Source organism: Elgaria multicarinata, chromosome 8 (assembly GCF_023053635.1).
Source record: "Elgaria multicarinata webbii isolate HBS135686 ecotype San Diego chromosome 8, rElgMul1.1.pri, whole genome shotgun sequence".
In the NCBI taxonomy this organism is placed as follows: Eukaryota; Metazoa; Chordata; class Lepidosauria; order Squamata; family Anguidae; genus Elgaria; species Elgaria multicarinata.
Genome location: NC_086178.1, coordinates 52,934,717 through 53,063,985, shown reverse-complemented (window position 1 = coordinate 53,063,985; position 129,269 = coordinate 52,934,717). Strand labels below are relative to the sequence as shown.

The following is a 129,269-nucleotide window of genomic DNA, read 5'->3' as shown; positions in this document are numbered from 1 at the left end:
ATACAAAGCCTGCTTGTAAGAATGAAACTATGTAAACAATAATCTATTTAATACTCCATAATGTAATATGGTTTAGCAGTCAGATTTGCACCATTATCCAAGAAAAAAATGAAAATGCTTCAATGGGAAAGTTGATTTAAAATTGATCTTATTTCCTGCTAATTTAAATCATTTTAAATCACCATGATTTAAATAAACCCATGCTGGCTATTCAGTCTCAATTGAGCTAGTTTTTAACACTGTGTAGTTATTTACTTGAGTCACACAAGGTTACTCAAGGAGTACATATTTCACGAACTTCTCAGTGTACAGTCAATTTAGCCAGTTTCTGGGGGTGCCTGAAACTTCACCCCAGATGATACCTTCCCCCACACCACACGAGATCTCCAGCATTTTTATGGCCTCATCTTGCCTCACCTGTGATGCTTGGAGAGTACTCTTTCCACTTTTCCTGTGAGCACATTCCAAATATAGAGTGACCCATCGGCTGAGCCAGCCACCACATAATTTCCATCAGGGCTGAAAAATCACAGATTTGATGTAGGGAAAGAGCAGACAAAATTCATTTTACTTTGAGGTTTATTACCTTGATCAACATGCCAAATTCCACTACTCATTTATACTGCTGTTCATAAAGTAAAACCGCTAAATAAGCCCACCCAAAGCCTCTCAGAAAGTACAGACAGATACAGGGTTTAGAGCTGGTTTTCTTCAGCTTTAAGTCAAGAGCTTTAGCTCACTGAACTAAACTCCCTTTTCAGGCAGACTCTGGAGAGAATCCGATCCAAATACAGAAAAGCACAACAGTTCAAACAAAAGCTATAGGAAAAAAAGCTGGCAGGAGGGCAAGCCACTGAACCAGAAGACAACTATGTTACGAATGTGTCTGACATCAAAATGTGTGCTCTTTCCAAAATTCCATTCCGCAACATGAGAATGGCAGAAGAGCTACATGCCTGACTGGGGCTCAGTCTCATAAGAAGATGGAGATTTCCCTGGAATGTTGAGGGCTGACCAACAGGGAAGAGCATATTCAGCTACCATGCAGAGCAGAGCCGGCATCACATTACGTCTCTTATCTAGAGCACGACAAAAAGTGTGCTCCAGTTAAAGTAAACACCCACCAGCGCTGCAAATTAGCTAGGGGCTCCCTGGATCACATTTTTTCCATGAAAATGTAAAGGAACCCCTAATGAAAAGGGCTGCTCCACCTAAAGTCACTTTATGGTGATCAGAATAGAATCTTGTTGTATCCGGAGCTTCATACAAGCACAAAACCACTTTTATCTACCTGAACAGGAGGGGACAAAGCCAACCTCTCCACTTTCGTTAACAAGTACTGAATGATCAGGTCTTTCACTGAATGGACCTTGCTGCCCAGAACAATCTAGATCTCCAGTGTAAAAAGGAAAAAAAAGGAAAAAGAAAAAAGGAAAAGAAAAAAAGAAAAGAGTTTCACAGCATGAAGAGTTCACACAACGCATTAACCCAAACTCAGTGTTTGAGTGCGGGTTGTTTTGAACTGAGAGTTGTTTGTTGAAACATAGGTTAGTGTGTTGTCTGAATGCAGCATGTTTTCTGTAGGGTGGGTTATCATGTTGTGTGAACAAAGCCATCACCCTGAACAACCTAACAACAAACCACGGGTTCTTAAGATGGCTTGTTCAAAAAATAAGCTACACTGTATGATTAACAAGCCACCCTGGTTACCTTCAGACACCATGACAACCCACACTTCAACAAACAAACAATGGTTCAAAGCAACCTACAGTCAACCACTGAGTGTGGGTTAGTGTGTGGGGTGTGAACAGCCTCAAAGATTTATCAAATGATCCTTGCCTTTGCTGAGCGTTAGGGAAACTTAATCCATTGCTGGATACCTCCTCACACCAAACTGGGAATATGACACTACTTTTAATGAAGATCATTCGTGGCCTGGCAAGTGCATAAACATGGAAAGTACAGCATCTCCTCTCAAGTTTCCTGTAGCGCAATGTGCTGGGCTTCTTACCTGAATACAACTCTGGTCCAATCAGACCCACACTTAAACCCTTGGGCACTGGAGGGGGAAACACACAAAAACAAAATAGGTATAATAAAAATATATATCTTACAAACATTAATTCTAGGACAACTACAAAACAGTGGACATTTCCAAAGACCAGAAGCCCCCTCACAGCACCTCTTTTCATCTTAGGTACAGGAACCTGGCCCTTGATTAAGATCAAGCATCTCTATTAGGAGATGAACAGCCTGAGGTTCACCAGAACCAGACTAGCCTACTATCTTTGCCAGATGCCAAAAGGGCAAATACTGAAAACCCTGTATTTGAGACACAGGGAATTCGCAAACACAGTAAACATTACCCTGCAATTTACTTGTAGAACCATACTCACCTGAAAGTCTGCTTGATAGCATTGACTCTGAGATCAATAATCTTCAACAGATCATCTCGAGAACAGGTGAGAAGCTCTGTTCTCTCTGGGTTGAGATCTAGAGCTGTAATCCTACCAAGCAATTCCATTTCCCGTACTACACACTCAGTTCTAAAAACAGAAGATGACACGAGTTAGCATTTACCTAAAAGTACCTAGTTTAGTGTTCTCTGGCATATGAGAATGCTACTATGGTGAAGTCTTATGAACATGAATAAGGGGTGGAATGAGCATAGAACCATAGAATAGTAGAGTTGGAAGGGGCCTATAAGGCCATCTAGTCCAACCCCCTGCTCAATGCAGGAATCCACCTTAAAGCATACCTGATAGATGGTTGTCCAGCTGCCTCTTGAAGGCCTCTAGTGTGGGAGAGTCCATGACCTCCCTAGGTAACTGGTTCCATTGTCGTACTGCTCTAACAGTCAGGAAGTTTTTCCTGATGTCCAGCCGGAATCTGGCTTCCTGTAACTTGAGCCCATTATTCTGTGTCCTGCACTCTGAGAGGATCAAGAAGAGATCCTGGCCCTCCTCTGTATATTATATGAGCATCACGGTTCATATAATATACTCAGGACTGGTTGGATTCTCTGCTGTTATCACTTACAGTCTGGAACACAATTTGTTTTTCTGAACAATGCCACTAGCATTTTAAAACATGCTTCTAATATTAACATTTGTAGAGATTTTTTTAAAATACTGAGGGGTAGCCACTTCAGCTTGATTTGCAATCAGCTCAGTACTTATGAACTTTCTTGGAGAATTATAAGAAAAAGCTCATCTGTTTTCAGGGTATAGTATCCTATTGTTCTTGTGGGACTCACCGCTCACTCAACAAGGCTTTTGTGCTTCTAAAAATAAACCCAAATGAATGAAACGCTGGTTTCCAGAACAGGGCAAGTCAGTGAGTTCACGGAATGAAGCTCTGCTGACCTGTGATGATTCGGAAACTAGCATTTCTGCTCATTTCCAGTTATTTTTAGAAGCCCCAAAGCCCTGTTGCACAAGCGGTGGGTCCCACAAGCGCAACAGGACCAGTGCAGGCAGAGCATCCCCACTGGAGATCTCTCCCTTTTCATGAGGTTTCACAACTGACCCTTAAAAATCATTCATTTTCTGTCCAAGGCCTGAACCCTAATTACGGCTCAGAAACAACCATACAAAAGCCCCCCAAAGGACAGGTTTTAAAGAATTGTGCAATCCCAGAGGTATTTGCATAGATAGGGCACAGCTCAGGGAATCCCCCAAACCTTGGAAACGAGAGAGCTTGCCTGACCATATTTCCTAACGCAAATAAGCCAAAGCTCAGGCAGCATGCCCTTACATGTACACCCTCATCCTAGCCCCACCGCCAGTAACCTGGAGGTTTCAGTAACCCGAAGCCTTAAAAAGAGCTTTGGGACATCTCTGTCTGAACTCAGATTAGTGTCCAGGACTTGATAAATGAAACGGGCTGGTGTTTGGTTGGGTGATCTCATCATATCGTTCACAGCAATCAATGTGAGTTCATTGAGAGTAACATATTAACATTAAAGAATCTGGCGCCATTGCACTCCTGGCCTACTTGGTTGACCTCTGTGTGAACAGAATACTAGACTAGATGGACCCTTGGTCTGATTCAGCAGGGCTCTTAAGATGTTCTTAACATCAGTGCATCTCTACCTATAAAACAGCCTTGTCAACCTGAATGCTGATTGTGGGTGTGCAGAATCTCATTTTCCATTTTGAGCCAGAGAAGTACTTCCGGAAGGAAATGCTACTCAACACAGAATACATCCAAATATTATGAGCTGGGTGAGTTTGTGTTCTGAACCAGGTAGTTCTCAATATTGGCACCATCACTAGTTTTAAAATGTACATATGCTATCTACCAACGGGCAGCTTTCTAGCCATCTGAGAAGGGTACGTCACGCTTCACCTTTCCTTTTAGTAATTGCTTCTATTCTTCTCTCCCTACTGCCACATTTAGTTTTTTTTTCTATTTTTCTTGCCTTTTAGCACCCCATCTTTGGCAAAGTATTCCAAATTTCATAAAAACAATTACTACAATCTGAATAACCAATGAACAAAATAATTATTATGCCTGGTTTGGAGCAGGAAAGAGTTGGTTCAGTGTAGATTCTCCTTAAAATGTGAGGATTACTCACGTCTGCTTCTTTTCCCACACCACTTAGGCCTAGTTCTCCCTTCTAAATTGGTAGAAAGAATGATACTGAATGCAGTATTTTTTAAACCCATATTTAGACATCCATTTCTACAAAACTCAACCTCCCAACAGGTAAAATACTTAACACAGTGCCTGAGGGAGGGGTCTATATATTCCTAATACAATGCATAAGTAAGGCATTAATTCCTTCTGGTGCTTTTCACAAATCTCCAGAACACAGCTTTTGTTAAAAACAGCTTACCTAATATCCCAAAAGCGAATTTTCTTGTCAAAGTGTCCACTCATTACACATTGTTCTGTACAGACTAGATCATTGCAGCTAGAGCCTGCAAACACTGTCTTTATACCTTTAACAAAATGAAATTACCAATAAACTCATTGGATCTAGATTCTTCTCTCAGATAAAATCACAGTTACACGTCATCACTCATGCACCAAACGCCATCACTGGAACCCTGTAGCTTTATATCAAATTTATTTCATTACAATAATTGTTTACTAGTAAGAACACCAGCTCACATACGCGATGCATTCAATGCCCATGCAAATTAATTCCACAGAAGTGATGTCCTGGCACAAGAATTTCAAGCAGATTGGATTGCCTTGTGCTGTGCATTAAAAAGACACTGAACAACAGAAATGCTGTGGAAAATACAATTTTGCAAGGTTTGTAAAACACAAATTCACACAGCCTATGAAAGCAGCTGGTGAGCCCTCTTGTTCAACAGCTTCATGACTCAATAGCTGCTATATAAGACCCTTGCAATGTGATACAGAAACTAAGCCCCTTCTGTGCTGCTGGAATCTTTCAAAGCTACTGGATAAGCAGTAGTCCTTTATCTAGATCTTTGCAGAGAGCAACAGGAGGATTAGGTGGGCTACTTCAGAAGGCAGAAGCCAATCCCCATTCAGTATCAGACTTCTGCATCTTTCCCAAGCTAGCATGATGCTGAAGTTGCTAAAACCATAGCCAATTAAAGCTGTCTGCAAACATGTCAATCTGTGGGTCAAGTGAGCACTGGCTGTAGTGTAATACGTATCACATTTCATTACATTAGCTATACAAGTACATTAGCTATACACTGATGTTTCCAGGGTAGCTGGAAGCTTCTGCTTCTACATAGTAACAGGAGATATAGCTAATGGCTGAGTGAGATGCCTGCAACGGCCAAATCATTGGCAGAAGGCACTGGCCTAGATATACATTGGCAGTAGGGCACAACGGCAAAATAAGAATAAATCAACTTAGAAGCCAAGCATGATTGAAGAGGAAACTTTGGGCAGCAGCAAAATTTCCTGATCTACTAACCAGTGAAGTACTGTCAAGGAACAAAACAGCTTTGATTCTATGCAGACCGGCCTTCCCTAACCTGGTGCCCTCCAGTTGTGCCATCTGAAGGACACGAGGTTGTGAAAGCCTGATGTAGATCATCGGAACCTTAATAGAAGGGCGATGAATAGCAATTCCAAATGCACTGAGATGTATTCAGTCAAAGTAGTTCTGCTGTTGTCCCATCAATACGCTCAGAAGACACAAAGAAAGGGAACGGTGATTGTGCATGGAACAGCTTCCTTACAGACTTTGCTGCGCAGGTCCCACAGCTTGAGGGTTCTGTCGTGACTCCCAGACACAATGCGTGCATTGTCCAATAGGAATTTGGCTGACAAGACTTTCCCACTATGCCCCGTCAGCGTGTGCTAGAAAGAGATGGACACCGTGTCAGTGAACAGGCTTTGCAATCGCTGCTCTCTCTAGCCACGCCATTCGACAATTTAGCAGGAACAGGACTCAGAAAGTGATACCCAGCTTTCAGTCCCAACGGACTAGTTGGGTACAAAAAGCCAGTTTGAGCACTAGCTTTAGTAACCCTTGAAAGAGAGAGCAAAAAATGTGCCTCTGTGAAAGGCCACCTTTGCATCTCGTAATCAGTGTGTACATATTCATGGAAGACAGGTCTATCAGCCATCACAGCCAGATGGAATCTCAGTATCCAGTGGCAGTATACCTCTGATTACCTGATTCTGGGGGTATTCAAAAGGGGATGGCTCTCACCACTATGATCTGCTTGTGAGCTTCTGACTATCTTTGGAGACTGCCTACATGGATCTTAGTCCAATCCAGTAAGAGCCTTAATAATCTTTTCTAAGTTCAGCCGGCTTAGCAATTATATGAAGTTCCTTATACCAAGCCAGACCACTCGTACATCTAGCCCAGGGGTCCCCAACCTTTTTGGACCTGTAGGCACATCTGGGAATTTAACAAACTGCTGTGGGCGCCACCACAAAATGGCTTCCATGGAGGATGTGGCTAGTCACATAATGGTTGCTATGGGGCCTATCTAGTCTAAAGTGAGCAAAAGAGGTGGTGGGGAGGGGAGACAAATAGTGAGGCTGGTGCCTGGGATGGAGGAGGAAACAGCAAGACAAAGGGGTAGAGAAAGAGTAAGGCTAAAGGCGAGGAGTGGGAGAAACAGTGAGCCAACGAGGTGTTTAGGAGAGAAATAGCAAGGCTAGAGGCTGAGTTGGAACAGGGAACAGCAAGGCAAAAGGGTGGAAGGGAGAGAAAGAGCAAAGCTAGAGGACAGAAATGCGGAGAAAGACGACCGCCCTAACATTTTCCAAGTTTTTTATTTTGAAAGATTTTTTAAGGGGGGCAGGGAGTGGAGAGCTTCGTGGGCACCATTGGAGGTCCCCGTGTGCGCCACATTATGGAATCCTGATCTTGCCTATTGTCAACTCCATCTAGCAGCAATTATCCGTGGTCTCAGGCAGAGCAGCCCTCCTATTCTAGAGGCTTTTAAACTTGATCGGCTAGGGACTGGCATGTAAGGACAGAAAACTACTGATGAAGGACAGAAAGGGAGCTGATTAAAGAATAAAAGAGATGAATATGAAATATGTCTTCATGCTTACCAGGACCAGCTTCAAAACAAAAACAAGTAATGAGCCTGTTTCCTCCAGAATCAGTATCCTCTTTCAAAAGTGTTTTAATATTGAAAGATATTTAAACAAAGTTTCCCGAGCATATAATTTTTCAGGAAGACCCTCCAAAATCTATTCCAATTAGAAAGTTTTAACAAACATCTCAGTTTCCAAAAAGTACATCCAATCAGTCTACATCAGATGTGTCAAACAAGCTTTGTCTGTCAAGGTTATTTTAAGATCTCTTTGAAAATAAAGCAAGGGAGAAAGACTAATGAAAAACTCAATTTTACAAGATTTTACACGTTGTGCTTAAAATCCTGTTCACATACCCTTGCAGGTTTCTAACATCTATCGCTATTTCTAAAACTAGTGAGAAATAGGCACATATGCCATGCCTCTGAGAAAAAGATACTCACCCGTAACCGATGATCATCCACAGTCCAGATCCTACTGGCAAAGTCATTGGAAGCTGCTAACAAATAAGAACCCTGTAGAAACAAAATTTTAAACTCCCTTGAAAAGGAATTTCCCTCTTCTGCAAATCCGATTTCTAGAACTGACATCATCTGCACGGTCTACTACACCTATGAAATATTGCTTTCCATTATTTCAGCCCCGTTACCATTCCACTTCAGGCCACTGCCAGATCTTACCACTTCTTGGTCACGCTTCAGTATCTAATTCTAAGACTTTGCCTTCGTCTGGATCTTCTTTCTTGATGCCAAGAGAGTGAGTACCCTTATCACAGAGTCTCTGTACTGGTTCCATGTTGCTTTCTGCATGAGATTTGAAGCTTCTGCTCCCCACATTTAAGTCTGTCCACCCCAGTTCTGCCTTTTCTGATCTCTCCTGTTTTCCTCTGTTGCTCCTCCATTCTTATTACACATACTCCTTTTCCAGCTCTGTCTTTACACTTTCTTCCTGACACTACCAATAATCTCGCAGGGCTCATGGGCACACGGGCACACACAGAGAGATGCTTTGCTCTAAAAGAGGTCTCAGCTAAACATTTGAGATCATATACCCAGAGACATGGCTCCAACACCTCAAACTCCTTTATCTGGTTATGTTGGATAGCAATTTCAGCTGAGTCTACCCAGCACTCTAGAGTAACACAAGCTGGATACATCACTACTTATCAGCAAACAGTCTCCCAATCATAGCATTTCTAGAGTATGATGGAAGAGAAACTGCTGGGAGCTGCAAAGGTGAAGGAGGCAAAACTACTGGGCAAATCAGACCTTTTACTATTCATCACTGACCTCAGCAAAACATTGTTAGCCCTAGATTGCAAAAGCAGCAGAGACCTATACAATGTGCCTCAGAGTAAATAGTGACATTTCATGTCCTTGCTAAAACTTAGTGTGCATCACTATGATACAGACACAAGGTCTAACCAGATCTGAGAGCTTCTGAAAAAATGTAGGTATAAAACAATGCTTTACCACAATGCCTGTTTCTGGACAATTACTTCATTTCCCCAGAACTATTTTGTGCTTCTTTCAGTGATGCAGCTTGGGAAGTGGGGTGGAAAATAGTTGCAAAAACTACACATACTCACAGCACTATCGAACTCTATGCTCGTTATGCCCGCATTACTGCCAGATAAGGAGGCTTTAAGTTCACACTTGTCTGCAGTGCAAAAAAGAAACAAGAGTTGGGAGGCAGGAAAAAGCTAAGTCCATTTCATTCAGCCAAGACTAACATTGCAACAATATAAAACACAGACGTGATCTCCCATGTGTTAAGTCATTATCATCTTCTTGACTATATGAAGCTGACTTATAACCAAGACAGACCATTGGTTCATCGGGCCCAGCCCTGTCCCCTCTGATCGGCAATGGTGCGCTCCAGAGTCTTGGGCAGACCGAGGCCATTCCCAGGCCTCTTACCCAAGATCTTTTTAACTAGAAGTGCTGGGAATTGATCCGCACAAAGTACGTGCTTCACCCATGGAGCAGCAAGTTCTCCCTTCTTGTACAGTGAACAATTCTAGAACTGACATTTTATCTTCATAGCAGAGGGAGGTGTCGAACTTGGGTTTCTTACATCCAAACTCAGCACTCCAGCCACTGCGTAACATCAGCTCTCTCAAAACTTCTCAGTTTTGCACTGCAGCTGCAGAGCTATACAATCAGTCTGAAGATTTCTACTACAGAATCAACCTCAGCAGGAACTTCATTTTGTCTGCCAGGGATTAAAAACATGGCATGTCTTTGCTTCCTCTTTTTGTACTTCTTAAAGGGCCTTACCTCCCAAGACTTCCCAGAGTTTGACTCTCCGATCCATGCCTCCTGTTGCCAGTAACCGAGAGCCAGGGCTGAACTGCACCGCATTCACTTCCCCATCATGAGCATCCTGGGGAGATGGAAAAGGAACAAGACATGCGCAACAGTTATAGCAACACTATGTGGGTCGTTTCTCCACCTCAAGCTTTCAATTATTTTATTCTGGTTTGATACCAAGTATAAGAAACCAAACACATGTAACAACCAAACACAATGCTGATGATGACAACTACGACAATAATAATAATAATAATAATAATAATAATAATTTTTTTTAAAAAAACATAGCAACAGAATAATGGCTTTGCCAAAGAGTTCTCTTTAACTGAGCAGGAGGGACAAAACAATGATTCTGAAAACTGTCTGCAACTTAGAAATTAGAAATAATTGAAAGGATGTAGAAGGCAGAGAAGAGGAAATCAATGCATGTCATGGGGTTTCAAAATGCTTTAGCATAAGGTTACCAAAATAAAATGCTGGGATATGACACCCAAATCTACCATTCTCTGTTTAAACAGGTAAGTGAAGATGATATGCTAGATTTATTTAACGCTGCCTACGTATTCGCTGCAAAATACTGGAGGAATGATAGAGGTCTACATTTTGTGAAATGGTCAAGAAATATAAGGGGCAACTCTGAAATGAAGGCTGGGAGAAAATGAAGAGAGAGATCAGTTCAGGTACTGAAAAATTTCCTGGACTGAGCATATGCTCAGAGGTATCCTGTTCCTTAATTCTGTCTGGCCCCTAAGTCAGTATTTTTCACTTTGGTTTGGTTTTTAGATCTTGGGATTCTAGCAAAAAACAAATTAGATCCTGTAAGCCTGAACCCTGCCCACCATTGACATATACCAGAGTAAAAGCAAACAAACCTTTTAGCCCATAACAGTCTGTTTATCAACCAAAACAAGTCACACCAAACAGATTTAAATGCAGAGTCATTTATTTTTAAATCACTGAACTATATTCAATTAATATTATTCTATGGTAATTCTGTTTAGGATGAAGATATTCTACATTGTTAGGGTAAAACACCCAGGCTGCAGAATACTCTCTATAGGCTTTGTATTTTCTTTAACCTCATCATGAATGTAATTAGTTCCAGATGCTCAGTCAAATTCTTGTAGTGACTTCTGTTGCCCTGGAGAGCTGAAGAGCAGCCATCGGCCATGGGTCACAGGATCAAGGGCTGCTTCACCCTGTCCTCTCAGAAAGACTATGGTGGCAAGGGGGTGACCAACCTTGTCCCCCTATGTAGGTCATAGAAGTAGCAGTGGCAGGGACCTTGCTTTGCTCCCCGCTGCCAGAGAGAACACAAATTCGAACTGAGACTAATCTGGCCCCATCCACTGGCCAGAGAAGGAGTTGCTTCTTCAAGTGCTTGCTTTCCTCTTCCCTCCCCATTCCCTTTTCCTTTTGCATTGTGATTATTAGATTGGATGCCTGTGGGCAGGAACTAACTTATCTTTCAATATCTATCCAGTGCTTTAAAAAATCAGGTGCTTTTAAAGTGTATAAGTAATCGTAATCACCACCAAAAACCAAATGAACTCCCTCATCATTCACAGTAAATATTTTTTAAAGAGGTCTCAGCTTGAAAACTAAAGATCATGCACATTAAAACACATCCCAGAACTGACAGCTCCTTGACTGGCATTGTCGGATGACAGTCAGTGCCAAGCCTCTTACACTACAGGGAACCTGCACTGACTTTACCCACATGATGTCAGCAGCCTCATAACACCTCACAGCTTTACTAGGGCATAGATGGGAGGGAGAGAAGAAACTGCTGGGAGCTGTGAAAGTAATGAGTGTGCAATTCACTAGTGCAATCAGACTTTTCTCTTGTCATCACCGACCTCAGCAAAACATCTCTTAACTAGCAAGGAGTCCATAACGTTGGGCTGGCCTTGTTAGCGAAGCGAAAAATTGTGGCCAGCAGGAACCTGCCCCTCCCTTTGCCATGGAGCTCACACTGTGCAAGATTAGGGACAACCCCTGTCACGCACCCCGCTCCAGCTCCAAGGTTGGGAGGAAGGCTGGGGCTAGTCATGCTCACCAGGGGGTAGTGGCACATTCGCCACTGCGAGCAAACGTGTGGTGCCCGAGCGTGAAGGAAAACCAGCATGAACTCAAATGGTTACACAGTTCCATAAGTACCCATACAAACACTCAGTAAGCAGGAACAGATCTGCTTAAAATATTAGTATCCAGCTTTAGAACAATCAATTTTATTGTTAAAGATAACGTCTCCTAGATATACTTACAAAGACACACGCTGCAGTGGTAGGGACTCGCACCTCTTTGCTTGCACCTGGATGTACATCTGCGTTATTTTGAGGAGCAGGATATGAGGACAAAGAGCGCCTCCTGAGAAAGGGCACACCCGGCACATAGTCAAACACAAGTGGGAAGTGGGCCATGTCCCCAAATTATAGGCAGAGGAATGATCCCGACTACACAATAGGGTAAGAATGGGAGGAAAGGGGCAGAGAGACTGAGGCCCAATCCAAGTATTACAGCAACAGGGTGGCGACACCCAAAGAGATGGCTTTGCATGGCTGGGACTCTACTTGCTGCAATAATCTCTGCAATATCACATGGACCTGATGAATTGTATGGCAACTCCCTACGCCAGTGCTTGCATGGGTGCAGGGAGGTGGGGGGGGGGGGACTTACCAACATCATAGCAGTTGTGTGGAGTCCTGAATTAAAATTCAGTCTCTTAACCTCCCATATAAAGGAAATTCCAACGAGTGAGAATGGTATGTACCATGAGTAGTGCCTGGACAAAAGCTCACATGGCATTACTGCTACTAGACATGGATCTTCTGCTTAATGCAGGAAGAAACGACAAGGACTGGCCACAGCACAGTCATTGAGATGACGCTGGACTCAGCAATTCCGCTCCCTGAACTCTCATAACCTAGCCCTCTTCTAAGTGGTCAAGGGCCTCATTAACAGGGAAGTCTTTTCACTGCTACAGATACAACATCAAACAAGGCAGTTACTCCAACATCCCTCACTCACATGCTGGATTAAGTGTGAATAATTTCAAGCGCATTTTCACCTGGCAGTATCAGAAGAGTGATGTCCCAAAAGGGGAGACTCAGACAGACTGGAGGGAAAGATCAGAGGTCAGCACACAGCAGATGTAAGGAACAGGAAGTTGAAAACAAAAGAAAAGGAGAGGCAGAAGCTAGAAAAAAGGCTGACATAAGGACAACTGTTTGCATTCCTTGCATTACTGAAATGTTGGCGTATATTGAACCAATATGTAACAAAAGAGGCGAATGTCTTCTAACCTACCCAAAGATATTAGTGATAGAGTCCAGAAGGCCTCCAGCTGGCTGGGAATGTCGCTTACTAAAGAGGAGGGGAGGACAGATTTAAACCTTATTGTTCAAGCAGAGATCAAAAACACACATAGCCCAAAGCATGCAACAACAAGGAGAGGATTCCTCATCCTCAGGACCCACATTCACTAAGGAAAGTCAACCATAACAAGAGAGTCCAAAAAGCCACCATCTTGGAACTGAAGAAATAAAAGTGGTGACATATCCAATTATGAATTGAGCATAATTCATGTTGGCTGAAGAACAGGAAGAAACAGATTTAAATCACTTGAACCGTGAGAATAAAACAAAGGATAAGGCTGGGTTTTAAGTTTATCCAAAGTACTTAGATTATTATCCCACAAGAAGGCTAGGATACTGGTGCTTGTACTCAAATGTTCCCACGGCTCAATGTAAAAGTGAAAGAGAATGGCTTCATAAGAACCTTTATCAAGGAAAGGAAATCATTTTGCTTTGTAACCAATTTATAAGTGTGTATGTGGGGGAGGCATAACTCAGCGGTAGAGTTCAGGTTTTGCATGCAGAAGCTTTCCAGTTCAATCCCTGGCTTCTCCAGGTAGGACTGGGAAAGAGGTCTGTCTAAAACCCTGAAGAGCTGCTGCCAGTCAGAGCAGACAGTGCTGAGTCAGATGGGCCAATGGTCTGACTCAGTAGGAGGCACCTTCATATACCATTTTCATGGTTAATTGTGGTGGCATTTCCAAATTTTAATCTCTGCCAGTCTAGCCTAACAAGGTGAACCTGTTTCACTCTCCCATTACCCGTACAATTAAGGCCACCATCACAGAGCTCTGCGACATCCAGACCAAGAGTGATGGGATAATCCCAGTTCTCAGAAGCTGCAAGAGACAGTTGGGTCCTGTGCAGTGGTCCTTTCAGTCAAGAGAACAGTCTGCAACAGCACCACATCATGCGTTTTCGGAACTGGAAGAGCACCACAGATCTAGCAGTGATGAAGCTCTGGGCCTTGGCTGCCTTCGCCTTGCTGCACCCTTTCTGGTTCTAAAAAAAGCACTGTCTTGGCAGAAGGGGGGTTGCGGAACGAACAAGTGCAGCTCACTCTACACTTACTTGGGAGAACTACACAATGAGCGGCAATCATAGCTCTGAAATGTTTCTATTAAAGGATAATGGTACTGTAAAAGAGCTCTCTCTGGGGAAAAAAAGGTAGTGGGAATAGTGAGGTCTCCCCCATACTAAAAAGTCTGAACCGCACAGAAGGTTTGGTGACATCTTGACCACCTCAGTCAATATTTGCTATACCTTTTCCTGCTCAAATCCCACTGAAATGAATGGGGGCATGCAAAAGAGATGCAACTACCATCTAATTTCCACAGGCCGGAGATATAATTGGGAAGCTGTCTCCTCCATCAGCATTTGTTATCAATGAATTCACATGTTTTCTCAAGGTATTTCCCCCTTTAAGACACAACAGCGGGAACGCTCAGTTTTGTGCCATTAAGGACAACTACAAATCCTCCCTCCCACCTGCCTTTTCAGATCTTTCATGAGCTTTTATGGAAAAAAGTTTCCATTCATCTCTCCTGCTGGTTCTTACCTGCCTGTCCGGGTGACAGGACGCACTGGAGAGGTATCCTCAGCTGGATCAGAGGTTTCATCTGCCAGCACTTCAATATCATCATCCCTGGGGAAGGACAGATCATGCCTTCTTTTGAATCATTTGAGATGTGAAAGGAAGTTCAGGTATTTTTCTCTTATTTTTGTCCCTCCCACCTTAACAGAATTCATAAGCTTGCTTTCTTAAGCACCCAAAAGGGAAGAAATTCAGCGCTATTTCAACCGCAGAATTTCACAATCTTCCTTATGAGCACAGACATAAAAATGACGGGGATGTTAGCCAGATAGGAATGGTGTTTTATTTGCTTTTTAAATTCTAAGAACTTGTTTGGCTCGACCTGTCTAAATGCAAACTGCCATGAGCAACCAGGCACAGTGAGATCAATATTTTTAAGGGATTGTTTCCTATTGTTTTTTATCCATTTTCACCCTCGGAATTGTAGCTTAGCCAGCATACACTTTGTTGCACTTCACTACATGTGATTCCTGTGTACTCCAAGAAAAATGAAAGAAAGTGAACTTGGTTCCTGCAAGAAGATAACCTCAAGAACATCCACGCAGTAAGTCCAGAGAGTTACACACTCACAATAGTGATTAATCCATGTATACAAGTATTAGTAATTCCTATCCTTTAAAAAAAAAAGCTGCTTGGAGTACAGCTAACAGCATGTTAGTTCCAGAGAAAGCAGGAAGCTCAATTCCGGAAGGAAGTTTGAGAAAGCCAGAATGTTTGCCCTACCAAGCATGCACCACTTTCTATGTTAACTCCCCAAAATCAGCATGTGAGGATAGCCCAGATGGATTTTCTGGGAGTCAGAGGTATCTGTGGGAACTGCAGGTTACCAGGACAAAGGTCAAACCTGCCTACGTCTTTGGAGATGTACCAAGAAGCATCTGGCTAGTGGATAGGGAAGAAAATGCAACGGCTGTAGTGGAACCTTTCCCCTCTGTCTGCCAAAGGAGGAAACATGCCACAATGACAATTACATTGGGTTGGATCCAATTTTTGCGTTAATTGAAACAGAACTTCCCCGTCCTCTCCTCCGCAATGTAGCTCCCAACACATGCTCCAAATCTGCTCTGGAGGGTCCCCAACCCCACGGAGATTTATGTGGGAGCACAAGGGACTGCAGAGGGAAATCTGTTCTGCCAGCAGCTCCCTCTGCTTGTGGAACAGCCATTGGATACAACCCATTTGTTCTCCTTTGCCCAATCCCTACCTCATTGTCTAATGTCCCTTGCCACTAACTCTAATGTTTTGCCCACCCCTCAAAACCCTCCCCCGTCTCAAATCTACCTCATACCTCCATTTCCATGATGAAGTAATGCAACACTGGCATCCTAATGGGCAAAGAGGGGAATCCATGGCAGAGAGGGGAATCCATGCCACTTTGTATAGCCGGGGCAGAAGATGGGGGCTAGCTTGTTCTTCCCCCTGAGAACGTTTGTCCTCTTTCCCTCCCACTGACACCAAAAGGAGAAAAATTAACTATGCCATTTGACCCTTTTGTGTGTGTGTGTGGGGGGGGGCATGTCAGAAATACAAGGGGGCTTTGGATCAAGGCTCACCAACAGCTCCACCCCACTAACTGAACACCGCCAGCAGTCTATCTATGCAAGTGGAGCTTTTTGCAGGCATGCCAGGAGCTCCTCTGAGGGCGTAGGTGCCATCTGCTGGTGGAGCAAAATTTATGCGGATTTCAAAGGTCCTCCAGCTGACCTGTGGCTGGGTGTAGGATTGCAGCCTTAAGTTATGAACTTGAACGGTGTCCCTCTGTTTCATTGCTGGCAAAATTAAGAAACCTTTATCCATTTAACAGTGCATCATAAGCGCAGAATACTAGTCAAAATTTAGTGTAGAAATTCATCTTTGAAATAAGCAAGCACTGCCTATTGTGGGTTCACATTTTGTGCCTGGAACTGGAGCATGTAGCCATGAGGGAGGAATTACACAAGGGAATACGTACGGTTCTACTGGCAGTGGCTCCTTTGCTGCTTCTGCTAGCTCTTTCTGAAGCTTGGCTTGTCGTCTTCTACAAGAGAAACAAAAATCCTAGGAAATCCTGTGCCAATTCTGTCAGTATTTGCTGACTTATTTGAAGATTATAATCTGTTCCAAGAGTGTTAGAATCCAGTAATTAGAGACAACCCCCCAAACACTCACACAGAAGTGCCATTTAGCAGATTTGTTGCTTCAATAAATGTCTCTACATCTCTTGGCTACCCTGTATATTGTCTTTGGAATGCTATCCCAGAGCGCAGGACACGGAATAATGGACTCAAGTTACAGGAAGCCAGATTTCGGCTGGACATCAGGAAAAACTTCCTGACTGTTACAGCAGTATGACAATGGAACCAGTTACCTAGGGAGGTCTTGGGCTCTCCCAAGAGGCAGCTGGACAACCGTCAGGTATGCTTTAAGGTGTATTCCTGCATTGAGCAGGGGGTTGGAATCGATGGCCTTATAGGCCCCTTCCAACTCTACTATTCTATGATCCCAGGAAGGCTCACCTGGAGCTGGCTCCATGAGTTCTCAGGGCCAAGTGAGGAACTTTTTTATTTGTCCAGGCCTTTTCGTCTCTGTTGTGATGCTTCTTATAGAGTATTTTATACCATTTTCGATTTCTTGTAGATTGTTTTATTGTAAGCCACCACAGAACTCAGGGAACTAAATTTCTTAAATAAAATTAACTATTTGAGTTATTATTTGGGGGACGAGTTTAGAAGTCTTTTCAAAGCACAGTTTGCACAATAGCATTTTTTGTCCACCTGAATATTTATGAGGACTATTCATGTGGATAGAAACTGGTGGATTGCAAATGTACTCAGCACTTGCATCGCAGTTTACAGATTATGTTTACCCCACATTATGAACAAATATGTTGTCATGGAAAGTTGAGACCATTTCAATGGACAGAACCTGCATTGTATGATCTAGCCTTAAATTGCTCTGCTTTCAGATTAGCTGGAATCTCAAAAATGCCCTTTGCCAGTATTTATTAAGAAGTGGTCAGGATTACTTGAAAAACTGAAATCACCACATGGACATAAAGCTTCAAAATATTATTGAAATCTACATAATGATCCAGAGGAAGAACAAACCAAGTTGTGGGGCAGGAGAGAGAAACGAAGAATTAATCTGGGGAAGGAAGTTCTATCACACATCCATTCTCAAATGGTTTACTTGGAACATGCTGCCAATATCATACCTTGAATCTTTCTCATTTTCTGCATTGAGCCGATTGGCTTCTTGAGCCTTCTCTGCCATCCAACGCGTTACCAACTCTTGGTTATCTTCAGAAGTTTTCCTAAGTTTTTCTTCAAGAGCAGTAAAGGTGATCTGGAGAGCATCATACTCATCCTTAAGAGTCTGATTGGCTCGTTCAAGATCTTGTAGCTTGTTGCGCAGATCCTGGCACTCAGTCTCCAGTTCAGATATCTTTTGCAAATATTCTGCAATCCTTCAAGAGCAGCAACCAATATAATGAGAACCCAGCCAGAATCTGACAGCCTGACATTCAACAACAAGATCGAATTATGTCAGTAATAAATAGAGTCTACTCACTTTGCATTATTTATTTGCATCTCTTTGTCCTTCTGTTGTATTTGGTTGTTGAGGTCAATCACAGTTTGGGCCAACTATGAAAAGGAAAAATTTGTTAGTGCAGGAAAAAAGCTCTTATTACCATCTGTATTTTTCGCCTGCGATTTCCCTGTGATCTCACTGCTTATTTCCCCCAGCCCCCACCCTCTACACCCCTGTGGATATATACCTGCCAATTCAGCATAACATTTCATGAACCAAAGAAGTGGGCCACAAAGGCTTATGCTATAATACATTTGTCAATCTCTCACATACTTTTCCTTAAGTAGGTGCTTCATGGCTAGCAGCCACTGGCACAATATTAGCATACACTGGTTAACATATAGTAAAACACCTTATCTGAAATAATCAAGGAACACAAAGATCAATCATGATCAATCATGACAACACAATGTATCTGAAAGATATTTTGATAAGAAAAGCCTGCTTTAATTATATTTGGTAGTTAAATGCCTACACCATGTTAGTCAACTTCAACTTAATTTTAGTCTATGTTATGCTTCTATTGTTAACAGAGAAGAAGCTTGGGAAGGCAGAAATCACAACCTATCTCTCAGCTTTCTAACAGAAAATCATAGAATCATAGAATAGTAGAGTTGGAAGGCACCTACAGGGCCATTGAGTCCAACCCCCTGCTCAATGCAGGAATCCACCTTAAAGCATACCTGACAGATGACAAATGAAAGAACATAGGATGGAAGAACTACATCTGAAGGAAAACGTCACACATTCCTTTGTGGCTACAACAATGCAATTTGGACTATTTTGATAGGGATGAAAATATGAGCAAGGCTGAAAGAATAACTGCTCACTGTGTTAATTATACATGAAAATCTATTTTTGAGATCCGCTTTGAAGCTTCTGGATCTCATAGGAAACAGAAACATATATCAATAATTAGGAATTATACTGCTGCAAAAAAAACCACTGAAATGGTGCACATTGATAGAAATCATGTTCCGAACCTCGCCTCGTTTCTTGTGTAGCTCTGTCAGCTCTTCTTGATGTTTAATTCTTAGTTGGGCTATTTCTTGCAAGTGGGCATCATTCCTTGCACCATCATGTCCTGGACTAGAATTTTTCAGAGGATGAGAAGGGAAAATACTGAATTTCTGTCTTTTAAATTCATATAGCATTTCAAACCACTGCTCAAGGAATAATATAATCTCCATGCATCCATTTTCCACTAAAATTTCATTTAGATGGCATTAAGGAATTATCATCCCTATTTGTAATGGTTTTTTTTACTGATCTCTCTTTAAAATAATAAAGTTAACCTTTTCATGTGGTCTTCAGACCACACAAGCAAAGCACTGTATCCCAAATAAGAAAATATTTTCTATAGAAACGAACAGGCTCGGTACAACTGTGACTTTACACACTTTGGTGACTGTTTTAGCTGTGGGAGAATTGATCTTTAAGTCAATGCTTGAAGCAGCAGCTGCACCCATTGCCCTTTCACATACACAGACACCTTATCCTGCTCAAAGTTTTAAGGATTTAACTATTTTAAAGCATCAAATTTTAACTCTTTAAAAGGAGTACTTATATTTCATGAGATGCAATAATATGCACACTTACTTGGGAGTAAGCCCAATGGAAGCGAGGAGTTATTTCCAAGAAAACATGTGCAGGGTATCAGTTATTAGCAGAAGCTAAACAACTGTTACACAGGAGAGCCAAAATGTCCTCATACATTACAAGTAGGAAGGGAACAGCACCAAAGACACAGTAACCATCACCAGTGTTGGCTTAGCAAATACCTGATCTCATGCCGGCTTGGTAAGTCAAATTTTTCCACTTGCAGCTTGTCAGCCAGCACTGTATGGAAATCTGACTTCTCCAGGAGCTTGTTATCTGACAGAACAAGCCATTCAATTAAAAACAAAGGGAAAAAAGATTCATTGTTACAATCTAGAAATAAGATCACAATATTTCCATTATTATAGCTTTTGTAGTGTGAAATAACTGTATGACAGAAGAGTATACAGAGCAACGCAGTTCAGATATGATCCTGTATGAATGCCATTAAAAGTAACCTAGCTATTTCATGTCTGACTGAGAAAATATTAAAATATTCTTACTCAGTTGACAAGCTTTGTTGAAAAGAATTCCTGCCCAATTCATCTGGCTAAGACCTCACACAATAATTTGATTACAAGTTCAGCTTTTAATAGTAGTGTTCTGACAACATTTCGCTAACATAAATTTATTCAGATAAGATGTCCTTGTTCTAATGAGAGTTATCTTCCCTAGAAACTGTTCACAGATGCATCAATCTATCCATTCGGAGTACAGGCAAAGGCACAAAATCAGATCTGGGGAGTCATTAAATATCAAACTCAAGTACTAGAGATGCCAATTAAAGATATTATTGTATGGACCTTTAAAGCACAAAAATGAAAATGGGATCATATTCTCTTGATCATAAGACAAATGTTAACTCCTACTGTTGGCAAGAAGAAATCCATTGGATGGATACTTCAGTGAAGACAAAGGGCTCAACTACACCATGCAGTATATTGCACTATGAAAGTGGTATGAAAGTGGTATATGGCATATGTCAATGGGCCCCAATAGTTGTCAGTGCACTTTAATACCACTATGAAGCAGTAGTGTGGCTCCTGCCTTTTATATACTGCTTTCATATCACTTTCATAGTGGAATATCCTGCTTGGTGTAGATGAGCCCAAAGTCAGAACCCCTCAGAACCTACAGCTAAACAAAAGCCAATCCAAAGCTAATAGGAGTAAAACATTGTCAAGAGCAGGGGTAAACTCACCCTTGGGCCAGATCTACACCAAGCAGGATATAGTACTATGAAAGTGGTATGAAAGCAGTATATAAGAGGCAGGAGCCACACTACTGCTTTATAGCGGGATTAAAGTGCACTGACAGCTGTTGGGGCCCATTGACCATATACCGCTTTCATACTGCTATATCTTGCTTGTTGTGGCTCCTGCCTCTTATATACTACTTTCATAGTGCTATATCCTGCTTGGTGTAGATCTGGCCCTGGTCTAGGGCATCATACTTATGCCTAACTTCAACTACTATAGCATAATTGACACAGTGTCACTAGTAAAACTCAAGACTTTCAGAGAGAGGCCAGAGGTCAGTGGCGGATCACATGCTTTACATGCAGAGAGCGAAACCGAAACCCAGGTGAGTGGTAGCCAGTCAGTGTTAACAATCCTGGGCTAGATGGACCAGTGATCTAACTCAGTATAAGGCAGCTTCCTATGTTATCTTCAAGCTACCCCCCCCCCAAAGTATTACTCACACTGCAAGATGATCTCTTCAAAGGCTTGTCTCTGCAATCGGTCCCGTCGCCTCAGTTCGTTCAGGATATGCCGCTTCCAGGCAGGGAAGCTTGATGTCCTCAGCCCAGAAGTCATCTTGCCAATGCCGCCTTATCAGCCTGCCCAAGAGCTAAGCCGGCCTGATACGCCTTTCCCCTGCGAAAAGGGTCTACGCGAGGGGGACACTGAGCCCTAAGAAAGAAGGGGAAGAAGCAGCAAAAGAGGGAGAAAATAGTCAAACGGGCCTGGCAGACTGTTGGGGGGAGGGAGGGATGCGAACGGAAAGCACCGAGAAGTCGCAGGTTAGAAAGAGCATGGAGAGGAGGGAAGACGCCCAGCCATCGTAATCCGACTGGGCCCACACGTGGGGAGAGGAAAGAGAGACGGGCAAAGAAGCTCACCGCTGGCTACCGAGGAGGAAAGCGGCTGGGGGCTTCCCACATCTGCAGGGTCCCCTCAGCACACCTCAGCCGGGCCGCAGCCCCCATCCAGTCCCGCGGCAACTTCCCGCAGGCACTGTGTCGGTCCGAGTCGTTGAGCGTCGCTAAGGGGCCTTCCATCCCCGAGTCGCAAGCGAAACTCTATCCAGTTGCAGCCGGCAATGCCAATGCCTGACTGAGAGGGCCGCCTTCCCTGCCTGGGCCTCGCCGCAATCACGCAACCCTAATTGTTATTTCCGCCGCCGCCCCGTCCGTCCGTCCGTAGCTGTGCTTCTGCCTCATTTCGCATCGCATTGACGATCTGGCAAGTTCTCTGGGCGACTCTATAGAAAATGGCTGCGGGGAGGGGACCTCGCTAAACCTCGGAGAGAGAGCGAAAAACAAACAAATATGGCTCCGTGCTAAACACCGCCTTAAGAAGGAATGTTAAGAAGTGGGGCCTCTGAAGTCGCCATCTTGGGAAGGGCAAAAACTGGATTGGGCAGCATAGATTTTGAAGAGTACTCTTTGGGGGGAAAGGTATAGCTGGGTTCCGACGCCTTTCCCGCTAAACCGGTTCTTGGTCACTTGCACATGAAAGTTGCTGCTTTATGCCTTATTAATCTGAACTGCGCAAGTCCTACCTGCTCCAAAAGTTACTCGGTATCCTTTCTCTCTCCTACCGACGCTCGAAGTTCAGCTTTGAAAAAGCAGCTATTCCTCCAGGATCTACACTACTGCTTATAACGGTTTATAATGGTTTTGACAACTGTTCAAGCCCGGGACACATTACATATACAGTTTTCAAAACGTTTTTAAAGTGTTGTATCCTACTTAGTGTAGATCCAGCACATTGTATGTTATTTATACCCTGTCTGAGGCTCTACCTGTACTCTGAAGTAAATCCCAGTGAAATTAATGGGACTTACTCCCATGTAAGTCTCAGTCCTAGGCGTGTGTTCTCCAAAGCGCCTTATAAAAACTTGGCGCATTTCAAAATATAATGCCTTAATACCCCACGTCTCACTCACCCAACCGGCCGCCCACCAATTTTACCATGACGTCAGCTTCGCCTGCCAGGAAAGTGAAGGAACTTATTATTCTGCCTACATTACAACAAAGAGAGAATAAAGTTAACAATTCTATGTATGTTTAGACAACAAGAAGAAAACACTCCTGCAACTCCCAGTATTCCTGCATGGCTCACTTGCAAATGCTGGAAGTTATAGGACTTTTTTTTCTGTTTAAACATGCATGTGATTGTGCCCTAAATCTCAGGAGGAGGAATGATGAATCTTGACTAATGCACATGGGAAGAAAGTAAAAGCTGGATCTATGAAATCAAAAACATCCTCCTGATTTCATATGGTTTTTAAAAGGGACTCTCTCCACCTCGTAAACAACAATCATGGATCCACGAATTGTGGGCACTGCTATGGACTAAAAACATGGTTCAGAAGCATGGATCCTCATGATTTTTATAGGGGAAATCCCCAACCCCCCATCACATCATAGAACACAGCTACTTCCATGGACTGAATCATGAAAATCATAGATCTGCCACTTGTTGATGCTTCCACAGTGCAAAACGGGGATCCGAGGCACAAATCCTCATAGATTCTAATGAGTTTTTACAGGGAAAATCCCCAAAACAACAATGATATCCCAGAGAACATCTTCCAACATGGGCCAACCTCAAAAATCACAGATCCAGCACTTTTTCATGCTGTCATGGCACAAAAATATGGATCTTCATGATTTTTACATAGGAACTGAGGTAAACTATGTTCAAAACATAGAGCACATGTGTGCCTAGAGACGGAGCCATACAATGTATGGATCCCATGCTTCAAGCAATCAGGGTGGATTCCTGCATTGAGCAGGGGCTTGGACTCGATGGCCTTGCAGGCCCCTTCTAACTCTCCTATTCTATGATTCTATGGTGCAAAAATATGGATCTCAATGCAGGAATCCACCCTGATTGCTTGAAGCATGGGATCCATACATTGTATGGCTCCGTCTGTAGGCACACATGTGCTCTATGTTTTGAACATAGTTTACCTCAGTTCCTATGTAAAAATCATGAAGATCCATATTTTTGTGCCATGACAGCATGAAAAAGTGCTGGATCTGTGATTTTTGAGGTTGGCCCATGTTGGAAGATGTTCTCTGGGATATCATTGTTGTTTTGGGGATTTTCCCTGTAAAAACTCATTAGAATCTATGAGGATTTGTGCCTCGGATCCCCGTTTTGCACTGTGGAAGCAAAATACTCACATGACGTCAATATCCTGCACTCATTTCCCCTCTTCCCCTCCATGTTTCGTTTCTTTTTGGAGCAGGGAAAGTCTGGATTATTTTCCTTCCATGTGAAATAAATGTGCTCCTCCCTCCCATGTATTGCTGTTGCATTCTATCTGACCATCCCATTCTTTGTTGGGTGTGTATGCAGGGCCGGTGCGTCCATATAGGTGACTAAGGCAGCGGCTAAGGGAGTGGCAGATCTCAGAGGGGCGTTCTGTGTGTGTGCGCACCTCCATGGGACCAGCGGGAGCCTCACCAGCCCGGCCCCCTTCACACGCACCGCCCGGCCGGAGAGGGGGCCTCGCAGGGCAGACGCTCTGCTGGCTGCACGGCTCCGCCTCCTCGGGAGGGAGGGGGAACTCACTGGACCCAATCCAACGAGGAGGAGGAAGAGGAGAGACGCGCGTTAGGCACCGCGTGCACAAGATACAGGATAGGGAGACGACACTTGCCGTCTGTGCCTGGTCTGGCCTCCTCAGGAGCAAGGGCCATCCAGGTCTCGGGGGCTTGTTCCCGAGGAAACACCCCTCCTCCCCAGGAGATTGGAAGCAAAGGGCCTGGTGCAGCCTGAGAGGGGGCTTTGCGGGGCGGACGCTTGGCTGGCTGCACGGTCGCCTCCGCCTCCTCGGGAGGGAGGGGAGCTCACTGGACCCAATCTGAGGAGGAGGAGGAAGAGGAGAGACGCGCGTAAGGCACTGCGCGCGCAAGAAACAGGATGGCGGGGGACACTTGCCATCTACGCCTAGGCTGGTCTCCTCGGGAGCAGGGGCTGTCCAGGTCTGGGGGACTTGCTCCCGAGGAAATGCCCCCCCTTGGAGATCGAAAGCAAAGGGACTGGCGCTGCCCGACACCCCCTGCCCGTGTTGGCCTCCCCAGGAGCAAGACTTTGAGGAGTTAGATTCTTTCTTGGGAGTGAAGGAAAGTCACCGTGACCCCTTCTCTTTTTAAGGAGGGGGATGGGGTAAAAGGGAAATGTAGAGCCCCCCTTTCCCTTCTAAGGTGTTCAAGGAGAGGCAGGCACCACTAAGAAAATGCCTGCTCCCCTAGTATTTTTCCTGCCAAAAGTGCAGAGAAGGGTAACTAAAATGATTAAGGGTCTGGAGCAACTCCCCTACGAAGGAAAGTTACATCAACTGGGATTGTTTAGCTTGGAAAAAAGGAGGCTAAGGGGAGACATGATAGAGGTGTACAAAATGATCCATGGTATGGACAATGTGGACAGGGAGACATTTTTCTCCCTCTCTCAAAATACTAGAACCCGGGGCCATCCCATGAAACTGATTGGTGGGAGATCCAGGACAAATAAAAGAAAGTACTTCCTCACACAGCGCATAGTTAAATTATGGAACTCACTACCACAAGATGTACTGATGGCCACCAATCTGGATGGCTTCAAAAGCGGGTTGGATAAATTCCTGGAGGTAAAGGATATATCCATGGCTACTAGCCCTGATGGTTGTGTGTTATCTCTAGTATTCAAGGCAATCTCTAGTATCCCCATGTTGCTGGGGAACATGGGTGGGAGGGTGCTGTTTCACCATGTCCTGCTTGTTCATCCCTGGCCAATGGCTGGTCAGCCACTGTGTGAACAGAGTGCTGCTAGATGGACCCTTGGTCTGATCCAGCATCAGGGCACTTCTTATGTTTCAAAATTTGTGCTTTTTATTTTTTCTACAAAACATCTGTTCTTAAAAATCAAAGTTGCCAATTGGGGGTGGGTGGGTGCCAGTAGCTCGCCTTGTCTAGGGCGCAAAATAGTCTGGCACCGACCCTGTGTGTGTGTGTGTGTGTGTCTAAGGGCGGTCTCACTAACAAAAGAAGAGGGTGGGGTTGTTCTCCACTCAACTGTGAGGGTGGGAGGTCCCATTTAACTCTATGTTCTTACTCCTGAGCATTCATGACCAGAGGTATGTTTTCACCTTAAAAGAAATGTGGAAAATGTACCCTCCTTGCCTGCAGATCCCTCATTTTTAAAGATAGAGATCAAAATTGACACAGTGAGAGCTCTTAAGTAGAGCTTTCAGCATGCCAAGTTTGAATCAGATTGGTTCATCCCTTGATTTTAGGATTAAAAAAAAAATCCTCTCCTTAAACCCTTTTCCTGATAGTCCACCAGTAAACACATATAGAACTGACTTTAAATAGTGTGGTCACTCAGAAGCTTTTTTAAAAAGTCTAAAACGGCAAACTGGAAAGAAGTGCTCTGCAACCGTATGCTTACTTCTGAGGTCTAACTTCTGTTTATTCAGAAGTAAATCTCTCTCTGTTCAATGGGGTTTACTCAAAGGTAAGCATGCATGGGATTTTAGTATGACTTGGATGTAAATGCAGTTGAAAGCAATGGGATTTACGCTTGAATAAGGGAACCAGCAGATCTCTGTTTTATGAACTTGGAGATGCACAGCTTGACATGATCAAAGTAAAGGAAAATTGATCCTTCACAAATGCAAACAGGTGGACTTTTGCACTGGTGGACTTTCAGGGGGAATTTAAAAATTCCTAAAAAATCAAGGGATGAACTGATCTGATTCAAACTTGGGGTGGCTAAAGCCCTCCATAAGAGCTATTTCCATGCCAAGTTTGATCGCTTTATCTTTAAAAATTATGCAGATGTAAGCATTTTGGTTACCACCTTTACGAAATAAATTAGTTTAAATGATTGTTCATCTGCTTACCCTTTCAAACAATAAACAAACCTTCGCTCCTCCTCCTCTGTAAACCTTTCCCAAGCCAAGGGGCAGCAACAATCTCAGCCCATGCACTCCCTCCTGCTCCCTACAAGCGTCTTCCCTTCCTTGGAGTTTGTTTAATACGATTTTAGGGGAAAGTGTAGCGTGTTGTTTTATCATAATTGTGCAATTTCAGGCTGCTGTGCTATTGTATTTGGCAGATATAAAGAAATATTTTTTAAAAAATAAAAAAATTAACTGCAGGGGAAAGGAGGACATAGGGGGTGGAAGATTTCGCTGGCATAGTAGTGCTCCAGGTGAAAAGATATGTGAGCTGAAAGAGAGCAACAAAGCACACACACGTGAAAGTGCCCACTGCTCAACTTGCTAAGGAAAGGGAGGGGGAAACCTCGGCTGAAAACTGGATAAAAAATGTAGGTGTGATGGAGGCCTAATTAACTCCTAGCTATAAACTGGAAGGCCTGTTGCAGTTCTGAAGCTGGCCCCCAAGAAACAATTCATCAATCTATGTTTTGGTGGTGACTCTTCTTTGGGATGTATATTTGTATGTCAGTAAAGGAAGATGGTGACCATCCAAAGCAGGTCACAAAGAAAAGAAAAATGTTGTCATGATACAAAATTGCCCGACATGTTTCAATCTGTTTCTTATTCTGAGGCCTTCTTCAGAGGGCTGTAACATTAATAATAAAATACAAATGAGACAACACATATGATAAAACATTTTCAAAATAGATTAAACAAACACATTGCCTGAGGGCCCATGTTACTCTCCTTTGACATTTGGCAAGTTTATAGACTACAGTCTGTTGTCATGAATGCCTCCAAAAAACCGTGCGGACCACAGAGGGCAGACCGTAGATGCTTTTGGTTATCCTATAGTGCAGTCCTATGCATGCCTACTCAGAAGTAAATTCAATGGGGCTTCCTCCCAGATAAGTGGATATAGGATTGCAGCCATAGGGCTCAATCCTATGCATGTTTAGACAGAAAAAAAGTCTTACAACTCCCAGCATTCCATGCTGGCTGGGCCCTTGCCCGCTAAAGGATGTGTTTTGGATGATGATGATGATGATGATTTCTATATTTGAAATACCGTATTCTCCCTTATGAGCCTGCCCATGCTTTGAGATCTTCTGGAGAAGCCCTTCTTTCAGTCTCACCATCTTCCCAGGCAGCTTGGTGGGAACATGGGAGAGGGCCTTCTCGGTGGCTGCTCCGGTGCTCTGGAACTCTCTTCCCGTGGAAGCTAGACTGGCTCCGTCCTTGATGGGCTTTCGGAAGCAGGCTAAAACTTGTTTGTTCCAGCAGGCCTTTGGAGAATAACCTGGTCCTCCTTCTGTGTTAATGACTTATAATGTCGTGTATTTTAAACGTTTATGTTTATATATATATATATATATATATATATATATATATATTGTACATTTCTTTTCCTAGCTTTTACAATGTATGTTTTAAACTTTGTAAGACCGCCTTGAGGCCCAGTATTGGGCAAAAGGCGGGATACAAGTAATAATAATAATAATAATAATAATAATAATAATAATAATAATAATAATGGAGAGCTGTTTAATGGTACATTCCCTTGTCAGAGGGAGAGTTGTTGTAATGGTACATTCCATTGTGACCCCTGCTGTGGTGGTCACAATGGAATTTTCTGGGGCTGAACTGGGCAGTTGAAATAGTCAGTTGAAGACTGGGACTCTTAGGGGGATGTTGTTTTCTAGTGGGCTCCGGTTTGTTTTTAAATCACGCCTTTTGATTGTAGAGAAGTGATCAAGTGTTCTATATAGGCAACACAGAAGAGTATTGAAGTCCTGCCTCTCTCCTGGGAAACAAGAACACTTTTGACTCAATGCAGGACTCCCTCTCTAGCTTGCAACCACTGTAAGTACCTCCCATCCTCTCTGAAGAAGGCAAACATCTTAGACGGGCTGGAACGTGACCTGTCTTCTGGTCCTGGGGCAGGGGCAATGCTAGAGAGGGGGGGGCAGGGAGGCAAGAGCCCCCCCCCCCAAACAAGGATCTCATCCCACTCTGTGCCCACACTCCCCCCCATTGTTGGACTCCTGTCATTACTTGAAGGAAAGGCACTTTTGTTATATACAAGTGCATTCATATATTATCATCTCTGTAGCTTTATACAGTTCAGATGCAGCACTTGAGCCAACAAAGGATACCCATTTTGCAGCTATTAGCATACTCTTCAAGGGGCTGTCTGTAAATTCTATTAAACCCATTGGGTTCTGCTCGGTGATGCTGTGTTCTTTATAATTATTATTCTTATATGATGCAGCTGCCAACTGGCAAACACATCTGGCTTTTACCCTGAAACTGAGCTTTTTCGTGGTGTCGTATTACTGTGCCTTTTTCAATTGTTCTGATGCCACCATGTTGTTTCTTTTGTCTATCTCTGATGGCTTTGGTTCAGGGGCATTCCTAGGGGTGGACCCCTGTGCAGGGTAAGTCCAGGAACGCAGGGCAGGTGGCAGGCTGGCAAATCGAATGGCTGCTGGTGCTGAGTTTTTTTCTAGCCAGATAGCCCACACTCCCTCCTGCCATCTACCTTTCTCGATTCCACCTTGCAGGTTTTGAGGGATTCAGCATACAAAGCAGTGTCGTACAGACACTCCTCTGGATGCCAACAGACCATGGTAGTCCACTGAGTGGAAAGGGAAACATCTGACATACAGGAGAGAGAAGTAATTGAGGATGCATGCACAGCTGCATTGCTGGGGGCAGGGAGTCCTAATAGATTTTTCTGGAGCCCACCCCCCACCCCTTGACTGGCTGGGAATTGCTTTGTTATGGAATCACAACCCCTCCTCCAATCACCTAAGAGTGTGATAATCCCCCTATGCATGTTTGATTACTCAGAGTTAGGCAAGTGCACATGGAACTGCATCCTCAGATATTATGCTGAATTTTATCTGGAGTGAGACATAGCCTAATCCTATATATAAGCAAGAAACACTTTGGGTTATATTTGTCTTAGTGGAGTGTGACTTGGCTTGGGAGATGTGAATGTGAGTATGGGAGGGGGCATAATGAGCTCCTGATGTGGTTTAAAACTTTCCACTACACCACAAGGGCCCCTATGCATCCTAAAGAAAGAAGTGTGGAAGGAGCAGAATGAAGAAAATGCACATTAAAAAGGTGGGGAAATGCAGTGAAATGTGGTGGAGAGGGAAACACTAAAACGGAACATTTTGGGGAGCTGAGTAGAGGCCAATGGCTAGTACAGACCTAGGCTATATATGGTTTTTAAGTTTATGGGGAAAATCTTTTTTTTCCTACTAGGAACTGGATTTTTAATTTAGAATGCCCAAATTGTGATCAAATATGCTTGGATCTGTTTCTAAAATTATATACATTACATGCTCTGTGATCCAGGTTTTCTGATCTTTTGGCTGTCTGTGCCTTCCCCCTTTGCAACTGAATTTTGCATTGAAAAGAATGTGTGTGAATAATTAAAGCTCAGCACCCAGTATAGGTTTAAGGAAATTGCCACCAAAAATGAATCCAGGTGCTGCATGCTAATATTGCTTGCTGCCTACCTGCCTTAATTTATTATTTATGCATGGGGTGACTCATAGGAAAACAGAAAAGAAATTCTAACCACAAATTAATATCTTTCAAAATTAAAATCAATTTCCCCTTCAGTCCTGTAGGCTCAAAGTAACCCGTTCCCCCATTTATTTCAGGAAAAAAATGTTTAAGATGGCAGTTATAGTGTGAAATCTACCATTATTTTTCTTCCAGATATGGGAAACAGCTCACTTACCCAGAAATATACTTTACCCCTTCTGTGCCCTCCCAGAATTTTTTTCCTGGTCCTGCCATTGCCTGGGGCGGCTCTCATCAGATGTTGCCCACCTGTCTTGGAAGAAGAAAAGGAACCTCCCACTGATGCAGAGTGGCCACCAAGGAGGAAGAAAGGGAGGGAGAGATGCTTTCTATTCTTGGAGACCCTTGACTGATCCTGCAAACCGTTTCATGCTGGCCTGAGCATAGTTTCACTGCAGAAGATGTAGGACAGATACTTGTGCCTCAACTGAGGTGAAATTATAGACCACATGTAATTCCGCCTCAGGGGGAGCCCTCAGCACCCCTTCTATATCTGCATCTTCCCCTGTTCCTCATGAGGATGAGTCTACAGAAAATGACATTGGACTTTTAAGAACTCCAGTTACTATGCAACATGGGTGGAGCCACCGAAAGACCAGGTTCAGCCAGCTTTCTTAAGGCCTAGGTTGACTGCAGACCTTCACCTGAACAACAGATCCATATGCGAAAAACTTCCTGTCAACACTTCATGCACAGGGCTCTCTAAGGTTCTGCCCTGCCTCCAGCCTTGCCTGCAGCCTTCTCTGATGTGGATACTTCTTTGTTCAGAGTGACCCAGAACAGACAATGAACACTGTATGCAGACCGCTTCCCCTGAGCCTGACACTGAGCAAGGAACCCCTTCCTAAAGCTTCAGAGGAAACATTCAAAGCAATGTTTTTGTGAACCGCCCAGAGAGCTTCAGATATTGGGTATAAAAATGTAATAAATAAAATAAAATAAAAATAATAAATGCTCCTCCCTTCGTCCTCTACTTGGGAATATCACCCTCCTCCTCCCGCAACTGTCTTGATGTGGCACAAAGAAAGTTGCTTGTACTTGGAATTTGGTGAGCCTGCAACGGAAGATGAAGTGTCGAGAGCATTAAAAAAGGCTACCTTGCATCAGACTCTAAGGCCCCTTATTCAAATGGACAGGTGATTTAGCCCCACATTTGCCAGAAGTCCTACTCGATCCCTGAAAGGCCCAGATGGAGGCATCACCTGATGGGGGGCATGTGACTCCTCTATGAATTTGTCTGTTTAGCCCCTGCCATATATGTGGGAGACTGGAATCAGTTAGATACAGGGGTTAGTGATGTCTGTCACAGAGAAATCTGACCCTTTTGGGGCTCATTGTCATTCCACGGCATGCCCAACTTGGCTTGTTTTTGAGAGCAGAGCAGAGCGATTTCCCCAACGTCTGGGGACTTTTATGCATTTTTTGTCTCTGTTGTAACTTGTGCAAATCAAGATTTGTGTAAGTTTCAGCTGTAAATTGTACAAATTTGTATAAATTTGTGTAAATTATGATCGTAATTTGTGCAAGTTTGTACAATTTACTGCTGAAATTTGCAGAAATTGGTTTTTTTTTTCAAAACACAAACAAAAACAATTTACAGAAATTCTTTCAGCAGGCCTGACTTCTTGCACACCAAGCTGAGCCAGCTGGTAGAAAACAAAATGGAGTCCTGGGGGCCAAAATGACAAAAGCTTGTTGAGCTCCATCCCCCAACTGGATTCCTCTGACATCCCTAGCAGGGATTCAGGCTAAGGCAAGAGTGGTCAACATAGCAGTCAGAGGACAAAACACGTCAGGCAGTCATATACGTTACACTGTCCAGAAGCAGAGCCACAGAAGAGTCCAAGGGTCAGTAGAACAGGTTATTAATCACAGGACAAGCTCTGGGAGGCAAGGTAGCAGACACTGGATCATTTCCAACCCCATTCTTAGAAGTCCCAGTTTCAAAAGTCCTGCCCTGTATGGAGAGTTTATCTGATGGGATCATGGACTCTTCTACAAACTCCTCATTCTGTTGTGGCTGAATAGGAAGAGGTGACATGATAAGTTTGTAAAACCAAAGGGAGGAGAGCCTCCATGTCAGGACAGAAAAAAGGAGAAACAGGTTCTCAGGATGCAAGAAATTGTTTACTTCACAGGCCGACGTGTTTCATCCTGTGTTCTTTCAAAGGCCTTCCTCAGGGGGCTGTAATATTAAAAATGCATTGTTACATTTGTGGGACAACTCATAACATAGAAAAATATTTATATTTTAAGGTTAATTAGGCACATTGCCACAGGGGGCTATGCCCATATATAAACCTGAAAACTTTTAATATTGCATGAAGGCAATATAAAAACCATACAAGAATTGTATAAAAATCATTTTTAACAAAAGTATAATATACAAATCCTTGTTAAAAGATGACTGCAGAAATACTTCTAGCAAGGTGATTGCCTCCTATGATAATCAGTGGCGACTGAGAAGAATGACATTCAAAAGCCCTACTTACATTCGTGTTGATTTTAAAAAAATGTGTGTGTGGGGGGGGGGTTGGACTCTGCCAGGTGTTTCCATGTAGCTGTGATAAGTGCAAGGTCTCATGATGATACTGTGGAGGAGTATCCATAAGTAATTGCTGAGTCACAGGAGCGGCAAAAATTCCAGTTCTTCATTCAAGCCACTTGGATTCAGAGCTTTTAATTTTAGAATCCATTCTATTTCCTTTCTAAGTAGTAGTTTGTCATTATGTATGCTAAGTTTGTCCAGTGCCCAGAATTTAAAGTGGTGGTGTTCGGCAAAATGGTTTACCAATGGAGCACCAGACTTGTTTATTTATTTATTTTTGGATAGGTGCTCTCCTGTCCGTCTTTTTAGAGGTCTGATTGTTTTGTCTACATAAATCTTCAGGCATTTACACTGGATGCCATAAATGACAAAAGCATTGCTACATCCAGTGTAAATGCCCGGAGATTTATGCTCACCCCAAACAAGGCTGAACAGCCCCTCCTTAAACAGAGGACTGTCCTCTGACAGACCTTCAAATAGCAAACTATCTTGGATAGAATAGGTGATGGACATGACTGCCTTCACCCCCTTGCTCTGGTTTTGTTTAGGGTTTTACCGATTCAGCGTTTAATCAGTGCCATTTCTGGGGGCAATGAGGGTGGGATTGGAGCAGTAAAAGTCTGTTCAACTGGCTCTTCACAACCAACAGACTCATCAATCTGGAGGAGAACTGCCCCGCCCTCCTCTTTCGTCAGCAGGACCGCCCCCAACAAATGCAACAGCATGAGGACAGCAATACATGGGGATGGAAGGGCACTTTTATTTCACGTGGAGGAAATAAACCAGACTTTCCATGCTCTAGAAAAAGACAGAAAAGGGAGGGGAAGAGGAGAGACAACTGTAGGACAGGGACGACGTCATATGAGTATCACAGGGCAAAACAAACAAGGCAGGATGACAGTGCAATAAAACACTAGTGTGATGGAGCTCTTAACTTGGAAGGATTTGAGCCTATTCAAACTGTGGAATGTCAGAATCCGTATGAGTTTAATTCTGTCAGCGTTCTCAGCGCAGACCTGGGGGAAGTTGCTCTACTCTCCATGTCCACCTGCAGAGATGGCTTTGATGAGGAGGCAGGTAGGAAGCTCTCTGTGAGAACTTGACAGAAGTGGGGTGGGGTTTGCAGAAAGGTCACCAAGGTTGAAGCATCATTGCTGGAGGGCTGAGCAGTGACCTTGCTGAAAGCCCAAAAGCCCTTGACTGTCAAGTGGTTCATAGTCATGGTTTCCCCTTTTAAGTTGATGCAAAGGTGAGCCTTTTCTAGGAACATCTCATCTGCATTACCTGAAGCCCTCTGTTTGGATCCATCATCATTTGAGCCTCAGGAAGCTCTTTGCACATGGACTCTCCCTATTTTTCTTGTAAAAAGCATGGGGATCCATGAAGATCTGTGCCTCAGATCAAATGTTTTGCAACGTGGTGGCATCAACGACTGGCGGATCCATGATTTTTCTGGTTCAGTCCATGGCGGCTGATGTGACTTGGGAAATTTTTGATTTTAAAATAATATAAAATCAAGAGGGCCTGTGACTCAGATTCATACATTTGCACCATGGCAGCGCCAACAAATGGCAGATCCAAGATTTTTATGATTCAGTCCATGGAGGCAGGTGCGCTCTGTGATTTGATTGTGGTTTGGGCAATGTTCCCCATAAAAATCATGAAGATCCATGAGGATTCATGTTTCGGATCCAGATTTTTGCTCTGCAGCAGCGCCAGTAAGTGGAGGCATGTTAAGGTAGACCATAAGGTAGACTAATTAGACCATGTATGCCTGCCATGTTGCATAAATGACACTATAGCTGCCATTTTGCGCAATATGGTGGCTCTCAGAGCAGCGGGCCACCATGAGCTTGCCCAACCCAGTATGCACTAAGTCAGGGAAGCATGAGGGTCTGCAGAGTAGTGTCTGGGGGACCAAACAGGAGGATGTCTGCCAGACTCCACACCTTTTCTGGTTTTCTGTGACATCCCTACTTCACAAATCAGTGCAGGCCAGGCGGCTGCAGAGTAAATGGATAGCAAACTAAGAAGAGACATTCCCAGTATGTAATAATGTGATAAATAATTCCACCTGTCTGGGACAGTTACTGGGAATCCTGATTGTTCCAGTACTGGCTTTAAAAATAAAAATTGTGAGCTTTCAAGCCACTCATAGAGTTTTCTATTAAGGTACAAGTGGCAGAGCAAACATTAAAATAAAAGGATTTAGATACCTGCTTGCAAGCTGTTGTGTAAAATGAATGCTCCTTCCTATGTGCAATTACATGGCAGAAAGTCTCAGGAAGATGGGATTGGTTGTCCCATGATCTTCACACTCCCTCCACCTGGGGCCTTTAGCAACCTAACATAGACCAGTCTTGTCAGTGTAACCAGGAACACACTAAAAATCGTCGTAATTCATGGGGAGTTACTTCATGCCCTTTAAATTTATAAAACAAAATGTTGAATTAAACAGCTTTAACAAAACTAAATGTTGCAGGTCCAGTTGCTTAAAGTCATATTAGTGATGTGCAGTGCAACGTTTTATATGCCAACTCAGAAGTAAGCCTCACTGAATTCAATGAGACTTCATCTCAGGTGAGTATAGGATTCAAGCCTAAAATAATCTTTGGATTTTGGAATCTTTGTCGGTTTGCTAGGACTCTGGGGAATGGCGACTGAAACATTGAATATGTTTCCATCTCCAAGAAACAGAACAGTGGGCGCATGCAGTGGCTTTTGTAGGAATTAATGATGCCTCTAATTTTTAATAGCTGGTGGAAGAAGAACACCATTTCAAGAAGCATGACTCAGAGTGTATAAATAGCTCCTCTGAGAGCACAACAAAAGCTTTGTCACTGTCTTGCACAGCCCAGCCAGAGTACATGACAGTTTAATGGGTGTTTAGGGCAATAAATAGCTGATACATGTATACCATGAAGCATGCGTTCCTTTGCAGGCATTTCAGCCACTTTGATCTTTGGTTACCCACAGTCTAAAATGTTAAGAAATGCTAAAAAATAGTGGTTGGCAGCCTGGTTCTGACAATAAAACTGGGCTCATGTTGGTGTGGGGAGGGAGAACCTCCCAAAGGTGCCCAGCCCACCCGAAGGAGGAGATGGTCACACTCCTTCCAGGGCCCTATTTTCATAGTGCCGAGTTGGTGCCGCCTTCCCCCACAAAACCCTGTGTTTCTTCTTATTCAGGGTAGCATCAGGTAATCCTGACGCCAAGGAGGGAACGCGGGGTTTCTGATGGTTATCCAGTTATGGAGCTGCCCCCACCCCCTGCTCTTTTCCTGGTTTCTGGTGACCAAACACCAGTCGTCTTCCACTGGGACTGCCCCCCGGATCAGACCCGGAGCAAAGTCAGACAGCAGAAGAGCCGTACTGACCTTGCTCCCACTGAAAAAGTCAGGGTAAGTCCCCAACTTGTTCAATCTGCAGCTTTGCAGGAAAGCCCCATGGTGGCTGCGAATCTGCGGCTGCATCATATAACTGTCTTAAGTCAATGTGGAAACACATGTTGGACCTTATCAACAGTGGCCCAAATAATTTAGGAAAGCCTGTACTAGAGTACGTGATGATATTGTTAAAGTACTCAGTGCAAAATTGCTACCTATGAAAGTCTGACGGAGTCCACACCTGTGTACAGTACAGAAGCTTTGTTATGAGGGATGGGAATCCTGTGGTCCTCTAGATGTTGTTGGACTCCCTCCCATCAGCAGTGTGAGAGTTCTAGTCCAGCGAGACTAGTCTAGAGGACCACAGATTTCCCACCCTGAGAGAGAGAGAGAGAGAGAGAGAGAGAGAGAGAGAGAGAGAGAGAGAGAGAGAGAGAAAGAGAGACAGAGACAGAGACAGAGACAGACAGAGAGAGAGAGAGAGAGAGAGAGAGAGAGAGAGAGAGAGAGAGATTACTATTTTACTGTGCCCTATATTTCTTTCTTCTAGTGTCAATGATTTCATAGATTGGGTTCAATGCTAAACCACAAACTAATTCTATGTTGTTGTTTTTAGTTCTGATTCGCTAATGCCTATAGATTTGGTGGCTCTTGTGTGTTTGGGGAGACACTGCTTTAGCATCTTCTCCTTCCTCTTATGGCCCAAGAGGTGGTCTGAGCAATGCTGGGAAAAGACAACCTAAACAATGCCCCACATAGCTCCGGGCAGGTTTGGGGAGGGGGAGAGTATTGGAGGTGGAGAAAGTAAAGGGCAAAAGAATGCAATGCTCTGCAATGCTCTGCAAGGCACCATCGCGCCTTCCCCTGTGGATCCTGTTCACTGCTGCATTTCCCATACTGGGCTGCAGGTGGATGGGTGAGGCTGATTGGAGCATGATTAACATATATTAATTTTAAATAGGTGCGATCCAGGAAATTATAGACTTGTCAGCCCATCTTTTGCCCTGAGGTCTTAGGGGTGGCATTGGGAGGGAAAATCTAAATACCCCAAAAATACAGCAATTTGCAAATTAGAAGTACAATGTCCCTGATTATTTTTACCAGAACACTTGTGAACAGAATTAAAACTGAGGACCTGTGTTGTTGTTGAATTCATTAGCATAATGCTTATTACTCAAGATCTCCCATACTGATTTTGCTCATTTTTTAAAAACAAAACAAAAACAAACCTGAAGCTTAAATAATGTAGATGTGCAGAAAATTTCAAAACTTCAAAAATATTGAAAACAGTATGGTTATTTGCTCCACACCAAATAGTCTCCTATTGCTCTCCGGGTCAGTGCCAGTGTATTTGCTCTGCGCCTGATCTGACATCATGTGTTTATCACAAGGGAAGCAGACAGTTATATGTCGTTTTCTTGAGAGTTAGTCACCTCTCCGACATCAGAGTTCAACTTCTTGACACCAAATGCTAAGGACGACATAAAATGGCTTCATATTTACACCGAACATTGTATTCCCAAAAGTATTAGTATAGATTTATTTTAAATTTTATTTTAAGTTGAATTAGTTCTATTTATTTTAAGAAAAATCATCAGTGGCTCCTGTGTAAAGTTGTTCCACTTGCAAGGGAAATGGCCAAACATATTTTCCTCCAATTCTTCTCAGACTATTAGTGCCCATGGTGACATGCCCTTTATACTAGTACCTCAGAACGTGTGGGCTTATTACTCACCTCTTTCTACCTGATCCTGTGCAATTAATTTGAGTTACCCACAGCTTAGCTGTGCCAGGGGCCCTGCCTTTACAGTGGCACCTCCTAAACCCCAAACTTTCACTCCTGCATGGTGGTGTCATGTAATCCCAGTGCCAGGACGGAGCGCTGGGTTTCCGGTGGACATTTGGGTACTGACGTTGCTGCCTGCCTGCCTCCCTCCGTCCTCTTCCTCACTTCCGGTGACCTAGCGCTAGTCGCCATCTTCAAGAACACACCCTGGATTGATTGCAGAGCGAGGTCAGATGGCAAAAGAGCAAGGGTGACCTTGCTCCCAGCGAAAAAGTCCGGGTAAGTCCCCAACTTTTTAACAATTCAGCTTTGCGGAAAAGTCCTACAATGTCTGCAAATCCTCAGTTGTGTCATATAACTGATACAGTGCTGATTTGCAGCCACCACGGGGGCTTTACGTGTTCATGGCATGTCACTGACTGCAAATAGATTGCTACTTATCTGATTTAGCTAAGTGCTTTTCTATGACCCAGTTTGTATGATCACCACAGCCCACTATATCTATCTGTCTATCTATCTATCTATCTATCTATCTATCTATCTATCTATCTACCTACCTACCTACCTACCTATCTAGTCCTTAATCCAGTGGAAGTCTAATTTCACTTTGGGGGTCTAACGGTAGAATTATTATGATCAATATTTATTGGGGGGGAGCTTGTTTTATTTAAATTATCACTAGCCCAAATATTTTAACAACCTTAGCAGAGTGTTCCGTATGCTTGTTTATATACAATCTAATTCTGTTTTTTAAAAGATCTTTTTTAAAGCAGCTTTGAACTACCCCCTTCTTTTATATTTATTGTCTGGATACTGCTGAAGCTCTAAAACACATGTCCTTAACTGAGCTATAGGACAAAAGAGATTTTGCTTGCTGCTTGTAGCTAAAAGGGGGAAAATTAAAAAAGCATTAAGAAAGAAAAGCACATTTATAATTCATGCCTATTTCATCATAAACTCAGCATATCATTCTGTGAGGGTGAGTGCTTGTATTGTCTATTTCACAGCTTTGTTGTACTGCATATTGAATCTGGTTTAGACAAGAATTGTAAATAAAATTTGCAAGAAAAAGAAGCCTAGCAAAAACAAAGTACAACTGTACGCAACTGGCATATGCAATTTACAGTGTGGATTTGTGTTGTGTTCTGTCCCATGGTGTTCAGTACTGACCATATATTTCTGGAGTGCATGACACCATGCAGGAATATATGGTAAATTGGAACAAAGTATTACATCAGTATTAGAACAAATGTGACAACATGTAAGATATGTCTCTCCTTCCACATTCCGAATAGAACCTTTAGGGTGCAATCCTGCAGGTTGTGCTCTTGATGATTGTAAGCCCCTGAACTTGAAGGCTTACAACCAGAGTGGGAGTGAAGGAGGCTGGAGAAGCCTCAGGATAACTAATATCCTAGCCTCTCAAGTCTCCTCCTCTTCCTACCCACTGAAACGCCTCCTTATCCAAGGTTCAGTTCCCGACCCTGGAGAGCAGCTAGCAGTTCTTTCTATGCCAGGTGCAAGGGGGAAGGGGTTTGGTGCTCTGATTCCCTCATCTGAGGGTCCATAGGTGTGCCCCCTTTGATGCTTTTATCAATAGAAGTAAGCAATCAAAAGTAAGGCTGTAGAGAAAAGTTACTTTTACACTGAATGATTATGATGAATGCAATCATAGAAGGGAGACTTGTAAACTATCTAGTTGGAGGGGTCCTTGCAGGCCTTCTCATCCAAACCCTTGCTTGATATAGGAAATTGAGAGTTAGAGCCTACAGCCTATGCTTGAAAACTTCCAGCAAGGGAGAGCACACACCCCTCTAAATAATTGGTTCCATTGTCAAATTGCTTTTATTGAAAGGTTTCTGCTAATATACAACTGAAATCTACTCTTCTGTAACTTTAAACCTATTAGATTCAGCAGTGAACAAATATTTGCCCTCTTCTATGTGACAGCTTTTCAAGTAATTGAAGAATCCTATTATTGTTATTATTAGTAGTAACATAATAATACTTTTACAAATAAATGTACCCAAAGCGATCATGCCCCCCAGTCTTTCCCCCCTCTAGACTAAATGTATCCATTTCCTTCAAACTTTCATTATGGAACCTGTTTTCCATACTGCTGACCAACTTTGTTGCCCTTCTCTGAACCTGTTCTATTTTTTCAACATCCTTCTTAAAGAGCAGCACCAGATCTGGACATAGAAACTTGAAGTGCCCTTTAGCATTGATTTTCTGCACTCAGCTGGAAAAAATGGTTCCACGTTGCTCTTAATATAGCACTATATCTATCCCTGTTCTCATTGCCACAATCCTTCTATAATGATTGCTCAGAAGTAAGTCCCATTTTGTAAAGGTCCACTGCAATTTAGTTAAAAGCTTCCCCCTTTCACCTTCTGCTCTTATAATTACTTTCTGTTCAGCACAGTGCAGCATTATTAATTGCCCCTTCATTGCTCTGTAATTAAATCAGTCTTTGTTCTCCATGAGAATGGGTGGGACTTTGATTACTAGCTTACTATCTTTTTTCCTCCCCTTTTTCCTTTTATTGCAATACAGAGCTAGTAATCAAAGACTTGTCCTTCTATGGGAACAGGAATTGACTAATTATGGAACAATTAGTAATTCAATAGTAATACTGAGCTGCACTGAACAGGAGTGAAAGACAGGAGAAGCTATTGATCCCAGAAGTTTCTAACTGAAGAAACAGTAGCCCTTGAAAGCCTCAATAGCACATTGCCTACCCACCACAAATCAGGCCTAAAAAGAAAAAGACAAGAGAGCAACACAATAACATTAATGCAGCAGGTTAGTAACAACATCTGGATTCTCCACAAAGTGTAAATCAATGCTGTTAATTCCTAACCAAACAGCTAGTGCAGAAGCAACCCTACATGTAAATTCCATGCTGATGATCTTACCTCCACTTGGACTGCAGATTACTTCCTCCGTTTGATCTCCAATTTGCTTCCATATATAGTCTACACCTTGACATATAGTCATGTCTATTAAGCATATCACACTCACTGCCCACAAATTCTGCAACTTACAGCTGACATAATATGTACAATAAAACCATTTCCACCATGAATTAAAACTTCTACATTGACAGCCCACCCCCAAGCTCTGCATACAACAGCTCTGTCAGGTCTATTATTTGATTCGGGGTAGTGCTGGCATGTAAAGACTCTGAAAAACTGAGTGGGAGCAGATATCTCTTTGGAACTAAAGTTGTGAGATGGCAATCGTGGACTTCTCTTGAGTGGGCACAACAGCAAGGAGTTTCCACAAATTCTGAACCTGAACAACACAATACGCCCACCATGACATCTGTGGTTCAACGAGGCGAATTTGGAGTGGTATTTCAGCACTTTTGATCCCTGAAGGGTGCTTCAGTCTGTACTGGTTCACACAACTTACATTGATCACTGCCAGCTTTTCATTCCACACAGCAGACTGCCTACATGGAGTGAAATGCTGTACTAGGGAGAAGCTTCCTGATTGTCCCCAGGACACTTCCTGCATTCCAAGCTTCATAATGCAGACAGCACTCAGCCCAAAACCCATGTAGGATCTCTCTATGTGGTACTTTGATTGCACAGGTATATTCTGTTATATAACCCATTCTTGAGTTTTACGTCTGTCCAGAACTCACAGTATACACGTGGCTGTAAAATCACACGGCAAGAAAGCTGGTGACCCAGCTCTTGCATGGCAGGAATCTTTTCAGCATTTCAGCAGTGCTGGCAAACAAATCTGGCATCTCCATTTTGTCAGACTACCTGGGGAATGGCAGGTAAAGCTGTGCAAGAAATCTGTGCTGTCGGGGTGGTGGTGGTGGTGGAAATAATCATGCTTTTCAAATGCCACTGTATTCTGTATGTTACCAATTGTAGCTGAAAACCTTCAAGCATTCCTGACAGCTGGATCTCCATGGAAATTTAGCACACTGAAAGAACATAGCTATTTTAAGAAATGAGCTAAAGTTGGGAAGTGTATCTGTGGGAAACAAGCTGTTTTTCAGCACTCACAGTAATGCAATGGGGAAATGGCTAGGATAAATTGGCTATGTAGCAAAAGCAACATATTTGATCCTTGGAAGGGTGTCTGCTCTCAGTCACAGATGACCTTTCCGGGCAAAAAGTTTCTGCCTTTATGTGATTTAGAGCTTCATGGTAAAATCCCACATCCTTACTGGGGCTTCTGCTTCCAGATTCTTTGTAGGAATAAGATTGCCACTTTTACATGGGTGGACACATGCTTTGATGTGGGGGGATACCTTTCTATGTGTTTCATTTTACAGCCACTAGGGTGACTCCAGAATTTCACCAGAAGGAATTGTGCCTTGAAGTTTACTTACCAGATTTTCCCTGATCTTTTTGAAAGTGAGATAAAGATCCAAAAGTGTGTGAGATGCCCTGGAGGTTGATGGAGTCATGTAAAGGACCTGCAAACCTCTGTGAGTGACCAATCATAACAGTGCAATAAAAGCCTCGTGGGATCTAGTTTATTAGTCAAGGAGATCCAATGCAAGGAGAATACTATGCAACCTCCAGTGGCAGCTGATAGGAGTTTTAGTTGATTAATCAATTAATCTATGGATTAAATTTGCATGTGGGTTATAAGCAGTCCCTCTGGAGCAAGAAGAGGTCCTGTTGAACTCTATGTTCTTACTCCTGAGTAGGCATTTTCACCTTAAAAGAAATGTGGAAAATGCACCCTCCTTGTCAGCAGCGCCCTCATTTTTAAAGATAAAGAGATCAAAATTAGCACAGTGATAGCTCTTAAGGAGGGCTTTCAGCATACCAAATTTGAATCAGATTGGGTCATCCCTTGATTTTTATGATTTTAAAATCTCCTTTAAACCCTTCTCTTCATAGTCCACCAGTGCAAAGGATCATAGGATTGATTTTCCATTGCTTTGATCATGTGAAGCTGTGCATCTTCAAGTTCATAAACTACAGATCTGCTGGTTCCATTACTCAAAAGTTACTTCAACTGCTAAAATCACATGCAGGCTTACCTTACTTCTGAGTCTTACTTCCGAGTAAACACATATAGAACTAATTTTTAATAGTGTGCGTGGTCACAGCAGAAGCTTTGTTTTTTAAGTCTTAAAACAGCAAAATGGAAAAGAAGTGCTCTGGGATCACTGCATCCTCCACTGGCAGCTGATAGTAGTTTTAGTTGATTAATGAGTTAATGTATGGGTAAACGTTGCATGTGGCTTATAAGCAGTCATTCTGGAGCAAAAAGTATTGCTTCGTTTGGAAATGTTTCACACCAGCTGTAAGAGGCTCCCGCCTTGTCCTGGGAGATACACCACTGCTGGAGATTTCAGAAATAGTTTTATTAAAAGCTATGTATGCAATGTGCCTAAGCCTCCAGGCAAAACAGTTAGCCAAGCCTTGTGAATATACATAGCCAGTACTTAGGGGAGAAAGAGTTATTTTCTAAAACTGTTCAGTAACAAGAGAAGCTACTTCCAATAAAAAAGCAGTGCAAGACCCAGCTGTCAGTAAGGATGAATGGAGGGGGAGTTGTCCACCTTCCATCTTCCACCAACCAATAAACTGTAAGGGGGAGGTACAAAGGAGATCAATGGGTGAAGGTGATGGCGAAAACAACAAAGTGAGCATCAGTTATCAGTGGGATAACTGACGCGCAGCGGGCAGTACAGGAAAGGTGTAAAGACGCTTGGAACATACAACCGCACAGGTGTAAGTCTGCAAGCTTTCATACACTATGGAAACCAGGGCAGATAATTCGAGGGTAAACCAGGGCAAACGTACAGGTGTGATGGAGCTTTCAGAGAGGCCTGATGCCTAGTGGAAGATTGCCCTTGTTGGTTTGGAGGACAGCAGGAATTACCAGGTCTTAGGGTGACAAAGGGCTGTGTGACAGAGTCTGCATTAAACTAACAACCAAAAAGTAGACAATACTTTGTTTTAACTTATTTTTATATTTTTGAGAAGGAATTATTGCCTTTTTAATTTTGTAGCAACAAACATGGAAAAGCAGCAAAGATGACATCATGAACTGCACAATTTTATGGCAAAGCTGTCTGTAAGAGTCACAGAGGGTTGCAAAAATAGAAACTACACATTATAGATGATGTCATGTAAATGAAGTCAGCATGAATCTAAGAAGGGTGCTACTGAAACAACCTGTAAGACACTCTGCTTTACAAAGGGATTGACTTTTAAAAAGGCTGCACTGAGTAACTCATGGTTATTTTAAATGACTAACCAGTGGTCGTTTTTCTACACATTTGTACCTGAAGATGATCAACAATTTTCCACATTCTCTCTCATTACTAAACAAATACAGCAGGGCAAATAAGATAATTAAGGTCTTTCTGGCACTGACACGTAGAAATCCTTTTGAGACACAGCCTCCTTTATATCACTTCTTGTTATCAAAGAAATCTAGAAGTTATTGGAGGGGGTGGGAAAACCCCAGTGGCAATTACTACCAACAGACCTGTGGTCCCAGGGGACACCCTTTTGTAAGTGTAGAAAATCCATATTCCTCCTGTCTTTTTGCTGTTAATAGGTAAAATTACAACATTGTGCATGCTCAAAAACTGAGCTTTCATTGCTCTTTGTTTCTCATTCCACCACTGAGTGAAAAAAAATTCAATAAAGCTGGGCTATTTTCTAGATGGTTCCTACTGAGCAAGAATCGTCCCCATTCAGATCTGCAATGTAGGAATCTACAGTGACAACCTATGTGTACAGAGCCTTCTTTGGGTGTACCCAGTCTCTGTTATTTCCCATTCCCAACATCTGTTCCTTTCATAATGCAAATGTTCACAACTTCCTTGCTCTTGAAGGAATTACCAAAGCTGCAATGTAAAATCTTAAACATTTAACCTTTATGGCATTTGTTGGTCTCTGAAGTTTTGATTAATTTTAGACTTGTATTTCAGGAGATATATAGAAGATCCACTCTTTTAAAACATTAAAAATCCATGGCTTTATGCACCAGGCCAGAGGATATTAACATGAACTCTGGGAAATGTCCATGCTTCAGGATTCTTCCAACGATCTCATCTGTGAAGTTCCTATTCACTGTAAAGACAAAAAGAACAACCACTCTCCAGTTTATTTGCAGAATAATTGCTATAGAAGTTACGTTGCTCATAGGCAAGTAGCATACATCTTCAGCCTGATCTCAAACCGTTTAAGCCAGACCCTCCAACCCAAACATAGCTTGCTTCAAGTAATGTTTTGTTTTGTAGGTGACACTGGAAACCACTGCTGGTAGATACACTTTAAGTGAAGCCAAAACGACTGTTTTGGTGCATACACTGCTTTTGTGTCATTTCTCAACAGGTATGTCTGAGCACAATAGAATCTACAGTGTAAAACACTAAGATTTGAAATTTTACAATGGCAACAAACACTATTGGACAGTTGCTTCTGGATCCATTCAGGAATAAAGCTAAAGTACTTTCGCTGTGCCGTCTTGGAATGTTCTCTAGCCTAGCAGTCCAGCAGAAGACCTGAAATGGATTAGCCTGCAGTAAGGGTCTCTTGGAAATGAATCCACCACAAAGGCTACAGCAGAGTATTATTATTATTATTATTATTTATTTATATAGCACCATCAATGTACATGGTGCTGTACAGAGTAAAACAGTAAATAGCAAGACCCTGCCGCATAGGCTTACAATCTAATAAGTACTTCATCATTATATCATCACTGAACTCATGATCAGTTAGTACCAGTGTGGTTTTGAATCCTGCTTGAAAGCAAGCTTTAAAGATTGCTCCTAGTTTACCTATCTAATACTTGCATTCTTCTTAGCTGATTTATAATCTAAATCCACTGAGTTTCTCAGTGACAAATGAAAATCAAACTCTTGGATCTCCTGAGTTCTTATAGCAAAAGATATGGCCAGAGCCAATATCACAAGGTCTTTCTGTCTCAGCTACAATACAGTCCCCAAACTTCAGCGGCTCTCAAAGCACATTTTCAACAGATGATACACTGCAGCTTGTACTGATAGAATACCTGTGACATCACAGCGCATTATGCTAGCTTACAAAAGCCAACTATGAAAAATCATGGTCTGTGGCTCAGTGATAGAGCACATGCTTTGCATGCCAAAGGGCACAGGTTCAAACCCTAAGCATCTCCAAGTAGGGCTGAGAAAGTCTCCTGAACTCTGAAGGGCTGCTGCCAGTCAGTGTGGACAACACTGAGCTAGGTGGACCAAGGCAGCTTCCTATGCATCAAAAGTAGGCATGGTCGGGCATCTGCCAAAGGTCCACACCCCAGCAGGGGCCTACTGAGAAGATCCCCCCAGAGCTGCTCCTGCTCTTCACCATAGCAACCTGCTTGTTCACCTGCCTCTTGCTCTGGCTCAGACAATGGAGGTGGCAAGAAGGATGAGCAGTAGCATCCGCTGCCTTTTTGCCCACTGGCTCTCTGCCTGTCAAGCAAGCAAGTGGTAGCAACGATGATGAGAAAGCAGATGAGGAGCAACAGCTGCTAGTGACAACGGCAGTGAGAAGATGGACTCACTGAAGGAGGCAGCTGAAGGTGTCTTGCCCGAGGGCCCTTAAAAACCTGGAGCTGACACGGTTCCTGTCTTAAGCCTTACCGGCACAGTTGTCCTGCCGACAGGCCCATCTTCGTTTTGGTGCTTTCTGTGGTGTGGAAGTTCTGAACTTTCTCGATAATCTCGCACTTTGACGTTCTGCATGTCAAGCACTACCTGGCTTTTTGATGGAAGAGGAGGTTTGCTCTGCCCTGCTTCAGACCTTGAGAATTTGACGGGTTTCTTGAATGCTGGCATCATGGGGTCTAAGTGGGCACAGGGCATCTGCTTGCTCTGAGTCTTTTCACTGAGTGCAGTCTTTTCTTCTGGTTGGTTGGAACAAGTGTAAGAACGAAATCTCTGTATGGGGACTAGGAAAGGTGGGGAAGATTGTTGCTTGCTAGAAGATTTGCTTCCGTCAGCCTCCCCTAACTTGGTGAAAGGGAAGCTCTGATCCGGGATAGTCGGGAGTTCTTTTCGGGACATCTTGAAGAATTCCTGGTCCCTCTTAGACTGTGGCTTGTCCTTGGATTTTGTGAAGTCGTACAGTGGGTTGTCAATCATCTCTGGTTTCGAGTATGTATCTTCTTGTAGCAATGGTTCTACCATGCTTTTCCTCACCTCAGTGTATCTGCAATTGTTAAGGAGACAGAAACCAGAGAGCTTTGGCTATTGGGAGGTATAGAAATGCAATAAATAAATAAATAATAAACCAAAGGGGATCCAAGTTCAGGTTAGATCATTAGGCAGAGGGAGGCAGCCATCTCAGGCTGCTGATTTTGGATGTCATGGAAGGGCAGCAAATTGTTAGTGATTTGATTTATTTATTTTTGTATTTTTACTGCCAGGGAAGAAGAGAAGCAAGTGGGATTTTCTGCCTCGGGTGCCAAAATATCTTGACCAGCCTTGGATACTATGCACCTTGACTTGACAGCACCATTTGCTGTTCCACCTCAGACAGTAAAATGTCTTGGGCTGGCTTGGAAGGGATGTCAAAATGACAGTGATGAAAACAGATGAGAGAAAAAAATGTTTAGGAGATACTAAGCTTCACACAATACCAATGGTATCAGACCAGCCCCCAACTGAGTACTCTGGAGCCGCAGAAGTATTGTATCTGCATGCCCTTTAGTGAAAGCAAGATGGTGGTGCTGGTGGCACCTCAGAAAGGCAAATGCAGCCACTCCTACCAACATCCTACGACACTCTCAAACTCTGGTGAATTACTCAGCTAAAGTGCAGGTCAAAATGTAGAGAGATTAAAATCAACCTAGGAGGTGAGAGAAAACTCACACTTGATCTTTTCGGTGAGTTGTAGACTGAGTGTGTGCTCTAGGAGACCCAGGTGACAGGGTGGAAGGCGTGCTGGGAGACTCTATTCCCATCAGAGAAGCGTTGTCTTTCACTTGTGGCTCATAATTCCAGAAAGCAGGTGGTTGGTCTGGTGAAGGAATCTGCTTAAGCTGGCCTGTTGCAGAGAATTGCTGAGAGGAAGCTGCCATCCGGAAGTAGCTCGGATTGATGACATCTGTAGTCACAGTACTGCTGAGGAGAAAGAGTAAGGGAGGAGGAAAATATGCCATGTTTATAGAATATGCAGTTATTGAAATGAGGAAGTCTGTCACTTTCAGTAATTGCTTTTTTGATGGTGCGGGACCAGCAAACTTTCATACTGGGTGGGCTGATCCACTTTGGGCGTTATTGTACTAGATACTATTTTGGATTACTCCATTTTGGATGTTATTGTACTAGACACCATCAGCATCAGGGTACTTACACCTCAGGAAACAAAACCTGAGATGTTTTGGTGGCTGAGGTGGAAAATCCAAATGACACCCTTCCGAAGTAAAAGAAATAAATAATGAATAACAACTGCCAGTTGGTCACCCTTTAACAGTGCTCAAAACCCGTCACCTAATCCTGTCTCATGATAGGGATCAATTTAGTGCTGTAACATATTTTTAATGGGTATTTCCTTGATATTAGACTTCACTGTGAAGTCCTATTTACATATTTAATAACAATGCAGCCTCCTCCTTTACTTCTTGCAAATCTCCCTTTCACACATTACCTTCTTATTATCAGTCCAAACCCACCCATTTTTTTGTGTTTATGAAATTAGCATCGAGACATAGCATACGGTAACACCCAGCAAATTCAGGGTTTCACTGTTATGTAGTCATCAAAGGGCCAGCTTCAATATAATCTGCCAGAGGGTGCGCGATACAAATTGTAATAAGAAAAGTGCTGTCAGACCTGCACGTTAGTCCCAATGGAAATGCTTCCCACCCACTGACATCGTGAATAAGAGTAAGAGGATTTTCAGGGGGGATCACGTTTCCCTACCGTCGCTTTGCCTCCTGCTTCTCTCCTACAATAGGGATGAGCAGCTTCCTCTTTCTTTACATGGGGAAGAAAGAGGAAGCAAGTAGCGACCTTGTGGCCCATTCAGTGGGTGTTTTTATAGGGCAGCTTCTCCTGCACACAGCAGAAAATGGCATCAATTATTGCCAGAGCCAAGAAGAAACGGTTTTTCTGGGTTTTAGTGTGAAAAACAACAGAAGTGGGAGACGTGCAGGAGGATCACTACGTCATCAAAATGACCTGCAAAGATCCGTGAGTGGCCAGTCATGAGTGTGCGCTAAAACACTCATCTGAAGATGCTCATAAATATTTAAAAACAGTGGAGGCTGGTGGCTCCCATGTCAGTGGGGCAGTGAAGCTGCTCCGGGTTTCAGTCAGAACCAGTCAGAACTCTAAAGGAGCTATCCAATTTTCGATAGCTCTTTTAGAGTTCTGTCTGGTTCTGACTGAAACCCGGTGCGGATTAACTACTCCACTGACATGGGAGCCATCAGCCTCCATAGTTTAAAAACCTCTGTGCTGGTAAGCCACACAATTAACGTAATGTGTCATCAGAGGAAGCCTAAGGTAAAGCCATGAGTTTACCGCAGGAGATCATCTTTGCACGGCTCATCTAGAGAAGTTGTAGTTCCTCGATAGCGGGCCATAGCTGCTGCTTCTTTGGCCATCAAGTGAGAGGATTGCCTGTTGGAAGAAGTGCCCCTTTCAGGGAAAAGCAAGTTAATGAGTTTTGAAATCTGTGTTCATTTTCTAACAAGTAATATTAACATGGCCGTCTTTTCACACCATGCAGCCATTTTTCACATCTACTACTTTACTCAGAGACAGTTCTCTACACATTATTATATTTTCTTGGTTTGCTAGGAAAGGAGACATGGAGCAACGTCCCCAGATCTTAACTTGTTTATTCTGTGCTACACACTCCCTCTGGCACATCCAGATCTGCCTGAGGGCTTGTCATTAGTCAACATGTCAATCACCTTTGCACACATGAAAATTAGCTGCCTGCAACCTACCTATTCACCTGCTCCCGTTCTTTGACATGGTCTACGCAGCTCAAGCCCCTCACTGGTTTCTGTCCAGCAGTTTCATCCCGATCAATTTTCACAAAGTCTGAAACACACACCAAAGAAATGATCAGTGCTTAGGGTTATGGTTGACGGTCTTAGGGTTATAAATCTCTTGAAAAGCTCATGTTTGTCCTCAATACTAAGTTTTCCAATTTTAAGATCACTGATTAAGAAGCTGTCAGTGAAGCAATACGTTAAACTTGAGGCACAAGGTAACCATCGTAGCTGGACTGTAGGGCAGAAAAAGGAAGGGAGCCAGAGAGAGGACTGGACTAGGTTACAGTTCTTCTTCACCTCGCCAGTCTTCCTCAGCATCCATACCCCTCAGAGGGCAGAGCTGCTGACACAGATGGAGAGACAGAGCTGAGGTGAAACCTGGGGTCCCTTGCTGCCCACTTTGATCTTCCATGTGCCTCAGAGGGAGCATATCTGGAGCAACCTAAGTGTTCAGCTCTAAGCTATTCCTGAGCGTTGATGGAGGACACAAGCAACAGGAGTAGCTGTTTCCGTAAGGAAACCTAGAACTAACAGGGGGAGCTCTTCAGCAGGATCTGAGTAGGAACTGAGTAATGGAGCTGATGAGTACAGTGTCCATTTTTAACAGGAGGGAGAGACCTGCTTCCCAGATTTATCATGTCACCAGTGAAAAAGAAAAGCAGTAGAACGCTGAAGTCTATATTACTGAAAGTCAGGCAGAGGGCTCCCTCTTTCTGCTATTTGCTTGGAAGCAGGAAGGAAAAGTATAACTGGATTCTGTGTATCTCCTGTATGACTACCTCTCAGAGGTAGTCATAGGCCTGGTTCAGAAGCCACTCTGGTCTTGTGGTTAGCTTAGCCATGTTCTGCTGTGCTTTTTAGACTGTATTTTGTAATCGTGCTTTTAACATGTTGGTTGTTTTATTATGGTTTTAACTTTTGTGAACCACCCAGAGAGCTTTGGCTATTGGGCGGTATAAAAATGTAATAAATAAATAAATAAATTGACGCTAACCACATGCGGAATGCTTGCAGACAACACTTTTAACCATTTTGTGGTTAAGTTTTCCTTAACCACACGCTAACCACAAAGTGGTTAGTGGAGCACCTGATTCCTCCAACTGATCCACACTGTATCCCAGCAGCCCTAGCGATAGGAGCCCTGGCAGTTACAGGCGTCATTTTAGAGCAGGCACCAATGAAATCAGCAATTACATGCATGCATCGCCCCATTTAGTGAGCGGTTCCTTTGCTTTCTGCATTGCCATGCCTGCTATACCTCTACAGTCATCACAGGGGAGGCGGAAGCCTTCCGGGACAGCTGTGCTAGCTATGTCATCAGGCAGCGTCGCCATAGTAATCAGAACCTGAGGGGTGTAATGAAGCTTCAACGAGGTAGGAGAAATGGATGCTTTGTATGGGGAAATTGCAAGCGGGGATTTAAAAAGCTCTACTGTAAGCATGCTCTGCTAGGAAGAGCAAAAATCGCTCCAAAAAACTAATGCAAAATACAAAATGGCAGCCGCAGCGAGCATAGCAATCAGCAGTCCAGAGCAGCCATAGAGCCCGCTATCTAGAGCAGCCCTGCCTAGTTAGGCAACTCTGTACTGGAAGCTCTATGCCTTAACCCCTTAACCACGGCCCCTGAACCACAGACACATGTCAGACAACACTTTTAGCCATGGTTAGTGAGCCTAACCACAATGTGGTTAATGGGGCAGATGGTTAGGGAAAACATGTGTCAGATGACACCGTTAACCATGGTTTAGCGTTTCGTTAGTGTGAGTGGGAGGGAAAAAAGCACCAAGCATAGTGCGTGTGTGTGTATAATAACCCTACGATACATTCTTCACTTTTTTAAAAAAGTATATACACTCTGTTACCAAGATCCTTCTTCAGGATCCTCACAATTGTTAGGGTCCTTCCTTCACATATTCTATAAGGAGTTTATCTCCTGTAGGAAACCATCTCATTTAAAATGGTGGTAGATTCAACAAAAATCGATGTTTCGTGTATTCTGGACAGTGCAGTGCCTTGTTAAGAAGTTGGCTAGCTCTGCCAGATGCTGGCGATGCAATGAAGACGAAGCCTCGTTGAGACATAGGATGTCGGCATGCCCCAGGGTGGCTTCTTCCTCGTTGAAAGTTATTCCTCGTATACATCCTTGTTCTTGAAAAATGTGTGAGAATTGTGGATGTTCATGCGCTTTTAAATTATATTCCTGTGGTGTGGAGATTAACAGATGGACAGCAAAAGTGGACTTTGAGAGCCCTTCCAGTTGCAAAGAGGCTTTTACGTGGGGATGTCTATACGCAGGGAAAGCCCAGTGGCGGCTGAGGATCTGCGCTGCATCAGCTGTATGACACAGCTGCAGCTTTGCAGCCACCACAGGGCTTTCCCAGTAGCTGTGGATTGAAAAAGTCAGGGATTTCCCCCAACTTTTTCAATTGGAGCAACATTGGTATGGCTCTTCCACCATCTGACATCACTCCGGGGCCAATCCGGAGGCAGTGTCTGGTGGAAGGTGAGCGGCGATTGGTTGCCTTCCACTAGGAAGAGGCCAGGGGTGGCTCCAGTACTCAGATGGCCGCCCAGAAACCCCGCGCTTCCTCCTTGACATTGGGATTACCCGATGCCACCCTGGGTGATGGAAGCCACGGCGTTTTAGAGGGAGGCGGCGCCAACTTGGTGCCGTGAAGACAACCCCCAGGTCTGAAAAGATGTTTCCAGTAGGAGACATTCAATGGTCTGAAGACCTTCCTGCTCTTTCTGTATTTGAATAGGTCTTGTTTGGATGCTTATTTATATACACAGACTGCTTATATTATACGCATTTGAGAGAGAAGTGTAAACTTTTTTTTTTCTTTTTAAACTTAATTATTGGTTGCCAATGGTTTTTGTGAATGATTTTTGTTTGTTCTTTCTTATATTGTTACCCACCATGTTTCAAATAAAATTATAAAAAATTAAATAAAATTATAATAAAATTATAAAAAATAAAATTGTAAAAAATTTGCAAATTAAATCAATAAATAATGTAATTCAAAGGTAGAGTGTTTTCCCCCTGCCCATTTATATGTGAATTGACCAGATAGATAAAAAGGATCATGCTAACCATCATACATTATGACATACAGGTTTTCGCATTTGGGGGTTACCTCCAAATAGGGAAGATAAAATGTATGCAATTATCTCTGCTTTAAAAGATGGTTGGGGTGGGTGGGCAGGTGGAACAACCCACCACTGACACATTTATACAGTTGTCATAAAACATGTTTATATGGGGAGGGGCTTCTATTTATTGGTAGTTTGTCAGCCTGTTCTCTCTCTTCCTTATCATGTTTCCTTGATCACATACAGGAGAACATGGACATGCCCAGTTACAAAATCCTCTTTCCTGTTTCTGACCTAGACTCGGCTATGGGGCTTCTTATCTTTTTCTTTCCCCAGGTTTCTGCCGTAGATGTTAGAGAAAGTAGTAACTAGTGACACAGATGGACAGACCCCCTTTTTTGATTTCTTGACAAACGCAGAAGGTGGCTGGGAATGCAAAGAAGGCCACTTTGTCCTTGTCCACCTACCTCTGTGGGACAAGTGTCCAGGGGCTTGTCTATACAGTTTCTTTACCCCGACCTAAATGCCATATTCACGTTTTAGGTTACATGATGCAGCCGTCCATTCTCCTCAGCGCTGGGTTTTAACTGCAATAATGTGCATATTTGCATTCGCGATTTACCGCAACTTTTAGATCAGGTCCAAGTTTGCACCGCGTTATGGCTGTGTGTCTTTGGGGGAGTTAGGTCGGATTTTGACATGTGGGTGGAGCTTTGAGGGTAGGATAACGTGATTGGCCCATTTCCAGATTTTGCACCAATCCGCTGCCTCATAGAATCATAGCATCACAGAATAGCAGAGTTGGAAGGGGCCTACAAGGCCATCGAGTCCAACCCCCTGCTCAATACAGGAATCCACCCTAAAGCATCCCTGACAGATGCTTGTCCACCTGCCTCTTGAATGCCTCTAGTGTGGGAGAGCCCACAACCTCCCTAGGTAACTCCTTCGTTCCTGCCGCTTTTAGTCTGAAGTCTCTATGCGGAGCTCCACAGAGAAAGCTTCTCAATACAAATTCATTCCTCCCTCCCTATCTCTCTCTCTATATTCCTTTCCCTCTGTAGCCTCGTCCCCTGCTCCCAGTTCATGAAGGCTGTTTCTTTGAATTTCCTTACAAGGAACAATGGGAACAAAGTGGGGAACAGGCAGCCAGCCTCCTTCCTTTCCCTCTGTAGCCTCGTCACCCCCTGCTCCCACTCGGTGTGTGTGTTATATTAGTCTGCAGAGCTCTGCAGATAAGATTTATAGCTTTGTTGGCTTCTACTCTTTATCATTGTACATGGGATAATGTGATAATGCACATGTGCACATTAATAACTCACTATAAAAAATAATTCAGGAAATAAATCGCCATTGCTGCTGCAGTGTGACGCTCTTTACCTACATTTGAATCAACGAAAAATCGGTTTTTTATTTAATGAGGAGCTATCCCACTGTCGTATAGATGAGGGCCAGGAGAGATGTCGCAGCTTTGAACTCTGAGTTCCAACTGAGCTCTGAATAGAGGCCAAATTCCCACTTGAGGAGGCAAGCCCTTTTGTGATTCTGTCTGTGCTTGGTAAGGCTTGGTGAAGTCAAAATCCCCAAACTATTCAGGGCTATAGGATCAGGATCAGCTATAGGATCCAGGTCAGGCATGACATTGCCATGTCTTACTGTCATACTCCAGATGTGGGGCTCACACTGCAGCAAGCCCTTTATGGGCAGTGAGGATAAGGGCATTAGAATGGCAAAGATCAAGACACTTTGGTGTGTGTTTTTCTCAGCCCCATATTCCCTGCTTACACCCGCCCCCCACCCCCGTCTTCAGCAGCTACCAGCTCTTGTCTCTCAAATTCTAGCTGATGGCTTACTTCCTCTGCCAACATATTCTTGGGCAACCAGGGACATAACCCAAGGCAAGCAAAGGTCTATTGCCTAAGACCATACAGGGAGTCTGGGATGGAAATAAAGTCCCGTTTCTCATCAGAAGCATTCCAAAAGAGTGTTCTCCTATATTACTATTTTTGGCTAGTTGTTGCTGCTAGGAAAACAAAACCAGCTCTTTCAAATGCTTCACTTTAGAATGCTTCCAGACAAGGCTTTTAGTATGCACCTCAAACACAGAATTTTATGAGTCTGACTGTGTCCAGACCACCATCTTTGCAAGCACAGGAGGAGCGCACATGGTTGTTATTCTCCACAGCACAGTGAAATCGGCTCTGTTCTATCAGTGTTACACAGCGCAGCCAGCCGTCCCTAAAACAAAACTTTTCAGTGCTGGAAAAACCCCACATACTTCTGGGTGGGTGTTGCGGAGCAGAACAAACGTCATCAAGGAGAGAGGCTTGTTACCCACCCCTCTCCAGGCTCCCTTTGCCACTACAGATTTATAAATGGGAATGGGGAGTAACTAACCTACAATACTAGCACTCCACCAGCACAAATAAACACCACTCCAAAAAGTATCACACCATCCCTAACACTACAAGCTCCATCTGACGAGCATTTTACTGCATGCTCGTAACTGGGCACTCATAGATTTCTCACATGACGCGTCTGCCTCTCGCGCATCTTCCGCCCCTTCTGGCCTTTGTTGCACCGCAACCCCCGCCCCTGAAAACGGATGCTGCTATGGGCCTAATTACTTCCTGTTTTCTGGAAGCGATTTCGGAGTGACAACAGAGAAGCGACGGGAGATGCGTGTTTCGACCTAGATGTGATGGGGCTCTACATTAGAGAAGCAAATTAATGCAACTCCCAACTCTGAAAATGCACCGAGAGCGTCATCAGATGGGGGTAGGGGGAAATTGCAGTTCCCTACTGTAGATTCTCCACTCCCGCTCCTGTCCCATGATACTTCCTCTTTCTACCCGGGGAAGAAACAGGAAGTAAACAAAGACCACATGGCCCATTCAGGGGCCATTTTTACTGTGCTGCTTTTCCTGCACACAACAGGAAATGGCGGCACATTCCATTTTTTTTTAAAAAAAAAAGTCAGATTAAAAGGGGTCCATTTTGTGATGGAAAACAGGCCCAGAAGGCGTGGAAGGTGCACGGGAGGTGGACGTCATCATCTAAAGGACATGTGAACATCCGTAAGTGTACATCCGTAAGTGTACATTGATGGTGCTATATAAATAATAATAATAATAATAATAATAATAATAATAATAATAACAGTAGCGAGTGTGCAATAAAAAATTCAAAGAAGTGAATTAATGCAGTTCCCTGTTCGCAACTCTGGAATGCAGCTCCAGAGTTAACACTGCATCAGAGAATTGAATTAGCGCAGCAATAAGGAAGTGCATAGATGTCTCTCAACAGGAACACTAGGAAAAGAAGTGAATGGGGGAAGGGGCAGCCCACATCACACCTAGGTCACAGGCAAGGCCAGGATTTCATGCGGAGACACGGGGGCACATTGCAGAGCAACTGCCTTGGAGCCACTTTAACTAAAAACGGAATAAAAGGCCTCTCCGATTCTGTGGCTTTTCCAGGTGGAAGTGGCTGATTGGGAGCATGCTGGCCACGGAGTCATGTACCACAAACAACCTCATAGTCCACCCAAGCAGCAGCAAAAGACAGGCTCCAGAAGATGTCTTCCGTTTGTAACTCTCCCGTGTTTTTCCACCACTTCTGCCTTTTTTTCTTACCATAACAAATCAACGGAAGAGTAAAAGACAGAATAGTTGCACACTGCCTTTGGATTGGTCACAGTAGAAGACCTCTGTCTGAAAGCACCCTTAGATCCTTCCCAGCCAAGAATATGATTGTGCTGGAGCCTCACCGTATAGTTTTTCTCTCTGTTTGCCTTGGGATGTTTGTAGCTTGAATTCCCCTTGGAAGGTACCCGTCTTTTCGCCATGGTGTGTGAGCACCGTCTGGATAGGGACTTGGGATTCTGTAGCTCCACTTTGAAGAGCAATGCAGCCTTCACCTAGAAAACAACGACGGAACAGAATTAGACTAAAATGGCAACCCAATGCTCCCATTTATCTCAGCAAACAAGTTTAAGGCTGTAATCCTATACACAATTCCCTTGGATTGAGTCTCAATAGGACTTACTTCTCAGTAGGCACGTATAGAATTGTGCTGGCTGTAAAATACATGGAAAGACAACTTGAAAAATTAGTGTCAGCTCTTGTTCAGCTCAGATTTCATTTCATCTGACTGTGGACTTCCCAGAGCCATCTGGCTGGCTAGTGTGGGAAACAAGATATTGGATTAAATGGATCTTTGATCAGACCCAGCAGGGCTTTTCTTATGTTTGTTCTGCAAGAGAACTTCACAGTGGACTGCGCTCCAGCAGAACAGGGGTGGATCCGCACGTCGGCCCCAGAACGCATTTATGCGACCCCAGGGCACCCCGAAAACAATAGTCTGTACTTGCCTGTAAAAAGAAACGAGGAAGAGACGCCGCTGATGCCGATGCCGACGCCACCCAGCTTCCTGCTCCCCGGCCGGGACGGAGAGCTGGGTGGAGAGCGGAAAAAGCTCTCTACCCCACCTCCTTCAAAAAGAGCTCTCCGAGCCGGCCGGGGAGCAGGAAGCTGGTTGGCGTCGTCGGCGTCATCGTCGGCGTCTCTTCCTCGTTTCTTTTTACAGACAAGTACAGACTATCGTTTTCGGGGTGCCCTGGGGTCGCATAAATGCGCTCTGGGGCCGATGTGCAGATTATTATTATTATTATTATTTATTTATATAGCACCATCAATGTACATGGTGCTGTACAGAGTAAAACAGTAAATAGCAAGACTCCGCCCCTACACTATTGTAGCTGACCGAGTTGTAATCACTAGGAGCGCAAAAATGGATTTCTCTCTCTCTGCAAGGGAAGTAGCCTATTCTTCTATGTATCAAATGTGTAGTATTAAAGGAGAAGAAACATTTACAGGTTTTAATGATATTGTCCTGCAAAACAATCTTCCTGCAAAACAAATGTGCATTAAGCAACTGGTCTGTTTTGTGGGGTGGGTAAATGTACAGAGATGATGCTCCTTCCTCAAAGGCGCATAGCTCTCAGAAGCACATAATATTGCATTTTATTTGCATATGCCACTGTAATATATTTCTCTAGCAGGAAAGAGAATTTGTAACTTTCTGCTGTCATTCTTTCTTCCCAAGCCATCCCCCCACCACAGACCTCCAAATAATGCAAGCAGAGTTTGACTCATGTATAACCTTTGTGGGTAAAGGCTTACCGTAAGATTCATCGCTGTCTGATGACTTAATGCTGATCAGGATGTGTTGGTCCAGTAGGTACTCTGGATCTGAAATAATTGGAGTCAGCTGCAAAGAAAAGCTCCAAGAGGTCAGTAAAACTTGAGAAGGAAACGTATAAGCACCATCTGCTTGCCCTCACCTTCTCTAGGGTAAGAGCAGTTCAGTCAATGGCAGCCAGAGATGTTTATGATCAAAACAGCTCACTTAATGGCAATCAGCAAGCTTCAGCCTCAGAATATATAAGTCAAAGGGCTTGTTTAAATGACACTCTAACCCACCACGGATCGCTCAAAAATGCAATCCATGGTGGGTTAGCATGTCATGTGGCAGCAGATTTCCCTCCCCACAGCGGGTCAAGTACCTATGCCCACTACCCACCTTCTGCAAGATGGCTAGCTGGCATCCACAGTGGTTCCCATTTCATGTGATGGGAACTCCATGGGTTTGGGGCCTCAAAATGGGGGAAAACAAGAAACAATGGCAGTGCCTATAGAGTCCGCCGCCACTTTCTGGGGACACTATTGCTGCGGTGGACATTTTCTCTGGTCACGCTGCCTTTTCCCCAACTGGGGAGGCTGCCATGGCCTGAATTGTGCCACATCACCCACTGGGATACATGGGTGCTGTGGTGGGGGGGGGCACAAATTTATCCACAGAGTGGTGAGGGATAAATAAATTATGGTGCTTTGTGAGGTAACGGTTGTGTGACGGGTCGGAGCATCACGGTTTTCCTACCTCTCCCTGCTCTGTGGATACTTTACCCTGATCGTGTTAATGGGGCCAAAAACACTTCTGAATAGCCAGCCCTTCTGTGACAGGCACTTAATCACTGGTAGAGGCCTTATCATCACAAAATCCCCTAGCATTAATAATAAGGAGTCTCTGTCATTAAGCAAGTACAAGAAATTAGATATATCTGCAAAGCAAGAGAACAAAGGATGGAAGATCTGGAGCAGAAATCAGACTTTTTAATGCATATGTTTCATGGGAAAAACCAGCGACAGACCACATGCTTTCCATGCAGGACGTCTCAGGCCAGTATCAATCGCTACCATCTTTAGGTAGGGCTGGAAAACACTCTTGTTTGAATCTGGACAGCTGCTGCCAATCAGCCTATGCAATAATAACCTGCTAGATTTACCAATACTGGTCTCACCCAGTGTAAGTACCCTAACTCTATGGATTTAAGTCATCAATGAGACACGCTTCAAAAGAATGTGTTTAAGATTCGGATATATGAATGTTGGCGCATAGTTGATAAAAGATAAAATGACTAAGATGATATTGGGACACAAGTATTGATTGTTGAGGGAAATCCCTCTTAATTTAAACCCCATCATACAATTTCTTCTATCATGTAACAAGTTATTAAATCAGCAGGTATACTCTAAGGGCTTCTCCAGATAAGGCTTTACTGAGGAATCATGTTGGTTCACTCACTCACATTTCACAGGCGCTCCAGATGACACTGTTGCCTTTTTGTCATCCACCCATGTTTCCCTAGCAATTCTCCCAACTTTTTGCTTAACATGGAAAACACGGGGGCTTATTTTGATCATGAAAACTGGCCCAGTGTATTAAGTTCAGAGAGAATCAACCATTAGGTCTTTTCCCTTCTCATACTTGTTATGTAGGAGTCTGGAATGTAACACTCCACACACAACTAATTGGGGCTACTAGATTTCACTTGGCAGTACTTAGTTGGAAATCCTTTTAAGGACACCAGCTGGAATTGCATTTCAACATGTTCTTCCAAGCCATTTAATTACCCCATATGTTCATTTACTGTAAGAATCTGGAGCAGGGCCTCCAAAAAGTATTCTATAGCCTGTCTATTAGCAAAAACCTCTCCCTGACAAGACAGTTTGAGGACAAAACTAGAGGAGACACTGTTTATGCAATTAGCAATGATTGAGACTATGGCATGGGGAGTAAAGGGGGTTTAACCCTCCCCCCCCCACACACACTGGCCCTGATACAAATCATGCACCCCCCATGACTGCCTTGGGTACAAACGCTCCCATTGAAGCAAATGGGACTCCCCCCCCCAATGCAAACTGCAGGTATGCCCCTCCTGATCTGGATTGGGAGTCTAGCAAGGAGTAACAGGTTAAATCCACACTACCACCCACATGAGGGTTCTGATCAAAATTGGACTCCCCACACCTTCAGTTTATTTTTAAATAGGGATGTTCGAGATGGACTAAAATGAGTTCGGATTTCAAGAATCCAATCCATGGAATCCACTGTGAACTAGCCCCCTAGGCTGTACAGAGTCCACAGACGTTTGCATTTTTTAAAAAAAAAAACTTTCCAGAAATTATGCAAATTTATTTGCAGGAAAATACACAACTTTTTCTTGAAACATATGATATGCTGGGAAAAGTTGAATGGAACGGGAGACTACACCCACACCCCTTCCCGCAGTCCAGCCTTGAAAAGCAGAGCCCTTCCCTGCTTACAACTCAAGTGGTGCAGAAGGTGCTTGTCTAGCCTTCTAAACAAACAACCATGGTGGCAAACACCCAGCAAAACGACCCATGGATCTTTCCCCAAACTGTTTTTTTTAAAGCCTCTGGGCTCCTTCTCTTTCTGTCACAAATTTCTCCCCAGAAGGTAAGAGAAGAAACTTGTCAATTTCACTTCCCTCCTGTTCAATATGAGGGAAGTAAAACTAACATTGGCAAAGTGGTGCAAGATGATCATTCCGTTGTCTATATCCTGTCCCACGGGGAATCTATGTAGTATCATCAGAGACTTGCAGAAGCATTGTGCAAACAGCCAATGTGACTGAGTATGTACTGTGCATAATCTTCACATGCAACCCAATATATATGTTTTACAGCAAAGCTACAAGGGAATAACTTTGTGAAAATAAGTACAAAAACATACTGTCAGACTACCTTAGGAAGAGCTTCAACAAACTTGACCACCAGTTCCCCTTCATTTCCTTCCTCATTTTCTCCCTCCTTGCTCTTTACAAAGCCTGCAAAAGTATTAGAAAAAAACCCACAGTTTTTGCCCGCTGAGAAATGTACCACAAGCAGACATGTTTGCAAAACAAAAAACAAAGCAAAGCAAAACCTGGCAGCAAAGGGAAACTACTAATTATTCCTCTTTCTGGACACTAGAATGTAACACACCTGTGTGTATAAAAGGACCTGATCTTAAGTGAATGATTACATAGTACATTTTGCAAATGGCCTTCCCGTATTGTCTTTTTATTATTTCATTCCAGCTAAAAAAGACATTAGGAGGCTCAGCGCTTGCATGGACAAGAGGATAAGGAGAACATGACAGCTCTTCCTACGCCACTCAAGATAGCACATTTTTAAAATTCTAATTTAAGATTCCTAACACATGGTTTCCATAGAAATGTATGCAAATCTCTGTATAGCCAAACTATTTTGTGTGTGGAGCTGAGTTAATAGAGCTCTATGAGAAGTGAATAATGTGAGGAGTACAGTAGAGGCACACTATTTCTCTTTCGACTCTGCCCAAGAGGGGACAGCATAATCAACACACTTTGGGCACGTACCAACACATTACTTAAACGACTCTGATTCAGGTATGCAGAAATATAATTCTAACCACAAAAATATAGTTGTTTACAGAATCATTACACTGCACAAATTATTTGACCCCTAACATATATTGATTCTTGATCTCCCGAGGGCTTAACTATTTTTATTGGCTTCACTTCACAATCTGATTAAGTTTTAGCGCTCTCATCTACGTTCCAATGAAATAGAAGGCGATGACGGATAACCCTAGGAGAGTCAGTTTACATGTCTACTCTTTTTACTTTTCAGTCTGAGTTACACTGCGGTGGAGCAAAAATGATGTCTGAATCACTTGTCATGGGGATAATAAACTGATTGAGTGCCTCTGCAAGCTTTTCTAAATCAGTGTGCAGAAGTGTACAAAACCATGATTTGTGTACTCTGAAGGCAAGATAAACAAATAAGTGTATAAAAGACCTGGCCTGCTGCATCAGTATATACATTCAGTGCCAGAACAATATCACAACATCATGCAACATTATGTTGGTCTTATGAGTTGACAGATAATCTCTCTCTCTCTCTCTCTCTCTCTCTCTCTCTCGCACACACGCACACACACAGAAGAACAAGCTGACTCTGCTATGCTGAATATAACCACCTTGCCAGCCACTGGTTAGTATTGTGCAATAACTCATCTACAGGCTGTGCTACACTCAATGGTCCATAGCCATCATGGGTATAAATGTAAGGGTTTATAGCCATTGAGGATCCCAGGATTTGTGAAATAACCTATGCACAAATACTAAAGAGTAACCATTTAAAATTGATGTTTCACACTGATATCCCACTTTTCTTCCACACCAGGGGGGGATCTACACTACTGCTTTAAAGTGCTTTTAAAGCGCTTTATGTTTTGACAACTGTTTAGGCCCAGGACACACTGCATATTCAGGTTTCAAAACGTTTTCAAAGTGCTTTGAAGCGCTTTAAAGGCAGTAGTGTAGATCCCCCCCTGAGCAGCATATATGTTTTTCCCCTTGTGCAGTTAAGTTCCAGGACAAGGTGTGAAGGCACATGATGCAGCAATTTCACTGAAGCTAAGTAGACCAGTGTCTGCTCAGTGTCTGAATGGGAGAAGACCCCCCTAGGAACCCTCAATGTTCCATCATAGAAAATAGGTGGGATATAAATGAAAACATGTAGCATGTAGGGCTGTCTATAGGATAAATGTATACATCTGAGGGTACAATCCTATAGACACTTATCTGGCGTAGGTTCCCTTGAACTCAGTGGGGCTTACCTCTGAGTAGACATGTATAGGATTGTACAGTAAACATGATTGTTTATTCATTTTTAGATCTTATACACTGCTCCCTCATTCCAAAGAGGATTTTAGGGCAGCCTACATAAAAATTAAACATTCAATACCACAAAATGACCTAGAATGTATACATAATACAGTAAAATTGAGAGTCATGAAAAAACTACTACAACCAAGATTTTAAAAAATAATGTGCCAAGTTGGGCCCTGAATTTGTTATTAGAACATGGATAATAAATGTCTTATTATGAACTGACCTGGCATTCAAATCAGCACTACAAGATCAGATGGCAGGTTGACAGGGCAACCCCAAATTCTCTCTGGTTGAGGGAAGGATCAGAAGGGGGGCAGCTCTTAAATGTCTCACCACTCTTCTCCTCAACTGGCTTGTTGAGCCCCGAGTGCCGTAACTTCCTCTGGAATAGGTGCACCCCATCACTGCCCACATGTCACACTTTTAGGTGTACACATCAAACATTTTACAGGTACAACATAAAGTGCTAATGAGAGAAGCAGGCCTGATTGTAATGGAAAAGCCCTTGGATCTTATAAGTCTGTAAATGTGCTCATGAAAGTGATTATAAAAACAAAAAGTTTTAAATGAGATTTCAAGTGAAAGGAACAAACCAGAGCTGAGCAAAAGATAGCAAATAAGACTGAAGAGTTACCACAACAAAGTTTCTTGCCTTTCAACAAAGTGGATAGGATACATTCAGATTATGGGCAGTATCCAAAGGAGACCTCGTGCAAGTGGTTGGCCCCCAACGATTCCCTTCTGCAAGCGGTGCCCATCGCTTGCAGAACTGAGTTTTAGTGCTTCTGGGGGCAACCCGAAATGAATAGAAAAGCTTGTTCCTGGAACAGGGAAGGCCAGGTGAGCTTGCTAGATACTCACGGAATAGAAGCAGTGGTGGGCTCCACTCACAGATGGGCAGCACTGAATACTGCCCTATGTTTTTTACTACATTTTTAATATACATTTCAATGTAACTAAAGAAATACTTTACAAGCTTGTGAATGATGTAGAAGTGAAATTAGCCTCTCCTCCCCCAATTGTCCCCTGCCCTATTACAGTCTTCTAAATAATTATGATTATGAGCCTCTTTATAATAAAAAAGGTAGGTGAAACAGTACTTTCTAAGCAGCTGGAGTGGAACTCAATGTAGAATTTTGTCTGAGACTTTGTCTTGAGGGTAGCACTGCAGTGCAGGAATTCAATCTGTCCCAGAGAGTCTGTGTACTTATCATCTGCAGAAAGGAGGAGACTTGATCAGGCTAAGGCAGTGTTTTCAGCAATGCTCTCAAAGGAACTAGAGCAGAGGTGAGCAATACATGAAAAGCACGCACAGAAAAAAACATGAATAAAGTCCTGGCCTGCTGCTGAAATCTAGCAGCAAACAACCACTGAGGTTCAGGACGGACAAATTTAGCTTGTAAACAAGTAACATTTGTCCATCCTAAGTGTCCATAGGAGTTTGGCACTAAATTTCAGCAGCAAACAACAGCAACCCCCATTTTCTCACCCTTTTTTTGTGGCATGTAGGCAGTGGGTATGTGACCCACAGCAGGTTCAGGAGGTGGGGAGATTGACCCCAAAATGCCCAACGTTGTCCATCCCTGAACTAGAGCCTTGTCCACCGCAACTTTCCTTATAAAATATAAAGAAAAGAAGAAAAACCTACATTGCATTTACTCACCATTCTTTGAGACAAACTGAGATGTGACAGCAACCTCAAATGTAGCAAAAACTGGACTATGATCACTTGTCATGATGTCACTGGTGCATCCTAAGAGAGGAAAAGCAAACCCTAAGTAGCTGTATTCTTGACGTTTCAAAGAAGGTCAAGTAAGTCGTCTCATCCTCAAAGGGCTCCATAGAAACCAATGCCATATCTTCAAGGGGTGAGTGTATGTGTACTGGATGAGGCAGATCACCAATTCATCTGGTACACAACCCTGTTAACATAGCCCTAAATAGCTCAGGACCGGATTACTTGAAGGACCGCCTTTTCTCACATAAACCTGCCTTAGAGTTCCTTCGCTGGGTCCTGCCACTCTCTGAAGGTGAGTGGCGATTGATAACAGGGCTGTAGTTACACACACACAAACACATGTACAACTTTTTCTTGAACATCAGCCCACACTTGCTGCACAGCTCTTAACTTGGGGGAGATGGGATATCCTACAGTTCATTGCCAGGATGGAGAGGTTCCTCTTGCTTGGTAGCAGTGGGAGAAGAAGGCATCCTGACTTTTACAAGGTGCATTCTCTCACCGCAAATCATTGCCCAGTCCCTGACCAACACACCTCTGAGTTTAAGGAACAGGCATTCCAAGCCAGAGAGAAGGAGAGGATGTATCTGTTGGCGAGAACTTGGCAGCGAAAGGCAGTTCTACAGATTCTGCTCTGAATCATTTCCGTTTAAACCAGCTCCGCTATTTTCAATCTGTTATCTACCCACCATAAGACTGACACACCACATGCACCAAGGGATATGATTTCCAGAGCACTCGATCACACCAGGATGGCAAATTGTATTTCATCTGCAAACAAAAGAAGAACCAATAATCAAGAACACGTCACTCCATCAGAAGGAAAGCTTTGCTGCCAAAAAGCCATCAGCTTGTTCTCAATTATATTTTCCTCATTGCACTATCTATAGAAAGAGAAACAGTTCTGCCAATAGACACAATTTGAAACATTACAATATGCTAGAAGTTATGGCATACCCCTGTTGCTTTTTGCTTGGTGTAGACATAATTCTCCCGTGTGTTCCTTTCAAAGCGGTAAGTTGGGGCAAATGTTATTTCTTCCTCATCTGAAACAGACAGATGGCAGGTTGTTTAAACTTTACTAAAAACCCAAAGCCTACAGCTGATAGTGCATACATTGCGTTACAGTCAGCTCATGGATGCCATTGTAAATCATCCCATGTGGTGCATGGTTACCTGTTTGTTTGTGATCTCTCACCATATGGACTGGGCATCTTTTTATAGCATTCCACTGCAAACATTGTATACATTAGGGGTAATAATAATAATAATAATAATAATAATAATAATAATAATAATAATAATAATAATTTCTTACCCACCTCTCCATTTTGATCAAGGCGGGGAACAACAGTAAATAAAAATACATAAAACTGAATTAAGAACATACTATATAAAACATCCTAAAAATATTCTAAAAACATGTGAGCTGAATGGCTAATGTGCATAACAACCAGCCGTTATGCATATTCACCACAACTTGTGGAGAATGGGTACATAATCTATCCATGAAGAGGGAATTATGTGTATCTCCCAGACTATAAATATACTCTCCCAACAGGCCATGGGGAATGTGTATATTTTGGCAATATTTTGTACATTCTCTGTTCAATATGCATGATGTCCAGCTGGCCTTGGGGAATGTGCAGATTTCAACACATTTTTGTACGTTCTCTGTTCAATATACATAGCGTGACCATATGAAAAGGAGGACAGGGCTCCTGTATCTTTAACAATTGCATAGAAACAGGAATTTCAGCAGGAGTCATTTGTATGCATGCAGCACCTGGTGAAATTCCCTCTTCATCACAACAGTTAAAGCTGCAGGAGCCCTGCCCTCTTTTGTATCTGGTGACTCTAGAATAGCTTCTGCAGCTTTAACTGTTGTGATAAAGAGAGAGTTTCACTAGGTGCTGCATGCCTCCTAAGGACACCTGCTGAAATTCCCTTTCTATGCAACTGTTAAAGATACAGGAGCCCTGTCCTCTGGGGGGGATCTACACTACTGCCTTTAAAGCGCTTTAAAGCACTTTGAAAATGTACATTTTTATACCGCCCAATAGCCGATGCTCTCTGGGCGGTTCACAAAAATTAAAACCACAATAAAACAACCAACAGGTTAAAAGCACAATTACAAAATACAGTATAAAAAGCACAACCAGGATAAAACCACGCAGCAAAATTGATATAGGATTCAAATACAGAGTTAAAACAGTAAAATTTAAATTTGTTAAAATTAAGTGTTAAAATACTAAGAGAATAAAAAGGTCTTTTGCAGCTCATGGTCTAATTGTATGCAACTTGAGGCATCCCCTCCCACCAATCAGCTGTACAGCAGGGAAAGTGGGCATGTCTGCAGCCTTTCCCCCTTGCTGCTCAGCTGTTCCCTGCCAATCAACTGAACAGTGTATGAGGAGATCACAGGGAGAGGAGATTTAACCCTTCCCTCTCCCTCAGCATTCCTAATGAACTCTATGTGCTGCTATAAAGCTTAATAGCAGCCTGGGTGAGTGGGTGGAAGCAATCTTTAATGAGACTGGAGGGAGAAAGAAGGGTTAAACCTCTCATATGCAGCTCAGCTGATCAATAGGGAACAGCTGAGCAGTGGGAGAAGGGAACTGGGCTGTAGATAAGTTAATCTTGATCTTCTGCTCTACTCCCTTATCTCCCACTGCTCAGCTGTGTGAATTGATGGACATGTGAGAGGTGTGCATGAATCCACAGAGACACAAACACACTCCATCCAAACACACACAGTGGTGAGTGGACAACTGTGGTCTCAACTAGTGTTGAGTAGAGAGGAATGAGGGCTTCAAATTGACCAGAAAAAGTGTGCAACTCCCTGTTCATGGACAGATTTCTGTGAGGTGTGGGAAATATGTACAACGGCTGGTTGTTACGCACGTTAACCGTTCAATTTGCATGCATTGCCCTTCATTGATTTCCCCCTTCACAGGAGTGTTTTTCAGTGAAGGCAGAGCAAGGAGAAGAATGATCTGATTCTAGGCTTAAGAGCAGAACTTAACAATAAACTTACCAAACTGCAGAAACATCTTTTGATCCTTCTTTTCTATGAGGAGCTGGTCATAATTCAGCAGCTCTGGGTATTGCTGCTGCTTAATCTTCTGGATGATATTCTCTGCTTCCTGATAACAGGGAGAAATGTCATCATGGCTGGTGCATCCCTCTCTTTTCTTGTTTTCTTTTACAAATATTCCCTTGCCAGTAAATACTACTCTAGCATCTGAAGCCACAAATACCTATTCTCAGGGTGAAGCAACACCTTACATGTGCATGGATCTCCTGACACTTATATTCTTAAAATTGGTTTGGGGTAGCAGTGTAGAAGGACTTGGCGTTTAACTCCTTCCTCTGACACCACTTTCCAACTTAAATCGCACACATTCGAAAGCTGCTGTTTGCTCTGTTGGGGGAGAAATGCAGGTATTTTTGCCTTTGTGGCCATGAACAGCAGTGTGGGATGTGTGTGTTTGTGATTAGATTAAGAAAATGGCAGAAGGGGGAAAAGTTTTTAAAAACTCATCTCCAAGGGCTGCCGCTCTAATCTAGCTTCTGTCAACACCATGCCAGGCTAAGTTATTACACTGGAATTTATACACCAGCAATATCACAACAAAATACAGAAACACTCGTTCATATCAAACTGGACCTTTAGGTATTTGTATTGCCTAGGACTGACATACTTACCCAGGAGTAAGGCCTATTCAACTCAATGAGACTTACATCTCGGTAGACATGTTTAGGATTGTGCTTTATGGCTGCAATCTTCTATTCACTTACCCAGGATATAATCTGGGTCAGTGGAGGCTGGTGGATCCTATTTCAGCGAATCCACTCTAGGTTTCACTCAGAACCAGTCAGAACTGTAAAGGAGCTCTCCAAAGTGCTGAACCCCCACCCACCCCAATGGCTTCAGCACTTTGGAGAGCTCTTTTACAGTTCTGACTGGGTCTGACTGAAATCCAGAGCAGATTCACCACCCCACTGAAAGAGGAGCCACCAGCCTCCACTGATCTGGGCTATGTTATTGCTGTCCGGAAAGATTCTATTAAGTTTGGGGAATTGCTCTTTTGAACGCTGGGGAAGAACAATGGGCCAGGTAAGCATCACTGGTGTGTAAGCAACTCAGTAATCAACTATTTATAGAGAACATTCCCACTGAACGTTCTGTTCTGTTCTTGTTTTCCACTCAAAATCGCTACTGAGGAAGGTGGATCGATGTTTTTATTGTCCCAGTGGGGATGTGATAGACTAGTCCCAGATTTGTTGCTGAAGTGGAACTTGGAGCTTGATCTCCCATGTCCCTAATACAACTTTATATACTGCTTGGGACAGTCTTGTCTGGGGTTGTTTTTATTTTTAATACTCTTACTTTATGAAAGCTGGGAGGCTTCCAGTTAGATTGCTTCTAGCCTAATAGATCATTGCTCTTCAGCTGTAAACTACAAGCAGGATTGCAATTGACTTTCCACACTATCAAGGGAAGTAAACAGCGTGCAAGTGGCCCATTCAGTGGGCTGTTTTGATCCCGCTGCTTCTCCTGCGCAAAGCAGAGGATAGCCGCAAGTTCCGTCCCAAAAAATAAGTCAGACTTGCTGGGGGGGGGGGGCGGGGGGAGGTTTTGTCATGCAAAGAAGGCTAGAAGGGGTGGAAGGTGCACAGGAGGCAGATGACATCATGAGAGAGACCCATGAAAATCCGTGAGTGCCCAGTAACAAGTGCTCAATAAAACCCTCGTCTGATGGAGTTATCCCACTAAGTTCCAGCTATAGTAGTGCCCTTAGCATTACCTTTTTGTCTTTTCTAAGGCTTCAGGTTTTGATGTGAGTAGTGATTTATCGGGCAACTTAACTTATCACATATTCACTATACCCTTTGCAGGGGGCACCATTTTATCGTCCATTTATTTTTTAAAATCAGTCATTTAGGTGGTGCTAGACCACTTTTCTGGCTACTTTAATATAATGATGAAATACTACTCAGATGGAAGAATGTTATAGTATTATGCGCCTATAATACACTATGGGGAATAACCCTTTTCATTCATTCACATTTTAGCAAGGAAGTTAATGGTGGTGACCAGAAAGGTTATTTTTTTAAAATGATTTTTTTTAAAAAACAAGCTGGCATAATAGCATTACAGAGGTAGACCTTTTTCTTTTCAGTATTGTTGTAGGGGTATGGTGCTATAATGTTATAATAGAATTTTTAAAAATAATAATTTCAAAACCCATTCCAGCTACTACTATTAACCACCTTGCTAAAATTGCAGTGCATGGAACGGGATCCCCTACTTAACTTAACTCTCTCTCTCTCTCTTTCTCTTTCTCTCTCTCTCTCTCTCCAGAATCAGAGGCAGTAAGCCTATATACACGAGTTGCTGGGGAACATGAGTAGGAGGGTGCTGTAGCACCATGTTCTGCTTTGTGGGTCCCTGGTCGACAGCTGGTTGGCCATTGTGTGAATAGAATGCTGGACTAGATGGACCCTTGCTCTGATCCAGCAGGGCTCTTCTTATGTTCTCATGTTCTTATGTGTGTGTGCGTATATGGGGAGAGAGAGAGAGAGAGAGAGAGAGAAATACTGTTTCATTTAAGTGGTGCCAGGAAAACATTTTAGCATTTCTTGAAAGATTTTTTGAAAAATTAATTAACAACTTATAAAATGGCACCCACTGCAAAGGTTATACTGAATGTATGCTGAGCGATGACAGACTCACCTGCCTGATAGGTTACTGCCCACATCAAAAACAGACATTTTAAAGAAAATAGAAAAATAGTGAAACATTAGTCTTTTGTCCTTCTTTTAAAAAGGCAGATTTCCTTTGGTAGGAAAAAAGATGGAACACAGGAAGGTTACAAATGTATATATGGACCCCTATAAAATATAAGTGAATGAGCCATTGCAATTCCACAATAAATTCCTTGTCTGGAAGCAAAAACCTAGCTTCTTTTGAAATCCAGAAAAGCAGTTTTCCTTTAAGCTCAATCCAGGAGAGAAGGCAGTAGGTGAGAGTGTTTTTACAGTGGGTTCACTACTAAAATTATGTATATCTAAGAGTACAAGCTGTGAAACAGGAAGGCCTGAGTTCAAATCCCATCTCAGCCACAAATTCACTTGGTATTTTCTCACCCTCAATCCTTCATTTGTAATATGGGGATGGAACAAGTTACCAAAATAATGGACAGAAAGGGCTCTGAATACTCAAAACCGCTCTGTATAAATGCTAAGTACTATTAGCTAGTAGGGAAGCAAAGAGGCTCTCTAACCGTTGGGGGTAACTCTAAGCGGTAGTTCAGATCTCCAAGCCAGAAGAGATGAGTAAAACGGTGAGTGATGTTAAATGGACTCAACTTCTTGTCTCCCAGTGATAGAAAGCGCAGAATACTCGTGTAGTTCTGATTTCGCCTAATAAAACAGGAGAAGGACCCACTTTATTGTACATTGGTTTCATGTATTTTATGTTTTTACTTATTGCTGTGACTCTCCTTGTAAATACTGTTATAAATAAATATGCTCTCTCATCAACAGCAGCACCAACTGAGGCAGTTACCTGGAGGCAAGGGGTGGGTGTGGGTGGGGAATAGATCAGCTCAGAATAAATCCCTTCCGTTCTTGGCTAGTTATTGTCCCAACCTTCCACAGGCAGGGTACTGACAGATAATCATTTCTGTATAGCAACAGGAGTGACTTTCCCCTTAGCACTACTGTGGCATTATCTAATCCAGCACAGGTTGCTAGCTTGGTAACTGTACACATTTAAATGAGTGAAGCTGAAGCCTCACAGCAGGAAGAAAAAGCCTGTTTAGGGTGCAATCTTATGCATGTTTAGATAGAAAAACATCCTACAGCTCCCAACATCCCCCAGCCAACATGGCTGGCTAGGGAATGCTGGGAGCTGTAGGACTCTTTTCTGTCTAAAAATGCAGGATTGTGCCCTTTGTCTGTTTTCCCTTTCCCTAATTCTTAATGACAACCACTTCCCCTAGTGACATTGACTAGACCTCAAGGCAAGTAGATTCTGGTCTAGTTAATTTCACACCAAAGGAAAACTTGAAAGAAAATGGTATTGATTCTGGGAGAGAGAGAGAGAGAGAGAGAGAGAGAGAGAGAGAGAGAGAGAGAGAGAGAGAGAGAGAGCACATTAGCTTGGATCCTAAAGTAATTTAACAGAAGAAAGTTCACAGAAGGTTTTCCATCCCCTATTCTCCGCCCTCAGCCCCCTCTGATCCCCAAAACGCCTCTCTGGTGGGTTGATTCTTGAGCAATGTGATATGCCATCTGGTTGGTAGTGCTAGGAGCCAGAGTATCCAACACTACCTGTTCACTAGTAGTACCCACTCAGCTAGTGCAACAGGAATCTAGCGGATCCCGAAGCAAGCGGAAATGCTCGTTTCTAGAATGGGGCAAATCAATTGAATTTGCAAACACAAGCTCCACTGACTGTCCTGTTCTGGCAATGAGCATCTCTGCTCATTTCCAGGATTGCTTTAGGAAATGCTAGTGGTTGGTCCCACAGGCCCAACAGAACAAACAAAGGCACAGTGGCAGTATTGAATACTACCCTCTGTCTGGAAGCACCACAAGTCTCTGAAATATAATTATCCCTATACAATCCAAAAGTCACAGAGAACAGCAAGGGTGACCATGACCCTGTTCAGACAACATGCTAAGCTACGTTGGTTAAGCATTTAGAGAGAAACATTTGGCCTGTTCAGACAACACGTTAAGGCATGGTTAACCCTTTTGCAGCAAATGGTTAGTGAGCATGTTTAAACTGTGGTTATGTAGCCATTATGGTTAGGAATGGTTCACATGACACATGAAGCCATTAGTGATTAGCTCAAAATACTTAACCACCATGCCTTAGCATGTCATCTGAACAGTCTTTATGGCTTACCATGTTGTGTGAACCATGACTTGGCATGTTGTGTAAACCAGGGTGGCTACATAACCACGGTTTAAACAAGCTCGCTAACCATTTGCTGCAAAAGGTTTAGCAGCATAACCATGGCTTAGCGTGTTGTCTGAACAGGCCCTATGAATCATTCCATGAGTTAACACTGTGCCCTAATGCAAGTTAATCTGGAAAACACAAAGAAATCTGGTAAAAACAAGGTGCTGCCATTAAAAGATAGATAGATAGATAGATAGATAGATAGATAGATAGATAGATAGATAGATAGATAGATGACTCTGCAGGATGTGTTGCTATGGGAATTTGCAAGTGCTGCAGGAAGCTGAAATTAGGGCATGGAAGAAGGAAAAGTACTGTGATTTAACACAGCTCTTGACTCCTCTATTTTATATAGGCTTATCTGTATGATTTCTATTTCTAAAGCCCACGGAATGGAGAGGGCTATATGTCTAACAAATATATTTAAACAAACAAAACAAGCACAAACTGTTAAATTCCGTCTACTATAGTTCTTCGGGAATGATCCCTTCTGAGCCATGACAAAAACCACAAAAGCAAACATCAGTTCTCAGCTATTCTTTTTTAACCAAGAGATGTTATAATTATAGTTACAGCTGCCTGGGCTACTTAGGTACAGTGTGTGTGTGTGTGTGTTCATTAGGCTGGGGATGGTATGCTGTATTGGAGCTGACGTTCTCACCCAGAAAAATGAAAGCATGTTGCAGTTCCCTAGGCACCCGAGCCTCTTTATTGGCCAAACTTTGAGAGCTTTGTTTACATCAGCAGCAGAATCTCACCCTGGAAGCTTATGCCAAATTCAGCAGGGCCAAGTTAAATAATTTGTGCATCTTTGCCTATAAACAGCATTTTTGAATGAATTCTATATGTTCCTTCGCTGAGGCTTCTGAGCTGCATTTCTCCCTACAAGTGCAGCTCAAGGTCAAACTGCATATTATATTAGCCATGCATTTTTAACAATAAATGTACATTTTTTGAAAAGTGCGCTTAGCTCCGGCTACTTTCCTTTTTTCAGAAAAAAGCAGCTGCACGGAGCCCCAATTCAGATAGGAACTTTCCCCCATGCCATTTTCCTGCCCAGCTGCTATTAGCCCTCAAAAGTGCTATCTGCAGTCATGGGCAATTTCAGGGGACAATGAGCGTCATCAGACAGGGGATTTTCATGTTTCTCTACGTCACTATGGCCTCTTGCTGCTGTCCCACAATAGTGATGATCTCTTTACAGGGGGAGAGAAAGAGGAAGTAAACAAAGACCACATGGCCCATTCAGAGGCTGCTTTTCCTGCACACAGGAGATAGTGGCACATAACTTTTTTTCAAAAAGAAGCGGATTGAAAGGGGTGTATTTTGCAATGGAAAAATGAGTGGAAGGAGTGAGAGGTGTGCAGGAGGCGGCTGTCATCGTCTAAAGGACGCACAAACATCTATAAGTGGGCGGTAGCGAGCGTGCGATAAAACGCTCATCTGATGATGCTCATAGTAGGATGGGGTGATTATTTTGGTTAAAAATGGCAGAAGGAGGAAAAAGTTAACCACTGGCACACGCCCTGCCACCCTGATCAGGATCCAGGTGCCACACAGTGCTTTTACTGAAAGAAGGAAGTGCCCAGTGCAAAGCACAACTTAGAAAATTAGTGCTTAGAATAACATGTACTTTGGCCCTTAGCTTTGCACTGAGAAAATACCATGAGTGAGCTTCCACATTGCGACACCTAAATAACCTTTATCCCTGTATGCATCCACTGCCTCTGGGGAACACAACACCCATTCTTGTAGATAGAACAGATGTCTTCCTCCAAGGCAGAAAAAGGCAAATTAAATAAAAATGCCCCTGAAATCTAGTGGTGGCCATAATGGAAAGGCAGGAAATAATGCATCTACACTGCTGTAGGTAAGATCAAGAAAGATTCTGAGCATGGCTTACTGGTCATTTGACAATGCCATTGGCCTTCCTGCCTGAAAGGCCTAGATCAGACATAAAAAAGGCCAAACTGGATATGATGGGGGAAGACTTTGGAGGCTGTCTAAACTCACAGAAAGCCCCAGGGTGGGTGCACAGCGGTGCTGCATCAATTATACAACGCAACAGCCACCATGCACACACCCTGGGGCTTTTCAGCAAAGGTGCGGAGAAAGAAGTCGGGGACTTACCTTGACTTTTTTCTCTGGAGTGAGGTAAGTACGGTGCATCTGCTGTCTATACTCACTCCGGAGTCATGGCAGAGGTGCGGCTGGGTGGATGGCGAACCCTGATTGGTCCGTCCACCCGGGCAGAGAGCAAGGGGTGGGCCTGGTGAGCTTAATGACCACCAGAAAGCCCATGCTGCCTCTCTTCATGAAGACTACTCTTCATGCCACCCTGCACCAGCAATACCATGGGTTTTGGCGACAGAACAGTGCCAACTCAGCACTGTGACGACAGCCCCACACACTATATATTTGCCAGTGGTGTCTGGTGGCTCCAATTTTGATGGGGCTGTGAGCCAGTGTGGTGTAGTGGCTAAAGTGTTGGACTGGGAGTCAGGAGATCTGGGATCTAGTCCCCACTCAGCCATGGATGCTCACTGGGTGACTTTGGGCCAGTCACACACTCTCAGCCCAACCCAACTCACAGGGTTGTTGTTGTGAGGATAAAATGGAGAGGAGGAAGAGGATTATGTATGTCGCCTTGGGTTCCTTGGAGGAAAAAAGGCGGGATATAAATGCAATAATAAATATATTATTATTATTATTATTATTATTATTATTATTATTATTATTATTATTATTATTATATTTATATAATGCCAGAACACTGAAGGAGCTATGCAAGCTGCTGAATGTATCTCCCAGAGACGGGACAGTGCCTGTAGGGAGGTAAGATGCTGGATAGGGGAGGATTCAGCACTTCTCTTCTGCACACTCCTTTTGCTGTTCAGATGTTACGCACACACACACACACACACACACACAGCATGTCATGCTGTTGCTGTCAGCAACAACAGCTCTCTCCAGTGGCCTTCAGGAAGGCCTTAATAATTTACCTGTGTTTCTTTTCACTCCCTGAAGTCAAATGGCTGTTCACAAAACCAAAGGATGTTCCATTAAACATGAATGACACCCCAACGGCTCCTTTGTTGCCTGAGAGGAAAAACAAAACAAGAAGCAGAGATATCAAGAAATGGGACGTTATGTGGTAAGGTGGTAAAGTAAGGTTTGTTATGTGATAAGGTAATGCTGGGCATTTCAGCCTGGCAAATCTTTGATTTTAAGTCCTCCCCCTCCCCATGAAAGCAGTGGTGTGTGGGATGTGTGTATGGGGAATAAACTACTTCAACTCCAGGCAAGTGTAGGTTTGGGGACTGATCCGGGTCCCTCTAGTTTGAATGGAGAAGTTTCCACAGAAAACCGATTGCGCCATCTTACACTATTGGCATAGCACTAGATGGTATTTATGCTAATGCTGCATCAATTGAATAAGTGTAATGACAGGGCTGGATATATAGAGAAATTGCATGATAATAAGAATACTTTCCAATCAAAACAGCTTGTTGGCTCAATATTTGACTTGACTGAGATATTCAAGACACTGAGCTTCCCCCACCACCCCCATCGCAGTTCTGATTTGGATTAAAATTACTCCTATTTGTCTTTATTTGTATTATATTATCATTTACTTTGCTTGTAAAACTGATAAATCAAATACTGTACAAAAGATGCTTGGGCTCTGGTGCGCCTTCTAGGGCAGAGAATTCTACAGTTGAGAAGTAGTCACTGAAAATGCCTCTCTGCTTGTCTGTCAACCTTGAGAGAGTTTGATGGGACTGTCTGTTAAGCATATTTCACCCAAGCCTTACCCAGTCTGTTTGCAATTCCTGTCTTCACATTATCAATGCAGAGGTGACTTATGCGATTCTCATGTTCTGGCTTGGCCAGGACAACAATCCTTATATTCCAGAGAGTATGGATTGCTATCTAAATCAGGAAAACAGAAAACAAAACTAGCTGTCAGGTACTTCCACAGGGCTGAGCTATGATAAAGCCTAGATAGTTATTTGTGTTATGGCAAGCAGAGGTCAAGGTCATTACGATCCCATCATGGTAACTCTATATCCCTCTTATGCATTTATACCTTTGTAGGACACACAATGACATTTGTTGCGGTATTTTGAATAATGTGGAATAAAAAGCTGGAAATAACACTATGAAAGTGGTATATGAAAGTGTAACGTGCCCCAACTATTATCAGTGCCCTACACTGATCTAGCCTTACACTAAATCCACCTCATTTCAGGAACATGTCTCACAAGTACAAACTCTATTAAGATCTAATTGTGTACAGAACTACAGTACTGAATGGAAGCTGAGTTTTAAGATGTGCCCTGCTGCTCTATAGCAACTGGCACTGTACACACACTCTTATATGGAGCAGTATTTATAGTAACAGAATAGATTCAAGAGTACCACCACCCCACAATCCTGGAACTACATTTTACTGAATATTAGAGATGGATGGCATGAGCAACCTTGATCATTACCATTCTTTGTATATATCAAGCAAAATAATTTGGCCACATCCACTACACACAGTCTACCTGGTGTGCACTATATCTAACACCTTTCAGAATCAACATCTAAGCATGCAATCCTATACAGGTTTAAACAGAAAAAAAGTCCTACAACTCTCACCATTCCTTAATCAGCTGTTCTGGCTGAGGAATGCTGGGAGTTGTAGGAGGTTTTCCTGCCTATAAAAGCAGAGAATTGCACCCTAAATCTTATTCTTTCAACAACAACAAGAGTAAGCGTGTATGCAGTTTGGAGACTATGTATCACTGTTTGCACAGAACTGCTAATGAAATTTACTGTATTTCGTGGCACTTTAATAAGCATCAGTATGAAAACGAAGTCCTTACCACTTTGAAGCTGATACTGGTAATCTCCTGCAAGGATTGTCTTAAAATCTCTTGCCATTCTTTCTCTCCCAGGGAGTCCTCCTGTGTGCCGATCACATACATATCATGTGGAATGTAGTCAGCAGTGTCATCACGGGTCTTACCCTGCCCCTTGGAGAGGAACCAGGAGCTGATCTTCTTTGGTGGAGGAGCATCACCTGGACAAAAACAAAATGAACATTAGAAACTGCTATATACCAAAACACATCAACAATCCATCTAGCTAAGTTAGGGATGTCAGAGAAATCCACAATGCATTGAAATAAGTTTGGAATTCTATTCCACAGCAGACTAGCCTTTTCTGAGCCATGTGGATTCCCCAAACTTGCAGACCAGTTCTTTACTTTTTTTGGGGGGGGGGGGAATCTGCGTAAATTCGCATTTGCGCTAATGCGCATTCCTGCAAATGTGCACTTTTGACAGTGGAACAAAATTCTCAGGCATTCCTAAAAATAATCAAATTTCGTGAATGACAGGAAGATAGAACAAACGATGCCTCGCAATCCACAAAATGCAGACAGAGCAGGATAAGCAAAATTGATACATCCCCTATCTGTTTGGCACCTGCTCTCCAGGATTCCAGAAAGGGATCTTCCATGGTCCTACCTGGAGATGCCAGGGTGTTTCCCCCCACGCTCAGACTTCAAGGACATATATGCAGAGTGTCACTTGGTTACAGTGGAGGCTGGTGGCTCTGATGTCAGTAGGGCAGTGAATCTGCTCTGCACTTTAGAGTTCTGACTGGTTCTGACTGAAACCCAGAGCACATTCACCACCCCACTGACCTTGGAGCAACCAGCCTTCTCTGCTTGGATATGAACACAAACACATAACTTTCTGTGCCACATTCTATCTGCATTCCACCTGAAAAAAACCAGATTTCTGATGGACAGGTTGCTACTGCCTTTCCTGACAAGTACGTCCTTTAACAGATAAATGACAGGGGCGGGAACCTAGCAGCTTTTATATTATGATGGTGTACTGACAGGAAGCTGTATCTGCTGATTTTTTTCCTGTCATACAGCTGCTTAAAAATGAGATCTTCCCTCAGGAAAAAGGCCTACAAACCCAAGGTGAATTTGCCTATCTGACGATTCTCTTACACAGAGGAAGATGAAGGTATTATTTTCACATTAAATCTCTCTTGAAAGTAATGAAGCAGTATAACACTGAAGGTAGCTTGCAAACCCGAGATATGGTTACTTTTGATTGAAGCGGCACAAATATACTATAATGCACATGGAAGACTGACCCAGAGTTTATGTCTCCTCTCCCATCTTTCTCTTTCTCCATAGGCATCTGATTAGCTGGATTTCCACAACACAACAACCCATACTCAAGGTTGTCGGTTGTTACTGAACTATGTGTTATTGTTGAACTGTGGGTTGTTTTGTGTGAACCCAGCTGTTCTAACAAACCATTGCTTGTTAATCATGAACAATTCACAGTTCACAAAACAGCAAACGATGGGTTCTCTTCGTGGGTTGTTATTCATGATTAACAAACCATGGTTTGTTAGCTTGCCTGGATTCAATGACAACCCACACTCAACCCATATTCATCTTTGAGTATAGGTTCTTGTGTTGTGTGAACCCAGTCACTGAGATCAAAGTTGCAGCAATTTGGACAACAAAAACACAGAACTGAAATGTATACCCATGTTCCAAGTCCCAATGAAGATGGTGATCATGTCAGGCTCTGGCTGTTCAGAATGCTTATTCTTCATTTGTTGTAGAAGTTGGCAGAAGCCTTCTCTCTTCTGAAAATGGAGGAGCAAATGAAAAAGAAATGGGACGTATAAAACAATACACTTGATCTTGAGGCCACTTCAACCACTACATGGAGGCTGGAAAAACTGGCTCAGACTAGTTTTCCAGAGGCGCAGGCTAGAAAAATCGCACTTGCCTTCCTTCCCATGCAGATGCCAGGAAGGAAGGCAAGTGCAGGTGCAAGGTGCCTCATGGCTCCAAAGCACCTCCATAAAGACGGGGGCAGGGTCATGACTGATGCTTGGAGGCGCATTTCTTCCCAGTGCTAACTGAGCTGGGTGCCTCCTTCACACTCCACCCGCTGCCCCCACTTAGGCAGTGAATTGCGCAGAAGGGGCCTTACCGGGTGCTTGCAAACACTCCTGCAAGCGCTGGCCAAGGGCACAGATGGCTTTGCTCTTGCTTCTCGTTCCCTGCACAGAGAATGAGAAGCAGGAGTGAAGTGCACTTGGCTGGTCCTTGCAGGAGCTCTTGTGCTAAAGAGCAATATGCTAAGTAAGGTGATTGGGAGAGAACAAGGGCATTCCTCTCTCTGCCTCCTCCCCCAGTCCCTGGTAGCCTCCAGGCCTGGGGGCGGGGCTTAGGGAAAGTGGGGCTTAAGGAGGGGAGGGAGGGAGGGAGGCCAATTGAGAGAGCCCAAGCCTCCATGGGCTGGATGGGGAACTTCCACAGGCTGGTTTAGTCCCGTGGGTCAGAAGTTCCCCATCCTTGTTCTAGTCCTTCTTATGTAGACAGTTTTACTTCAGTTATGCTAAGACTGAAAGTTGTTCCAAGAATTTTTCTGCTCAAGACCAGAAGTGGTCCTCTGGCCTCTTAATTCTATAACAGTGAATATTACCTATTTCCTTGCACTTGTGCATACATGAACAGAGCAGTTACTGTGACTGTAGTATTTCTTTGTTCTATCTTATAGATTTACTTGTGTTTATGAGATGTTCCCTGAATATACCCCAGTCTTGTCTTCACCGAGCAAATGAGAAGCCTAAAAGCCTTGGTTTGGTTCTCTGTTCTGCAAAAGCGTACAGCTCATTTTCTTGCTTCCTGTTAGTCTGGGCTGATAGTTAGAGATGAAAAGGTTCTGATTCCCCCTTTCAGTCTTCTCTCTCAACTGCCCCAGCACTGGTCTCTCTTATGGAGCTTGTGTGTGTGTTGTTTTTACACTGTTGTTTTTTATGTTTTGGTGGTTTTAAATTTTGTATACTTTTAATGTTTATTGTTTTTAACTTTTGTAAACCGCCCAGAGAGCTTTGGCTATGGGGCGATATATAAATGCAATAAATAAATAAATAAATAAATAACATTTCAATTACTGATTTCCTCTCATAATTTTAATGGAAATTATGTTTTAATGGAAAATATTGCCATACGTTATGTTTGTTTTAATGGGAAATATTGCCATACGTAGCAATGCCTTCACTGTGCTAAAGGACTCTAGTGTGTGTGGAAGCACCAACAGAGGGGAATTTACCTTGGAGTCAGCAAATACATATTCTTTTTTCTGGGTTTTCTCTTTTTCAGTCTCCAGTGTAATCACCAGCTTGTTAGGGAACTTCTGAGATTTGATGAGCTGTAGGACTAAGCAGAGGCAAGAACTAAGCAGATGACACTGGTTTAAGGCAGTAGAAATGTTGAAGCCAAAAGAACCAAGTGCTGATCAATGTCTGTATACATGAAACTTAATAAGAATTGTAAACTCCTTCAGGTCTATGTTAGGCAAGATTGGAGTTTTTGTTTTTTCAAATGACAGCAAGTCAGGACTGAGCCCGAGGTGAAAACTTGTTGTGATTTTGAAGCCTCGCTGTTGCTGGAACAGTTTCTGCTCATTAAGCATTGGGACTGTCCAATGAGATGAAATCTTGAGAAAGATCTACGTCCAAAAACAGCTATGTGTCACTTTCCCTTTCCCTTACAGTGGTATGAGTTTGTAACAGCATTTATAGAAGTCAGCATTGGTTACTAGGAAAAGTGCTAATGTGGATAATATCCCCACAGAGATTCAGAGTTCCATGTTCTGGCTCATGAAGCAACACACATTTGAAAAGAAGAGAGAAGAACAGAAATGGCCTTCAGTTGACCACACTGCTAGCCCTACTATATTCCTTACCAATTTCTGATCAGTTCTTAAAGGACTATGTTCTGAAAGGTAGATTTCTGTGCCTAATTAAGGTCCATTACTGGCCTTGCACTTATTGTTTCCAATTTTGTAAGGAGACGGAATAAACAATTATAAATGAAATTGATTCCCAGGACAGACAAGGAGTACTTCTTCACACAGGGCATACTGATGCTATGGAAGTGGCTACCAAGGCAACACTTTTCCTTTTCTTTGGCTGCAAAATCTTGCCAATATCTATATTTTGGACTTTACCATTTCTTGACACATCCCCTTCTTTTTGTACCATATTGCCTGATGAAGAGTTCTGAAGAACTCAAAAGTTTTGTGGAACTTTGGTTGGACTTAATAAAGGTATCACTCAACTGGGGTTTAGATATTTTTTCCCTTATGTACTAGGGCAGCTATCCTTGTTTTTTAATCTTCCCTCAAGCTTTAGATATTGAAACAGGGAGAATAATATTATTATAGCATCCCCAGAACACAGCTTTCATATCACAGAGAAGATGATGGAAGGAAATCCTGCTAGATTTGGAGGACATGTTGGAAGAACATGTTGCCATTATATTAGAATCGGTGCGTGAGAGGACAGAAGTGAATCAGATCAGAATGAGAGGGAAGCAAAAAATAAGATATAATGAAGTGAGTGATGCAGAATGGAATGGAAATGTATGCTTTTGCAAAGAAACAAAGGAAGATTTAGACTAGAGAGGGAAAAATGAGGTTCATGGCTTTGGGGCAAAGATTACTGGATTGTAAACAGTTGTTGAGAAAACAAAAATACTGAGGGCAACTACAAAGGACATTTTCAGAAGTGACAGTGAGGACCAAACTAGATGAGATGGTGGAGATCTATCACTGGATTTCCTTTCTCTTTAAATGTTGGTGCTTGCAGAGGGGGGTTAACTTTTTACCCAATTAAAGCTGCCATTTGCCCTGTCAGAGAAAACCTAGAAGTACCTATATTTTTCCTAAGAAGGCAAATCACAATTTCAGGGGAGTGGGGTTTTTACTGGGGAAACAGTGCAGGAGGAAAGGGCTAAAATCCCCCTCCCAAGCACCATGGTCCTCTCCTGATCCAAATTGCCCCTCCACCACAATTGCTTTTTACCCAAACCGTAAAGAGATGGGAAATTTGATCACACATCTCCACAGTCTTGTCTACATTAGACCATAAAGCAGTTTTTCTCAACCTTGTGTTCTCAGCTCTCACCATCCACAGCCAGCATTCCCAATGCTTGGAGATGATGAGCATTAGAGTCTGACAACATCCAGGGACCCAACTTTGAGAAAGGCTGCCCAATAGGTGAATCATTTAAAAATAGACACCTCAGTGATCTTTAGTCTGACAGTGTACACTTTTCCCCCATACATCTATGCAGCCAAAATCTGAAGGAGTCCTGAAAAAACATAATTCCCCATACAGTTTACTCTGAGATCTCTGGAACATCACCAGAAATATTCAGTGAGTACCAATGGGATCAGCAGTCCACTCATCATTGATGAGTCCAGCATCTTACTTTTCTTGTGGGTATAGAACTTGTCTTCAGGGCCATCCTTAGCTTTCTTAATGATGAGTTTTCCCATCTCGACATCAACTTTAAGATGTATTTTGGGAGAAATCCCGAGAGAATCTGCTTTCACCTATGAGAGAAGGGAAACATTATTTCAAAGTGATTTTCCTGCCATTTTGGATATCACATAACTAACTCCCAGAGAGTAAACATTATATCATTACAAGCAGAAATGTCTGTTTCCAGCATGCAAATTTAGCTTATTTATTTACAAGTTTACAAAAATTAAAACCACAAAAACCATTCAAAATCTAAAACAACCAGCAGAAAAGCATAATATAAAATACAATATAAAAACACAACCAGGATAAAATCAAGAAGCAATGTAGAAATTAATACAGATTTAAAATACAAATTTAAAACAGCAAAGTTAAAATTAAGTTACTAGACTGTTAAAATGCTGAGAAAATAAAAAGGTCTTCACCTGGCATCTAAAGGAGTATAGTGTAGCTGTGGCACATGGATTCTTATTTATTTTTATTAGAAGAGAGCATAAGAATGCTGCTCTGGCACTTAGGGTGCTTCTCTCTAGCATGAGAAATACTTCTTAAACTATTGAAAAAAGGCAAATTCACCTCAAAGGTTACAGGAGGGATAAGTGAACGCCGATGGGTTGAGTCAGGCCCTTCAATCAACAGTTTTTTCACCTGTATAAAGGCAAGCACATAGATTTCTTATCTGGCAATTTTAAGCGTAAACCAGTTGAGGCTGGTGGCTCAGATGTCAGTGGGGCAGTAAATCTGCTCTGGGGTTCAGTTAGAACCAGTCGTAACTCTAAAGGAGCCCTCCAAGGTGCAAAGTCGGGCTTTGTGTACAAAGCATCTTGGATAGTTCCTTTAGATTTCTGACTGGTTCTTACTGATACATGGAGCAGATTCACTGCCCCAATGACATCGGAGCCACCAGCCTCCATTGCCTTAAACCAAAAGAGAAATTCAGATTTAGAGCATCGTTGTCATAATATGTAAACCAGCAAAGATAAATAATAAACACTCTAAATTAGGCACAGAGATTGCCCATGGTGGATGAAATTGTGGAGAAATGGAAAGATTTATTTTTTCAAGCTCCTTCTTCAACTCTAGCTTGGCGTTATCTGAAGGTCACTTCATATGTAATGGAGCACCAAATGCACTTCCACGTAGGATGGAGCTAGGGCCACAGAATTTTAATATCAAAACTTTAAAGCAACACTAAGGGCACAATCCTATGTGATGCCTTCCGAGTTCGCAGCTTCCATCTATCCTATGCCCTGCCAGCAAGAGCCAGGCAGGGCGAGAGGAAGCAGGAGCGATGTCACCTCCGTTCCTCCATTTAACGTACAAAAGCAGCTAGATGGGCCTCTCAGCCCATCTACCGTATTTCTTCGATTCTAAGACGCACTTTTCCCCCTAAATAAACAGCTCTAAAAATGGACTGCGTCTTAGAATCGATGGCGTCTTAGAATCGAAGCAATACGGTAAGAGGAAAAGAGGAAGCTCCTGCAGCAGCCTCGAGCCATGCGAGCGAGGAGGAGCTGGTTGAGTAAGCGCCTGGTTTTTTGTTAGGCAAATTTATTCGTAAGTCCCATCGATTTCCATGGGACTTACTCGCGTGTCGTCGTCCCCTGGTGCACAGACAAGTAAAGAGCGGGACTGGAGAGTTAAGTTTACTCTTTGTTTCAACGCCCCCCCTTCTTCCCGCGCAAACGGCAGTTTCTTCTCTCACAGAGGGAAAAAAGAAAAGGATACAACCATTAGAAGAAAGCGCGGGGGGGGGGAGGAGGTTGGCTGGGCGGTGAGAGAAGTATTTCTTTGATTCTAAGATGCCCTTTTTCCCCAAATAAACATCTCTAAAAATGGGGTGCATCTTAGAATCGATGGCGTCTTAGAATCAAAGAAATTCGGTATCTGACTTACCTTTTGTAGAGTGGGGAGAGGTAACAGTATTCTGCATATCCCGGCCTCTCTTCTCCCCTCCCATCAGCACACCCCTCCTTTTCTCCCTCCCCAACGTCTCCTACAAGGTTCCAGATCCACAATTGGACCTCTTCCTCCTTGCTCGTAGCTCTGTCTGCAGCATCCTATGGCGTCCCAGATGCTGTATAGGGGCCACAGAACTGCTCTCTAAAACCAATATTCACATGTTCCAAATCAAAATTAAAGAGATAAGAACATAAGAAGAGCCATGATGGATCAGATCAAGGATCCATCTAGTCCAATATTCTGTTCACACAGTGGCCAACCAACTGCCTATGAGCAACAGAACCCTCCCATCCATGTTCCCCAGTAACTGGTGTACACAGGCATACTGCCTCTGATACTGGAGGTAGCATATAGCCATCAGGACTAATAGCCATTGATAGCCTTCTCCTCCATAAAAGATATGTTTTAACTCTCTTCTGAAAAGTTGAGAGTGACAGATTTGCTCATCTTTAGTGGGGACCGATCTTAGCTCTGAAGGGAGAGCATTTCATAATTTGGGAGTGATGTAGGAGAAAGATCCTCCAGGCATGCCCCAAAACCGGGCCTCTGCAAGTGAGAGGGTGTCCTCAAACAGGCCTCTCCTGCCAATATTAATAAGCGGACAGGTTTGTAATGAGACATGGCCCCATCACAGAAAGAGCTCCTAAGGAACAAACCAGTTTTGAAAAGATAAACTTGGGAATTGTTAGAAAAGAAGAAGCCTAGAAGTGGAGGCACATTATAAGAGCTCACTCCCTGACTAGCACAGGAAAGGAGAAATGGTAACTTTTAGTAAATTTTACAGCAAATCTTTTGTATTCCCCCCTGCCCCCATGGCAGCCACCCCCAACTCCTTCAATAAATGAATGAAATGGAGATGTAGCAATGAAAGACTGGCATGTAAAGCCACTCAAAACAGAGAGAATAAAGTAGGCCTATCAATGTCACCGTACCTTGTCTTCAATGGAACCCAGCAAGCCTGCTAACTGGACCAGTTTTGTACGGGTGGCTTCACAAGATGGCTAGTAAGGATCACAGAGAAAATGAAGAGCGCAAGTGTCAATGAAACAGTGGAAATTCTGAATTATGCTGCATGCATGGATGCCAGAAAGGATAGTCTGTACTAGAACACCTTATATTATCTCAGCCAGCTAGCTAGCTGAAATCTGAAACATGATGGCTCAGAATTTAACTGAACTTGCTGAAGAGTTAACATTGAAAACAACATATTTCAAACTTGGTGCCCCGGTGAGAGGAGGCTGGCAAGTGACGAAAAGGAAGTGTTGTAATTATGGGTCTAGAGCTGAACCACGCAGGGAAAATGGTGCCATTTATAGAGGCACAGGCAGGACTTTCCAAGGCTTCAGGCAGAAGAAACACCTGATTCATGAGGGCTGATGGAAGGAAAGACTTGCCAGTGGAACACAGAAAGAGGTGAATTCATTGGAGGCTGGTGGCTCTGCTGTCAGTGGCGCAGTGAATCTGCCCTGGATCTCAATCAGAACCAGTCAGAACTCAAAAGGAGCTATCTGAAGTCCTCTGCATCTTCTGCCCCTTGGATAGCTCCTTTAGAGTTCTGGGTGAAATCTGGAGCAGATTCTCCATCCCACTGACAGCAGAGTCACCAGCCTTCGCTGGGTAAATTTATGAACTAGCTCACTACTATCCATACTGATTGGCAATGGCTCTCCAGAGTTTCAGGCAGGGGTCTTTCTCAGCCATACGTGAAGGTGCCAGGAATTGAACCTGGTACCTTCTCCATGCAACGCAGTTCCTCTACCACTAAGCTATGGCCCCTCCCCTTAAGGAAGGGGAGTTGAACCTCTTTCAGTCTGAGGGAGATTCATTTTCAGAGAAGCTATCTGGGGCTACATTCCAGTGGTGGGAGGGGCTAAAGCAAAAGGGGCGGGGCCAAAATCCCAAAATCCCCCCCCCCCGGCCACAAAACCCAACATCAGCATATTTTCACTTAAAGCTCTTACTGCCAGTAACTAAGAGCTCCATTACACCAGCGATTTAGTGCACTCTCGCCATGCCTGGTGTGCACATTTGCAGCCTGGCACTCACATGACGTCGTGCCTGTTCTGCTGAAACCCCACCTCTTCCCCAGCCTTTTCCATCTTTTCCTAGAACGCCTAAAGTCTGGATTATTTTCCCTAGGGGCATGTGCTATGACCAGAGCCTTGCTGTTGACTTGAATGGGTTGCATCAGGTCCTGGCAGGGAAAAACAATCTCTCCCAGCAGCCAGCTCCAAGCCTCAATATAAACCCCAAACCTTGCATCCCAGGCTCGAAAGCATTGTTTAAAATTGTACAACACCCAAATCCCTGCAGAGACAGGATCGTACTCCTTCGATGCCCCCAAAGAGCCAGACTAAAGGGTCATTCCATTTTTGTTGGGCGGAAAGGTGGTCTGGTTGAAGCACTCATCTGACAGGACCTGTCTTGTTAAAGTGGGGGAAGGAGCAACCAATGAAATGGAGGGAGAAAGAGAAGGGGCGGGGTGGAGTAGGAGAGCAAACAAGCGAAAGGGCATCAGAGGTAAAAAACATGGAGACAAAGCCAGGGGGTGGGGATTACATGTGATGGAGCCCTAATGGTGTGGACATCTGGAGAACCCTGGAGGACTAAAATGGGATCCCAGGGTGTGAATTTGATCCCAGGCCCACGGTTCTGCCTGTCTGCTTAAAGGGGTGATGAGAAACTGCAGAGGCGATGAGAAATGCAATACTCAGAGATGTAGCCAAAAACCTGTAGTACTGGTTCACTGACAAAAATCTTAAAGAATGAACCTCATAAACAGAGGGAAAAGCAAAAGCAAATGGTGGTTTGGCCGGTTGGTTGACATTGTTACATAGTTCACCCTATGCTCCACACACTGGAGTCAAGAGACAAGTCAGAAAGAGCAAAGATGCTAACTAAATCAGTAAATTCCACTAGACTTCTCTGAGCAACCAGCAGCAACCAACCTACCTGAGAATGTCGATGGATACCAGGGGGCAACTGCTGCTCAAACACCATCTGTAGGGACTCCAGAGAAGGAAGAGTCCGCAAGACCTCACTGAAAAGGCAAAGGGGCGAATAAGGGATTTGTGGTTATGAGAAGCCAACCTGTAGTGTTAGATCCAGGGTGCAGAACCAGTTCAATACCACATGTGATACCAGTTTAGGAGTTGGGGATGGACGCACGTAGAGGCATGCACATCCCAGGGACGCTGATACAGATGGCTCTTTCCTCACTGGGAGCAGCAAAGACTAATCTATAGAAGGATCCCTCAAGGAGGGAGTGGAGAGCCTTCTCCCCAGCTTGTCCCCAGCAATCCTGGGGATCAGCATCACTGGGGAAAGGAATTTGGTGGCAATGTGAGGGGTCAGGGCTCCCTGGCAGGCTGCAGTTAAGACCTGGGGAGGCGCATGTGTCCCCTGGGCTGCACCCTTGTGCCAGATGGACATGCTGTTGCTAACCAGCCAAAAGGAAGTTATGTTGCACTGTGTTTTTACATCCTAGCTGCAAAGGGCGGTCTTTAGAAACAGGCATTTAATTGATTGATTGCATTTCTATACCACCCAATAGCCAAAGCTCTCTGGGCGGCTCACATTTAGATCTAGGCTGGGTCATTAAGAAAGGAGTACTGAAAATGCACACCTTCTGCACTGAATGTCTTGCGGGGATGGAGTTTCAGAAGCAGTTACGAGAGAGAGATTAGACCAGTCTTCCCTAAACTGGGGCCTTCTGGATGGACTATGACTTTGGCCCTTTCTACACCTACCTTTCCCCCCAGGATCATCCCTGTGCATCCAAATGATGTACAGGGGATCCTGGGAGCAGGCAGGGAGGATCCCTCCATTTTCCTGGGATAAGCAAGATCTTGGTTATCTTGGTTTTACCTGCGGTCCTGGGATGATCCCAAGGACCACAGGTAGTGTGGGTGCCTGTCCCAGCTTCTTCCCTCCTCCCTGTGAGTAACGAGAGTCAGGAGAGGGAAGGAGACAGGCTGGGGGGAGTCCAGGGACATCGAGAGGAGTGCGTGGTCAGGGCTTTTTGTTTCGTTTTTGTTTTACTTACTTTTTTGCTGAAGCGCAAGTGTGCTCCAGCTTGGTTTTTTGTTTTTTGTTTAAACGGTGGGTGCAGCAGCCCTCTTCCCTTCTGGCACTTCTGTTTAGATGCCCAGGGACAACCCCAGAAGCAGATAAGTCTGGGATCATCCCCTCTCCCTCCTCGAAGGCCCTTAGGTATAGAAAGGGCCTTTCATGATGCCCAGCCAGCATGGCCATGATGGCTGTTGTAGTCCAATAAAAACATAAGAAGAGCCACGCTTGGTCAAACCAAAAGTCCATCTAGTCCAGCATTCTGTTCAGCTGCCCACAGGAAACTCACAAGCAGGATATGAGTGCAACAGCACCTTGCATTTGAAGGACACCAGGTTAAGGAAGGTTGGCTTAGGCTGAACTTAATTTCCATGGGGGTGCATAAGGGAAAAGCCACACCTTGTGACAGCCACATCCTGCATCAAAGGGAGCTTAATCCTCTCTATAAAATGGTCAGAGTAGAATCTCACTAAAAAGCACGGGTCTGGCAGATCAAGGCCTTACATATAGAATCCCCAAATTAACTCCACATTGAAATGTGCCTCCAGACCAGGGATGTATGAGAAATTCATCTCAGTTCTTTTTTCCCCATCAGGATTTAGTCAGCTCACACCTTCCACACTGAACATGGACCTGGACACAATCTGTATATTCCTAAACCTAAAATGTGACTCATGGACCCCACCCCCCCAAAATGAAACAATTTCGTACTTTTGAAAAATGTGCACAGATATCCTTTAATCCATAGGAGAGGAATGCATACAATTGCAAAGGTGTGCATGGCTGATGTTGTCATATGGAAAAATATGCGCAAAAATACGCATGGATTTTCATGCAAAAAGAGAAAAACAGATCTCGCAATCTGATACAGACTGGAGTCAGAACGAGCTTTGAGTTGGGATTTGGAGAGCTTTGGAGAGCAAAAGGGTTGCTGATGCGCATTTACCTGAGGAGTCCTTTGCAGAGCGCTGCCAGGAGTTTCTTTAGCTGAGGGAGATTCCAAGAACCTAGCTGTACTGTTTCAAGGTCATTCGTGATATGAACTCGCAAATAATCCTGAATGAGTTTGAGGTGCTCTTCTGGAATACTGTGAAATAAAGAAACAGTTTGGAAGATCTTAAACTGCAACAAACGTAGCAAAACGTTCCTGGCGAATGGTAATTAGTAAGATGATGGATACGGTATTTTAAGCCGGCTAGTTGGTCTAAATGACCTCGCAAGGATACCCCCAACCCTAGTGAGTCTGTTGTTGTGAAAAGAGACTGTTAGAATGGGCCAAATTGGTTGGGCAAGTTCAGCTTGGCAGATTCCTTACTGTTATGGAGATTAGCTGAGTGGTGGCTGTCCTCAGAGATAGCCAGATGTAGACAATCAGTGTTAGCCCGTTGCAACAAAGGCAAAGGATCTTATGGCACCTTAAAGACTACCACATTTACACTGGCATAAGCTTTCATGGACACTGTCCCCTTTTTACTCACCTTCCTAAGGAATGTGTTAATTCAAAGTTCTATGAGAACAATAACAGCAAGTTAAAATTGTAATTTGGGTGGCAGAGAGCAGACTGTGCTCTTTTCAGGAAATCCTATAGCACTACGGGCTCCCCATGGCATCTGACGTGGAACGGGAGTCCACTGGGGGTGTTAATGCTGAGAACCCTTATCTTAAGCTCAGCCTGTACATATGTGTACAGAATCCCTATATCACAGAAAGTCTCCAGTGACCTCCTTCTAAGTTAACTGAATCCTGGGTAAATGGTACAACCCCTGAAACTTCTTACTGCCTGTACACCCCCCCCCCCAATATAATGTCTGACATACTTTTAGGCAGAAAATGAAGGTGAGGGAGAGAAGCTGGGGAGACAATTGTGGCAGAATGAGTCCTCTATGCTGTTGCCTATCCTTCGAAGCTTGAGAGTTTTTCTAACGAAGAAGATGTTGGTGGAAAATACATGCCTATCTACATGCCGTTTGTAATCATACACAGTATCTGTGTAGTGCTTTTAGAGTGTTCAGAGTGCTTTGCATATTTTGTAAGGCATTACAAAGTATAATAAGACCAATTATTGTTATTCTGGTTTTGCAGATGGGGCTGGATGTTAAAAGTGGCTTGTCTAAGGCCACCTCGCAAGTTCATGGTGGTGGAGACAAGGGTCAAAGCAGGGACATCCTGATTTGCAGCTCAGTCTCGCACAGCCTGAGCCTATGCTGGTTTACGCAGAAGTAAGTTCTAATGAGTTCAATGGGACTTACTCCCAAGTAAGTACACATAAGATCGTACCCTTAGCCATGTTGCTACACCAGCTATCTTTTGGAGTATTCTTGTTCACTAGCGTGTTATGTCTGAGTAACTCCTTATAGAAGGGGAAGGAAGGCCTCCTTCCTGTGTGCAACCCACACATAACCAACCCTCCTAACCCTTTCCTCAGAGGACTGCCAAGCAGCGTTTGTATGTGCTATCTACAAGATGATCTTGTGCCCCACCCTCTTATCAGGTGGAACGGATGTTCTGATTACTGTGCTTGTAATATGATCACTAGGGTTCCTGGGCTCTTGTACATTTTAGATATGAAAACAGAGAGAATTTCACCAGCTGCAACTTCCCCAGTCTCTGCAACACTATGATTGGAAAAGATGCACCTAGCACAAGTTTGTCCTCTAAGCCATTGCACAGGATCTCATTTGCAGGCTTTATTCAAGATGGCTGTGATAAGTGATATGGTAAAGTGGGACGCTAGACTTTTGTGTTTCTGTTTCCACTTCCAGAGATAAATAAATTGCTAGACCTCACCTGCCGGTATCTTGGTGCTGTAAGCGCTGGAGCAATATCTCAGAAAGGGATGGTTTGCTGACTTCTGCCACCTGTGCATGTTCATTTGGGCAAAGATCGTCTTTTGCCTCACTTACCAGAGGCAGCACTGAAATACTGCGTGGAGGTAATGTAGGTGGCACATGATCTGTCACAAAAGTAAAGGAAAGATCATGATCCAGGCGCTCTCTTTACATGCTGTTTTTTAACTGTTTAAATTTCTGTGTTTTTTAGAGTGGTAAATGCTGCACTCTATGTAGTGATTAGAATTTTGGGCTAGGACTAAGGAGGCCCACGTTTAAATCCCCATTCAGCCAGGAAACTCACAGGATGACCTTGATCCGGTTACTGTCTCTCAGCCTAAACTACCTCCTGTTCTTCTTGGTCGGACAATTGTTTTGCCTAGGGGGAAGTTTCCAAGAGATTAGACTCTCTTCAGGCAGAAGAGACGTTTGCTGCTTAATAAAAGCTTTGAGGATTACCTGGCAGGCCTCCTCATTTGTCTCCCATCGAAAGCAGGAGCTTTCTGAGAAACACGACAGGTGTGACACAAACTGTAAATTAATATTTCCATTCTTTAGTTAAGGTGTCCACCAATGGCTTCATAAGCAATTTCTTCAAGGGATATGCTGAATTCCAAGTTAAAAGGGAAGAGATTTAAATACCCTCAAAACTACTTGTGGAGTTTCTGGCAACAAAAACACCATGTTCCATTGTGTCACTAAATGGCTAAATTATCCAGGCCACAAACTTTCTGCTACAGCCACAATCAAAGTTGAAGTGGCTGGCACTATCCATTTTGTCCTTTGGATTACAATGGTTAAACAGCTCCTCCAGTTATATTTTCAACCTTGATGATCATAGTGCATGATGAGGTTTTGAGTCCCATCTACAGCATCAATGTGTTAGGAAGTATTTTTATTGGTATTGTTATTTTAAACAGGAAAGGAAAGGAACCTCTCCTGCAAGCACTGAGTCATTACTGACTCTTGGAGGGACGTCAGCTTTCGCTGACGTTTTCTTGGCAGGCCTTATAGCGGGGTGGTTTGCCATTGCCTTCCCTGGCCATTATTACCTTCCCCCCAGCTAACTGGGTACTCATTTTACCGACCTCGGGAGGATGGAAGGCTGAGTAGACCCAAGCCAGCTGCCTGAAACCAGCTTCCGCTGGGATCGAACTTAGGCCGTGGGGAGAGTTTCAGCTGCAGAAACTGCTACTTTACTGCTCTGCACCACACGAGGCACATCTTTTTATCATTTGATATTTTATTGCTTACTACTCTGGAATCTGTTCAGATGTGGAGCCGTATATAAATGCTGTGAATAAATAAATAAATAACAACAACAAATTAAACAATTAAAGGGAGAGACTCCATAGTTTGCCCATATTGTTCTCCATGTCCTGGGAGATCACCTGAGGAAGACCTACTTAAGAGTACCTTCCTTCACAGAAATAGGAGTGTGGGAAGCCAGATCTCAGATGGCCTTTGTGGAACCACCCTCTCTTTAGAACACACTCCTCATGGAGTTGCATTTAGCAGGCAATCTTGCAAGCCTCTCAATGCTGAGTTACAATCTTCCTCTTCTGAAAGACTTGAAGGCTGTAGAATTAGCTAGAATTGTATACTGAAGTTTTATCTCTTTGGGTTTTTTTTTAAACAAAGAGATAAAACTTCAGTACACAATTCAGTATATTTGGTATTCTATTGCTTTAAGTGTTTTGTATTTTTAATTCTGCAAACGATTGCAAGCAGAGTCTACGTGCTGAGTGAATGATGTCAAAATAAATAAATATGAAAGGCATTGTAGATGAAACAAAATAAAGCTGCAAATGACATTGCTGTGGATGTACTGAACTAAAGGTGCTATTGTCACAGAGGATAAAAAGTGCACTGCCAGAGAACGTTAACATCCATTAACATCGGGTATCAGTTTGGTAATGTGAGTAGGCCAAGAGGGAAATCAGTACACAGTATTGTAATTAAAAAGTAAAACTGAAAATATGTTAAAGGTAAATTGGAGTTCACATGGCATTTAAATGTAAAACAAAGAAAATACTTCTAAAACTAGGAACATAGGAAGCTGCCTTCTACTGAGTCAGACCATTGGTCCATCTAGCCCAATATTGTCAGCACTGAGTGGCAGCAACTCTCCAGGTTTTCAGGCAGGAATCTTTCCTTGCTCTACCTGGAGAAGCCAGAAATCGAACCTGGGACCTTCTGCATGCAAAGCAGGTGCTCTGTCACATTGAGTTATGGCCCCTCCCTGCAGAAAGCATAGACTGATTCTTGTTATTTTTGAATGTTAACAGGGGCCCAATCTACACCAAGCATAATATTGCACTATGAAAGTGGTATATAAAAGGCCGGAGCCACACCAAGCAGGATATGGCACTATGAAAGTGGTATATGGTATGTTTCAATGGGCTCCAACAGTTGTCAGTGCACTTCAATACCGCTATAAAGCAGTAGCATGGGGCTCCTGTCTTTTATATACCGCTTTCATTGTGAAACATCCTGCTTGGTATAGATTAGGCCAGGGAAATGTCTGAGGGTATAGTGCTAGGAGGCTAATAAAACCTTGCTTGGTCCTGGAGTACCCCATACACATGAATGACTTAGTACTCGTGGATCTACCAGGTGAGATATGGCTTGCAGTCTACTCACCATACATGGTTGATCAGCTGTGTTTCACTTGCTGTGTGAGATGTATAGAAAAGGGTAAAGGCTAAACACTTATAATTTCTTCTTCAGCTGATCAGGTCCAGAGAAGTTATTAATTTTTATGTCCAGCAACCTGGCAACCTAGGGACTAATTAGGAACAACACAAGCTTCTGTGTTTTGGATTTCTTACCCATATCCTCTTCCAGTTCATCTGTTGTTTCTTCTTCTTCATGCTGGACTGGGAATTTAAGGCTTCGTACCAGCCCCATATTTTCTTTCTTGTAAAACCCAATTAGTTCTTCCAAATTGTTGAAATACTGCACTGGAACACCCTCGGAAGCCTGAAAACACCACATCAAAGCACCAGCGTCAGATGTTGCTGGGGAGCATCCCCGCCATAGAAAAAAGAACATTTATGAATAGACCAAAAACCAAAGAAAACTCCTTAAACACAGTCGACAAAAAAGCGTCACCCTTTTTCATCTTTTTTTATTTAAGCCTTTGACACCAGTCTTTACTCCCATACTGCTGCAATGAGTATTTACTAAGTATATACTAACCACTTAGGGATTTTATTATATTTAGTGGTATATAAATGCCACAAATAAATAAATATAAATGTCTACCCTACCTGGAGATGCCAGGGATAGAACCTGGGATCTTCTGCGTGCAAAACTGGTGCTCTACCACTCAGCTTCCCACCCCCAGCCCCGCTGCCCTGCATCCCATGAAAACTCCCCAGGACTTTTTCCACTGCAAGGACACAGCATGACAGCACTCTTTCTCCCCAGCTTGGGAAAACACCTGCAGCATTAGGCCAGCATCCAGCTGTTTCTTCTGGCCCTTTAAAGAAAGCTGGGATTCCTGTATGGTGCTCTTTCCAGGCCAGGGAACAGAACCACACTGCACTTTTCCTAGATTACATAGAGCACTCTTCCCCCAGCTGGGGCCCTCTAGATGTGTTGGGCTACAATTCCCATCATCCCTAGTCACTGTGTGTTCTGGGTTTGGGATGGTAGATGTTGTAGTCCAACACATCTAGTGGAACCAGTAGAGGGAAAGCTAATATAGAGCATCTCAGAGCTAGCTCTTTTGATTTTAAAAGGATGGGGAAAGCAGCTGGAATCTCATCATCATTTTTCTGTTCATGGGGTGCAGAGCAGCGGGGGGAGGGGGAATACTTCTGTGGCTAATCTTTGGCACTCATTCCCATTATAAGCTCCATCCAACGAGCATTTTATTGCATGTTTATTACAGGGCACTCACAGAGTTTGCTCAGTTCCCTCACATGACGTCGTCTGCCTCCCGTGCCCCTTCCGCCCCTTCTGGCCTTCCTTTCGCAACAAAAAAACCCTCATTAAGTCCAATTTTTTTAAAACTCTGAATTGCTGCTCTCTCCTGCTGTGTGCAAAAGAAGCAGCGCTGTTAGAACAGCAGCCTCAATGGGCCTCGTGCTCGTTGTGTACTTCCTCTTTTGAGAAAGGAAGTAACTGAGGAACGAAAACACGGGCGGAGAAGCGACGGTAGGGAGCGTGTTTCCCCCCGGTGTGATGGAGCTCTTAGTACAGACACAAACTTTTACTGGTTCACGTTCATCCCATTCTTCCTTCCCTGCACTTTTCAGTTTTAATTTTACTTCAAGCTGCTTTAATTCTTGTAGTTATGATTAAATTAATAACAATTTCCTCATTTTTCCCTGCGCTATGTCTTTTAAGTAACCTCCTAGAAATATTACCAGATAAAGGTCACTGATGCAAAAAGAGATTTCTAATTTCAACCACTTTGCACCAATATTCTTATTGCACTTTGCACAGAAGAATATTGTCACCATATCAACATGTCTTTGAATTTATCTGTTATATTTATTTAATTTCGCAGTCATAAGGTCTCATCTATATAAATCTTAGAATGATTCTCTCTCATTCAGACTTGTAAAAACTGAGTACCTGTTTTCATGTGTGTGGGGGGGGGAAGGGAATCTTGCCATATTTCTTCAAAAATTCCATTTCATAATCATTACCCATTCAGTTTCAGATCCCCCCCCATTGTGTTGAAATCACTGCTTAATAATATTTGTAAATGTTTGACAAAAGTCCTTTGGGGGATTTTAACCTCAATAAGATGTTCTCACAAGAGGTTCAGTTCCTATCTATCCATCTTGTCTCCTTTTCTGTACAAGAAAATGCCTGGCTTAGAAATACTGGAAAATCAATAGTTTGTTACTGCTTCCCTGCACCTTATATGTTAGCATAGTAAACCAAGTCATCATCCTTGAAAAGTTTCACAATGATTATGTTATAGCCTAACATAAAAGGCTATACATTAGTCTATAATATAATCATCTTGAAACTACTGGCTGGGGAATGCTGGAAGCTATAAAACTTTTTCTGTCTAAACATGCATAGGATTGCAACTTAACTGTATTGTTCAGTAGTAGCTCCCACTTATGGAATGCCCTCCCCAGAGAGAGCATAAGAACATAAGCAGAGTCATGCCGGATCAGACCAAGGGTCAATCTAGTCCAACACTCTGTTCACCCAGTGGCTAACCAACTATTGACCCACAAGCAGGACACGAGTGCAACAGAATCCTCCCACCCACGTCACCCCAGCAACTCGTGTACATATGCTTACTGCTTTTGCTAACGAAGGTAGCACATTGCCATCAGTAATAGTAGCCACTGATAGCCTTCTCCTCCAGGAATTTATCCAGCCCCCTTCTAAAGTCATCCAAATTCGTGGTTATCGCTACATCTTGTGGTAGCGAATTCCATAGTTTAACTATGTGCTGTGTGAAGATATACTTCCTTTTATTTGTCCTGAATCTCCCACCAGTCAGTTTAATGGGATGACCCCAGGTTCTACTATTATGAGAGAGGAAGAAAAATGTCTCCCTATTCATATTCTCCACACCATGCATAATTTTGTACACTTCTATCATGTCTTCCATCCTTTTTTCCAAGCTAAACCATCCCAGCTGTTGTAACCTTCCATCATAGGGGAGATGCTCCAGTCCCTTGATCGTTGTAGTTGATCTTTTCTGCACTTTTTCTAGTTCTACAATATCTTTATTATTAGATGTGGTGACCAGAACTGTACATAGTATTCTAAGTGTGGTCACACCATAGATTTGTATAAAGGCAGTATGATACTGGCAGTTTTATTCTCAATTCCTTTTCTAATTATTCCTAACATGGAGTTTGCCTTTTTTACAGCGACCACACATTGGGGCCATAGCTAAATGGGGCTTTATCCTGGGGTGATCCCCGGGATCATCCCTGTGCATCCACATGACGCACAGGGGATCCTGGGATCAGGGAGGGGTGATTGCTCCCTTGCCGTGGGATCTCGCCCTCCCCTTTAGGCCCAGTTTTTCTGCGGTCTCAGGCTGAGCCCGAGACTGCAGGCGCCACAGTTTTTCCCAGCTCCTCGCGATTCCTCGTGAGGAGCGGGGACCTACACTTGGGGAGCAGCACTCCTCAGGAGTACTGCACCCATTGGGGGTGGGGTGGGGTGAGCAGGGAAAGTAATTATTTTTTAAAAAATCACTTACCTTTTGTGTACGAGCGTTCATGCGCTGTTGCCCCCTTCAGAAAAAACAAAAGAAAATGGCGAGTGCGACGCCTCTCCCTCTGAGGTTGTTGCGCGCCGTGTGTGTACTGACGGGGAGATGTCGCAATAAAAATATCGCGGGATCTTCACCCCTCCACCCCGTTAGACCGCTAGGTCTAGCTAAGGCCTGGGTTGACATTTTCATCAAGCTGTGCACCACAACCCCGAGATCTCTTTCTTGGTCAGTCACCACTAGCTCACATGACACTTACTTTACTGCATTTTTGGCACCAGGAAAATACCTTTTTATTCACATGGGCTTTTAATATTTCTGTATATTTTTTGTTGCCATGATGTCTTTATATTTCTGATTTTCATGCTGCTTCATGCCTGTTATATTTTTGTCTCTTCTGCTTTAAATAGTTTGTTTTACTAAATGGATTGTTTTTACTCTGCTACTTTTTAAATTCTGACTTATGTACTCTTTTTTTGGTATTATTTCCTTTTATTGTATGTTACTGTGACAACAATTTCTTATAGGATGACTAATAAATTAAATCAGAGATGGGCAAGTTACAGGCCCCCTGGTCTTTTTTGCTGTTGCCACTGAATTTGTCACCATAATTTGGCAGTGCAGCAGCAAAAAAGGCAACTCCATTGTTGTTGTTGGTTTTATTGTACTGATTTAAATGTAATTATTAGATGCATACAACAGTAATAACAAAATGAATTATTCCAATTTAATAACTGTGGGTTGGCATCAAAGGTGCTCTTTCTACAAAGGAAGGATTCTTATTCTGATGGAACAACTCCTGTTGGAGAAAGCTCTTTCCATTGAAGAAAGAGAATCTCTGGATCAAATCCATGGTTTTAAGAATGGAGTTTTAAAGTTGACAGTGGCCAAATCTTGCTTTTATACCATCAACGCTTTTTCAAATACATGATTCCATTCTTCATCTGCAGCAACCTTCCCCAACATGATGCTTTGGTTAAACAGTCTTTGTTTATCCTGCTAACAAAGAAGCACGAAACTGTCTCTCCATCTAAACCTATTGCCTGAATTTTGAATTCTTCCAGTGAATGGTAAGTGAGCAACCATATTAACAAAATTGTAGAAGGAATTGCAGACAAACAATCTAATAATACCTGTTTAGTATCATAGAAACTATGTCCTCCTATTCAGTTGCCTTAAAAGGTCAGCCGAACATCTGTACTTGCCAGGTGGCACTGAGAGAAACAAAACTACACACACGCACACACACACACACACACACACACACACACACACACACTTTCACTCATGCAGGGCTCGTTTTCTTTTGAAATGGGGAACAGAAATGGAAACAAGCAATGCAAGCAGAAGTGAGAAATGCACAACCACAGAGAACAGGGCTGGGATACAGGCTGAGGTCCATGAGAATCACTTCTTTAGCAGACAAAACTAGAGTTTAATAAGGCCCACTCTTCTACTCAGTGATCATGTTTTAAATCCAAATACATGGGTACAATGCGTTTACCGAACCTGTTGAACAGGGTATAAACCTGTAGAATAATGTTGAAGGTCTAAAACTCACTTGTTTTGAGGGGGTTGGGAAGGAGCCAGTAGTAGAATCACTGGTTACCATCTAAAAAGAAGCCTCAGTATCCACTCCCGATGTGCCAACCTTCCACATCTTGGCTACCACAAGCTCTTGAAGAGCAGCTTATCAAGCTTCCGGCTCCTCACAATCTAAGCCCCTTTGCTACATGCCACTGGCCCTCCAAAATCTTCTTATATGCCAAAACTGGACACACTAAAGCCAGTGGAGACTGGTGGCTCATGTCACTGGGGTGGTGAATCCGCTCCAGGTTCCAGTCAGAACCCTAAGTGAGCTATCCTTTAGAGTTCTGGCTGGTTCGGACAGAAACCCAGAGGAGATTTACCACCCCAAGGACATCAAAGCCACCAGCCTCCACTGCACTGGACCCAATACCTGGATCCCTTTCAATCTGGCTTATGGCCTCGTTTTGTCATAGAAACTGACTCCAACACTTGATGGATGAGGCATGCCATATCTTGTTTTGCTTTTATGGAAGTGGCCTTTAGCCTAAATTTAAAAAGTGATTTAAACATAGTTAAATAAATAATTTTGGACAGTGGGAGAGGATTCTGCTAATTCTCCTGGTCCTTTCAGCGGCTTATGATATCACTGATTGTGGTATATGCCTGCATAGACAATCGGGAATGGGGCACAGTATTTCAGTGGTTCTGTTCCTATCTGAAGGACTGATTCCAGATGGCAGAGCTAGGTAACTACTGCTCAGCCCCAGGGCACTGATGCTGTGGGGTCCCTTTGGACTCCATCTTGTCCTTCAGGCTATTTAAGGGTGGGGATCACTCAGGCAGAAAGGCTATCTTTACTCCTAGCAATCCTCAGCCGAATCACTGTCCCAGTACTGTGAATAGCAGTACTATTCACAGTACAGGGGTGCACAACATGTAGCCCATGGACCACATGTGTCCTGCAGAGCAATGGGAACTTCAGACACTTTCCCACCCAGCCGAGTGATTCAGCTAGACTATGGTAGAGGACACACACTGTTCTGATGCTGCTATTAACAGTACAGGTGGTGTACTATTTTGTATATTTCTTGCTGGGTGTCACTGGGGCAGAAAGACTATCTTTACTCCCAGCAATCCTCAGCCAAATCACTGTCCCAGTACTGTGAATAGCTGTGCTGGAACAGAGTGCCCCTCCCCTCCCCGGCTGTTTGGCTGATCAGCTGGGCCGCGGGGAAAAGTGAGCAGGGTCCCCAGAGCTCCAGGGTTTGCATTGAAAACTGATCCTGCCAATGAACAAGGTAGAGACCAGAATAGGGCATGGGCTTAGGGTACTGGCATAAATATTACACTTGAAAGTCTTTGCATTTTCCTTTGTGCAAGGAAGACCAGAAAGATATGCATGAGTCAAATGAACTAACAGGAGAGCTAGGTGAGTCCAACAGTAGAAATGCCACCCCAAGAAGGGTTCATTCAAATACACCAAAAGACTAGAATAGCATGCAAAGTAACATACGCATATTTACAATATGTTCAATATACCCGTACACTGCACTTAACATCTAAGGTCCTGCTCCGAGTGCCTACTCCGAGGGACGCTCAGAGAATGGCAACAAGGGAGAGGGCCTTTTCAGTGGTGCCCCCCCCCCCCCCGACTGTGGAATGATCTCCCCGATGAGGCTCACCTGGCACCAACACTGTGATCTTTCAGGCGTCAGGTCAAGACTTTTCTCTTCTCCCAGGCATTTTAAGCAGCATTTAACAATGCTAAGTTGTTGTTTTTTAACGGACCCCAGAACTGTTGTTTTTAAATGGATACTATTGTTTTTATACTGTTGTTTTTATGTTTTTGATGGTTTTAAATTTTGTATATTTTTAATGTTTACTGTTTTTAACTTTTGTAAATTGCTCAGAGAGCTTCGGCTATCGGGAGGTTATGTAATAAATAAATAACTGGTTATATATGAAACTTGATACAAAACTTATCCTCAAACCACAAGTCCCAATTCCTACAAACATCAAATTTGTGTTTGGAGTGTACCACCTGAGGCTGAAAGTGGGGTGGAAGTGATAAAAATTAAAGTAAAATCCTGAATATTTGGCCTGATGCTGCACGGTTGAGAGGGCCTCATCTGATCTCTGGGAGAACTAGGCTGAAGTCACTCTGGTATGAGTTCAAAATCTTCTCAGGCACCATTGCAGGAAGGTTGTTTGATTCAATTATACATCAGTATACACCAACTACTTGGACTGGCCTCCCATCAAAAAGAATTAAAGGTGGATAAATGATGACCTGAGATTTTGAGCTAGATAAGATTAGTTTATGGTTCTATATTAGCCAGGGCACATGCTGAAAACACAGCCATTTTAAAAACTGACCTGAAGTAATTACCCTTACAGAGTAATTCTGTGGTGGTTGTGGGGAGATTCCATGGCACAGCAACCATCATACCCAAAGCTCTGCTGGCTCAGTGTATCCAAGTGGTTGTGGGGGGGGGGGGGTCTATCCCACCACCATTCCCATTGACCACAATGGGAGGAAATTAACTATGCCAGCTACAGTGCTGGTGTAGTTTCTAGGTGCATGTTGAGGGAACAACGGGGCTTAGAATTGTGTGGATCCACAGCCTCCCCTCAACATGCCTCATTCCCCCCCCCCCCGAACACCACTTTCCATTGCTGCACTGGTGCTGCCATCCCACCAGCACTAAGCTCTGCACTAGCAGCTGATGATCCTTCAGCTCCCTTAAGGTACAGGTGTAATAACTCCTTAAATATTCTTCACTATACGCTTTCATTCGGTACAAGTATTTAGAACAAACATCTAAGAAATAAAGCATGGTATTCAAGGCCCTTCAAAAAGGGGTTTCTTTTAAACCCTGAGTTTTAAATCTAACGTGATGAGGAGCAATTCTAAAAGCATATCACAGCGATGTGACCTCAGATGGGGCTTGCAGCTGGGAGAAAGAGCTGTTTCCCAAAATACAAGCCAACCATAAGTTTAGACTATTTTTAATACAACTTTGCGGTGGAAAGGAAAGTAGAATGAGGATGACAGGGGGAGTGTGATGTATGTGGAGAGCCTGACAGCAAACCATGTACTTTACTTGTGTTCACATTTGGCTGTTCAGTGTTCCTGAAAGCCCAATGTGTGGAAATTGGCTGTGGGTATTATACAAACGAAGCCAACTCTAGTCTCTTTTGCACAAACAGCAGATGAGGTAAACCTGTTTCTGGGCTGTACATAGGCGGGGAGATGGGAATTCACATGACTGATTACACAAAAACACAGAAAACTAACTTTCCAGAGAGAAGACCATGGCCGTGTCCATATGACACTGCTTTGCCTGATTCCCCCTCAAACCCCGCAGCATTGCTGCTGCGAAGTGGCGGCGATGGAGTTACATGGCAACTGCAACAGTTGAGAGAGAGGCGTGAAAGCTACTTCTTATTCAACATGAGCACTATATTGGGGGGACGGCGGAGTGGAAGGGAGGGCAGCACAGGATTTTCCCTTCTCCTCACTGCCCCCTTTCATGGAGTAATTTAATTGGCAAAATGAGAGGTGGTGGGGCTCAAGCCCCTCTGCCTCCAAGTCTCACTATGTCTGCTCAAACTGAAGCCAAGATCCACAACATGCAGGGGTTGTCCCTTGCTGGGTTCCTGGGATGCTTCCCCCTCGCCCACGTTATTCTGGTAACTCCCCAATGCACCCCTAATTTTCATGCTGTATGATCTCTTATCACCCAGCCCGAGCTTGCACAATGAGTAACCCTCAGCAAGGGAGAAGGCTATGATGGGTGAATGGGAAGTGTCGCCAAGTTGATTTGCATCGGAGCAATTGTAAACGTTGTGGTAAAACACCACTTTGAAAAAGCGCAGTTTCAGGAGAAAAGCCCAATATGGCTGAAAGTTAGCGGCTGCCTCATAGAAACAATGCAGTGCCACTGCGCAGCCACGGCAGGGTACATATATAGACTAGGATGGAATCTACACGTCGTACTGAAGGCGCCTGCGTGCGCCTCCAGTCCGCCCTCAAAAAGATTGGAATAGATGGAGAAAGAAGAGACGGAGGAAGAGGTGGAGGTGGAGGAGGAGGCGTCCTTGCCGCCGCCGCCGCCTCCCCGCTGGCCTCCTGCTGCCGGGGTAAGAGCCACCCAGGTCGGAGAGCTCGGCGGAAGTGGAGCCTCCTCCTCCTCCTCCTCTTCCTCTGTCTCTTCTTTCTCCGTCTACACCATCGTTTTGAGGGTGGACTGGAGGCGCACGCAGGTGCCTTCAGTACGACGTGTAGATTCCCTCGCTAGAAATCATCTTTCTGATACCTAGTTTTTCACGTGGAGAGGATTTGTGTATGGAAGAACATCCCAACCCCCACTCTGGATTTACAGTCTGATGTGGCAGAGCCCAAACAATCTGACAAAACAATCTCGTTTGTGAGAATTACTGCCAAACTAAACACAATGTTTTCTTCCCAATACAAAGAGCAGCATCAGAAGTGGGGTGATTTTCACTGAGATGACAGCAGAGGGAAAGGGATAACTCCCCCTTCCTGCCGGTTGCTGTCCAGCTCCAGAAGCCTCTCTCATCACTGGGCCCCTGGGGAGTGTGGGTCCTCAGCATGTGCCCACCCACGTACAGGTGCTGAAAGGTTCCTATGTGCCTATAAGCATATGTAGTAGTAGGCTCTTTCCTGACACTGAAATGAATGCATCTGTCTATGGTGAAGACCGCCACTGCAAATGCCACCCCGTGCCTAAGTACATTTGTTCTACAAACTTAGAAAGACTGACAAGGCTCACTCAATCAGTGTTGGTACTCTTATATTTTGTCAGTTATTCTCAATAGTCATTTTTGTAATTGTCTCAAATAAATTGCACATCATAATCTTCTGTCGTTTTCAAATTCCCTATGACTACAGCATCATATAAAATACCATATCTAATTGAGTTTTGGATCTTTACTAATATGTCTTCTCAAAGTTTCTTTGTTATTGATCATTGCCACCATGGCTTTTTATTGTTGTCTCTATTCTTCCTTGCCTGATAATGCTTGCTTGACATTAGGGATGTCCAAGAGAGTCACTCTCGGGTAGTTACCTGCTACCATAGTTTAGGGTACACACTGTATTTATTTATTTTTATTTATTGACAACAACAAAGGAGAAAAACTTTGCTTTTAAAATGGAAGCTTTGAGCGCCAAGTTTCTAAATATCATCCAGTTGTCTATGAAAATTTCCTGGTTGCCCTGGATTACAATGAAAATGGGTGCTTGCATGACAATGGTAAACACCTAAAATTTGAAAACAATCTCTTTAGAACACTTTATTCTATGTGCACCAACAGTGCAATCCTATACCTGTCTACTCAAAAATTAGCTCCATTGAGTTCAGATGTACTTAAAGGTAAGTATGTACAGCAGCTTCCCTGAACCTGGTGTCCTCCAGATGTTTTGGACTACAACTCCCAGGATTCCTAAACATTGGTTGTACTAACTGGGGCTGCCTATATGGTGGCAGGTTGCCGCTGCAATACATAAAACCCTGTGCTTTTGCTGCTTCAGGGTGGTGGCAGCTAATCACAACTCTGTAGCAAAAGTATGGGGTTGGCTGGGCCTGCCCTCTGCCTGGGTGGACAGAGACCAATCAGGGTTCACCATCTGCCCAGCCACATCTCTGATGCGACTCCGGAATGAGGAGAGGCGGAGGGTGCGCCATGCTCACCTCGCTCTGGAGAAAAAATTGGGGGTAAATTCCCGCCTTTTTTCCTTCACAGCTTTGCGGGCAGGGCCGGTGCCAGACTATTTTGTGCCCTAGGCAAGGTGAGCTACTTTCACACACACACACACACACACACACACACACCAACTTTGATTTTTAAAACATATGTTTCCTGGAAAAAATAAGAAGCACAAAACTTGAAACTGCTAAATTTATTTTAAAGTGCAAGAAATATGTCATACCAATTATAGCAAACAAATTGGAAAGGAACGTCTATGGGTCTAAAATGCATTATTTAATAGGAATATCACCTCCAAATCATCCCCCCCCAATTCACATGCGTGCGCACACACACTCAGCATCACTCACTCCAAACAAACACACGCATGAACACATGCATTCACTCAAAGACCCCATGCACCCATACATTCTCTCTCTCTCTCCCTTCTGGGTGCGTTCTGGAAGTCCGAACGTGGAGCCACCCCACCCCCACCGCAGCGTCCCTGGATTCGCTTCGGCTGGGTGGGCGCAGGGGGCCATGTCGCCCACCCAGGCCCAACTGAATCCTCAGGCTGGCCCGGCTCACAGCCAACGCACATGAGTGCTGCAGTGTGCCCGCCGCCCCTCTTAGTTGGCACTCTAGGCGGCCGCCTGAGTGGCCTCTATGGTAGCACCGGCCCTGTTTGCGGGAAAGCCCCAGGGCAGATGTGAGATGGCTGCTGCCTTGTATAATTGACCCAGCACCACCAAGCACCCACCCTGGGGCTTTCCTTGCATATAGACAGCCCCCTCATTCAGGAAGTTTAGGGGCAACTGTGTGCTTGCCGTCTGAACAGGAAAGTGTCATGGGAATGCCCATTCCCTCTGGCATTCACACGTGCTGGCAAACTGACACGAGACATTCACATCAGTGAGACTTCTTTGTAATAAGGAAATCTCATGGTAATAGGCTTAATGGTTACATGCTCGCCAAAACACACTTAAAGATGAATGATGGTCAGAATGCTTTAGGCCCCAAGCTTCAGCCAATCACAAAGGGAATTCTTGAAAGGCTGAGCAAACCATCCCAAGGGAGCTTCTCCAAACGCCACATACGCTGCTAACTCAGGGGATGTGAGTAAAGCCCAAACAAGATCATGGGTAGGGTAAAGCATACAGGCACAAGAGTCCCATGCTTTCTGCTTAGTCTGGCAGAGAGAGAATGGGATAACACACCAGTCAATACTTAGCATGCTATACGCTAAGGAGATGGTAGACGTGATAACAGGGAAGGGAAATATCTCAGGAGCTAGAACTCCCCTGTATGTAACTTTAGTTCCGGGGAAGCTCTTTGCCACCTGAGTCTGGCAGGGAAGAAATCTAACAGTCCCACACAGCCTGCCATACATGGAGCTGACCAGGGAAACACAATCTCAGGCACAGGAACAACCCTGCAATTAATGTTAGCTCTTCTGCCACCTGAGTTAGGTCACACACACACAATCCACAGCAAATGCAAGTTTAAGTCTATGAAACACCTCACACCACTTTTCATGGCACCGTTCTTAGATATCCACAGTTCAAATAGCAAAGTGTCCATGTGCAGAGTGCTTTCAAAGTCCCAAACGGAGGTGGAATCAATAGCAGAAGGGATTTATCTAGTGTGAAGGCATGGGATGCTGCAACCTTGATGAAGCTAAGTAGGCCTAGGCCTGGTCAGTTTCTGGAAGGGTGACTACCTGGGAGGCCCGTGTACATTGATTCCTGTATTGAGCAGGGGGTTGGACTCGATGGCCTTGTAGGCCTCTTCCAACTCTATGATTCTATGACTCACTCTATGATTCACTTCAGTTTTGCTCCAGAATTTAAAGGCTTGTTCAACGCAACTTGACAGACAGGTTCTCTGACCTGTAAACCAGGCCCATTTGCCAACAGGGCGGGACTGCACAACCCACTAAGGTGATGCTACCATCTCAGTTACTCCAATAACTGAGTTACTCAGTTACTCCCACCTTTTCACCATACCCAGGTTCCTAGGGAAACCTTTTCCAACAGCAAGGCCATGATAAGGAGTTATTTATTTATTTATTTAAAACATTTATATCCCGCCCTATATCATCAAGATCTCAGAGTGGCGTACAGATAAAAACATACAGTATTAAACAATAAATATGCACAGTTAAAAACAAATTAAACCATGATCCAAGTTAAAACAATATATAATTTAAAAGCAGTAAAAGTAGTTAAAACAGTTAAAACAATGTGCCAGTGAGTTTAACCATCAAAGGCTTTGTTAAAAAGCCATGTTTTTACTTGGCGTCGAAATGCAATCAATGTTGGCACCAATCGGGCCTCCAAGGGTAAGGCATTCCACAGTCGGGGTGCCACAACAGAGAAAGCCCTCTCCCTTGTCCCAACATAGTGTATATGTTGCATTGGTGGGATGCGGAGAAGGGCTTCTCCAACAAGGGCTACTCCCGTATAAAACTCTGGCAGAGATAAGCTTGCAGAGACATGAATATTCTCAAATTCTTAATAAATCTACCTACATTAAACAAGGTCTCCAGACTTGTACCTATACCTGATAGAAAGCCTCCTCTGTCCATGGGTCCTTAATCTCAAGATTAAGGACCCTAGAAAATCAGAGTTCTTAATTGCGTGGAGAGCCCCCATGGATATTTATTATTTATTTATTATTGCATTTATATCCCTCCTTTTTTCCTCCAAGGAACACAAGGCAGTGTACATAATCCTCTTCCTCCATCTTATCCTCACCACAACCACCCTGTGAGGTAGGTTGGGCTGAGAGGTTGTGACTGGCCCGAAGTCACCCAGTGGGCTTTCATGGCCAAGTGAGGACTAGAACCTGGATCTCCTGACTCCCAGTCCAACACTTTAGCCATTACACCACACTGGATAGAGGCTCTGCTTCAGACAGTGGCGACAGAGTGGGGAGCAGAGCTAGAGCACTCCTGTCCTCACACGTTCTTTCAACATGGTAAGAAGAATGCCTGAAGAGGGCTATTATGTGCATTTAAAAAACAATCATGTACCAGCATAGTTAGTACAGTAAAAGCACACTGCATTTATGAAACATGCCATGACAACATTACCTGAAATACTGCACTTTGGGAAGAAGTAATTAATTAAAAGGCATACTTTATTTGAATACCACATAGTACTTCCTCTTTCCAACAAGGCAAGTAGTACCACCCTTTGTGCTTCTAGGCACAAGCCTGTCATTTGAAAAGCCACAATAGCAGCACACGCTGTTAATCTTAACTCCTTAATGACAAAAGAGCAACAGGCATGAAAAGATTTCCATGTAGTAAAATAGCTGTAATTCAGATGACAGGTGTATTCAATTGAGTCTCGTGAAAGACAGAACTATTTTCCGAATGCAAAACTCTCACTTTCATCTAATCAAGATCGAGAGGTTATTCCAAGATTATTATACTGAACAATGTCCTCAACCTACAAGAACGAGGATGGCAGAGGCCAGGGGAGTAATTTGTTGTGTTTCGCAGTTGTGTCCTGTCTTTTGCTAGATGGCTTCAATATGGCTTGCAAAATGCTAAAATACAACAATAAACTGTAAATAAGAACCGCAGATAAAACAACAGAAGCAGGAATTAAAAGCCCAAACAAAGACAGCAAAAGAAGGAATTAATAGGATCTCCAATATCATTTAAAGCCAGTAAGGGTGAAATCCTATGCGTCTTTAGGCAGGAAAAAGTCCTACAACTCCTAGTATTCCTCAGCCAGCATGGGGGAATCCTCCAGAACAAAGTTGGGGTACACGAGTGGGAGGGACAGGGGGAGAAGAGGGTAGGGAATTCTCATTTCGCAAGTGGATCCAATCCAATGCATTTTTGGTCCACTTGACCAGTCCTGAGTTGCCCCCAGGAATGTGCTCATGTGGGCAAATGTCAAGAACTGGAATTGAAACAGACAATATTCTTGATTGCCTGGTTCATGCATTACGTTTGTTACTATGAAGATGTGCCAAGACAGAGTCATGTATTTTATCTTATGAATCGTTGTAAACTGCTCAGAGAGCTTTGGCTATTGGGCGGTATAGAAATGAAATGAAATAAATAATGTCTGCTTCTATAAACAAAAAAGACGTAGTATGAGCCAGCTCAGATGTGCTAGCAATGTGCTGTACGATTGCATTATCTGATGACAAACAGCAGTGAGAAGTAGGCACGATAAGTCACAGAATGTCAAAATGATAGGATGATAAGTTCCTAAAGTTACTATCAAATTGCAAGAATATATTCTGCTGGCTAGTCCTTAGCAGTAAACAAGTTGGTAGAACTGGTAGAAATGTTCATGCAGGAACTGGCACAATTCATAGCACATTCTCTAGACCATTTCCGAATGGAACCCACAGGAGACCTGACACTGTACATCCTTTGCACAGTTCAATTCATCCCTGACGTCAGTAATAGGCCTATTGCAGGAAATACAGGCAAAATTTCAAGCCACCAGTCTAATCATAGGAACTTACTATAACTGTATAGTTTGTTACAGGCCAGGAAAGGAACTAGCGCAGTTACTTCTGGAACATGTTTTTGCTTTGACAAGAGTAAAATTCATGGGTGTTTTGTGGGTTCTATTGTGTATCTCCGATATTTTAATGTATTGTAGATTTACATAATTGAAATGTTGTTACTTGTTTGCCAAGTATGAGAATTCATCTGGCATTAATTTGGAGAATCAATTGCATACACACACACACACACACACACGTGTAAAGGAAGTCCTATTTATTACAGAGGCTCTTGTATCCAGCTAAGTAGATGAGAGGTATCCTGGCCAAATGCTTAATGAGGTACCTTGGCCCTCTTAACATGTAGCAGAACTCTTATTCTGATTTTCATTTGGGAATCCAGCAGGAAAACCGCTATCTTATTTATCAACTCTCATCAATGTTCATCAAGGTTCCAGTGTGATAAGAAATCATAAGCAGCCTTCTATGGTTTGAGCTTCATCTGGTGAACAATGAGTCATGGTTACTGGGCTGCATTCGAACTACACAGCATGTGTCATCAATTTCCTGTTACACACAGACCGAGTCTCAGAGGCGGAGCAGGAAGAAAAGTGACCAGATGCTCAAAACGAACATCAGTTTGTGCAAGGCTAGGGACAACCCTGGAATCCTGAGGTCAGCAAGTGCTGAAGGAGAGCAAAATCAAATGTCCTCTTTGCCAGGAATGCTGGGGATGTACTTAGAGAAACAACACTGAACAACTGTGAATAACGTTCGGCATAAAGAACCCAACATTATTCATATGAGCTGCCCAGTCAGATCCCCGCTTTAGGTCCAAAGATGCAAGCAGAGGGATGCACTATAATAGCTAAAGTAACCTCCCATCTCACACAACTGGACCAGTGTCTTGCAAGTTTGTCATGCTTGTAGTGTAAAAACTTCAAATTTCCCCTGATTCTGTACCACAGCATGGCACTAGCTGGATGGGACTGCCCTTAGGATGTGGCATAATGCTTCTTCTTCATCCTCAGATGAATTATGGAGGGGCAAAGCCGGACCATACAGAGGGGAAGGAAACAAGAACATTTTGAAATCAAAAATTAAGTGTGGCCAAGGGCTTCTGCTGTCCTAGGGCAAGGGGGGAGACCTGCTCACAGCACCAGAGCAAGGGGATGAATTATCTGGAAGCCTTACACCTGGATGCTGGGAAGTAGAGTGTAGGATGAGACTGCAAATAACTTTCCTGAGTAAAACAGAATTTAGTGTATGGAGCCTAGTAAATATCTCCATGGTAATCGGCTACCCACCCTAAGAGAATCCACTCTAAGGAAATTAAAGATATGCAGAACTACTAACAGTAAGACCATGTCTGCATCAGTGCACTTCCATGGCAATCTTCAGCATTTTGTTTCCCAGCACATCACTCCTATTGTCCCCAAACAGCCACCAATCAATAGCTCCTAGTCATGATGGCTAAATGCTACCTCCAGTATCAAAGGCAGTATGCCTATGTGCACCAGGTTCTGGGAAACATGAATGGGAGGGTACTATTATGCTTATGTCCTACTTATGGGTTTTCCACAGGCAGCTAGTTGGCAAAGAATTAACAGAATGCTGGAAAAGATAGACCCTTCTTAATCAAACAGTGCTGTTCTTACGATCAATCAGTGGGGCCTTGATAATGCTTCCAGGGTCTGCCCTCACCCCTTCTGACAGCTGAATGAGATTATATGAATTCATAGCTGTCAGGATCAGGCCCAGTCTCCCTGGTGTGTATCCTAAATTGGACTTGGAGCCAGAAGAAGAAGAAGAAGAAGAAGAAGAAGAAGAAGAAGAAGAAGAAGAAGAAGAAGAGCAGCTAAGACAGGAAGTGGGGGAGGAAATTCTTCAAGATGCTCCAGGAGTCAAGGAGGACTCTTCTCAGGAGCTTATTAGACAGGAGACCCGGGCTCAGAGGTTATAATCCTCAGTCTTTGTCGGAGTAGATGGGAACATCAGAACTGACATATCTCAGAGTCTGCCACACAATCAAGCGGGCAGGGTTGAAAGGAGATGGGAGGCAGTCCATTAGGTTAGTCACTCACCAAAGGTTACAACTTGAAGACCATCCCTGAAAGAGGGGTTTGGTAAAAGCTTATTGGGCATGGCAGGAAACTGTCCATTTAGTTGACAGGAAACTGCCTTGCTTTGCTAGGCTAATTAAAGTTAGAAGACAGCTACAGTAGCCAACCAAATGTCTCTGGCAGGTCCACAAGTAGGACATGAGCACAATAGACCTCTCCTGCTGCTGTTGTCCTGCTATTGTCCCCTGTGCTGTCTCTGATTGTGAAGATAGCCAGAATGACTCATAGCTATTAACAGCCTTATTCTCTATGAATTTCTCTAATCCCCCTTTAAAACCATCCAAATTGGTGGCCATCACTACATCTTGTGGTAGCAAATTCCATAATTTAACTTTGTGCTACATGAAGAAGCACTTCCTTTCATCTGTCTTGAATCTCCCACCATTCAGCTTCATTGGATGATACATTGGTTTATACATTTTTATAACATCCCTCATTACTTGCCTTTCTTCTAAACTAAAAATCACCAGACATGCAACTTTCCTTGTAGGGGATTACTCCATCTCTCTAATAATTTTTATTGCCTTTTGTGGTACCTTTTCCAAATCCACAATATCCTTTTCGAGACGTGGTGACCAGAATGATGGGGTCATATCATAGATTTGTATAATGCCATTACAATGTTGTCTGATTTGTTTTCAATCCCTTTCCTAATGATCTGTAGCATGGCATTTCCTTTTCTCACAGCTGATGCACACTGGGTCGTTGTTTACATTAAGCCATCTACCACAACCCAAGATCTCTTTCCTGATCCATCGCCACCAGCTTAGACCCCCATGAGTATATAAAATGTCCAGACAGGAGTTAATATTAGGTGCAGACAGCTGAAGCAATAAGTGGTATTTACTAGAACAAACAATATGAAATTAACTGGTGCAGAGATATATAGTTATTATGTCTGACAAGTTTTGTGATTTGTAACAGGCCAAGCATACACAAAGGGTGGAAATTTTAACCCTAAATTGTGACCCTGTGCAATATTTGTTTTTGATTAGGAATGTCAGAGAAATCTGCAGTGGATTCAAATGCATTCAGATTTCTCTGGATCCAAACTGCAGATTCCACAGTGGGGTTTTCTGAGTCACATGGACTCCACGGACTTGCAGGCTGGCTTTTCACTTTTAGGAAGGATCAGTGCTAGTTTTCATTATCACAAGTGCACATTAGCGTGACTGTGCACTTGCAGAAATGAACTAACCCACATTAGTTAATGGGTGCCCCACAGTGGGTGTGCAGTGGTGCTGGATCTAATGCAGCCGCCGACTTGCAGCTGCCACGGGGCTTTTTCTTGAAGCTGCCTGGTAAAAAACTTGGAAACTTAACTCAACTTTTTTCTTCAAAGCGAGGTCACCATATTAATTCATCCCAATTTATATCCAAAACTGCACATTTGTAGAGGGAGCTTTTATCCTTTACTTTGCTGATGCACCGCTGCGCATCTCAAGTTTATAGAAATAGGAATCTGCTGCTGTTCCCTGACAGTTTGCTCTACTTAGACGAAATTCTGGCGGGTTCCTCTCATTTCACCCCATTACAGCAAATTGTCAGGGAACACAGCAGATCTCTATTGCTATAAACTGGAGATGTACAGTTGTGTGTCAGAAAAGGATAAAAGTTCTCTCCACAAATGCACAGATCCTTCCCTGGATAACTTGGGCTTTTGACTTCTTCTCAGAACAGTGGGCATAATGGGGGCAGGAGATGGAAGCTATTACTTCTGCGCCCCCCACCCTCTGACTCCCACCCAGAAGTATGTTTTTCACAGCACTGAAAAGCTGGGTTTTAGGGACAGCTAGCTCTGCCATATAACACTAACGGAGCAGAGCCAATTTCATCATACTACGGAGAATAAGAACAATGCACATTCCTTTCATTCTCATCAAGATGAAACCCGGGATTTATGCTAATCTATACATTAAGTAATGTAAGTTAGTGCATTTCCACAAGCTCGCATTAGCCTAAAGCAAATTAGTCCAAGTATTACGAAATTCTGTTTAAAATAATCCGATTCGGTCAATGAGTGGATGAAGGAACAAAAGATGCCTGCCAATTCACAAAACACAGACAAAATCCACATATTTAACAAAATCCCTACATCCCTATGTTTGACATTCCTCAGGATCTTAGATCCTGTCCCAATTGGCCAGGGGCAGGTATGCTTTTCCCACTCTCTGGGGTGATTCATCTGTTGCCCAGGGGAGGGTCCCCTAGTTCCAGTTACAATCAATATAACTTGGCAGGTGTGGCAATGAGGGGACGGACAGACAGGAGTAAGGCCCATAAGTTGGGGGACTTCTGGAACTTGGTCTAATGCTCTTAACCCTAGAACAGGGAAAGTTCTCAGAAACTGGGGCAGCTCTTGGAATCAGCTGCCTTATGGGATGGTTTGAATGGCAGTTAAGATACTGCAGCTTTTTCTTAATGCCTGTTCTGTTAAACATAGGTCTTTAAAGATACTAGCAACCAGCCAAATGAGAGAAGACAAGAAGCAGCAAGGTTGAACTAGGTTGGTACAAGGCAGGGGGAAAACAGATGCATGTGCCTCTATAGTGTCAGCACCAGTCTATATAAGCAGGATGTAAATTGCCACATATCCTGCTGAAACCAAGAATTCTGTTTCTCATAGTGATCTCATAAAAGAAAACAGAATGCAAAACCAGAGTTCCAAATGTAGAATTCAACTGGGGGCTTACCTGGATAACCAGCTTGTTTTCTTTATTTGGTAGAATCCTGTAGGTATATACACAGTTCCGATACCTGGAACACATCAGAGGAAAGTGTGTTAGAACAGCTAGACATTCCCCTTGTACAAGTAGAAAAGGTCAATCTGGAGGGTTTTTGAATGTCAACTACAGTCTTTATTCTTGTGTTGGTAGTTTCATATGATGTGTGGTCTATTGGCAGTCCTGGCTTGCCATACCAGGAAGTGCCTGAGTCAGCTCATGGGCACCGTGCTTTCAATTTTCAGTTCTTTGTTGTCAGCAACTCGCTGCTGCATGGTTTTGTTCTCCACAAGCGTCTTATTGTTCTTAAAGGTCTTGCTGGCTATGCTTCCTCTGTGTGGCCTTCTCTTCCTGATACTTAAAATAAGGTCAATTAAGGCACTTCAGGCAAACTAAAAACTTTATTTGCTAAAAATTTAACCTTGATTTAATTTATTTTATTCATTTCTGATTTATGTGGTTGTAGAAATAAGCCTGAAATGTCATGTCAAAAATGTTATCATTGGAAAGATGGTAAAAAGACTCCCAATTTTATTATCTTTTCAAATGTCATTTTTCATTTAATCTTGTGATTCCAAAAGGCCATATTTCAACTCTTTGGAGTCAAAGATAGCAATATACCAGGAACATTGGTTTTAGGGGCCTAACTAAATATTACAAGCTGCATGGAGCCACTGCGAACTAGTTTCTCTCTTTTTCAGGTAATTTGATAGTTCCATAATGCTAATGTCATTCTACTGAATGTTTCCTCATCCAGAGAGGAAGATAAACACAGTAATGATGGCTTCATATTTCTTAGTTTTAACATCTAGTCAAACCCTTTGATTGAAGGCAAACATTTTCCTGAGGTTTACATTAAATGCCAACTGAGACACAATTTGTGTCAGAAGTCATCAAGGCCCAGCCACGGAATGTATTTTTGCCTATGTCCTGCAATATGTAAAGTAATAATACAGAAAAACTCTTCTGAACATGCACATAGTGCTTTCCTTCATGATTGAGTAAGCACAATTCATGCTGTTAGAGCTCAATCCTGTGCATGTTTAGGCAGAAAAAAATGTCCTACAACAGGATGACCATTTTTTGGAGGACGACATGGCTGCAACCCAAGGCAGCATGCCAACCAACATGTCTGCACCTCAGGGGGGGCATGTCCAGCCCCCAAGGTGGTGTGCCCACCCGAACAAAGCCTTGGTCACATGTTTGATTTTACAGCACACAATTAAGACAAACTTTTTCTACACAATATCTTAATGTTAAAATCACTGAAATAAAGTACAAGTGAGACATTCAATGTATCTGAAATTAACTTCGCTCACTCCTACTTTGTAGCTTTTGCTGTACTTTGAGGCTTTTGCTATATTCTGTGTGGTACAGCCTCCCCTTTCCTCAAATATGTTTTCTAACTGCAAATCCTGCACTGGATGACCATAGTCTCACCTTTCCTAACATTTAACACTCTTTCCCCATCACCTTTCTCATATCCATACTCACAAATTCAGCATACTGCTACCACTGAACAAATGAAGCAGTTGACAGGTGCAGAAAAATCTAGTACAACAAACTAGCAAACTAGCATTAAAAAGAGTATGAAATACTATTACCCTGCCAACATCAGCCATGGAACAAAATGGACGAAAGGCTTGTTGCAGTCACTTCTCACTAGCACCTCTTAGCTTATTTCAATTTCTGGTTGTTTCAACTTCTGGTTTATCAACGAGAAACTAATCTAAAAATTTATCATTATACCTCCGGTTTATTAGCCATATAAACAAGTCCATGGTCAGTAGCAATACAAAGAAAAGCCAGAATGAATGCCCATTATGACAATGCTAGATAAGGATTGTCCAGGCATGTTTAGCTTAGAGAAGAGAAAATTGAGGGGAGATGGGATAGCACTCTTCAAATGCTTGAAAGGCTGTCACACAGAGGAGGGCCAGGATCTCTTCTCAATCATCTCAGAGTGTAGGACACGGAATAATGGGCTCAAGTTACAGGAAAAGCAGGGGGAGAAAATCATCCAATGAAGTGAAAAGAAGGGAGAAACGAATTCTCAGGATGCTGAACTTTTTATTGTAGATTGTAAAGCCTGATGCGTTTCGGCCTGTGCCTTTTCAAGGCCTTGTACTTGTACACTGTGCTCCTTTCGTCGCCAGCTGAAGACCTTTTTTATTTTCTCAGTATTTTAACACCTAATTTAACTTAAATTTAAACTTTGCTGTTTTAATTCCATATTTTAACCTGTATCAATTTCTGCTGTGTGGTTTTATCCTGGTTGTGCTTTTTATATTGTATTTTGTATTTGTGTTTTTAGATTGTTGGTTGTTTTATTATGCTCTTCGTGGTTTTAATTTTTGTGAACCGCCCAGAGAGTTTCGGCTATTGGGTGGTATAAAAATATAATAAATAAATAAATAAATAATAAGGCCTTCTTCAGGGGTTGTAGGAAGATGTCTGCAAAGATCTTATCAACAAAATGTCTTTCTCTGATTTTTAATAGTGACTGACGCTTGGAGGGCAACAAGGATGCCTTAAGAATGGTAAAACACACAGAAATTCATAAAGATGATTGTGCACTTTTCAGACACACGACTGTATGAAGAAACGCTCCATCTAAATGGGCTGAACATGAAGGGTGCTGGCAGCCATTTCTTATAATGGCAACTGCATCTGTTCCCCAGCAGCCTTGATCATATAGTTGGTTGCTGGCTCCTCATATATACAGCCTGGTCCACACTACTATTTCTCCATATAGCTGTGTATCAATTCACACAATTATTTGAAGGAATTTGGCAGAGTGAATTGGAATTCCTTAGAACAACGGAGCAGGGATCCCAGAACAGATGGTATGGCTTTCTTTGGCTGGCTTGATCTTGGCACTCTCCATTTTTTCCAGAAATTAGAGACTGTTGCCAACTTGACTTTATGCTGTTGCTTCAGCTGCTGTAACAAACTCTGTGCCATGAATAAACGTAAAGGTGATGAATGCTTTTTACTGATTTGCACCCTGGATTTTAGGGTTAGATCATAAAAACCCTGATATCGAGTTTGCTGGTTGCAGCACGATTGATGGTAGCTAGGAACTGGAAGATTCAAGGGGAATATTCGATTGAAGAATGGTATAAAGAAGTATGGGATATAGCCATTAATGATAAACTGACATGTAATATTAAGTGGAGGAAAGGCGTAACTAAAATAAATGAGTTTGAAGGAATCTGGAAACAGTTCCTAATATTTGTGTTTACTAAGGGAAGTGGGAAACCGCCAGCGGAAGAAACGATAAGATTTTGGACTCAGGAATAGATCCCGAGGTGGGGGGTGCACTTGTATGTTAAGAATGATTATGTTGTAGTATGATAATGTATAGGTAATACTTATTCAACATATAAGTACTCAACATTTATTCAATATGTATGTAGCAGTTTTGATGTTTTTGTTTCATTATTATTATTCTTGTAATGTTGTATGTTTATATAGTGTAGAAAAATAAAAAAATTATATATATAAAAAAAAGATCATAAAAACCTCTTTGACTGTATAGTCCAGATAATGTTTGGCCTACTGATAGTTTCACTTCCTATTATCTGATGGTTGTGAGCTTCCTGTAATGTACATCTTCTTCTTTAAGTAAAAGTAAAATAGTTGCGGAATTGCGTCACATACTAAATCACTTTGCTCTTTGCAAGAAGTACAATGTGGAATTAAATTAGCAGACTTAACAGAGATTGTGAATAGGCCCATAGGCTTCTAAAAGGCTAATAAGCTCTGCATTAATTTTACATAAATATATTTTGGTTTTGCATATTTTAGGTTCTTGTATTTTGTTTTATTTCAATGATAAGCTTTTTTGCTTATAAAAATGGGATCAAAATTATTACAATAAATAATATGTATTGTTAAAATCTTGCTGAATGATTCTCATTTACTTTTATAGATATTTTTATTGTTAGATTTTTTAAAAAAATGTATTTGGCATTGTAATGACATTTTGGTAGAAAGCCTCCTGATATATACTAATTTTGCTGACAGTACCCTGGTCCAGTCTCTAGGCCAATCACATGAATGTATGATTGTAGAACTATACTTCCTGGCCAAAAAACAACAGCAACAAGTTTCCTGCTTTCAGAAAAGTGGAACTAGCAGAAAGCAGGGTGCTCACTAAAATACCTAAGCCCAATTTTCCATTTAACATATTCATGTTTCATCGTTTTTAAAAAAACAACAACATAAAAATAATCCAGCGTGAGCCTACAGATCATGGTCATGACTCATGCTTCAGCAAAACGTATCAAGTTATAATTTCAGTTAAGACAGAAACTGAAGCCTCAGCTAGACCTACCTGGTCTAGTGCGACAGAGGGGTGAAGATCTCGCGATATTTTTATCACGAGATCTCCCCCTCTGTTTACACGTGGCGTGCGACAACCTCGGAGGGAGAGGACATCGTGCCCGCCATTTCGGTTTTTGTTTTGTTAAAGAAGAAGAGCACACGAATGCTCATGCGCAAAAGGTAAGTTTTTTTATTTTAAATAATTTTTCCTGCTCCCCCCACCGCAGGTCCCGACTCCTCACAACTAACTGCGAGGTGCTGGGACAAACCGTGATGCCCACACACATGTTCCGTGGTCTCAGGATCAGCCCGAGACCGCGGAAAAAGCGGGTTCAAAGGCTAGGGTGAGATCCTGGGGCAAGGGAGGGATCATCCCTCCCTGCTCCTGGGATCCCCTGTGCGTCATGTGGACACACAGGGACAATCCTGCGGATCACCCCAGGATATCGCCCCATCTAGCTATGGCCTGAGTCACATAAGAGGAAGAGCAGCTACTTGTTTTAAAATTAAAAATTGTGCATGTATTTATTTTCCATCAGAGATACAAATGCAATTCAAAGGTTTCTGTAACTACAGCGATTCTAGTTTAAGTACACACTTCATTGGCTGCCTGGGGCATCACCACAAAGAACTTCACCTCTACTGCTTCAATACTCAGATGTTCATTCAACCTATCTTTCTTTCTGTGCAAACATTTTTATACTACTACTTCTTGCTGATATGCAAAGGTGAATACAATGATTGTTGGAAAGAGAGAGAGATTGGCTGTGATAATAAAGAACAGTGGGCCTGTTCAGTCAACACGCAGAGCAATGATTCGGCCCTTTTACAGCAAATGGTTAGTGAGTGTGTTTAAACCATGTAGCCGTCATGGTTAGGAATGGTTCACATGACACTTTAAGCCATAATGTTTAGCTCAAAATGCTTAACCACTGTGGCTTAGCATGTCTTCTGAACAGGGTTAGTATCTAAATAGGAGCAGTTCATATGGATTCCTGAAGCAAGGAACCCCTCAGTGCGTGGGTGTCACTCTGAGATGCATGCAAATAGCTTCTCAGATATAAATCCATGAGACCTGCAGCTTTTCTTCTCCCATCAGTTACCTTGCCTGATCACTTCCATGTGTCTGTGGCATATGACACTTTGAAAATGGGTTGAAAACTGTATATGGAGTGTGTCCTTGGCCCCAACAGTTGTCACTACTGTTATAAACCGTTTTAAAGCGGTAGTGTAGATCCTGCCCGAGTCATAAGAATAAACAGGAATAAGCAGCTAAGGTGAATGAGGAGAAAACTGGAAGAATCTGCTGCTGTTCACACTTGGCACAAGAGTTTTTGCTTGTTATTCGTTAATAGTATGGTTTGAAGTCTTGTTAGGAGTATTTTTTTTCTCCTAGCCATTGAGGAGGGATTTCCACTGGGAATACAGATCATGATAAGGAGAAGTTTAGCACTTCTCAACAATTGTCCACCTCAAGAAGTGGTTGAAGTGGCAAGTACCCAAGCAGCTATGTGAGATGCTAGCCTCAAGAGGAGTGGACAAATTTCTGGGTCTGTCTCTGGGCTCATAAGTTCAAAGCAGCCTTCTGTCTCTGTGGAGACATTCTGGTCCAAGAAGAAATCTGACTGATTTCTCTTATGTTCTCCACCATGGGCTGCACTCCATGAGCTGAGTCTAGATACATGGCCCCATTAAATAAACATTTGTGGAAAAGAAGTTTTCAGTAAGAACATCTTCAGATGGTGAGTTCTCCTTGTGAAAAATTCAGCTATTTGGTACATGTGGAACATGTTTCTCATGGATCAGTTGTCACTTATCACCAGTGACTTATCACTTATTGGAATTGTCTAATGATCAGAGTCAGGCTGGTAATAAAATAAGTCTATAGTATATTCACTATGATTTATGTTGAGGTACTGTCAAGGTACATCAGCAACATTCTAATTTGTTCAGGAATGTACCTATAAGGTGTGAGAGGAGGGAGGGAATGTTTAAACATCAAAGTAGGTTTGAGAGTGAGAGAAGCTGAAATCTCCCATCCTTGCCTTCCTGTGGTCTGTCATCCCAAGCGTTTTTATCCCTGCCTGATTAAGTTCTGGTATCTGAGCCAGGCTAGAGGAAAAATAAGTTTGGGCAATGGATTGCAGGGATTATGGTGGGGGGAAGAGAGGGTATCGCTCCCCTCACCCACAGGTCCCTTTTGATCAGACCCTCTACCCCACATTAAAAACAAACAGGGAAAATACATGTTTAAATAAATACAGCTGTCATTGTCACATCTATTTTGGCCCTGAATGTGCGAGACCTAAACTGAATGTGTGATTGCATTAAGTGTAATGTCTCAGATAGATGCGTTCATGCTTGAAAGCTAATTACTTACGGTGCCTCCAGTCTGCCCTTTTACAATGGCTTGTATTTTCCCGAATGGATTGCTAAGCAATGAAATGGTCTTTAACAGAACACAAAATGAAAGCGCCACCCAACAATCACTCCCTTCTGGGTGTCCCCCCCCCCCCGAATGAAGAACATAGGCTAGAGTTCCAGCTGAAAAATAATGCTGATGAGAAAGAGCTTTGGAGCTTAGGGGGAAAATCTGCTTTGAGTCTCTACAATAATGTTTCATTTAATTCCAGACTTCCATAGCGATGGGAGTGTTAGGAGTTCCAATGGCATCCCATCCCCAGAAGGATAATTAATTGTTTGTTTTCCTCTGGGTTGGATGTTTCTGATTCATAGCGGAGGGATCTTAGCATTTGATTGTGGGCTTTGATGCATACAGTTTACAGAGGCCATTTTCACACATAATTAAATGCCTTTTTTGCATTTACTGCATTTCTATTTTAAACCTAAAACCTACATTGCCTAGAAAGTATATTCATGTGACTTCCCACACTCTAGCCTGCATTGACAATGTTCACATATGTACTAATAGTGCAAAGATAACTTTAACCACTTTTTTTAAAAAAATAATCTCAATTTAGCTGCTGTTATTTCCATTAAAGACTCAGATACTAGAAAATATAGTAATACAGATATCTCTCCCATGTATCTTTATTCAAATTTTTATTTCTCTCTCCGACCATGCTAGGAAAATTACTACTTCATTCTCCATAATAAACACTATAAGCCATTTGTCCTCTCTGCTAATTTAGCTTGTTATGCATGCATTGTTATCAATGCATTAGCTAGACAAACCATTCCCATGGAAGTGTTTATTTAGCAAGCTAAGTCCAATTCTGTTTGCTTTTTTTTTTTATCTTGGGGGTGTCCTGATGCTTTTATTGCACAATCACCCTGTCTGGTTCACAAAATTTTATGGGGGGTCCAAATGACATCATCTTCCACTTGTGGCCCTTCATTGATTCTTCCAACATTTTTCTTTCTACAAAAATCCTTTAAAGAATAGATGCAGAAGTGTCTTTTGATTCCTAGTACTAGAAGCCATCCTTCTGGAAGCAGCCAATAAACCATTTTGACATATAAGCTACAAAACCACATTTTGGCTTACACTTTGCTTGTGAGCTTGAAAAAGAGCCACTGCATTCAAACGTTATTCATGTCACAATAGGCTATTAAATGCTGGATGACTAGCTAGCCTATTCAGTTCAAAATTTGTTTCATCCATTAGCTATAATGATAAGAGTTGCCACAGTAAAAATAGCACAAAGTAAAATCCACATATATAAAAATATGATATATCCAGTTGCAATGAACCACATGATCATCCAGAAATTGCTCTCATTATCGGACAGCAGCTAAGGCAAATGCAGACATGGTCTGAATGTCGTCTTTGTTGTTATTTAAAGGAAAAAATGGATTTCTCAGATTTGACCAGTTCTTCAACAGCAGGCAGAGGAGTCTATTCTGTACATTTTTGGTAACAGAACAACAAAACAAATAATGTGGCAACTTTCCCCCTGCTTCTTCACACCAGAATTTGTTGCCCCTTTAACATGGCAGAGGGCATAAAAAGAAACCTTAGCAATGTAAAAGATTTCGTTAGTGTGAATCTGGATACATCAGTTAGGGTACAATCCAATGCACATTTAGGCAGAAAACAGTCCTACAACTCCCAACATTTCGCAGCCTGCATGGGGAATGGGAGTTGTAGGACTTTTTCCTGTCTAAACATTTATTTATTTTATTTAGTTATTGCATTTTTATACCGCCCAACAGCCGAAGCTCCCTGGGCGGTTCACATGTATAGAGTTGCACCCATAAATGCTTCTTTAGTCCATGGTGAAACTTTCATAATTCTATACCATTTTTAACACTTGCTGTGTTAAAGATCACACTGAACAAAAATATCTCTCAACCTCATCTTACATTCCAATTTAACAGCAGACACATCAGAACTTAGAAAATAATCTAGGTAAGAGCCTTAAAACTGTATCACCTGATTACCAAGTGGGAAATCTCGGGCAGTCCAATTTATGAAACCTATTTCCTGTCATATCATTAGTCCTGGATTTGGACCAAGGAGATCCAAATTCAAATCTCCAGCCCACAGCCATATCCTATAATAGAAATTCTGTGGTGTTCTCTGGCCTATGTTAAGAACAGAATCACTTCTTACGAATGAACTTAAATTGTTTAATTCAGTATAAAACACAAATTGAAGCTTAGAACCTCTAACCTCTGCCAGCCATCTTAACAGTAACAGCTGCCACCGCCACCAACACCACCTGGGAAGCAGATGGCCCTGCCAAGAACTATTCACTCTTGACTTGCCACAGTACTTTTGTATACATTTTATCACATCATGAAGCTCACTACGTGACCTTGGACTGCTCACTATCTTTCAATCTACCTTGCAAGGTTGCTGGGAAGATACCATCATCACCAAAGCTCTGCTAACCTGCTGCTTACCATCTAGATCAGAGGGTGTTTCAACCTGTATTTACTAGTACCTGGGATTTGCCTCCTCAAGAGGACTTACTGCTACTGTTGCTGCTACTACCAAGGCTGGGGAAATTTCAGTTTGTTCTTGCTGATAATGGAATGTTTACTTTTAAAATATATTTTATTACGTATTTATTATTATGAGTCATTACATTATTTTGAATTATTTCCTACCTGGATAGGAGTATTTGGCTTTTTATCATGGTTTGTTGTGAAGCCCTTTGAGTATAAAGTTTACAAAAAACCAATATACCAATAAAGTGACTGTGATCAACATGGGCGGAAGGCATCATGTACACCACTCCTACCTCTGTAGAGAAAGGGTGGAAAAGAAATGTAATAAATACATATATCGTATATGCATGAGTTTTAACCAATAATAAAAGTGAGGTAATATTCTTCTCTTCACTGGAAGAACAGTTAACCCACCCACCCCCACTGCTGCCATTAGGCGATAATAAAGCTTGAGGGTCACTCCTTCGGGTATCTAAAATTGCATTTAGAATTTGTTTTGACTGAAATGGTTGCAACTCAAAAAGGCCATCAAAAGCTTCAGCCCACACATCTATAGAGTGGCTACTTACACACTGCCCCCTCCCTCAAAATGGACACTGATTTGCATAATATTTACACATGCAAATTTATAAGTATCGGTGCTAATTTAGAAATAATAACTGCTATTTAAATAGAAATACAAGACATCTCAAGGAAGCCCAATTCCGGCTGGACATCAGGAAAAACGTCCTGGCGGTTAGAGCAGTACGACAATGGAACCAATAACCTAGGGAGGTCATGGACTCCCCCACAATAGAGGCCTTCAAGTGGCAGCTGGACAGCCATCTGCCAGGCATGCTTTAAGATGGATTCCTGCATTGAGCAGGGGGCTGGATTCGATGACCTTATAGGCCCCTTCCAACTCTACTATTCTATGATTCTATGACAGTGGAGAAAACTGGCTAAGTGACCTGTGTGCCTGCTCAGTCTACTGTCCAGGTACTAACTGTTGATGGCCAACTTCAAGGCCTCCGCTTTCCCCTTGTTATGGTTCTTTGACTTTAAACCAGACTTGGATTGGACAGCTCCTCAAATAGAGGACACCTTCAAACAGAGGACAGTCCTGTGGCAGCTCTCCAAAATAGAGGACTGCCTCCTGTAGAACACCTGGCCATGTTTGCATCTGTGCAGAATCTGAGGGTATAATTTACTTTCTAGAATTTCAAGAACCGGAATGACTTGATGTCTACTATACACCCTTCAGAATTTCAGGATCCCAGTAAGAGATTGTTCCATGAATCAAGTTTTTAAACAGATCACAAGTTGGGCCTCTCAATGCCAAGAAGCATTGATATTTCAGGCAATTTGTAAATTATAATCTTATATTGTGTAACCTATATGTGCATTTAAAATGCTAATTTAGGCCCTCATTTTTTTCATCTCTTGACAAGAATTTTTTGTTTCAGTGCATGGCTGTAGTTGTGCTGTGACACCCAAGCACGGTAGCTGAGGATATTATTGCACTCATGTCCTGCTTGTGGGTTTCCTGTGGGCAGCTGGTTGGCCACAGTGTGAACAGAATGCTGGACTACTAGATGGAATCTTGGTCTGATCCAGCATGGCTCTTCTTACGTTCTTAAGCCCAGCTTTCCTTTTTAAAATGGAATATTTCTGTGCCATCTTTCAGGGCAAAGCCTTCCCAAGGCAGCTCATGTATATAATTAGAAACACTGAACAAAACTAACATTACCTCGTTACAACGATAAAGCTAAAGTAAGAATATCTGAACTACAAGCACATCAAACAAATAGCTTTTAAATAGGTTTTGAATTCATATGTATGCCCCCTGGAAGGGAGGTCTGCAAATATGGCACCATTATCAAAAAGGCCCTATTTCTAGCGCTATCAGTCAAACTGATCTTGATGGTGGGCCTGTGACAATGAATGCCCTTCAGATTTATTTTATTTCAATATTTTTGGCCACCTCTCCCCTTAAAGGGAAACGATCCACAAGGCAGCTTACCAAACTATCTTTAAAAAGTGAAACTGCACGGAGGGGCACCAAAAACAAAACAGATCCACAGAACATAGCGCAGACACATCCTGAGTCTTCAGCCATTTATTCGATTTCACTTCCCCCTACCTCCCCATTAGCTAATGCCAGGAGTGCAAAAGGGCAGGCTCTTGGAAATGAATGACAGCAACCACAACGAATAGACATTAGACTGCATAGCTTCACACCCTAGAGGATTTGGATCTAGGGATTTGAAGGGAGGGAAGGAGATTCCAATAGGACTACCATAATTTGCTCCAAGACCTTTCCAGACACCTCTCCAATCCGGAAATCAAATACCCATTGAAATACAAAGCATCTAGGTCAGGGCAAGCAGAGAGGGAGATATCAGTTTCCCTCATTTAATACACCAAATTTCAGAGCTTTATAATTGGAATTAAGCAGTTAGTGAGCACATCAAGGGAAATGCTTCCTAAGCATTAGGGTGCTAAATTTGCCCTCTATCTCCAATCTTCTTTCAGTCCTCCTATAAGCAATCCCACTATAGAGTGGAGCTAAAATAAATGTAGGGATGGATTTAAATTTGCTTGTAAGAATTCAAATATTATATTTATTTGCATAATTAGATCTCTCCCCCTCCCCACATCACTGTATTGTTTTAGAATCACCAAATCCAGCATACTGGATTTAGGGATGATGGATAAATATAAACTGTAAAAATACCGAAGCTAACAAGTTCATCTGGAACATCATGTGCCTCAAAATGGATCAACAACCCTTAAGATTTACTTTAAAAAATTATATCCTTTTAACCTTGTTTTTTTTTTCAAGCAAAATTTGAAGATGCTTAAAATTGAAACATTTAATCCAAATCTTTTGAAGTTTGCCATATTTAACCTTTGTGTAAAATTGTATTTCGCCTTTCTTGTACACTCATGGCCTTGGCCTTGGAAAGACCTGTCTATGTAGTTCTAGTTTTGGGGAGTGACATTTCAATGCTTCAGTTCTTGCTGGTTCTTACTACTTCACATGTGTGACAGAGCTTGCACTAGTGAGTTGCACAATTCATATCACTGATTTCCACAATACATAAATTTGTGGTACTGAGGTAAAGGATGTTTCTCTCAGGCATTTCCCAGCAACCCGAAAGAAAAGCAACACAGTGGTATCTGAACATTATTCAGAAAACCAGCATGTTTTAGTAATCCTTCTGCATAATTTTTATTTATTTATTTACTATATTTCTATACTGCCCAATAGACACAGCTCTCTTGGCAGTTCACAAAAATTAAAACCATAAGAATAAAAAAAATATCAAATATAAAAACTTAAAACTACAATATAACATTATAACCAGAATAAAACCTAAGAGCAATGCAGAGATTTAAAACACAGATTTAAAACATTAGAACTAAAAGACTAGAATGCTAAAATGCCTGGGCAAATAAAAAGGTCTTCACCTGGTGGCGAGAAGAGTACAGCATAGGCACCAGGCAAACTTCTCTAAGGAGCTCATTCCACAGCTGGGGTGCCACAGCAGAAAAGGCCCACTTCCTGTAGCCACTCGCCTTTTGCAGGGGCTCCCAAATACAGACCCCTGAGGACGATCTTAGGGGCCGGGCAGGTACATATGGGAGGAGACAATCCTTCAGATAACCTGGTCCCAAACTGTTTACAGCTTTAAATATTAATACCAGCACCTTGATTCAGGCCCAGAAACGGACTGGCAGCAGGAAAAGTACTGGCATAATATGATCTTGCTGGCCAGTCCCTGTCAACAATCTTGCTGCCCTGTTTTGGACCAGCTGAAGTTTCCAGACCGGCCCCGCATATAACACATTGCAGCCTTTGTAGCTATATCAACAACTCAGACACTTACTAAGAAAACTGGTGGGTTCCAAACTGTGACCAAATGGATGAATAGAAGCATTTTAAAAAAGAAATAGAAGACAGGTGCAACAAACAAAACAATACCCTATTGCTATTCACATCATTTTAGGAAAAATACTCTGTTGCCTCTGTCTCCCTAGACACTTGTTAAATACTAGCTTTTTACAGGTAGTTTATTCTGTAATGCTAGTCATAAATGCAAGGACTTTTAGTTTCAGTTATAGAACTTTTATTGCAAAGTTCTATAACTGAACGCAGGCGTCATCATTAGTCATGTACAGGGAGAATAGATCACACTTTTGCAATATGTGTAGCTTTCCTTCTCTGTTTTAGCTAAGAAGGCACAGGAGTGTCTGAGTACAGTGGAAGGCAAGAAGAGCTATACTTACAGCAAACAGAGGGCGTATGCAGAGGGGATAGACTCACTGGCCCGGACAAGGAAGCTACCATCCTTTCCAATTTTAGAGAGCAGGTCCTCAGCTCTTGAACGGGTGATGGTTCCGTGGTACCAGCACTGGTCCATGTCTTGGTTTGTGGTGACGGGGAGGGGGGAACCCGTTCCAAAATAAAATAAAAGCAGAGTTTAATTTTAAATAGCAGTTACCACCCAGCTGGTGACTGTGCGAGATCCCAGAACTGTCTGTGTGCGGTGCTCAGCAGCTGCTGCTCATTCAACTTCCTGTTTTAATGGTGCAGAGAGGGAAAGGAAACAGAGCTGAGAACTTCCTCATAGAAAGCAACTAACTCAGAGCGAGAAACACATGCCATGCACAGCTCCCCATTCACTCTCTCTGTGCAACTGCAGTCCCCATAGTAGATGGAAACCCATCCTAGTCTTTCTCTCCCAACACTGCACAAATCTGATGGGTACAGTTTATACTCTGTGCAT

General features: G+C 42.9%; 2 protein-coding genes and 1 non-coding gene across 6 annotated transcripts in view; all 3 read right to left on the bottom strand.

Annotated features, from left to right (window-relative positions):
- The window catches only part of ATG16L1 (autophagy related 16 like 1), a 24,482-nt gene extending 2,270 nt beyond the window's left edge, over positions 1-22,212 (bottom strand). The window contains exons 1-19 of one of the 4 annotated variants that reach the window (XM_063132401.1): positions 22,054-22,212; positions 21,634-21,844; positions 20,114-20,207; positions 19,316-19,421; positions 18,312-18,385; positions 17,956-18,207; positions 16,714-16,779; positions 14,727-14,813; positions 13,122-13,178; positions 12,883-12,930; positions 12,080-12,182; positions 9,777-9,882; positions 9,086-9,156; positions 7,941-8,012; positions 6,177-6,297; positions 4,841-4,946; positions 2,397-2,546; positions 2,012-2,059; positions 418-519 (exon numbers count right to left, since the gene is read on the bottom strand). In XM_063132401.1, coding sequence (XP_062988471.1) covers positions 418-519; positions 2,012-2,059; positions 2,397-2,546; positions 4,841-4,946; positions 6,177-6,297; positions 7,941-8,012; positions 9,086-9,156; positions 9,777-9,882; positions 12,080-12,182; positions 12,883-12,930; positions 13,122-13,178; positions 14,727-14,813; positions 16,714-16,779; positions 17,956-18,207; positions 18,312-18,385; positions 19,316-19,421; positions 20,114-20,207; positions 21,634-21,748 — 1,778 coding nt within the window. In that variant the 5' untranslated portion in view covers positions 21,749-21,844; positions 22,054-22,212. The remainder of the gene's footprint in view (positions 1-417; positions 520-2,011; positions 2,060-2,396; positions 2,547-4,840; positions 4,947-6,176; positions 6,298-7,940; positions 8,013-9,085; positions 9,157-9,776; positions 9,883-12,079; positions 12,183-12,882; positions 12,931-13,121; positions 13,179-14,726; positions 14,814-16,713; positions 16,780-17,955; positions 18,208-18,311; positions 18,386-19,315; positions 19,422-20,113; positions 20,208-21,633; positions 21,845-22,053) is intronic. The other 3 variants (XM_063132402.1, XM_063132403.1, XM_063132404.1) reach the window with 3 other exon arrangements.
- Positions 8,519-8,787, bottom strand: LOC134403218 (small Cajal body-specific RNA 6). The gene has a single exon (XR_010025757.1). It is a non-coding gene; the product is annotated as a small Cajal body-specific RNA 6 (non-coding RNA).
- Positions 22,213-44,411: 22,199 nt separating the features above from the next.
- Positions 44,412-129,001, bottom strand: INPP5D (inositol polyphosphate-5-phosphatase D). Its single transcript, XM_063132395.1, has 28 exons — positions 128,770-129,001; positions 115,222-115,285; positions 95,314-95,464; positions 92,442-92,607; positions 90,601-90,741; positions 88,539-88,626; positions 86,519-86,587; positions 84,201-84,272; positions 83,572-83,695; positions 81,407-81,513; positions 79,826-79,928; positions 78,131-78,327; positions 77,072-77,189; positions 76,259-76,355; positions 71,569-71,707; positions 68,316-68,424; positions 66,236-66,324; positions 65,968-66,049; positions 65,204-65,293; positions 64,641-64,754; positions 61,586-61,668; positions 58,661-58,748; positions 57,247-57,396; positions 50,337-50,433; positions 49,906-50,022; positions 48,250-48,501; positions 47,020-47,587; positions 44,412-45,481 (listed from the first exon to the last, which is right to left on the bottom strand). The coding sequence occupies exons 1-28, from the start codon at positions 128,901-128,903 to the stop codon at positions 45,479-45,481; spliced, it is 3,612 nt and encodes a 1,203-aa protein (XP_062988465.1). The 5' UTR covers positions 128,904-129,001; the 3' UTR covers positions 44,412-45,478.
- Between the last annotated feature and the right edge of the window lie 268 nt (positions 129,002-129,269).

Bases quoted from the DNA above. Each gene is read 5' to 3' on its own strand.
- INPP5D (XM_063132395.1), bottom strand. From the start codon at position 128,903: ATGGACCAGTGCTGGTACCACGGAACCATCACCCGTTCAAGAGCTGAG. The intron at 115,286-128,769 runs GTAAGTATAGCT...GATGTGTTCCAG, and splicing joins GCATACGCCCTCTGTTTGCT to GTATCGGAACTGTGTATATA. The intron at 50,023-50,336 runs GTAGGTTGCAGG...TTTCCCTGAAAG, and splicing joins GAACGGGAGCAGGTGAATAG to GGGCACTTCTTCCAACAGGC.